Below are 144179 nucleotides of genomic sequence, written 5' to 3'. Positions count from 1 at the left end.
GCGGCTGTATGTCACTAATATCATCGTGCAAGCTCGTTAAAGGCCTAGAGTTCAAGGAGTTCAAGCAGGCTTCTACCTGCGTCAGCAGTGTGTAAAATTCTTCGAATGTAAGAGTATGCGAGGCTACGACTCGTCGCAGATGGTGTTTGGCAGACTTGACTGCAGCCTCCCATATTCTTCCAAAATGAGGAGCAGCGGGCGGATTGAAATGCCAGTTGGTCCCTTCAGCAACAAGAGTTCTATAAATGTTATCTATGAAGGCAGTAGATTTTTCAAATAATTCCCTAAGTTCTTTATCAGCTCCAACAAAGGTTGTCCCACGATCACTATAAATATCGGAGCAAAATCCACGCCTAGAAGTGAACCTTCTAAAGGCAGCAATGAATTCTTTGGATGAGTAACCAGAGACCAACTCTAGATGTACAGGACGTGTGCTTAAGCAGATGAATAAGGCAATATAACCCTTATAGGTTTTTTGGGCTCGACCAGGAGAAGCTCTTATGTTGTAAGGCCCGGCATAATCCACACCAGCCTTGAGAAAAGGAAGGCTAGGTCGAGTTCGAAACTCGGGTAAATTGCCCAACTTCTGATACATTGCGCTTCTTCTGTATCTCAAGCAAGAATGACATTTGTGAATTATGCTTTTCACCAGCTGTCGCCCACGAACTATCCAAAAGTCTCTTCTTAGTGTGGCAAGTGTTAACTTAACACCACCATGCAAAGTTTTAGAATGGTAAAATTTAACAAGAAGTGATGATAATGGCGATTCAAATGGCAAAATCAGAGGATGCATTTCTTCAAATTCAAGAAATGAGTTCTGCAGTCGACCACCCACTCTGATCAAACTCTCACTCAGAAAGGGATCCAACCTCAAAATTTTGCTATTTTTTTGTATTGGGCAACTTTCTCTTAGCACTTTGATCTCTTTCGAATAATAAGATTGTTGCACTAAATAAACCCATGCTAGACGAGACCTGTTCAATTCATGAGTGTCCAATTCTAAGTTATAAGAAGTCTGAACGTTTTTGAACCAACTGAATGAAAACATTGTGCACTTGTGAGACAAGTTGACTTTGTCCACCAATTTACTGAGAAATCGTAAAATATGAGCTGTAACTCTCAAGAGTTTCTATACACTTGAATATCTCTCAAGTAGATCCCAAACTGGTTTAGGATGATATGATACTAAAGTAGAGGTGAAGCTATGATTATTAATTAGCGATGAGCGGGGACTCTCAACTGAATTTTGAGAGGTGGTTGCAAATGGTTCATTATCTCTAGACAGCCATTTAGGACCTTGCCACCATAACTGATAGTTAAGCAAGTCACTTGGCTTCAGACACTTGAATATCTCTCAAGTAGATCCCAAACTGGTTTAGGATGATATGATACTGAAGTAGAGGTGAAGCTATGATTATTAATTAGCGATGAGCGGGGACTCTCAACTGAATTTTGAGAGGTGGTTGCAAATGGTTCATTATCTCTAAACAGCCATTTAGGACCTTGCCACCATAACTGATAGTTAAGCAAGTCACTTGGCTTCAGACCTCGAGAAATACAATCAGCTGGATTTTCAATTCCTCTGACATGTCTCCAAGAAGCATCGGGAACCAAAGCATGTATTTTGGAGCACCGATTCGCAATGAATATCGGCCAACGTGAAGGATGATCATTCAGCCAAAACAAGACATCAGTGGAATCGGACCACAGATGTACGTTACAGTTTTTTATGTGTAAAGCATCAACAACTCTTCGAGAAAGTTTAGCTAGCAGAGTAGCTGCACACAACTCCAACCTGGGGATAGTAAGTAAGGGTTTTATAGGAGACACTTTGGTTTTAGCTTGAAGTAAGTTCCCTACAACCTCATTTCCACTGATAATACGAAGATACACCACAGTTCCATAAGCAAGTTTTGAAGAATCAGCAAAACCGTGGATCTCGCAGAGGTTAGCATCAGGGTTATAACCCAACCAGCGATTGAGTTTGAGACCATTTAGAACACAGAGATCTCGGTACCAACAGAGCCATTGTCTGGTCATGTCAGTATCCAACTTGTCATCCCAATCGATTTTATTAATCCAAAGCTGTTGCATGAAAATCTTTGCTGTGACAATCACAGGGGAAAGCCAACCAAGAGGATCAAATAGTTTGGCTATTTTAGAAAGAATAACTCTCTTAGTGATATTCATATCGTCGCAGTCAGAGGTACTTCCGACTCTGAATATAAAACTATCTGTTTCTGGATTCCAACCAAGACCGAGAATACTGAATGAACTATTATCAGTAAAATTGTAGGATGAGTGTTTGATCCCTCACAATCATAAACGTTATATAAGAGATTATTGTCATTAGCTAACCATTTATGTCAAGCAAAGCCACCAGAGCTACAAATAGCAATAAGCTGTTTTTGCTTGAGTAAGGCTTCCTGTAGCGTATAACCTCCTGAAAGTGTGTCATCCATGTAAGTCTCATCTTGCAAAATACTTCCACCTAATGGGAAAAGATGTTGTTCATCCTTGGCAAGCTGTCTAGTAACCCTAATAGCTAAGAAAGGGCTAGAGACCATACCATATGTCACCGTTTGAAGCTGCCAAATTCTTATTGGTTCATTCGAATTGAACCTCCAGAGTATACACTGAAAGACTTGATCGCTAAGATGGATCAATATTTGACGAAACATTTGTTGGATATCTGTAACAAAAACGAATTCGTCGAATTCGTATTTTCTCCAACGCAGAATTAACGAAGTTAAATCGGGCAACAAATTAGGACCAGAATAAAGATGATCATTTATTGAACAATCATTCAATGCTTTAGCAGAGCCATTGAACACAGTTCGCAGTTTAGCTATGGAGTTACTTCGTTTCAGGATCCCATGATGGGGCAACAAGTAACGAACATCAGCAAGATCGTCTTCACTCACCCTCTTCATATGGTTTGAGTCTACATAGTTTTGCATAAATTCCCTGTAAAGACGACCAAATTCAGGATCTTTTTCAAATTTTCGCTCCATTCGTTCCAAAGATCTTTTAGCAATATCATATATACCAGGAAAGCTCAACATAGACTTGTCATCTATCTTGAATGGCAATTGAACTATATAGCGACCATCTGGCGCACGAGAACAAGTATTAGCAAAAAATGTTTCGGTTGCAGTTTCATCAGGAGTAAGATGTCTTTCAATTTCGGTGAATTCCTCCAAAGCAAAAAATTGAGATAAAAGATCTCTCACCAACATCTGATCATCAGAAACCTGCAGAACTGAAGGCGAGCATTCTAAACATGAACTTGGCGTATTCCCGGATACTATCCACCCAAGAGATGTCTTTATAGCTACTGGCTCACTTGGTTCACCACGTACAATTTCACCCTCAATAATTCTCGCATGTATAGATGAACCCAATAGTATTTCTATTTGTCCCCTGTTAGCAAAATAGGGATCAGCAAGAACAAGATGATTTATATGTGAAGAGGCAATTTCACTATTATCGAGATTAGGTGCATAAGAAGTTATTCTAGGAATAACAAAAGCTTGAACTGAGCAACAAAAGTCTGAGTTGAAACGAGGTTTCAGAGTAAAAGTTACTAATTTGCGACAAGTGTAATGTTTTCTTCCTCCAACACCCGAAATTGGCAAATTAACTGGTTGACACTTTAAGTTGAGTCTTTGATATAAAGTTTCAGAAATAAAGGAAGCTTGAGAACCCTGATCTATCAGAGCCCTAGCAATAATTACATTATCATCATCAGAACAGACTTTCACCATAGCCGTAGAAAGTAAGACGGTATTTGAAACTCTACATTGATTAATAGTTATGCTTTTGGCAATGGAGCAATTTATTGACTGCGAAGTTGAAGGACCAGAATGTTCGTGGTTATCATTCAATTGCAAGCTTGTAGGAATTGAGTTATTTGTATCGTTTTCAGTATGAAGAGAAGAATGATGTTTAAATTGACAAATCTGACAACGTTTCTTAGAAGTGCAATTCTTAATATTATGGTTAGCAAGGCAGTTTAGACAACGTTTCTGATTGAGAACAAATTCTTTACGTTGCTTAGGGCTTTTCTTCTTATAACTATCACAGTACATGAAGAAGTGATTTTCATTACACAAGAGACACTTATTTGACTGACTCACCATTTGATGTACTCTGGTATTAGAAAAAAAAATTGGTTTTGAATTTTTAGGTGGAGAAGAATAGTTAGAATTGGGGAAAGTTTTATTGCTATCCTCTAATGCTTCCAGAACAGTAACTTGATTTTCCAAAAAGGTCATCAATGAAGCAAAACTTGGGGGTTCCAAGGAGCTCGAAACGTTACCTAAATGTTTTTCCCATTGTTTGCGCGTTTCTGAATCTAATAGAGAAACAACATGATATACCAAAATATCATCCCAAGTGTTGACAGGACGCTTGAGCACCTCAAGTGCTGCTAACGGGGTGCTGATGCCGGAAATTATTTTCTTAACTTCGAAGGAAGATTCCTTCTTCATCGCTTTCATAGCAAAAATTGAGGATAAATGAGATGTAACAAGGCGACGTTTGTTTTCATATCTGTCTGTCAACTTTTTCCACGCAATAGCAAAGTTCTCTTCAGTAATCGCGAAACTGCTGACGAGGCGAGCTGCATCTCCCTCTAAGCTTAATTTCAAATGATGCAATTTTGTAACATTAGATATATTGGTTTTTTTTACAACCAACGTAGTGAAAAGATCTCGAAAGGATTCCCATTCATTAAAATTGCCCTTGAACTTAGGTAAAGAAATTGGTGGCAATTTTTCTGAATCATCGAGTTTAACGTTTTCAGATTTCACTACTGGTGCATTTGACTTTGGAAGAGAGTCTAGACAGGATTGAAATTCAGAGCGTCTTTCTAAGTAGGATTGTTCAGCAATGTCGAATTCATTTTGTTTGAAATAACTGGATTTTTTAATTTCATCACTGATTTCACGCAAGATCTGATAATGGTTTGTTTCGAACTTTAACCAAATTTTATCTAAGTTTTCCATTCGAGTTTTGCAATTACTCAGTGTCATTTTTGAGGCACCATCTTTTTTGAAATTTGTGTAAGACCTCGCTATTCTAGCAGATATAGATTGTTGCTCAATCAATAAATCAGCCATTTCGTTCAATAAACGGATTATGGAAATATTAAAGCAGAAAGATCAAATGAAGCAAAGCAAAAGCAGTACCAGAAAACTCAGCCTAACAAAAGCAATATAAAATCAAACAATTTGCAGCAATTATAAGAAAGTTGAAAATTTCAAAGCAAATATGAAACAAGCAAAAGAAAATTTCAAGCTAATTAGAATATTCGATGAATAAGAACGTAATTCAGATACTATCTATCATGAAAATTCAAATCATATGTGGCATTACAATCGTAAATATTCAAGATAAACAATGAAAATGATGAAATATATGGTTTGACAAGTGAAAGCAAGTCTTTCTAATGTTCAGCAACGAGCAGAAAAAAACATATAGAGTTCTGCAACAAGTGAATATTCAAAGATTTAAATTAAGTTATTCACTGCATTATTTTCTTCCAAGAATGTGAAAGACAGAATTCCTGAAACGATGATGGAAAGTTGGTTACCTTATGGCCGATGATAAGATAAACTTCTTGACGAATTCCCCAAAATTATGTTTCCTTTCGCCTTAGGGCATCAGGTAAATTAATGCTCAGGAAATTAGTAAAACAGCATGAAGAATATTGCTCTTTGTTTCTAGGTGATATTTCCGACGAAACCAACAAGCAGATGAAAGTGTGAATCTCACCAATCCAATTAATTCGCTGATCGGTTGATTAATTGACAGACTAATTGACCATATAACTGTCTTGAAATCGTCGTTGAAAATTCCGTGAATCCAAAGCAACATTCAAAATTCGGCACGACTGGACCATTAATGTTAGCAATGGACTTTATTTATCATCCATTTTCAGGGAGAAGTGGACTGTATAAGTTGTTTATTGGATCGTAATTTTTTGGAAAGCAGGAAGAAAGACTTTTTAATTAACAATGATATTTATTCGTTGTCAAAGTCGAAAACAATCTGCCTAATTCACATTATCTCAATCTCCGTCAACATATGTCGAGATTCTTTCGCTGCATGCGTGATGGAAATATAAAATAAATGCATTTTTACAGTGACGGATCTGTGGATGCGAATATAATAATTATTTATCCTTAACAGGTACCCTGTCAAAAGCACGAGAAAAATCTAGGAAAACTACGTCGGTGTTCAATCCTTGATCCCCAGGCCCATTGTTGGATTTGAGCAAGGCATTCGACTGCGTCTCGCCGCGGATTCTTTTAGCTAAGCTCGAGTATTACGGCTTTGCAGAGATTAGCATGAAATTGATAGAATCTTATCTTTCAGATAGGCATCAAAAAGTCATTGTGGATGGAAAAGAGTCAGATATGCAGGGTATCAAATTAGGTATACCACAAGGATCGATCCTCGGGCCGATCCTGTTTTTAGTGTATATAAATGATTTTCCGTCCAGTCTTCCTACCACAGTGAACAGTATTTTGTATGCAGATGATGCTTCACTCCTTCGGAGTGGTCAAGTGCTCGGTCAGGTGATGGAGAGTTCGCGTGAGGCGTTGTCGTGTGCAAAAGATTGGTTCATTTCAAATCAACTAAAGCTCAATGAAGATAAAACGAATCTCTTAGTGTGAACGCTAAAACCAATAGACGACAAATGGAAACACAATGTCAAATTTTTAGGTTTACATCTAGATCCTAAGCTCACTTGGGACGTTCATTGTGAAGAACTCTCTAAAAGTTTGAGCAAGAATATCTTTGTGATTCGTACACTTTCACTTAATGTATCCGTGGAAACATTGCTTACAGCATACCATGCCCGTTGTCACTCCTTGATTAAGTACGCTATTATCGTGTGGGGTCACACAACACATGCAAAAAAATTTTTTTCCTTCAAAGAAAGGCTATCAGACTTATAGATAATCTGGACTTCCGAGCTGATTGTAGAAATTCTTTCAAGAAATTTGGAATTCTGACCGTTCCAAGTATATTCATTTATGAATGCCTGAATTATGTTCATGAAAATAACAATCATCCGCTTAGTTCGTATATTCACGGTTATAATACCAGGAAACGGCTCGATGTCAGAAATAAGTTCTTCAGACTATCTAAAACACAGAACGGTCAGAATTACTGGGCCTATAAATTTTACAATAAACTGCCTTATACAGTCAGAAGCCAAAAAAATCAGTTCAGTTCTAATATTAAACAATACCTTATTGAAAATTGTTTCTATTCCATAGAAGAATTCCTTGCTAAGCAAATGTAATAATGACGAATGTAAATCCAAGGATAATAGCATGAATAAACATTATTATTATTATTATTATTATTAATTGCCATCGTTTGAGGCGAGGTATTGGCACATTCGTAAGCTCTTGATCTGGAATGGCGCTCAATGGTTCGAGCGTTAAAAAGTGACCTGGCGTTAATACCGACAAATCATTCACGTCCGAACTGAGGGGAGTGAGAAGCCGTGAATTCAGCACTGTCTCGATCTGCGTTAAAACCATAGATTAAATAGATGGATCATAAGCTATTTTCCCAGACTGTTCATTTTTCAAATTATTCCCACTCCCTGGAACCACCAATGAAATGAATTTTCGCTTGTATTCCCCTCCAGATCGCTTCTAAAATTTCTAAGACGGCGTGTGTATTTGTAAGTGTCAAAATATTATTTCAATCATTCACGTCGTAATATTTTGGAAAATAAGCAGCGATGTGCCGTAAAAGCGTGTGTTTGAAATGGAAGTGCAATTTATACACGAAAGAGGAAAATGATTTATTTATTCTGGTAAGTTTTTGATATTTTATTCTTGTTTGAGTTCACGACTTTATGAAATCAGGGGAGGGAGTTAGGGGACGCCAGGGTCGAATTTTGTTTGAATCCCATCTAATGATGGGATTGAAATGTTGAGTTTATACAATCAAATAATTGATTTCAATTTTAGATTTCCCAGAAATGAAACCAGACGACAGCAGTGGAGAGTTGCACTGGGTCTTGAAAACAATTTACACTTCTTGTAATTTATACTCCAGACTTTAGTATAATGAGAGTAATCGACTTTTACCGTAAATTTGACAAAAGATGCCATCCCGAGTGAGGTAAGATAGGTAGTTTACCACTTATTTAACTCGCTTCATTGTCTGATTTATCACTTTCTTTGGAATTTTGCAAGTGATTTCTGACTACTTCTAGTTTTGTGGTGAACTTGAAATTCATAGTAGATTCTCTTTTTCTTATTATATCATGCTTTTTTGTATAAACATTCTTCCTGGTTTCGAGATGAATAGTAGAACAGTAGATTTTAATTGCTTCAATAATGTTGTAATTATAGCCAATACTGTGCCAAACCTGTTATCAATACTGGAGTTTTTGAAGAAAATGGAAGGAAAATGGGAACAATATCAAGAAACACGAATGCCAGTTCAGGATTTGCAGAAATGAAAGCTTCTTGTAGTTCAAGGATAAAACAAGTGAGATACATACCTACCCAGGGAGGTATACAAAATTCCTTATAAACTGCTATGGCAAATAGAACTGGTCTTAGGAATGAAAATCCATAAAAATGAGCAGAGGTCATGTTAGGAACTTTTTTTGAAAATCAAAAAAGTTTCCTTTATTTATTAAATGTATTTCAATGTAAAAATTATGCTACTACTGTAATTATGATTACAATAACGACCATTCAATTAGAGTTCGGATATTCCCATTATTTTTATGAGTTATTAAATGAAAATGTCTGTCATCAATCCTGATGAGGTATCCACCTCATATTTCGAAGTAAAATTTCAGTTGAAAAATTGTTGTAGGAGACAAGCGGCGAACAGAAATTAAAAAACAGCTAATTGACGTCAGAAAACCGATTTAAGATTACGAGTGAGTCGTCAGTACTTCAAGAAAAAAGTTGCTACCCTACAAGCAGTTCCCAATTCATTGGAAGAAAAATTCAAGATGAAAGCTTGGAAAGCCGAGGCAAAATTTCTTCGAAGACAGCTGCATGCATAAAATACATAAATTTGGCAATGGCCTCGAACAATTTGCTTAAAAGTTACATTATTATTGAGTTGAAGCTTACAGTTTCGTAAAATAACTCTTTATTATTATGAACTTCAACACCAAAAAGCACTTTCGAGGTGGTATAAAAATTTGAAGGGGGAAGCAGGTTGTTGAACTAGGTATTTGAGTTGCTGAAAAACACTGCTCTTTAGTTTATATGCAATATAACTTAATTCAATTCAAACTGCCCGTAAAAAAAATATTCATGCTTCATCTAGAATTGAGGGATTCTTTTATGATACTGTATACAATTAGAAATCATTTCCTATTTCACAATCATTGGTTCATGTTTACAGTATTACATTACTGTTTCAGTCCGCAAAATCTGTACAGAAGACTTGAGGATTTATCCAATGAACAAACTCTTTTAGATTCTCATTATACAAATTCCATAAACTTCAGCTGCTTCCACTTCTATTGATTTGAGAATTAACCATTCTAAAGGGATTTTTTTTCATGAAAGTAATTTTTGGTTTTCAGTATATACTCAGTGAATAAAATTTCAAATAATCTGTATGTAGGTTAGGGTCATATTGGCTATTTGTGTATGTAAATGTTGTATTCAAAATAAATTCTTTTTTACATCACGTGTTTTGGTATTATTAGTTCTACATCCCTTTGATTAGTTGTCATAAGAAAAATACTCGAAATCTTTGAATTGAAACATACATCATATAAAATTATTGCCGACTACCTGAAATATTCACAGTGTGACTAGTTCTGAATACGCCCCTGTCCAGTTTCCCCACCCAAGATATCCAAATTCATATTTATGGCAGTATTTTGTGAACGGGTTTTTGTCGAGATGCTCTATCTCCTGTTTTATTAATCTATGGTTAAAACAATATAATATTCTTCGAAGGTGAGAACTTGTTCACCGATTACCCTTTTCACCGCTTTGATGCCTGACTCCCACAGTCCACCCATATGGGGTGCGTTACCCGGGAGAAAGTGATGTTTGATAGTTTCAGTAATCGCTGTATCCCTACGCATATTTTTAATTCTGTTACTGGATCCCACGAAATAAGTACCCTGATCGGAATATAGATGCGCGCATCGACCTCGCCGCGAGACAAAATGCCAAAAAAGCATCACTGCTCAAATCCGAGGCCAACTCCAGATGCATGGCCTTAGTTGACATGCAAACAAATAAACATATGTAAGTTTTACATTTCTTGGCGCCTCGATATCGACTCATGAATATTGTGAAAGGACCTCCGTAGTCAACACCGGAATGTAAAAATGGCTTTACTTGAGATATTCTGGGCAAAGGTAGATTACCCATCTTAGGCTGCATAGGAGATGGGCTGGTTCTCCAGCATTTGAGGCATTTCGACAAAACCGATCGTATAGCACGACGTGCGGATAAAATCCAAAATTTCCGAGAAAGAAGAAATTATGTTGTCTGTTTACCAGCATGTAAATATTTGATATGGTGGAACTCTATCAATAAATGAACAAGACGTCCATTTCTGGGAAGCAAAATAGAATGCTTCCGATCGTAACTGAGGTCAGCGTACGTTAACCTTTCCCCTACACGTAAAATATTTTCATCATAAAAAAAAAACATTCAACTTTCTCAGAGGTTTTGAAAATTTGACTCCGGGAATTTCTGAAGCAAAACACACTGACTGTGTGCGTTTTATCAATAAATTGAGAGCGTTATTCATCTCGAAAGAAGTCATAGAGCCAAGCCGTTTTTCGCTAGGCTTTCGACAATTGAAAATGAAACGCAATATCAATCCTATAACGCGTTGAAGGCGAGAAAATGAGGAAATGTTATTCATCAAATCATCCACAAAATGATGTTCTTCTGAAACAAGTGGAGCAGTTTTGCGTTCCTCTTCACTATTCTTTAATTCTACTGTTTCTGTTTCCCAAATTTTCGTATGTAGAAATTCAGGTCCCTGAAACTAAATCTGATTGTTCAATAATTCCGAAGGAAAAAGATCACGAGAAGCTGCGTCAGCTGGGTTTAGTTGAGATTTTACATACCTCCAATGCGATGAATCGAAATTCTCCTGGATATATGCTACCCGGTTGGCAACAAACGTTTGCCAGCGATTTGGGTTTGCGTTCAACCATGCAAGAACTATTTGGGAGTCGGTATAGGCGTAGAAATTGCTGACATGAATCTTATTTTGCAAAATTGACTTGACCCCAAGAACCACCTTCGTTAGCAAAACTGCCCCGCAAAGTTCCATCCTAGCGATAGAAATCTTCCTTGAACAAGGAGGCACCTTCGACTTCACGCATATAAGAAATGTTTGTACGTTATCTTCCTTTATGACCCTCAGGTAGACCGAAGTCCCATAACCCCGTTCGGACGCGTCCGCGAAAGCATGAATTTCCGATACGTTGTTTGTATCAAAAAGGATATACCGAGGGATCTGAATTGTCGATAAAAGGTTCAACACTCCTTTATACTTCAACCAAACCCTTGAAATTTCTTGATCTGGAGTATCATCAGAGCCGTGTCCTGAAAGCCATAATTTTTGGATAGGTACTTGCATAGAAATGTAACAGGTGCGAGGAATCCCAAAGGATCGAAGATCCTTGCCAACTCTGACCCAATAAAGAAAACAATCCTGACGTGGATCCCAATGAAGACCAAGAATTTTAATGGAATCATCATGTTCCGATCCGAAAGCGAGAGGATTAGAGGAAATTAATTCTTGGGGTAAATCTTCTAAAGATCTGTGGTCATTGCTTGCCCACTTGCTTAGCTCGAAACCCCCTTTTGCTAATATATTGATGAGATCATCGCGTAAAAGCTGTGCCTCGCTTAATGAATCACCAATATACGTGTCATCTGTTAAAATATTCTATGCTGCACTAAAGTAACGCTTTTCATCAATAGCTAGTTGGCGTAAGGTGCGTAAAGCGAGAAAAGGAGCGCAGTTGAAACCAAAGGTAACCGTCCTCATTCGAAAGTCACTAATATTGTCAGAAGGTGAAAATCGAAAAACAATTCGCTGGTAATCTCGAAATTCTGGTGCTACTAAAATCTGGCGGTACATTTGTTTGATATCTGCAGTGAACCATAATATTTTCTTCAATCGAAAACTAATCAAAATAGTACTTATATCCGTTTGAAGTTTGGGACCTGTATGGAGACAATCGTTCAATGTTTTGGAATGATTTGGCAGTCTTGCTAAGGCATTGAAAACTACCCGCAGTTTAGTACTCGTCATTTCGGGACGAAGTACAGCATGATGTGGCAAATAAAAATTATCGGTGCTCTGTGTGGGATCTACAATTTCCATATGAGACAACTCCAAGTACTCCCTCATCACCGAACAATATTCCTTGTATAAATTTGGATTTTTCAATAAACGGCTTTCAAGTGACAAAACACGCAGCACAGCTAAATCTCTACTTCCCGGAAATAACGGGAATGTTTCCTTAAATGGAAGGGATACCACGTAACGCCCTTCTCCATTTCTGTAATGATTCTCGCGGAAGATTACTTCACAAACATCCGTCTCTGTACCGTTATCGAATTCCGGTATAGACTCTAAATCAAAACAATTTTTCATTGACGCATTCATATCACAATGACTTCCACAAAATAGTGAATGAACCGAATTCGTTGAAGCAGTATTTATCTTTCCAATTAAAACGTTCCCAAATACCGTATGTAGCGCGTCTGGACCCCCGTTTTGACCCTGAATGTGATTGTTTAGTAAAATTTTCGAAAATAAGTCCGCACCTAAAAGGACGTCAATATCTCCCGGACAATAATACTTAGGATCTGCCAACTTCAACTTATCCAAATAATGCCAAGACTGTGTAGTAATTTTACTCGAAGGAAGTTTTCCGCATATGTTAGGAAGAACGTTGGCGTTTATGATAAACAAAGGATCATCCGATCCGATGGATCTGATAGAGAGTTCAACTTCACCTATGTTTTGTAAATGCGATTCATTTCCGATTCCATTAATAACTGTGCTGCACGGAGAACTACGAATGTTCAAAGCGGAAAAACATCTCTGAGAAATAATTGAAATTTCAGATCCAGAGTCCAAAACAGCGCGAAATTGTTTGAAATTTCCTTTTCCTGTTTTAATTTCGACTAAAGCAGTACAAAGCAATACTTGCGATCGCGAGACCGGGGACCCAGCCGAGCACAGTACCTGCGAGCGTTGCGTTTCCATCGAGGGAGTATCTTGACCACTCGGACTTTCTGGGTTCCGGCCGTTGGCGTTAGCACTAGCAGTGGCGTCGGTTCGGTCATATTCACGGTCAAAATGCAATGTAGTGTGATGATTTTTTCTGTTACATTTTTTACAAGCGGATGTAGATTTACAACTTTTAAGGTCATGGAAGCTACTGAGGCAACCAAAGCATAAATGGTGATTTCTACAAAATAGTGTAACCAGTCCGGCCCTTGCGGTCGGACCTTTCGAGAACCAGGGCGGTCGCTTCCTTCTAGAAGAATCGCGAAAGGTTCGCGAAGGTACCTGAATGTTTCCGGCGCCTATATAAGCCCAGCGGAGGAGCAGGTAGGGAAGTACAAGTACAGTAATAGTGCAAGCGACTATAGTATATCCAAATCCAAGAGGCCAGCGGTAAACATTACAGCATGCAGTGATCACGCGTCAAGAACGTGATAACGCAGAGGTGTACTAATAAATTGAATTCCGAGAGCGTTATATTTTAAAACTTTTTGAGTGTTCCAGTTCCGGTGAAAAATATGTATGCTTATCTACGAGTCTCAGTAATGAACAATTAATCTAAAGTTCTCACTTTAATAAATACTATGTATATAAATGTGTAACAATATTTTTTTTTGTAAAAGTGACTACCCCGTAGTGTCGTCAGAAGATGCAGAACTTTCCTCTAAGTTGACGATGACTGTTGTTATATCATCCATAATATTATCCAGTTTCCACATGTCTACCTCAACTTTTTGTTTGACATGTTTCACGCACTTTCTCCATCTTTCGGAAGTAACCCGTGAGAGGGCCTCTTGAAAAAGATTTTGGACGTCAGCCATTTTAAATGTGGTGTTTTTATTTGCCACAAAATTCTTGACATCGGCCCAAATCAATTCAATAGGGTTCAGTTCGCAGTGGTAGGGCGGTAATCTAAGTACAGTAATATTTTGGGCCTTTGCGGTTTCATCCACGATGTATTTTTCAAAGTTTTCTTTGTTCTGCAACTATTGCGCTTTTATGAGGTCAGGGGTGAAATCAATATTTTTCTCCCTCAACCATTGTTGGATATCACTCTTTCTGAATTGTGAATTAGGAATTTTTTCCATTTTCCTTGAATTGTAAGGAGCATTATCTAAAACTACTATAGAATTTTCCTCCAATTTAGGAAGTATACCCTCGACCACTTTTCGAAGGACTGACCATCCATTTCTTCATGGTAGTCACCAGTTTTTTTGGATTGGAAAGTCCAGAGTCCTCCAGTTAAAAAACCAGTGTCACTGCCAATATGACACACTATAATTCTTTGCCCTTTGCCTGGAAAAATATATTAACTTCATTTGAAAAAGAATGTTGAAATTGTTTTCCACCTAAAAGGTACTTACATCAAGTTTCACAAAACTTTGATTGCTCGATCAACGATTTGGCATTCGATTTCCCGAAGGAAATCATTGAAACTTTCATATTTCCGAATATATTGGAGGAGTAGCAGTTGAGAATCATCAAATGGGGGTGTATAGATAATTATTTGGTGCAAAAATGATATTCAGAATGCTTATAACCAACTTATCGACTGAAAACTAATTGACGTTCATCCGTCAATCGATCGTTGATTCTCGTTAAACTCAAAATTCAAGACCTACCCAGACGGATTTTTAATCCAGTAGATAATCCAGCAAGTAACGCTTGCCGAGAAGATGTAACTGTTTTATCGGTCCACACTTTGGATTTAGTATGACCGGTATTTACCCAAGTTTCATCCAAGCAGTAAATCTTCCTGTTTTCATCACGGAAGGTCCTAATTTTTGTGAGATAGTTTCTTCTCCAACATTTAATGTCGTCACGGTTCATTAAAAAACTGTTGCGTTTGCGACGTCCATATTTGAAATTAAGTTTTTTCAATATTATAGAGAAGGTACTCTTCTTAAAATTTGGCAGGTTCGAGTCTTCATTAACTATTTTTAATACTTTCTCTATAGTCGGGTGTTCATTTCTGAAGAAAAACTCGTGAACTTTTCGCCGTATTACATTTTTATCGAAATCTGATCCTTATCAGGGAGTCCCTACTCCCATTTGGTGGTCCGATTTTGATTTGTTGCCGGCTGTGATAGAACACCGGAATTTATGTATTCGGAAATAATTCTCCTAACACTTCGAGCTCCAATGCCAAGTCTCTCAGCAACTCGGAGTTCTACGTCCTTTAAACACATTCCTGCATTTTGAATAATCTCAATTTTATAAGTATTCAAAATCATATCTTTTATCTCGGCACTGAAGTGTCCTTTCAGACGTCTCTTTTTTGGAGGACTTAAGTCAACACGCGATTCCTCAGCAGTATCAGTACTTGACATTATCTTAAATGCTTGTAACTTGAATAACTTGCTACAACTATAAACCAATTTACGAAAGAAAAAGCAATGAATGATCTCTGCAGTTCTGCACAACAATTCGCATACAATCAATGAATCAAACGTAATGCGGTTCTGCATTACTCCCACATGCAAACATGGCGTTCCTGAAGCTTTGACCAATAAGAGGAGTACCTTAAATAATATCACGCGTTAGTCAGTTTGTTTACGCTGGCCTCTCGGATTTGGATAGACTATAGTGGAAATAAACAAGAGTGGAAATAAATAGTAGTGTGATAGTTAGTTTGTGAATTATAAGTGTATTAAGTGTAAATAAATAATTTAATAAGTTGGACGTTTTAATCAAGCGAAGAAAACGTTACATTGGTGTCAAGTGTGCGGTTCAACATCGCTCAAATTAAATAAATAATTTTGGATATTTGGAGTTCATGCCAGTGACCACAAGACTACAGAACGCGATGGAGACTCAAGCGGTAATGGACTTTTTGAGTAAGATGAACGAAAGAATGGAAGAAAATTCTCAAAAACTGAATGAGAAAATGGACGAGAACTCTTGTAAGTTGAATGAGAAAATGGACGAGAACTCATGTAAGTTGAATGAACAAATGGAAGAAAATTCTCGAAAATTAAATGAGAAAATGGACGAGAACTCTTGTAAATTGAACGAAAAATGGACCAGATTAAGGAAAATTGTAATGATGTGGTGAGTCAACTAACAGATAAATTGGATGAGAAACTGAAAACCATAAATGAAAAATTTGATAAAGTAGACGAAAAGTTTGATATAGTGAACGAAAAATTTGGCGAAGTTGATAAAAAGTTTGACAAAGTTTATGACGAAGTTAATGAAAAATTTGAAGAAATGGCAGGATTAATTGAACATCATGCCAAATTGATAGATTCCTTGAAAAGAATGCCAAACAGAACAGATATTCTGGCTTCATCACCCTACAGCACAGCGAAAGCGGAAAATGACGGCGAAGGTAGTAGAATGAAGATCAAGCCTCCAACTTTTGATGGAAAAATACCCTGGTCGACATATCAAAAACAGTTTGAAGCTGCTGCGCTGGCGAACAATTGGAACGATAACGAAAAAGCCACGGCATTGATAATAGCTCTGCGAGGAGAGGCACTCAACATTCTGCAAACAATTCCGGAGAGTCAACAAGCCTGTTACGAAGTTCTTACATCGAAACTTCAGATGAGATATGGCGATGCTCATCTGCAACAAGTATACCATGCACAAATTAAGAACCGAGTGCAGAAAACAGGGGAAAATCTCCAGGAGTTTGAAGCTGATGTGGCGAGATTAGTCAGGCTGGCTTATCCATCTGCTCCAGATAGCTTCCTGGAACAGCTATCAATCCAGACATTCGTGGATGGGATAAAGGATAGCGAAATACAACAAGCCCTGAGACTAGCACGCCCTAGAACCATAGATGATGCCTTAGCCCAGGCTTTGGAAATAGAGGCAGCGAAGCAAGCGTCGCATAGAGGACACCTTCGTGTAAGACAAGTCCAAGAAACAGACCGATCTATTGAGGACATTGTCAGAGAAGAAATCCGCAGAATATCACAAACTAGGAAAAAGGATACTGTGTGCTGGAACTGCAACAAAAGTGGGCATCTCAAGCGAAACTGTCCAGAATTGGAAAAAGAGTCACAGCAGGGAAACTAAAAGGGGTCGGTGATAAGGGGCATAAATCGACCCAAGCCAAAAATGCCCCCGAAGTGATAATCCGAGGAATAATGTCTAAGGATTTATCAAGCATAGTTATCCCTGGAAAGATAAATGATCGAAATGTGAAAATACTGGTAGACACTGGCTCGACCAAAACCATTGTGCGTCCAGAAATTGCTGAAGGATTGGAGATTCGCCCAGTTAGGATCAAACTTCGAACTGCGTCTGGACAAGAAATACCGACTTATGGATCGATCGTCTCCACTATTGAATTAGGAAACACATCAGTTAACCACGAAGTTCTGGTAGCTGGAATCACGGAAGAAGTTATTCTGGGATTGGACCTTGTTAAGAAGCTTGGATGCCAATTGGATTTGAAGAGTGATGTACTTCGGCTAGGAAGTGAAGAGATTCCATTCAATGATGTGGAGGACAAGATATATCGGATTCGACTGACCGAGGACATCACGTTGCCAGGGCGAACTGAAGGCATAGTGACTGGAAGATGTGACGATGTAATGAGGAGTGGCTGCGTGAGAGTAATTGAGCCCTCTGACGATACAACTTTAGCTAAAGGACTATTACTTGGGAAGACCTTGGTAAGGGTAAGAGACAGCATTCCCATCCGATTACTAAATGTCAACATGTTTCCAGTCACCTTGAAGAAGGATACCTTGATTGGACGTGGTGTACCTGTTTACCATATTTCGGGTGGGATTAGTACTGCAGAAGTCTCAAAATCGCAAAGCAATTCTGAAGAACTGGTGTCCCTCCTCACTTCAAAATGTCAAGAGCTCGACCGATACCAACTACTCGAAGTGAGAAAATTGGTTCAAACGTTCTCCGACGTTTTTGCTACGGACGGAAAAGCAGGGAAGACTGATGTTGTGCAGCATAAAATCAACACTGGTGATGCACAACCTATCCGACAGCATCCTAGACGTCTTCCTCTGGCAAAAAGAGAAGAAGCTGAAAGGATTATTGAAGACATGGCGAGAGAAGGTGTAATCGAACCGTCAGATAGCCCCTGGACATCGCCCGTAGTATTAGTGAAGAAGAAGGATGGAACTACTAGATTCTGCGTAGACTATAGGCAGCTCAATCAGGCCACGAAAAAGGACAGCTATCCCTTACCGAGAATTGATGATACCCTTGTTACACTGTCAGGATCACGTTGGTTTTCCACCTTGGATCTGAAGAGTGGATATTGGCAGGTTGGCTTGGATCCAAAAGACAAAGAAAAGACTGCCTTCAGTATTGGAACGGGTCTGTGGCAGTTTAAAGTTATGCCTTTCGGTCTATGCAATGCTCCTGCCACATTTGAACGTCTGATGGAGACAATATTGAGAGGGCTCTCCTGGAAAACTTGTCTGGTGTATCTTGATGATGTGATAGTAGTGGGAAAATCATTCCAAGATCACCTACACAACCTATCCGAAGTTTTCCAGCGACTTCGTGATGCCAACCTAAAGCTAAGTCCTAAAAAGTGTAATCTGTTTCGCACAGAAGTGAAATATTTAGGACACGTAGTTTCACGGGGAGGTGTGAAAGTTGATCCGGATAAGATCAAGGCAGTGCAGGAATGGCCTATACCGAAAGACAAAAGTGAGTTGCGGAGTTTTTTAGGCCTTTGCACTTATTATAGAAGATTTGTATCTGGTTTTGCTAACGTTGCCAAGCCGCTGACGAAATTGACGGAAGATGGACAGGAGTACATATGGTCCGATGATTGCGCTGAAGCCTTCGAACGATTGAAAAAGGCTCTGGTCACAGCTCCAGTTCTGAGTTACGCAAGGGCTGAAGGTAAATTTGTGCTCGACACCGACGCCAGTAATACAGCCATTGGCGGCGTTCTATCGCAAGTCCAGGATGGACAGGAAAGAGTCATCGGGTACTTCAGCAAGGTGTTGTCCAAACCAGAACGGAATTATTGCGTGACCAGGAGAGAACTTTTAGCAGTCATCAAGTCCGTAGAACATTTCTACAAATATTTGTACGGAAGGAAATTCTTACTAAGAACGGACCATGCTGCTTTGAAATGGCTCCTGAGTTTTAAGAACCCGGAAGGACAAGTGGCTAAATGGATTGAGAGGCTGCAAGAGTATGACTTTGACACTGAACACAAAGCGGGGACAAGCCATCGCAATGCAGACGCGTTATCAAGAAGACCTTGTCCCGAAAATTGCAGCCATTGTTCGCGCCTGGAAGAAAAGATCGATTTAAGGCGAACCACCGTAATCGAAGACGACTGGCTACCTGAAGAAATTCAAAGAGCACAAGAGGAAGATAACGACTTGAAAGTAATCCTGAGTTGGAAGAAGAGCGGTAGACGACCTTCTTGGGAAGAAGTATCCAGACTGAGCCAGAATGTAAAGTCGTATTGGGCACAATGGGAAACGCTGAAGATTGATGGAGGTCTTCTGAAACGTTGTTGGAAAATGAAGATGGAACTGAGCAGAGACTTCAGTTGATTGTGCCGAAGAGCCGTGTGACAGACATTCTGACCAGACTACATAACGGAACTTCAGGTGGACATTTCGGGATAACCAAGACGTTGGAAAAAGTCAGGCAGCGATTTTATTGGCTAAATTGTAAGAGGGACGTTAAAGATTGGTGTAGAAGATGCAAGGTTTGCGCTGCTGCTAACGGACCTTATGGTAGAGGAAAAGCACCAATGAAGCAATATAACGTCGGATCTCCCATGGAACGAGTAGCTATCGACATCGCTGGCCCCTTTCCCGAAACAGACCATGGGAACAAGTACATTTTGGTAGCGATGGACTATTTCACGAAATGGGTGGAAGCCTACGGTATTCCTAATCAAGAGGCTACTACCGTAGCAGATAAATTGGTCAGAGAATTCTTCTGCAGATTTGGAATACCTCTAGAGCTGCATTGTGATCAAGGCCGAAATTTTGAATCTAAGCTATTCCAAGAAGTATGCAGCAAATTGGGGATTCACAAAACAAGGACTACACCTCTTCATCCACAATCAGACGGCATGGTCGAACGATTGAATCGGACCACGGGAAAACATCTAGCCAAAGTAGTTTCTGATCACCAGCGGGATTGGGATGAATATTTACATCTATTCACCATGGCATATAGATCTTCGGTTCAAGAATCTACCAAGGAAACTCCAACCAGTATGATGTTCGGCCGAGAAATGAGACTGCCTTGCGACTTAGAGTTTGGATGTAAGCCTGGAGAAGACGTAGCTGGGGAGGACTACGTTAGTAAATTAAGGAACAAGCTGGATTACATTCATGGCAAGGTGCGTAATCAAATGCAGCAAGCAAGTGACCGAATGAAAATGCGCTACGACATCAAGGCTATTGAAGGTGGATTCACCACTGGGGATCTGGTGTGGCTACATAATCCACAAAGGAAGAAAGGTTTTTCACCAAAGCTGCAGAGACAGTGGGAGGGACCGTATGAAATAATCAAGAGGATAAATGATGTAGTTTACCGGATAAGGAAGCTCCCCAGAGGAAAACCAAAGGTTGTCCATTTCAACCGATTAGCCCCGTACGCGCAGGACGAAGAAGAAGTACGTCTTGTGGAAGCCCCGTTGCAAGGTAGCAGCGATTACCAGAAGTTTATGGATTGTTACGGTGAGACACGCGTTGCACGGTTCGGCGTTACACAGGAAGTACATCAAGATCTCTTTACCGTGTCTAAGGAATACTCTCTCGCTCATTGCGTAGCGGAGGACCTTCGTATGAGCAAAGGAATAGCCAGAGTACTCAGAAATAAATTTGGACGTCAGGAACAACTATTGCGGCAGCAGCCAAGAATCGGAAAAGTTTTGAAATTGAAGGCTGAAGGTCGGTTCATTTATTACCTAGTCACCAAGCGACATTCCTATCAGAAGCCAACCTATCAGAATCTATGGACGGCACTGCATAGCTTGAAAGAAGACCTTCAACGCTTTGGAGTTAGGAAATTAGCTGTTCCCAAGCTCGGTTGTGGATTGGACCAGCTGAATTGGCGAGTTGTGCGAAGCATGCTGGAGGTGGTATTTCAGGGGACTGGTATACGGATCCTGGTGTGCAGTTTCAACCCAAAGCAGGCCAGGGAGCCTGGAAAAACTGTGGAGGGCTACTTCCATCAGAATGGCTACTGTAGGAATGGTGATGACTGCAAGTTTCGCCACGGTCCTCGGAGAAGTTCACTAAATCTGTTCTGGGACAGAACAGGCTTAGGGAGGGGACAGTGTAACCAGTCCGGCCCTTGCGGTCGGACCTTTCGAGAACCAGGGCGGTCGCTTCCTTCTAGAAGAATCGCGAAAGGTTCGCGAAGGTACCTAAATGTTTCCGGCGCCTATATAAGCCCAGCGGAGGAGCAGGTAGGGAAGTACAAGTACAGTAATAGTGCAAGCGACTAGTGGAAATAAACAAGAGTGGAAATAAATAGTAGTGTGATAGTTAGTTTGTGAATTATAAGTGTATTAAGTGTAAATAAATAATTTAATAAGATGGACGTTTTAATCAAGCGAAGAAAACGTTACAATAGATATTGTAACGTTTTCTTCGTTGAATTAAAACGTCCAACTTATTAACAATTATTTATTTACACTTAATACATTTATAATTCACAAACTAACTATGACACAACTATTTATTTCCACTCTTGTTTATTTCCACTAGTCGCTTGCACTATTACTGTACTTGTGTACTGTCCTTCCTACCTGCTCCTCCGCTGGGCTTATATAGGCGCCGGAAACATTCAGGTAGATTCGCGGTTATTCTGGAATTTCTCGACCGCTCTGTTTCTCGAAAGGTCCGACCGCAAGGGCCGGACTGGTTACACTGTCCCCTCCTTAAGCCTGTTCTGTCCCAGAACAGATTCAGTGAATTCCTCCGAGGACCGTGGCGAAACTTGCACTCATCACCATTCCTACAGTAGCCATTCTGATGGAAGTAGCATTCCACAGTTTTTCCAGGCTCCCTGGCCTGCTTTGGGTTGAAACTGCACACCAGGATCCTTATACCAGTCCCCTGAAATACCACCTCCAGCATGCTTCGCACAACTCGCCAATTTAGCTGGTCCAATCCACAACCGAGCTTGGGAACAGCTAATTTCCTAACCCCAAAGCGTTGAAGGTCTTCTTTCAAGCTATGCAGTGCCGTCCATAGATTCTGATAGGTTGGCTTCTGATAGGAATGTTGCTTCGTGACTAGGTGATAAATGAACCGACCTTCAGCCTTCAATTTCAAAACTTTTCCGATTCTTGGCTGCTGTCGCAATAGTTGTTCCTGACGTCCAAATTTATTTCTGAATACTCTTGCTATTCCTTTGCTCATACGAAGGTCCTCCGCTACGCAATGAGCGAGAGAGTATTCCTTAGGTAAAGAGATCTTGATGTACTTCCTGTGTAACGCAGAACCGTGCAACGCGTGTCTCACCATAACAATCCATAAACTTCTGGTAATCGCTGCTACCTTGCATCGGGGCTTCCACAAGACGTACTTCTTCTTCGTCCTGCGCGTACGGGGCTAATCGGTTGAAATGGACAACCTTTGGTTTTCCTCTGGGGAGCTTCCTTATCCGGTAAACTACATCATTTATCCTCTTGATTATTTCATACGGTCCCTCTCACTGTCTCTGCAGCTTTGGTGAAAAACCTTTCTTCCTTTGTGGATTATGTAGCCACACCAGATCCCCAGTGGTGAATCCACCTTCAATAGCCTTAATGTCGTAGCGCATTTTCATTCGGTCACTTGCTTGCTGCATTTGATTGCGCACCTTGCCATGAATGTAATCCAGCTTGTTCCTTAATTTACTAACGTAGTCCTCCCAAGCTACGTCTTCTCCAGGCTTACATCCAAACTCTAAGTCGCAAGGCAGTCTTATTTCTCGGCCGAACATTATACTGGTTGGAGTTTCCTTGGTAGATTCTTGAACCGAAGATCTATATGCCATGGTGAATAGATGTAAATATTCATCCCAATCCCGCTGGTGATCAGAAACTACTTTGGCTAGATGTTTTCCCATGGTCCGGTTCATTCGTTCGACCATGCCGTCTGATTATGGATGAAGAGGTGTAGTCCTTGTTTTGTGAATTCCCAATTTGCTGCATACTTCTTGGAATAACTTCGATTCAAAATTTCGGCCTTGATCACAATGCAGCTCCAGAGGTATTCCAAATCTGCAGAAGAATCCTCTGACCAATTTATCAGCTACCGTACTTGCCTCTTGATTAGGAATACCGTAGGCTTCCACCCATTTCGTGAAATAGTCCATCGCTACCAAAATGTACTTGTTTCCATGGTCTGTTTCGGGAAAGGGGCCAGCGATGTCGATAGCTACTCGTTCCATGGGGGATCCGACGTTATATTGCCTCATTGGTGCTTTTCCTTTACCATAAGGTCCGTTAGCAGCAGCACAAACCTTGCATCTTCTACACCAATCTTTAACGTCCCTCTTACAATTTAGCCAATAAAATCGCTGCCTGACTTTTTCCAACGTCTTAGTTATCCCGAAATGTCCACCTGAAGTTCCATTATGTAGTCTGGTCAGAATGTCTGTCACACGGCTCTTCGGCACAATCAACTGAAGTATCTGCTCAGTTCCATCTTCATTTTCCCAACAACGTTTCAGAAGACCTCCATCGATCTTCAACGTTTCCCATTGTGCCCAATACGACTTTACATTCTGGCTCAGTCTGGATACTTCTTCCCGAGTAGGTCGTCTACCGCTCTTCTTCCAACTCAGGATTACTTTCAAGTCGTTATCTTCCTCTTGTGCTCTTTGAATTTCTTCAGGTAGCCAGTCGTCTTCGATTATGGTGGTCCGCCTTGAATCGATCTTTTCTTCCAGGCGCGAACAATGACTGGAATTCCGGGGACACTCAATGGTTTTGGTCGAGCCATTGTCTACCACAGCGACTCCTTTTATTTTCCCAGCTGTAGCCCTTTCAAATTCTGGACGATTTTGCTTGAAATGCCTCCTTTTGTTGCAGTTCCAGCACACAGCATCCTTTTTCCCAGCAAGCAATATTCTGCGGACTTTTTCTCTGACAATCTCCTCAACAGATCGATCTGTTTCTTGGACTTGTCTAACACGAAGGTGTCCTCTATGCGACGCTTGCTTCGCTGCCTCAATTTCCAAAGCCTGGGCTAAAGCATCATCAATGGTTCTAGGGCGTGCTAGTCTCAGGGCTTGTTGTATTTCGCTTTCCTTTATCCCATCCACGAATGTCTGGATTGATAGCTGTTCCAGGAAGCTATCTGGAGCAGATGGATAAGCTAACCTGACTAATCTCGCCACATCAGCTTCAAACTCTTGGAGATTTTCCCCTGTTTTCTGCACTCGGTTCTTTATTTGTGCATGGTATACTTGTTGTAGAAGAGCATCACCATATCTCATCTGAAGTTTCGATGTAAGAACTTCGTAACAGGCTTGTTGACTCTCCGGGATTGTCTGGAGGATGTTGAGTGCCTCTCCTCGTAGAGCTATAATTAATGCCGTGGCTTTTTCGTTGTCATTCCAATTGTTTACCAGGGCAGCAGCTTCAAACTGTTTTGATATGTCGACCAGGGTATTTTTTCATCAAACGTTGGAGGCTTGATCTTCATTCTACTACCTTCGCCGTCATTTTCCGCTTTCGCTGTGCTGTAGGGTGTTGAAGCCAGAATATCTGTTCTGTTTGACATTCTTTTCAAGGAATCTATCAACTTGGAATGATGTTCAATTATTCCTGCCATTTCTTCAAACTTGTCGTTAACCTTGTCAAACTTTTCATCAACTCTTTCATAAACTTCGTCAAATTTTCCGTTCACTATATCGAACTTCTCGTCCACTTTATAAAATTTTTCATTTATGGATTCCAGTTTCTTATCCAATTTATCTGTAAGTTGACTCACCACATCATTACAATTTTCCCTAATCTGGTCCATTTTCTCATTTAATTTCTCATCAATTTTCTCATTTATTTTACAAGAGTTCTCGTCCATTTTCTCATTCAATTTTCGAGAATTTTCTTCCATTTGTTCATTTAATTTTCGAAAATTTTCTTCCATTCTTTCGTTCATCTTACTCAAAAAGTCCATTACCGCTTGAGCCTCCATCGCGTTCTGTAGTCTTGTGGTCACTGGCATGAACTCCAAATATCCAAAATTATTTATTTAATTTGAGCGATGTTGAACCGCACACTTGACACCAATGTAACGTTTTCTTCGTTGAATTAAAACGTCCAACTTATTAACAATTATTTATTTACACTTAATACATTTATAATTCACAAACTAACTATGACACAACTATTTATTTCCACTCTTGTTTATTTCCACTAGTCGCTTGCACTATTACTGTACTTGTACTGTCCTTCCTACCTGCTCCTCCGCTGGGCTTATATAGGCGCCGGAAACATTCAGGTAGATTCGCGGTTATTCTGGAATTTCTCGACCGCTCTGTTTCTCGAAAGGTCCGACCGCAAGGGCCGGACTGGTTACAATATCGTTCTCTCAGCGCTTTTTTCAAATATTTGACGCAAGTGTAAGTGGGATGATCCGACTGATATAGGGTACACTTGGGATTTTTTTATTTAGTTTGGGTGATGAAAGAGTTTCTCTTTCTACAATCTGAATTAGACATAGATTTGTGAGGCGAACTCTTAGCATACACGGTAGTATTTGAGTTGATCAATCCGTTGCAGTATTCTTCTAAAAATTGAAATAGGGTGTTATATTCCGGCTGAAGAGAGAGATGGCGGTCGATCCATGTTTTCTTTCGAAAGCGCGGGATGTCTCTGGATCCAAACGAGAAAGCGTCAAGACAAAATCACAACTCACAGCGACGTTCATATTTTTTGGAACTCTCCAAATTTATAGCGAATGCATCCGATAATTTACGCAATTGTAGAGGATTTTCAGATTTCAACACCGGAAAATTTTCAATCTCTAACCAATGAGACCGTGCTTGCGCTCGAGGGTTTGTGTATCGTTTTATAGGCGATTTGATAGTTATCTGCTGTGGCGTTCAACCTTCCAATGGAGTGCCTTCAAGAGATGAACGCAAGTAATTGAATTTTTACACTAGCTGAGCTTTCTATTGGAATGTACTACAGCGTCAAACATGTCCTTGAAACTGGGAAAATCACGAATATCTCCTGAAAACTTGTTCAATTAAATTTTCGGCAATTTGACGTGAGGTGAATCTGATTGATCTGATGGGTTTGAATTTGAAATGGTAGTGGTATTGAACGGATCTTGATCAAAGAGCGTTGTGTAAATGGATCTGATATCATAATAATGTTCCAAAAATTGGTTTTTGACTGTATCTTTTCTCCCCAAATCATGATCCTTATCTGATGCTAATAAAGCCAAAAGTGCGCTGTGATACTTCAAAAACTCTTCTTTGATACATATATTCGATGGAAGAATATCGTACTTTAAATTTAGTGAGAAGTGCTTTGTTTTATTGAGCCTCAACGGCCAATTGCTGAAGAATACCTATTTCATTCAAGGCAATGCGTTGTTACGTCGTAATTTATCGGACATTTTCCAGAAAATCGAAAGCGTAAATGTATTTCAAACTGAATAAATTTATTTCGAACCGTAACAAGTACGCCTATGAGACGGGAGAAAAAAGGGTAGAATTCACAATAACTAACGGAAGTAGCTTAAAAACATATATATATATATATATATATATATACAACGTTTTGCCTTGTTTTTTAGCTTGTTAGATTCAGGAGGCTTCAGGGACCAACATATCAAAAATCGTTTTGAGGTCACAACGCACCCCGTTTATGTACTGAACAATCTTTTAGTTCGAGTGTATATCACTGGCGCTAGTGTGCTGAGCTGTATATCGAAGAATTGCTGTGGGGGACTCTTTGCTCGTTAGCACCTCCGAAAATGGCAACGTTGTATTTTCAAAGCAGATGTAGACAAGCGGAATATAAGTATACGGAGGAATTAAGTGTAGAGAGGCGCAGCGCGCTATCTCCTCCATAATTTCAATCCAGGCGGCATATCTCAACGATTTTTATCGCATTCTTCTGTAGGGGAAAGAATCACGTGAAAGACAACCAAATATCTCTCTCGAATGGGATTATGACTGTTTATATTTCATCGTGTGTATCTATGCATCCGTTGAACTTCTTTCATCTCAAGTAAGATTTTGTTAAGAATGATCCAAAACAGATTTGCATTTTTCGATAGATCATACAGGATGTAAGGGAAAAAATAAACAAAATTGAAGTTTTTTGAAGGCCTCGAGTCAAAATATTTTGAAATTGCAACCATATTTTTGTCAAGACATGATGAATCTACAAAATGAAGTTATTAATATAGATACATACTAGGATACATATGATTGATTGGTAAATTCCCAAAAACTATGATGAACAGCGGACACTATGATGGACGCATGATGAAAGGAGAAAGACAAAAGTTAATTTGAATATTTTCGCATGAAGTTTTATTATTCAAAATAAATGATGATTCTTATAATTAACAAATCGGGTGCAATTGAAATTTTTGTTTTGGTCTTCGAAAATAACACATATTGATTAAACGTCCACTATCCAAAATAAATAGGTACATAGATAAAATGAATCTATATACAGGATATCTCTAAATAAATGCGAAGGACTAAGAGAGATGCTTCCTCAATGAAAATGAGCGGGGGTAGTTCCTTTAAATTTTTTTCTAAATCGACAGCCCTTCCAAGATACAGCCTTTGGAAGGCGATGACGAGTTTACAGTTTTTAATTTTTTGTTACAGGTTCTAAAAAGCACTGAGTCATAAAACTATACATATTATGAAGCACTGAGTAGATTGGTACCAGTTTCAACTTCGGCAAGCTCGTATTTTAGGCGGTAACTTGCTATCGATTTTTTTAATGTGTCTCTTCCTTAAATTCAAAAATTTCTGTTAAAATGTTGACATTTCAGTTATTATGCTATTGTCATAGAAGTTTACGAAACTAGCAGGTCGGGGGATCCAAGATTTCGAGCCGATTCACCTTAAAAAATCATTATGAAATGAATTTCGTGAATACCGAGGCTAAAAACCACTATTCTCCGCTATAAAAAATTAGTATTATTCCAATAATATACCGACTTAATTAATGCTACGTTGCTATTACTATAAGGCTCGGTTGTTCAGTTTAGGATTAGGCCAAGATTTAAGATGATCCTGGATTAACCTGACAGGAATGAACTGAAATATCAAAATCAATCTAGGATAAACTTTAATCCCGAACTGAACAACTGGGCCTATTCATGTAGAGTTTCGGATTTTGCGAGAATCTACTACTTTTTCTTCAAAACAACAACTGCTCTGAAGGAAATGTGATTGACTGTCAGCGACACATAATATCAACCATCTAAATTCTGTAGTCTATACATTTTTTTTGAACTCTCATTATACTATGTAGCAGTCTGATACTGAAATCCGTAATTTGACAAAATGAGCTGTCAGTTTATAGACTGATCCTAAATTGACAGTCGTATTGTGAAAAACGATATGCAGCGGATTATCTAAACACGAAATAAATTCTGAAATGTTTCGGATGATGAGGCTAGTTGAATAAGTATCTTGTTCGTATCATTTGTTGAACTTTATTATTCTAAATATTCTTCAATGAATGAAAATATAATATCAACACACATAATTTTTTGATTCATTCGTCATCAAATCATTAAATAAATCGTTTCTCGAAAAGTTCTGAGTCTTGAGGCAAATAGAATATTGAATTATTCACATCATTATTTGCCGAACTCAAAGTTCTGAATGAATTAAAATCTAAACTTGACAATATACGAAATAATTTTCGCAAGAGTTTCAATGGAATCTGAAAATTTTCATCATTCTGGAGCATTCTGGACATCAATTATTTTCGAATCTTTCATGGAATAAATTCAATTTTATCCAATATAACACGCAAAACGAAATATTACTCGAACTCGGCATCTTGAGCAATTCGTTCCTAGAAAGCCCGAATCAGGTAGAAAAGTTTGAACCCTTCATATCAGCGTTAACACGTGTTTTGCAGTAAACAGATGTTGGGCTGAACGTTTCTCACAACAAGAAGAATTTGAATTTTCATATGACGGTACAAGGAGGTACAGGGTGTTTCACAAGTAAACAGTCAAATGAAAACCGTGAATAAAGGGCATTGAGCTGAGTTGAAAATCACCCCATATACAGAATGTCCCAAAACTAGTGGATCAAACGTCACACCACGATAGAGTAAACCAAATATTATCGAATGACACCATCATTAGTTCGACGAAAATGTACCGTTTCCAGAATTTTATTAAAATACCTAAAGTTGCGATTTTCGAACTATTTTTCTCAATAACAGGGCCAGTTTGTGAAAACGGAAATCGATATTAAATTATATTGAACTAAGATTATTGTTATATCTCCCCTAATTCAAATTATTTTAAGTAGTTAATCGATAACCATAACTTGAGTAAAGCTAAAAAAAAACAATTGTTTTTACTACATGATTTTTGATACTCAGAATAAACACGGGTGATAATAAGGGAGAAAAACGCTATCCTCAATCACAAATTGGCCTTGTGATTGAAAAAATAGTTCGAACCTAACTTTAGGTTAGGTTTTCTCAGAAACCGTACATTTTCGCTCAACTAATGTTGGTGTCATTCGATAGTATTTGATCTGCTCTATCGTGGTGTGACGTTTGATTCAATAGTTTTGGGGCACCCTATATACAAGTTTCTTCGGGGTTTCTTTAAATTTCTCGAATTTCCGTTTGGCTATAACTCCTGAAATTCTTGATCAAGTCGACTGAAAATTTATATTTAGCCTTGAGTTGTTAATTTCATTGAAACAGAGCATTAAAATTCGAAAAAAATCAGGACCGGGCTCAGTGAGGCTTTACTTCACTTCAATCTCATAAAAACACCGTGTATGTAGTTTTTTAATCATAATTTTAACTTTTTTGTTATCTGCATTATTATTGTCCCAAAATGAATTGATTTTCGGGGTGTCCCACCTGTTGATCATATTCTAGAAATAATTGTTTTGGTCAGACGCCTCTAAGGAATAGAGCACTTCATGAAAATGTATTTAGAAATTCTTAATTGATTTTTTTTTTCAAAGAATATTCTGTTGAATGTGTTCAACAATTATACCTTATTCGGTCTTCAAAATAGTCATTCACAATGATGAAATGTTTCAAAATTTATAATGCCCAGATATGGATGGAGAAACTACGCTATCTTGAAACTAAAAATTAAATCTTGATCTTCAGAATGAATCTATTTTTCTATGGACAACTAGTTGTGTGAATAAAAACAAAGAAAGAAATCGCGGGGTGTCAGATCTGGATATCTAGCATTCCAATGATGGGGTCCTACCCTTCTAATGAAATGACCTGAAATACTGATAAATACTTTTGCTGGTGCATGAATATCATCAATGTTTCAATAACAAATTGTAACAAGACCAGACCAATCCATAGATTTCCATAGATCCAATAATGACTATAACGGAATCAGTGAAGAGTTCGAAAGTGCATTCATCATACTTATTCGAAGTGCCAATCATTACCTTCAACAAAACACCAAATGAGGTGAAAATCAGTTCGGAAAATTACTTCAGTTCCACGATGTCCATAAAAAGCGATTCATTCAGAAGATATCAAGTTATAATCATTTTTTTCATGATAGCGCAGTTTTTTATTTCCATTTTTGTTCATTATCAATATCAAAGCTTATTATCACTGTAAATGTCTTATCTGAATACCCAGATATGCTATAAATATCAAAAACAGATGCAAGACATATATTGAGAACGAAAAACTTCAGTTGAACATTTCCAATTCCATTTTTAGATTTCGACATTTGATTGGCGATCATTTTCATCCCATTAATTAATGTGAAGTAAAAGTCAATATGCAGCGCTATTTTTTCCAGAGGCATTTCACCACCAAACAATTATTCATTAAAAATAATCCACTGATAAGGCATACCAAAGTTTCATTGATTTTGAGAAAATCAATGCAGATACCTGAAAAATTCAAATTTATGCCGAAAAAACTACAAACAGAGTGTTTTGCATGAGTTTAAATTTGAATATAGCCTCAATGAGTCCGGTCCTGTGTTCGTCAACTTTTAATGTTCTTTTTTATTGAAACTTACAAGTTTAAGCGGATAATGAATTTTTAGCTGAATCCAACTAAAATATTTGGAATTATAGCCGAACGAAAATTCGGGAAATTTGAATATACTCCTCTGTATATCGGAGACGGAATAGCTAAGACACACATATGAGGTGTTTTTGAACTCAGCTCAATGTCCTCTTCACGGTTTTCGTTTGTCCGTTTACTTGTGAAACACCCTGTGAATCGCAAAAGACTCCTGGAGCAATTGAAAAATGCCATTAAATCAAGGAGTTTCTTTTGATCCGCTATGATGAAAAGTGTCAATATCCAGTTATTATTATTATTTGGGGTGATTAATCGAAAATCTACAATATCTCGAAAACCAAGGCACTTTTACAAAACGTAAAATATATTTATCTGAACCGTCATAGAGTCCTCTAGCCGGAGGCTCCATATTATCCATTCATTACGCCACAGCCTGTATAATTATTATTATTATATCAATGAATTGAAAATAAACAGACATCAATACGAGCCAGTTGTTTTTTTTTTGAAGGTGAAGCTCCTATTACTTCAAACTTCTTTTAATTATTTTGACTACCCAGACTACCATTCACGCAAGATGATTTTTGTTGAAGAATTCAACATTCTTGTAATTATCCGTTCATTTCTTCCAGAGATACCCATTCCCTACCACCTTTGAGTATTCAACTCAATGCTAACACTGCATCAAATGCATTTATTCTTCGGGTTGATTTTTTTGAATTCTAAGAAGATAAACAACAGTAACTCTCCTCAAACTACTGATCACTTGTATTTTCCATGTAAATAAATAGATTTGGTATGTCTTCAATCAGTTTGTATGAACGTCAGTTATGTTCGTTACATATTTTCGACTTAATATTTTCCGAAGTGATTTGGCATTGTGATTAAATACGTAATTATTGAGAGTCTCACGTAGAACGGACTACGTAGCACTGATTCACAACTCAAAAATGTTTTGACAAGCGTCATTTTCGTACCATACAGAGTGAAAGGTATCCAATTTCCATGGCCAATCCAGTGCTATAATAAAAGTAAATGAAGTATAGAATCTGAAAGTAAAACGTATATCTTTGTTGATTTATTCGGGAAAAACATCCCAATGGAGTTCCTAATGTCGTGAATATAATGCCCAAAAATTAGATTACTATTTCATACCAGAACAAATTCGGTAAAATTGTCTTTGGAATTAATCTTATATGTCACAAAAAATTTCATTGTCATGTATCATTCATTTTGGGACCTATATGGTACTAAACTCCCCTATCGGACGAAGTATCGTAGACATAAGCATATTTATTCAAAACTGTTAATATTCATGAAGAAAAGATAATAATTTCTGACCAAATTCATTTACACCGAGATCACGAACCTTATCAATCAAGTATTAGAGTATGAAGTTCATTAATATCAGTATCGTTCTCGAACTATTTACAGGTTTCAATAAGTGTGAATGAATCGGAAGAGCAGCTGTATTCTATATATGAGTAGAATTCAAGCTGCCTTACTTTCTGTCCTCCTAAAATCTGGCAACGTTGCGGGAGGTGAGAGCGCACTACTAATAAGAAATATATGCGGAGGTAGTAAGGTCTGATTCGTTTGAAGAAAAATTTTTCGATACAAATCTTTTCCCCTCTTTAGGTACCCCTGTTATTTACCTTCCCCTCTACATATATAAGCAAAAATTATTCCAATTATATAACTCCTTCACCCGGAGGTCAGGTCGCCCAATGAACTTAACGGAGGTAACAACGCACTACGTATACTACGTATACCTATATATATATATATATATATATATATATATATATATATATATATATATGTATACAAGGAGTATTGCCGTATTTTCTAATCTACTTAATTATTGGGTACTCGGCATAAAGGGGCTATGTAGACAAATCAAACAACCATTTGTCATGTACATCTATATTTCGGACACTTGTTTAGGTCCTTCATCAGGATGCTAAAAAAGTTAATAAAAACCTCTAAAATCTAACAGACTAAAAAATCTTCAAGACAAAAACTTACGTTTGACTAGTTGTGGAAAGAATGGCAAAGAAACAATCAGCATGTGTCCAACCAATTACAAATCATTGGAAGGAAGAAAACTACATCAATCTCGAGAAACTACATGAATATTCTCTAAGTAATAACACAAACAAAATCGTGTTTCTTCCTTCCAATGATTTGTAATTGGTTGGACACATGCTGATTGTTTCTTTGCCATTCTTTCCACAACTAGTCAAACGTAAGTTTTTGTCTTGAAGATTTTTTAGTCTGTTAGATTTTAGAGGTTTTTATTAACTTTTTTAGCATCCTGATGAAGGACCTAAACAAGTGTCCGAAATATAGATGTACATGACAAATGGTTGTTTGATTTGTCTACATAGCCCCTTTATGCCGAGTACCCAATAATTAAGTATATATATATATATATATATATATATATATATATATATATATATATATATATATATATATATATATATATATATATATATATATATATATATATATATATATATATATATATTTTTTTTTTTTTTAACCACCAATCAGGGATATCTGATGCAACTGGGTTTATTCACCAAAGTTAACATCACGCTCAAAAACCTCGTAGAAACCTCCGAACAATTCTAGTTGTACTCAAGATGACCTGCTTCTGGGAAGTAGAGATGACATCTAGCTCCAAACATAATCTCCTGGTGTTCTCAGGTAGGTGTGCCTCAACTATTCCATTGGTCGACATTATTAACGGAAGAATACTAATCTTGCTCAGATCATACATCTCCTTCAGCTGAAACGCCAGGTCACCATATTTCGTTATTTTTTCGGTGTATGCTCTTGTGATGTTATCATCAGCTGGGATTGTGAACTCCATCAACATGCACGTCCTCCTGTCATTATCGAAAAGCGCTATGTCGGGTCTATTATGCATTACGCTTCTGTCCGTCACCAGCGCCGAGTCCCAGTATAGTTTGTATCGTGCACTTTCAATTAATGTTCTTGGGACATATAGATGGTTCGGAGTTACATCCTGGAGTAACCCCAGATTCAGTGCTATTTTCTGATGATAGATTTTTGCCATGTTGTTATGTCTTTCAAGGTATTCTCTCGGCGCCAAAATGGGGCAAGAAGACGTAACATGTTGTATAGTTTCAGGTGCCTGGGAGCACTTACGACATCGGTCAGATGGTATGTCCAGCTTAGCAATGTGCCTTTGGTACATTCTGGTTGGCATAACTTGATCCTGTATTGCCAGGAGTCTACCTTCAGTTTCTGGATATAAGTATCCGGCTCGCAGGTAAGTCAGAGACTCCATTTTATTAACATGCTCTCCCTTCAGGCATCCAGGATATCGCCCATGTAAGGCCATGGCACCCCACTCCTCGATAAGCTGTTGCATTGATTGGTCAGTGCATTGAACATCCGGTTCCGACAATCTCAATGGTGACAGGTTTCGGTCCGCCTCACGAATCGCCTGGAAAAAAGGTGAGTTCTTTTTAAGAAAATAATTCCTCAGTGATGTTATGTTTGCCCTGTGGACATCCTCTAAGTTTAGCAAGCCTCTGCCCCCCTGTTGGCGTGGCAGATATAGGCGTATTACCGATGAGTGGGGATGATGGACTCCAAACTTTACCAGCAGGGATCTTAGCGCTCTATCCATTTCTTTGAGTTCAGTCGTTGACCAAGTCAGAACCCCGAAAGAGTAAGTGATCGTGGGTATTGCCCAGATATTGATGGCAGTGAAAAGTGATCGAGCGTTTAATTTCGACTTCAGAAGGATGGTAACTCTTTTGAGTAGTCTCTGCCTGAAGAAATCTTTCATTTCCGATGTTTGAATATCTAGAGCTTGTTTGATTCCCAGGTATTTGTATGAATCACCTACGCCCAAAGAAGGTATTACAGTCTGATTCATCAAAGTTGTTTCAAAATTCGGGGCTTGGACTTTTCCGCGTATCACTTCCAAAGTTGCACACTTCTCAACTCCAAAGCTCATGCCGATCGAGTCGCTGAACTGTGAGACTATTTCCAGAAGTCTTTTAAGCTGATCAGAGTTGGCCCCATACAATTTGAGATCATCAATATACAGACTATGGTTGACTCGGACTTGTCTAGGCTTGTCAATGACATATCCGTAAATTGTATTCCTGAGTAGCATACTTAGAGGATTGAGAGCCATACAGAACCACACCGCACTAAGAGTGTCGCCTTGAAAAACACCCCGGTTTATCTCAATATTCTTGGATCCTCTCATCTCATCTCCATTATGAACGAAGAGGGAGGTTCTCCAGGTACGCATCAGAAACTCCAAGAGATTGATGACCTTCTCATCGATGCCATGCATCCGAAGAACTTTCAGCAGCCAGGAGTGGGGTACCGAGTCAAAGGCTTTGCGATAGTCCACCCACGCGACCGAAATATTTCTCAGTTTCTTACGTGCCTGCTTTGTGATTATATAGTCTACAACCAGGAGTTCCTTGGAGCCTTTAGTTCTTATTCGCCCACCCCCTTGCTCAGGGGCCATAAGATTATGTGTTCGTAGGTGCTTATTCAGGTGTTTCGTGACGATCGCTGTCAATATTTTATACACTGCAGGGAGGCATGTTATTGGGCGATAATTTTCAGGATTTTTTGGATCTCCACCCTTCAGAATCAAATATGTTTGGCCCTGAGTGAAGTAACTTGGGAGGAGAGTGGGGTCTGAAAGGGATCTTTTAAGCAGTATCGACAATATCTCGTGGACACTGGTGAAATGTTTCCACCAATAGTTGTGCAAATTATCGCATCCTGGAGTTGCCCAGTTATTAGAACCCTTCAGTACGTCTGCTATATCAGACCCCTCGATGTTAATTTCTTCCATTTGAGTTGTTGGGATCCTGGATTCAGCTTCTTGTATCCAAGGCATATTTCGATCATATGTGGTCTTTTTAGACCAAACTTCACCCCAGTATTCCTCAGCTGCCCCAAGCTCAAGTCGATCACCCCCCTCGGTACTTCCCTGTTCAAGGTCCCTGAAAAACTTTTTTTGGTTTTGAAAGAACAACTTATTATTTTTGTGTCTTGTGACTCTCTCATTGTACCGTCTTATGCGACTACCTAATGCTCTGATCTTTTGTTTCAGATTATCACAGAGCACCAAGATTTTTTCCTTGAACTCCGGATCTCTCCGTTTTATCCTATATTCGGAGGCCGTTTTCCTGGCAGCTTTGATCACCTTGTTCGATGGATTTGGAGAATGGAGGTAAGTATGGAGTTTTCCTATTTTTCTTCTTATCAAAACGATCTTCTGTTCCAGGCGTCTCTTCCAAGGAGGGGGGTTATTCAGTCTCTGAGCCGCGTTTTCATTAATTTTTTTCCCATGAAATTCACAGATCGTAACAGCTCCGGCATATACAACATCAACCAGTTCAGTAAGCGTGTCAACCTCTCCGAGATGTCTAGGAATCACCGAGTTCAAAGATTTCATCGTTTCCAAGATCAGCTTTGAGTGCTGCAACCGTGGTATCTTCGGTCTACTTTCAGGATTCATACCAGAAAATTTCATGAGGTTCTCGAGGAACTGTTGTTCGATCGTCTCAGCCTGCTCACTCCTCACATAAAGTCCGCTTTGTCTCATCCTCAGCGATGATCTACGCCGGTTGGTTTCCTCAGCTATCGAGTTCTGTTCTTCTGGTATCTCGAGTGGATAGCAACTAGTTTTGATGCTTTCCAACTCGGCTCGGGACAGTTTTTCTCCCCGTAGCATCCATCTCACCCTATTAGATAACAGTTGAGCATATGAGGGTCTGCTCGGACACATTTCCTCCCAGGTTTCAAGCAAGATCTGTCTGTATGTTCTAGCTGAACGTTCAGTTAGGTCTAGAGCAATATAATGTGCACGCATCAAAATACAGTTCTCTTCATATGTCCAGCGTGTACGCCGATCTCGTATCCTACTCGTAACGGGGTGAGCGTTTTGCTCGCCCAAGTTTTCCGAGTTCACTCTTCGCAGAGTAACGTGATTTGGCCTTGCGGTGCCGTCTCGGGGGGGTGCGCCGCTCGCTCCACACCTAACCCCAACAGGTCGAACATCTGGACGGCTCCGAGAGGGGTCGACCTGAGACCCCTCACCGCCCTGAGTTTTACTTCTTGTGATGGGAGCTAATTGATTCACACTCACAGAGGCTGCTAACCCCAGCTGAGCTATGGAGACTCGGGTTCGCGGGGGCGTCACTCCCCGATAGCTTTGCAACTACCCTGCGATATATATATATATATATATATATATATATATATATATATATATATATATATATATATATATATATATATATATATATATATACACAAATCGGTAACTCCAACTCTTATTATGAATCTATATCAATAACGGGTTATTGGATGAGAAAGGACTGCACTTATGTGAAACTCATTTATTCATCGTCGACGTTTCGGCTCATGTCTGAGCCTTCTTCAGGACTCTACAAGGTAACAATAATATGTTATAATACAATGTATAACACATCAACATGAGACTATACATATATATATATAGTTATAAAGTGTTAATACCACCTCCAAAATAGTAACTCGTTTAACGCTCTCACCTCATATATATCGATGTCACCTCCGAAATCGGAGGTGACAACGTTTTGCCTTGTTTTTTAGCTTGTTAGATTCAGGAGGCTTCAGGGACCAACATATCAAAAAATCGTTTTGAGGTCACAACGCATATATATATATATATATATATATATATATATATATAATATTTTTTTTTTCACACACCTATAAGGGGGAATTATATCAACGACTGTCGGGCTTTCGCCAAGGCATTCGTTGTTGCTACGGACCTTGCAGAAACTTCCTCACAATCCGAGTTGTATAAAGGATCACTTGTTTCTGTGCTTGTGATATTATATTGAGGTCTAGCTTTAAACGCTCTGTGTTCTCGATGAGGTGGTGCTCCACCAACCCATTCACAGTTATTATCAAGGGGATTATACTCATAGACTTTAGGTTGTAGAGCTCCTTGAGTTGAAATGCCAGATCTCCATACTTGTTCAACTTCTCAGCGTAGGCTCTAGAGACGTTATCATCAGCCGGTATGGTGACGTCAATTATGAAGCAGGATTCTCTTTGCTTATCGAACAATGTAATGTCCGGCCTATTATGAGCAACTCCCCTGTCTGTCAACATCGTGGCATCCCAGTAGAGTCTATAGCGCTCGTTCTGCAGCAATGTCTGAGGACAATACAAATGCTGTTCGATCTCGTGCTTAAGTAATCCGAGCTTAAGGGCCATTTGCTGATGGTATATCTTGGCCATTGCATTATGCCTGTCCAGGTAGTCCCTCGGAGCCATAATTGTACACGAAGATGTTATGTGTTGGATTGATTCAGGGGCTTGGGAACACTTCCTACAGCGATCCGAAGGGATGTCCTGTTTCGCAATATGTCTCAAGTACATCCTCGTGGGCATCACCTGGTCCTGTATCGCCATCAATCTTCCCTCCGTTTCAGGAAACAAATACCCTGCACGTAAGTATCTTAGCGATTCGGTCTTATTAATTTCTTCTTTTTCCAGGTGACCAGGGTATCTGCCGTGAAGAGCCATGGACCGCCATTCATGTTTTAGTTCTTCATCAGTTCGCTGCGTCGGATGGTAGTCTCGAGATGACAGTTTTAGTTATATATATATATATATATATATATATATATATATATATATATATATATATATATATATATATATATATATATATATATATATATATATATATATATATATATATATATATATATATATATATATATATATATATATATATATATATATATATATATATATATATATATATATATATATATATATATATATATATATATATATATATATATATATATATATATATATATATATATATATATATATATATATATATATATATATATATATATATATATATATATATATATATATATATATGAACCCGTAGTTCGTTGTTACCTCCGTTAAGTTCATTGGGCGACCTGACCTCCGGGTGAAGGAGTTTTTTAATTGGAATACTTTCTGCTTATATATGTAGAGGGGAAGGTAAATAACAGGGGTACCTAAAGAGGGGAAAAGATTTTCATTGAAAAATTTTTCTTTAAACGAATCAGACCTTACTACCTCCGCATATATTTCTTATTAATAGTACGCTCTCACCTCCCGCAACGTTGCCAGATTTCAGGAGGACAGAAAGTAGGGCAGCTTGAATTCTACTCATATACAGAATACAGCTGCTCTTCCGATTCATTCACACATACTGAAACCTGTAAATAGTTCGAGAACGATACTGATATTAATAAACTTTATACGCTAATAAATTGATTGATAAGGATTCGGAGTAAATGAATTTGGACAGAAATTATTATCTTTTCTTCATGAATATCAACAGTTTTGAATGAATATTCTATGTCTACGATACTTCGTCCGATAGGGGAGTTTAATACCGTATAGGTCCTAAAATGAATGATACATGACAATGAAATTTTTCGTAACATATAAGATTAATTCCAAAGACAATTTTACCGAATTTGTTCTGGTATGAAATAGTTATCTAAATTTTGGGCATTATATTCACGACATGAGGAACTCCATTGAAATGTTTTTCCCGAATGAATCAACAAAGATAAACGTTTCACTTTCAGCTTCTATAATTCATTCACTTTCATTTTAGCACAGGATTGGCCATGGAAACTGAATACCTTCCACTCTGTATGGTACGAAAATGTTGGGTTAAGACGCTTGTCAAAACATTTTTGAGTTTTAAATCAGTGCTACGTAGTCCGTTCTACGTGAGACTCTCAGTAATTACGTATTTCATCACAATGTCAAATCACTTCGGAAAATATTGCGTCGAAAATATGTAACGAACATAATTGACATTTTATACAAACTGATTGGAGACATACCAAATCTATTTATTTACATGGAAAATAGAAGTAATCAGTAGCTTGAGGAGAGTTACTGTTGTTTATTTTCTTTGGCTGAAGGCTGAAGACGTTACATCAGTTGTAGAATTCAAAAAAATCAACCCGAAGATGAAATGCATTTGATGCAGTGTTAGCATTGAATTGAATACTCATAGGTGGTAGGGAATGGGTATCTCTTGAAGAAATGAACGGATAATTACGAGAATGTTGAATTCCTCAACAAAAATCATCTTCCGTGAATGATAGTCAAAATAATTAAAAGAAGTTTGAAGCAACAGGAGCTTCACCTTCAAACAAAACAACTGCCTAGTATTCATGTCTGCTTATTTTCAATACATTGATATAATAATAATAATTATATAGGGTGTGGCGTAATGAATGGATAATATGGAGCCTGCGGGTAGAGTACCTACTCTATGGCGGTTCAAATAAATATATTTTACGTTTGGCAAAAGTGCCTTGGTTTTCGAGATATTGGGGATTTTCGATGAATCACCCCAAATAATAATAATAACTGGATATTGACATTTTTCATCATAGCGGTTCAAAAGAAACTCCTTGATTTAATGGCATTTCTTAATTGCTCGAGGAGTCTTTTGAAATTTTTCAGTACACAGGGTGTTTCACAAGTAAACGGACAAACGAAAACCGTGAATAGAGGGCATTGAACTAAGTTCAAAAACACCTCATATGTGTGTCTTAGGCATTCCGTTTCCGATTAGATAGAGAGGAGTTTATTCAAATTTCCCTAATTTTTGTTCGGCTATAACTCCAAATATTTTAGTTGGATTCGGCTAAAAATTTATTATCCGCTTAAACTTCTAAGTTTCAATAAAACAGAACATTAAAAGTTGACGAACACAGGACCGGCCTCATTGAGGATATATTCAAATTTAAACTCATGCAAAACACTCTGTTTGTAGTTTTTCTCGTCATAATTTTGAATTTTTCAGGTATCTTCATTGATTTTCTCAAAATCAATGAAACTTTGGTATGCCTTTTCAGATTATTTCTAATGAATAATTGTTTGATCGTGAAATGTCTGGAAAAAACAGCGCTGCATATTGACTTTTACTTCACATTAATTAATGGGATGAATATGATCGCCAATCAACTGAGGAAATCTAAAAATGGAATTGGAAATGTTCAACTGAATTTTTTCGTTCTCAATATATGTCTTGCATTTGTTTTTGATATTTATAGCATATCTGGTCATTCAGATAAATCATTAACAGTGATAATAAGCTTTATTATTGATAATGGACAAAAATAGAAATAAAAAACTACGCTATCATGATCATGAAAATAATAATTATAATTCGATATCTTCCGAATGAATCGCTTTTTATGGACAACGTGGAACTGAAGTAATTTTCCGAACTGATTTTCACCTCATTTGTTCTTTTAGTGAAGGTAATGATTGGCACTTCGAATAAGTATGATAAATGCACTTTCGAATTCTTCACTGATTCCGTTATAGTCATTATTGGATCTATGGAAATCTATGGATTGTTCTGGTCTTATTACAATTTGTTATTGAAACATTGATGATATTCATGCACCAGCAAAAGTATTTATCAGTATTTCAGGTCATTTTATTAGAAGGGTAGGACCCCAATATTGGACTGCTAGATCTCCAGATCTAACACCCCGCGATTTCTTTCTTTGTTTTTATTCACACAACTAGTTGTCCATAGAAAAATAGATTCATTCTGAATATCAAGTTTTAAATTTTAGTTTCAAGGTAGCGTAGTTTTTCCATCCATATTTGGATATTATCAATTTTGAAACATTTTATCCTTGTGTAAGAGTATTTTGAAAACCGAATATGGTATAATTGTTGAACACATTCAACAAAATATTCTTTGAAAAAACATCAATTAAGGATTTCTAAATACATTTTCATGAAGTGCTCTATTCCTTAGAGGCGTCTGACCAAAACAATTATTTCTAGAACATGATCAATAGGTGTCGCAACCCAAAAATCAATTCATTTTGAGACAATAATAATGCAGATAACAAAAAAGTTGAAATTATGATTAAACAACTACATACATGGTGTTTTTATGAGTTTGAAGTTAAGTAAAGCCTCACTGAGCCCGGTCCAGATTTTTGTCGAATTTTAATGCTCTGTTTCAATGAAATTAACAACTCAAGGCTAAATATAAATTTTCAGTCGACTTGATCAGAATTTCAGGAGTTATAGCCAAACGGAAATTCGAGAAATTTCAAAAAACCCCGAAGAAACCTATATATAGGGTGCCCCAAAACTATTGAATCAAACGTCACACCACGATAGAGTAGATCAAATACTATCGAATGACACCAACATTAGTTGAGCGAAAATGTACCGTTTCTAAAAAAACCTAACCTAAAGTTGCCGATTTTCGAACTATTTTTTCAGTCACAAGGCCAATTTGTTATTACGGATAGCGTATTTCTCCCATATTATAACCCCTGTTTATTCTGAGTATTAAAAATCATGTAGAAAAAACAATTGTTTTAATTTACATTTACTTAGGTTATGGTTATCGATTAACTACTTAAAATAATTTCAATTAGGGGAGATGAAACAATAATATTACTTCAATATAATTTAAAATCTATATCCTTTTTCACAAACTGGCCCTGTTATTAAGAAAAATAGTTCGAAAATCGGCAACTTTATGTATTTTAATGAAATTCTGATTATTTTGGAAACGGTACATTTTCGTCGAACTAATTTTGGTGTCATTCGATAATATTTGGTTTACTCTATCGTGGTGTGACGTTTGATTCACTAGTTTTGGAACACCCTGTATATGGTATGATTCTGAACTCAGCTCAATGCCCTCTATTCACGGTTTTCATTTGTCTGTTTACTCGTGAAACACCCAGTATACTTCTTGTACTCTGAAAATTTTAAAACAAATGCCCTCACCGTCATATGAAAATTCAAATTCTTCTTGCTGTAAGAACCGTTCATCCTTTCACCCAACGCCGAGCCTAGTTACATGGCCCGTTGAAAACGAAATCGGCATCTGTTTACTGCAAAACACGTGTTAACGCTGATATGAAGGGTTCAAAATTTTCTACCTGATTCGGGCTATTTAGGAACGAATTGCTCAAGATGCCCAGTTCGAATAACATTTCGTTTTGCGTGTTATATTGGATAAAATTGAATTTATTCCATGGATGATTCGAGAATTATTGATGTCCAGAATGCTCCAGAATGATGAAAATTTTCAGATTTCATTGAAATTCTTGCGAAAATTATCTCGTATATTTTCAAGTTTAGATTTTAATTCATTCAGAACTTTGAAGTTCGGCAAATAATGATGTAAATGATATAGCTAACAGTTAATCACATTTCCTTCAGCGCAGTTGTTGTTTTGAAGAAAAAGCAGTAGATTCTCGCAAAATCCGAAACTCTACATGAATAGGCCCAGTTGTTCAGTTCGGGATTAAAGTTTATCCTAACTAAATTGATTTTGACATTTCAGTTCAGTTGTCAGGTTAATCTAGGATCATCTTGAATCTCGGCCTTATCCTGAACTGAACAACCGGGCCTTATAGTAATAGCAACGTAGCATTAATTAACTCGGTATATTATTGGAATAATATTAAATTTTTATAGCGGAGAATAGTGGTTTTCAGCCTCTGTATTCACGAAATTCATTTTATGTTTTTTTTTTCATGTGAATCGGCCCGAAATCTTGGATCCCCCGACCTGATATTATAGTTTCGTATACTTCTATGACAATAGCATAATAACTCAAATTTCAACATTTTCACAGAAATTTTTGAATTTAAGGGAGAGACACATTAAAAAAACCGATAGCAAGTTACCGCCTAAACTGCGAGCTTGCCGTAGTTGAAAGTGGTACCAATCTACTCAGTGCTTCATAATATGTATAGTTTTATGACTCAGTGTTTTTCAGAACCTGTAAAAATAAAATTAAAAACTGTAGACTCGTCATCGCCGTCCAAGGCTGCATCTTGGAAGAGCTGTCTATTTGGAAAAAAATTTATAGGAACTAGCCCCGCTTATTTTCATTAAGGAATCATCTCCCTTAGTCCTTCGCATTTGTTTACAGATATCCTGTATATAGATACATTTTATCTATGTACCTATTCATTTTGGATAGTAGAAGTTTAATCAATATGTGTTATTTTCGAATACCAAAACAAAAATTTTAATTGCACCTGATTTGTTAATTATAAGAATCATCATTCATTTTGAATAATAAAACTTCATGCGAAAATACTTAAATTAACTTTAGTCTTTCTCCTTTCATCATGCGTCCATCATAGTGTCCGCTGTTCATCATAGCTTTTGAGAATTACCAATCAATCATATGTATCCGAGTATGTATCTATATTATTTCCTTCATTTTGTAGATTCATCATGTCTTGACAAAAATATGGTTGCAATTTCAAAATATATTGACTCGAGGCCTTCAAAAGACTTCAATTTTGTTCATTTTTTCCCTTACATCCTGTATGATCTATCGAAAAATGCAAATCTGTTTTGGATAATTCTTCATGAAATCTTACTTGTTTCGATATAATTTGTAATTTTCTTTATGATACATCACTAAAAAATTTAAATAAATAAATAAATAATGTGCTTTATTTCAGGTAAAGTGTACACATGACATTGAACACTTGAAGTGAAACAGGGTCATTTTCTGCTTTATAGTCTGTGTTCCATAAAGTCTTCCACACTGTAGGGTTCGATTTCAAGTAAGAGTTTGAAGATGAATTTCTTGAACTGTTGTAGAGTCCATTCTCCTCTTAGTTGTCTTACATCTTATTGTAATAACGAATTTCAGTGAAGCTTAATATGTGTCTTGGATATTTTAGTGCAGTTGTCCTCGTTCGTATTGTAATTACTTACTGTTTTTTCTTCGAAGTAGTGCTAGTTCTTGAATGTAAATATCAGGCTTCCTTGGATGTGTACAGCAGGAGCAGTCAAAAGACCATTCCTTCTGAAGACTCCCCTGCATGATTCCGTCCTCCTCATCCTCCAGATCATTCTGAAGGCTCTGTTCTTCATTTTCAGCACTCTATGTAGGTTGTATGAACTACTATAGAACATGATGCCATACCTGAACACTGCCTGGTATATTGTTCTTAGTGAGGTTATGTCCAGATATTTATTGAGGACTCCCAAAGTGTAGCAGATGGTAGTCAGTTGATTGCAAAGGTTGGAAATGTGCTCTCCCCAATCAAGGGTTACCTCAATAGTGAGGCCTAGGAAGCGACAAGATTTAGTCAGTTCTAATGTGGAGTTAGACAGTGAAATGCTGGTAGGCACTTGGAGACCGGAATGAGCTGTCCTGAATAGGATGGCACTTGTTTTTTCAGAATTCATGCACAAACCGTTTGCTTCAAACCACTGGCTAGCACGATTTAGAGTTAGAGTTGAGTATGAAATGGTAAACTCAACTCTAAATCGTGCTTGGCCAATACAGTGAAGTTTCCCAGGTAGAATGGTGTTGTCTCGGAGACGTCTTCATTAGGTCTTTATTGGTCTTCGACGTCACTCGGACGTACGATAACGTCTCTGTCTGAGACGTCAATTCAAGTAGGCTAGTAAGACGTCGTACAATAACGTCTCCGAGACGTCAATTCAAGTGGGCTAGTAAGACGTCACACAAAAGACGTCTGAATAACGTTATTCTTAGACCACTCTGAGACTTTAGACTTATAATTTTTTCAAGGTTCGATATATATCGGACAGTTTGAATATAGATATGTAGATATGAAACGGAGGATAACGTCCGTTAAATTATAAATCGCTATATTCATATCCTTTAGATTCAAGGAAAATGAAATTATTTGCAGTCAAAAGCCTGAAAAAAATATGACTAGCTATCTTGTTCCATTTATCCTATGTAAATGCATGTGTCAACGCATTGATAATTGATCTTTTGCTTCATTTCCGTTAGTACATAGTCTTGAAAATAACTTTTTCTGACACACTTTTTCATGATACTCAATACCAATAATACCAACATCTTACACAGCCTCGACGGCCGTAATGGCAGCGCGCTCGGCTAGGATGCCGGAGGTAGTGGGTTCGAATCCCGCCGATATCATAGATGTTTGTGGGTGTCTTGTACCTAGGATTTCAAATAATGTATGCTGATATTCTCGAACACAAGGCCAGGGGGAAGAAAAAAAAACAATGTCGGTTTATGTCTCATTTTTATCCATGAAATTCTAAAATTTTCTGAAAAATACTAACGTCCTCAGTACGTAAGAAAGACGTACGCAAGACGTAAAAGTACCGAATAATCGTCTTACAAATTCGTCTTCAAGACGTCACCGTAAGACGTCTTCAGGCTGTGACATATTAACGTCACCATAAGGTTTCACTGACGTCACCAAGTTGGTCACCATACGTCCGAACATGACCAACCAAAGACGTCTTGAAGACTAAAATTTCTACCTGGGTTGTGTCATCTGCATAATTCACTGTCATAACCATGGTTTCATCGAATATGGTACTTAGGTCATTTAGAAAAATGATGAAAATGATAGGGCCCAATATGCTACCCTGCGGAACTCTGTGAGTTCTTCTTCCGAAACTGTTGTTTTTTCGTTCTGAGAGATCACCACTCTCTGCCTGCGGTTTGCTAAATATGATTGAAACCAGTCTAGCTTGTTTATGCCATATGCAGAAAGTTTATGGAGAATAAGGTCGTGGGACAGAGTATCGAATGCCTTTGATAGATCCAGCATTAGACCCACTGTTATATTAGAATCCTCCAAGGCATTAAAGATTCCTGAAATGAACTCAAACACTGCTGTCTGAGTTGATCTACCTCTTACATAACCATGTTGTGTGGGTAAAAGGATCTTTTCTTTTACAAGGTATTCTACTAGTTGAGTGCAGATTGTTAGTTCCATTATTTTACACCAGAGAGATGGTACAAGCTATTCAAATTTTCGGGAAAATCCAATAATTAAACATAATCGATAATAAAACAGATGTTTCTGAGCAAAGGATTCCTCAAAATCATTGAGCAATCCGATTTAAGAAAAATATATAGAGCGTTCCATTTGAAATAACACAACAATGTCCAACATGCGTTTTAGCCGACGTTGTTCATTTCTGTGATATTGTAAAATTTGTAGCATTTTTTCTCTTGATTCTGAAATGAAAATTTTCGGAATGGCTCGTTGTCCTTGAATATTCATCACCATTTACATCTGAATATTTAGCTTGAGATGAAAGAAGTTCAACGGATGCATAGATACACACGATGAAATATAAACAGTCATAATTCCATTCGAGAGAGCCAAGATTGGTTTTCTTTCACGTGATTCTTTCCCCTACAGATAAATGCGATAAAAAATCGTTGAGATATGCCGCCTGGATTGCAATTATGGAGGCGATAGCGCGCTGCGCCTCTCTACAGTTAATTCATCCGTATACTTATATTCCGCCTGTCTACATCTGCTTTGAAAATACAACGTTGCCATTTTCGGAGGTGCTAACGAGCAAAGAGTCCCCCACAGCAATGTTGTCTGTTTACTCGTGAAACACCCTGTATACTCCTTGTACTCTGAAAATTTTGAAACAAATGCCTCACCCTCATATGAAAATTCAAATTCCTCTTGTTGTGAGAAACGTTCATCCAGAGACTCTGGTTCATCCCCCCGACCCTGGTTACATTGCCCGTTGAAAATGAAATCGGCATCTGTTTACTGCAAAACACGTGTTAATGCTGATACGAAGGGTTCAAACTTCTCTACCTGATTCGAGCTTTTTAGGAACGAATTGCTCAAGATGAGTTCGAGTAACATTTCGTTTTGCGTGTTATATTGGATAAAATTGAATTTATGCCATGGACGATTCGAGAATTATTGATGTCCAGAATGATGAAAATTTTCAGATTTCATTGAAACTCTTGCGAAAACTGTCTCGTATATTGTCAAGTTAAGATTTTAATTCATTCAGAACTTTGAAGTTCGACAAATAATGATGTAAATAATTCAATTATATTTGCCTCAAGACTCGAAACTTTTCGAGAAACGATTTATTTAATTATTTGATGACGAATAAATCAATTATGTGTGTTGATATTATATTTTCATTCATTGAAGAATATTTAGAATAATGAAGTTCAACAAATGATACGAACAATATACTTATTCAATTAACCTCATGATCCGAAACATTTCAGAATTTATTTCGTGTTTAGATAATCCGCTGCATATCGTTGTTCACAATACGACTGTCAATTTAGGACCAATTATAGAACGATTTAATTAATAGATCAATAGCTTTCGAAAATGTTGGTCAGTCTATGACTGACAACTCATTTTGTCAAATGACGGATTTCAGTATCAGACTGCTATATTAGTATGATGAGAGTTCAAAAAAATTTGTATGGACTACAGAATTCAGATGGTTGATATTCCGTGTCGCTAACAGTCAATCACATTTCCTTCAGCGTAGTTGTTGGTTTGAAGAAAAAGTAGTAGATTCTCGCAAAATCCGAAACTCTACATGTATAGCAGTTGTTCAGTTCGGGATTAAAGTTTGTCCTAGATTGATTTTGACATTTCAGTTCAGTTCTGTCAGATCAATCTTGGATCATCTTAAATCTCGGCCTAATCCTGAAGTGATCAACCGGGCCTTATAGTAATAGCAACGTAGCATTCATTAAGTCGGTATATTATTGGAATAATACTAATTTTTTATAGTGGAGAATAGTGGATTCTCCTCGGTAGTTATTCACGAAATTCATTTTATTATGTTTTTTTAAGGTGAATCGGCCCGAAATCTTGGATCCCCCCGACCTGCTAGTTTCGTATACTTTTTGAATTTAAGGGAGAGACACATTGAAAAAATCGATAGCAATTTACCGCCTAAACTACGAGCTTGCCGAAGTTGAAACTGGTAACAATCTACTCAGTGCTTCTGTAAAAAAAATTGAAACCTGTAAACTCGTCATCGCCTTCCAAAGGCTGTATTTTGGAAGGGCTGTCGATTTGGAAAAAAATTTATAGGAACTACCCCCGCTTATTTTCATTAAGGAATCATCTCCCTTAGTTCTTCGCATTTGTTCACAGATATCCTGTATATAGATATATTTTATCTATGTACCTACTTATTTTGGATAGTAGAAGTTTAGTTTCGAAGACCAAAACAAAAATGTCAATTGCACCTGATTTGTTGATTATAAGAATCATTTATTTTGAATAATAAAACAGTATGCGAAAATACTTAAATTAACTTTTGTCTTTCTCCTTTCATCATGCCTCCATCATAGTGTCCGCTGTTCATCATAGCTTTTGGGAATTTACCAACCAATCATCTGTATATCAATCATATGTATCCGAGTATGTATTTATATTATTAACTTCATTTTGTAGATTCATCATGTCTTGACAAAAACATGGTTGCAATTTCAAAATATGTTGACTCGAGGCCTTCTAAAGACCCTTCCCTTACATCCTTTATGATCTATCGAAAAATGAAATCTGTTTTGAATAATTCTTCATAAAATCTCACTTGTTTCGATATAATTGGTAATTTTCTTTATGATACATCACTAAAAAATTCAAACCAGAGAGATGGTACAAGTTCTTTAAATTTTCGGGAAAATCCAATATTTAAACATAATCTATAATAAAATAGATGCTTCTGAGCAAAGGATTCCTCAAAATCATTGAGCAATCCGATTCAAAGAAAATATACAGAGCGTTCGATCTGGAATAACACATCAATGACCAACATTGGGTTCAGCCGACGTTCATTTCTTTTGTATTGTAAAATTTATCGCATTTTTTCTCTCGATTCTGAAATAATTTGAATTAATCTGAAAATGTTCGGAATCGCTTATTCTCATTGAATATTCATCACTATCTATTACGGTAGTATCGATCCTAGCAGGTATGCAGCGCTTGTCCGGCACGCGGTCGCCCAAATAAAAGGGATGGCCTCAGACAGCCACCTTCATTTGTCAGTCAGTGTCAATTATTGAGTATTACTTTCTAACTCCAATTATCCAAATTTTGAATGAGACGACGAAAAATATTAAATGAAACTGAATTTTTCAATCTTGTCAAATCGAATATTCCTTGTTCCCTTTCACCGAAAAAAAGAAAAACAAAAGAATGCTTGCTTCAGAAGAACGTGATGTAAAGATCGAACAAACCACCATCTGAGAGCAATTATCGTTATCGATAGGGACTCGAGATAGGAATGTCTAGGGTTTGTAAAAATTACCAGATTTTGAAATAGAATCGCGTGGTCGTAAAAACAAAAACGGCTAGGGTTCAATTATGATGCTTCCTACAGTTACTGCATGCGTGTACTTAAAAATGTAAATTGCATTTTCATTGTGTAGATTAGATAACATAAAAATCTGTAGAGAAGATGTCGGAGGGCAGGGACATCATCATCCAAATGGGAGATTATAGATTCTCATTTACAGGGTGTTTTTAAAGTTTGAGTGGAGCGGAAATTAAAACAACTCTATCTCCTGAACGGAATCGCCTATTCATCCGAAATTTGAAATGGAGATAGTTTCCATGAGGTTCCAGAAAACTGCAATCAATATCATTCTATTTGCAGGACAGTAAATTTGGACAGTCGTTGTCGTTAAAATTTCGCGAAATCACCCAATGAATTTCATGATTTCTCGATATCTGCGTAAACTGTAAAATTTATTTATTCAATTTCTTGATAGTGACAATAAGTTTTTTCTCGTGTTGATATTTAACATTCTATTCTTCTCATACCGAAGTGAATTTTGAATCTTTACGAATTTAATCAATTAAATATACATTATTGAATGTTTATTCCAATTTTCATTTGATCCAATACAAAAAAAAATCAAAGGTGCGGTGCGTTCTATAAAATAACATCAAATAAAATCATCTCTGCAACCAAAGATGTAGGAACAATTAATTCTTTAATGCAATTCATTAAGATATAAAATTCACTTCATCATGGGATGAAAACGATCACTTTATATTTTATTTTTACCAATTAAATTACTTAAAAATAAATAATTGTTGAAGAACCATCCTCGAGTTACTCTTCAGAAAACTGATCTAAGTAGTCGATCAAATGAAAACTAAAATTAACATTCAATAGTGATTCAATTGATTAAATCCATAAAAATTCAAAATTCACTTCGTTATGAGATCAATAGGATGTTGAATATCGACACGATAGAAAAAATTATTGTCGCTATCAAGACGAAAAATCAGTTTCTGGAACCTGATAGAAGCTATCTTCATATCAAATTTCGGATGAATATCTCCGTTCAGGAGATAGAGTGATTTCAATTTCCATTTAAATTTGAAAAACACCCTGTAAATCAGAATCTAGAACTCTTAGATACTACATGTGGGGGTTCTTCGTAATCCTCGAGGTGTTCTCTATCTCACATCAAAATGTTTTTCATCTTATCTGGGACACCGTATATATGTAAAAAAAAGTATATTTTTTGTCTTTGGAGCGGGCGGAGCGGCACATAAGGAATTCGGCACGCCTTAGGATCGGCCTGTACTTCTGAATATTCTTTTCCAAAAAGTATTCTCCTTTCTCTGAACAGCTCATTTTTTTATATGCAAGGTAACATTTCTGAATATTCGTTATTCTAATAGGAAGTATTATCTATATAAATAATTTTCATAGAAAGAATCAATATTATTATGGTTTTATTTCAGGTAGGTAATGAATTATTTCGCCAAATTCAGAATTATAGAGATATATTGAATTGATGTGACTGATACTGGATGAAGATCCACAATTGAACTCAAAATAGATAATACGATTTTACAAAATTAGTTTTGAACCACGACACAATAACATCTTCAGGTGGGTGAAGGTAAGCTCAGTTTACCAAGTAGTGGAATTAATAGTATTCCAAATCTTGCTTATGACCATGAAGGTCTTTCGACTAGGTTCGGCCTTCCAAGTGAAGATTCTTCTGTTCTTCAGTTGTTTGAGGAACCCTCATGTTGGGGAATCATCTCCCATAGATATATCAGTGGTTATTCATTAGAAAATAGGAAAAAGAAATTCAAAAATTTCTCACACTTCATTGAAAATTCGTCAATATTTCCTATCAGTGGTTATCAAACCGGCCGAAACAAGGCAACATTTGGCCCGATAAAATCATGCAGAAACCAGAGACGGAATAGCTTGAAATATCTCCAATTGTACAAATTCGTGATTCGTGTTGGCGTAGATTCAGGGTTTTTAGCCCGATATGTATTTCAACAAGTGTTTGAAACAATGAATAATTTTTCTCCTGTTGTGTTATCTTGCAGGTAGTTGTACATTCTTAACAAAAAACTATCTGGTATCATCCATTTAAGCCGTTTCCCTACATAGAGCATTACGCTCTTGTGAGTGATACACTTTTTGTAGTGCTATCGATGTTGATATAAATGAATATCGAAAATTCGAGCTGAAAGAAAGTTCTTCATAGTATATATAGATATATTTTACCTCTAGGTGTACCTAGAAAAGCTCCTTCCTGTTATTCCATGTTCTAAGAACATTACTGATTTATTCGTTATTCTAATGAGTGGTATTATCTATATAGATCATTTTCATAGAAAGAATCACTATTATGTACAAGATTCAAATCGATTTGTTTTCAAGTAAGTAATTAAATCGCCAAATTCAGAATTATGGTGTTAGCTTGAGATGAAAGAAGTTCAACGGATGCATAGATACACACGATGAAATGTATACAGTCATAATCCCATTCGAGAGAGCTAAGATTGGTTTTCTTTCACGTGATTCTTTCCCCTACAAAAGAATGCGATAAAAATTGTTGAGATATGCCGCCTGGATTGCAATTATGGAGGAGATAGCGCGCTGCGCCTCTATTTACTTAATTCCTCCGTATACTGATATTCCGCCTGTCTACATCTGCTTGTACGGTACAACGTTGCCATTTTCGGAGGTGCTAACCAGCAAAGAGTCCCGCAGAGCAATTCTTCTATATACAGCTCGGCACACTAGCGCCAGTGATATACACTCGAACTAAAAGATTGTTCAGTACATAAACGGGGTGCGTTGTGACCTCAAAACGATTTTTTGATATGTTGATCCCTGAAGCCTCCTGAATCTAACAAGCTAAAAAACAAGGCAAAACGATGTCACCTCCGAAATCGGAGGTGACATCGATATATATGAGGTGAGAGCGTTAAACGAGTTACTATTTTGGAGGTGGTATTAACACTTTATAACTATATATATATATATATATATATATATATATATATATATATATATATATATATATATATATATATATATATATATATATATATATATATATATATATATATATATATATATATATATATATATATATATATATATATATATATATATATATATATATATATATATATATATATATATATATATATATATATATATATATATATATATAAGATGGTAGTCTCGAGATGACAGTTTTAGTTATATATATATATATATATATATATATATATATATATAACTAAAACTGTCATCTCGAGACTACCATCCGACGCAGCGAACTGATGAAGAACTAAAACATGAATGGCGGTCCATGGCTCTTCACGGCAGATACCCTGGTCACCTGGAAAAAGAAGAAATTAATAAGACCGAATCGCTAAGATACTTACGTGCAGGGTATTTGTTTCCTGAAACGGAGGGAAGATTGATGGCGATACAGGACCAGGTGATGCCCACGAGGATGTACTTGAGACATATTGCGAAACAGGACATCCCTTCGGATCGCTGTAGGAAGTGTTCCCAAGCCCCTGAATCAATCCAACACATAACATCTTCGTGTACAATTATGGCTCCGAGGGACTACCTGGACAGGCATAATGCAATGGCCAAGATATACCATCAGCAAATGGCCCTTAAGCTCGGATTACTTAAGCACGAGATCGAACAGCATTTGTATTGTCCTCAGACATTGCTGCAGAACGAGCGCTATAGACTCTACTGGGATGCTCTGTATATTTTCTTTGAATCGGATTGCTCAATGATTTTGAGGAATCCTTTGCTCAGAAGCATCTATTTTATTATAGATTATGTTTAAATATTGGATTTTCCCGAAAATTTAAAGAACTTGTACCATCTCTCTGGTTTGAACTTTTTAGTGATGTATCATAAGGAAAATTACCAATTATATCGAAACAAGTGAGATTTTATGAAGAATTATTCAAAACAGATTTCATTTTTCGATAGATCATAAAGGATGTAAGGGAAAAATTAAACAAAATTGAAGTCTTTAGAAGGCCTCGAGTCAACATATTTTGAAATTGCAACCATGTTTTTGTCAAGACATGATGAATCTACAAAATGAAGTTAATAATATAAATACATACTTGGATACATATGATTGATATACAGATGATTGGTTGGTAAATTCCCAAAAGCTATGATGAACAGCGGACACTATGATGGAGGCATGATGAAAGGAGAAAGATAAAAGTTAATTTAAGTATTTTCGCATGCTGTTTTATTATTCAAAATAAATGATTCTTATAATCAACAAATCAGGTGCAATTGACATTTTTGTTTTGGTCTTCGAAACTAAACTTCTACTATCCAAAATAAGTAGGTACATAGATAAAATATATCTATATACAGGATATCTGTGAACAAATGCGAAGAACTAAGGGAGATGATTCCTTAATGAAAATAAGCGGGGGTAGTTCCTATAAATTTTTTTCCAAATCGACAGCCCTTCCAAAATACAGCCTTTGGAAGGCGATGACGAGTTTACAGGTTTTAATTTTTTTTACAGAAGCACTGAGTAGATTGTTACCAGTTTCAACTTCGGCAAGCTCGTAGTTTAGGCGGTAAATTGCTATCGATTTCTTCAATGTGTCTCTCCCTTAAATTCAAAAATTTCTGTGAAAATGTTGAAATTTGAGTTATTATGCTATTGTCATAGAAGTATACGAAACTAGCAGGTCGGGGGGATCCAAGATTTCGGGCCGATTCACCTTAAAAAAACATAATAAAATGAATTTCGTGAATAACTACCGAGGAGAATCCACTATTCTCCACTATAAAAAATTAGTATTATTCCGATAATATACCGACTTAATGAATGCTACGTTGCTATTACTATAAGGCCCGGTTGATCACTTCAGGATTAGGCCGAGATTTAAGATGATCCAAGATTGATCTGACAGAACTGAACTGAAATGTCAAAATCAATCTAGGACAAACTTTAATCCCGAACTGAACAACTGCTATACATGTAGAGTTTCGGATTTTGCGAGAATCTACTACTTTTTCTTCAAAACAACAACTACGCTGAAGGAAATGTGATTGACTGTTAGCGACACGGAATATCAACCATCTGAATTCTGTAGTCCATACAAATTTTTTTGAACTCTCATCATACTAATATAGCAGTCTGATACTGAAATCCGTCATTTGACAAAATGAGTTGTCAGTCATAGACTGACCAACATTTTCGAAAGCTATTGATCTATTAATTAAATCGTTCTATAATTGGTCCTAAATTGACAGTCGTATTGTGAACAACGATATGCAGCGGATTATCTAAACAAGAAATAAATTCTGAAATGTTTCGGATCATGAGGTTAATTGAATAAGTATATTATCATTTGTTGAACTTCATTATTCTAAATATTCTTCAATGAATGAAAATATAATATCAACACACATAATTGATTTATTCGTCATCAAATAATTAAATAAATCGTTTCTCGAAAAGTTTCGAGTCTTGAGGCAAATATAATATTGAATTATTTACATCATTATTTGTCGAACTTCAAAGTTCTGAATGAATTAAAATCTAAACTTGACAATATACGAGACAGTTTTCGCAAGAGTTTCAATGAAATCTGAAAATTTTCATCATTCTAGAGCATTCTGGACATCAATAATTCTCGAATCATCCATGGCATAAATTCAATTTTATCCAATATAACACGCAAAACGAAATGTTACTCGAACTCATCTTGAGCAATTCGTTCCTAAAAAGCTCGAATCAGGTAGAGAAGTTTGAACCCTTCGTATCAGCATTAACACGTGTTTTGCAGTAAACAGATGCCGATTTCATTTTCAAAGGGCAATGTAACCAGGGTCGGGGGGATGAACCAGAGTCTCTGGATGAACGTTTCTCACAACAAGAAGAATTTGAATTTTCATATGAGGGTGAGGCATTTGTTTCAAAATTTTCAGAGTACAAGGAGTATACAGGGTGTTTCACGAGTAAACAGACAAATGAAAACCGTGAATTGAGGGCATTGCGCGGAGTTCAAAATCACCCCATATACAGGGTGTCCCAAAACTAGTGAATCAAACGTCACACCACGATAGAGTAAACCAAATATTATCGAATGACACCAACATTAGTTCAACGAAAACGTACCGTTTCCAAAATAATCAGAATTTTATTAAAACACCTAAAGTTCCCGATTTTCGAACTATTTTTCTTAATAACAGGGCCAGTTTGTGAAGAAGGATATCGATTGTAAATTATATTGAACTAAGATTATTGTTTTATCTCCCCTAATTGAAATTATTTTAAGTAGTTAATCGATAACCATAACCTAAGTCTCGACCTAAGTTGATGTTAATTGAAACAATTGTTTTTTCTACATGATTTTCAATACTCAGATTAAACAGGGGTGATAATATGGAAGAAAAACGCTATCCTCAATCACAAATTTGCCTTGTGATTGAAAAAATAGTTCGAAAATCGGCAACTTTAGGTTAGGTTTTCTCAGAAACCGTACATTTTCGCTCAACTAATGTTGGTGTCATTCGATAGTATTTGATCTACTCTATCGTGGTGTGACGTTTGTTTCAATAGTTTTGGGGCACCCTATATATAGGTTTCTTCAGTGTTTTTTGAAATTTCTCGAATTTCCATTCGGCTATAAGTCCTGAAATTCTCTATCAAGTCGACTGAAAATTTATATTTAGCCTTGAGTTGTTAATTTCATTGAAACAGAGCATTTAAATTCGAAAAAAATCAGGACCGGGCTCAGTGAGGCTTTACTTAACTTCAAACTCATAAAAACAACGTGTATGTAGTTTTTTAATCATAATTTAAACTTTTTTGTTATCTGCATTATTATTGTCTCAAAATGAATTGATTTTTGGGTTGCGCCACCTGCTGATCATGTTTTAGAAGTAATTGTTTTGGTCAGACGCCTTCAAGGAATAGAGCACTTCATGAAAAATAGAAATTCTTAATTGATTTTTTTTTCAAAGAAATGAAATGAATGTGTTCAACAATTATACCATATTCGGTCTTCAAAATAGTCATTCACAATGATAAAATGTTTCAAAATTGATAATGCACAAATATGGATGGAAAAACTACGCTATCTTCAAACTAAATATTAAAACTTGATCTTCAGAATTAATCTATTTTTCTTTGGACAACTAGTTGTGTGAATTAAAACAAAGAAAGAAATCGCGGGGTGTCAGATCTGGAGATCTAGCAGTCCAATGTTGGGGTCCTACCCTTCTAATGAAATGACCTGAAATACTGATAAATACTTTTGCTAGTGCATGAATATCATCAATGTTTCAATAACAAATTGTAATAAGACCAGACCAATCCATAGATTTCCATAGATCCAATAATGAATATAACGGAATAAGTGAAGAACTCGAAAGTGCATTTATCATACTTATTCGAAGTGCCAATCATTACCTTCACTAAAAGACCAAATGAGGTGAAAATCAATTCGGAAAATTACTTCAGGTCCACGTTGTCCATAAAAAGCGATTCATTCGGAAGATATCAAGTTATAATTATTATTTTCATGATAGCGTAGTTTTTTATTGCTATTTTTGTTCATTATCAATAATAAAGCTTATTATCACTGTGAATGATTTATCTGAATAACCAGATATGCTAAAATATCAAAAACGAAAAAATTCAGTTGAACATTTCCAATTCCATTTTTAGATTTCCACTTCTGATTGGCGATCATATTCATACCAATAATTATTATGAAGTAAAAGTCAATATGCTGCGCTGGTTTTTTCTAGAGGCATTTCACCACCAAACAATTATTCATTAAAAATTATCCACTGATAAAGCATACCAAACTTTCATTGATTTTGAGAAAATAAATGCAGATACCTGAAAAATTGAAAATTATGACGAAAAAAACTACAAACAGAATGTTTTGCATGAGTTTAAGTTTGAATATAGCCTCAATGAGTCCGGTGCTGTGTTCGTCAACTTTTAATGTTCTGTTTTATTGAAACTTACAAGCTTAAGCGGATAATGAGTTTTTAGCCGAATACAACTAAATTATTTGGAGTTATAGCTGAACGAAAATTCGGGAAATTTGAATAAACTCCTCTGTAAAGGTAAGCGCACATACATCGGCATCGGACGGACGGCATGGAAGGGACGGCACGGAAGCGGCGGAATTTTTATGAAGGTATCGCACATATAACATCGGAATCGCCGGAGGAATAGATTAGTTGCGAATATGTCTTCAAGCGGTGAGGAACTAGCGTTTGTTCTGGAGGAGGAAGAGTTTCAAAAGCGAAGGAAGCGTACACGAATGTGGATACATGACATATGTAAAAAAGGAAGGATTTTGGAGAATATGTTCATTTATTTCCGGTCTTGATGAAGGACGAAAAAAAAATGGTTGCTATAATTTCTGTCACTTAAATTGTACAATTCATTATAATTTTGTACGCGCCTGAAAACTCATGCTTCTGTCGTAAATTCGAATTTCGTATGACTACCAGTACAAGTCGCTGCATGTAGAGACTTGGAAAATGACGCAGATGCCGCGGCAATCTCCGATTGGTATCGCACATATGTCGGGATCGGCCGGCACAGCACGCATCGGTCGAAATTTAATTCTCTTTCCTCAATTCCGTCGGATGCGATACGATGCGATGCCTGCCGTCCGCACATATGTGCGTTGCTCCATTCAGTTCCATTGAAAGTAATTTATTCCGATCCGTACCGTCCGTCCGATGCCGTCGTATGTGCGCTTACCTTATATCGGAAACGGAATGCCCAAGACACACATATGAGGTGTTTTTGAACTCAGCTCAATGCCCTCTATTCACGGTTTTCGTTTGTCCGTTTACTTGTGAAACACCCTGTGTACTGAAAAATCGCAAAAGACTCCTCGAGCAATTAAGAAATGCCATTAAATCAAGGATTTTTTTTTGATGCGCTATGATGAAAAATATCAATATCCAGTTATTATTATTATTTATATAATTATATCTCGAAAACCAAGGCACTTTTACCAAACGTAAAATATATTTATCTGAAGCGCCATAGAGTCCTCTACCCGCAGGATCCATATTATCCATTCATTACGCCACACCCTGTATAATTATTATCATTATATCAATGTATTGAAAATAAACAGACATGAATACGAGCCAGTTGTTTTGTGAGGTGAAGCTCCTCTTGCTTCAAACTGCTTTTAATTATTTTGACTACTATTCACGCAAGATGATTTTTGTTGAAGAATTCAACATTCTTGTAATTATCCGTTCATTTCTTCAAGAGATACCCATTCCCTACCACCTTTGATTATTCAACTCAATGCTAACACTGCATCAAATGCATTTCATCTTCGGGTTAATTTTTTTGAATTCTACAACTGATGTAACGTCTTCAACCTCCAGCCAAAGAAGATAAACAACAGTAACTCTCCTCAAGCTACTGATCACTTGTATTTTCCATATAAATAAATAGATTTGGTATGTCTTCAATTAGTTTGTATAAACGTCAATTATGTTCGTTACATATTTTCGACTTGATATTTTCCGAAGTAATTTAACATTGTCATGAAATACGTAATTACTGAGAGTCTCACGTAGAACGGACTACGTAGCACTGATTTAAAACTCAAGAATGTTTTGACAAGCGTCTTAACCCAACATTTTCGTATCATACAGAGTGAAAGGTATCCAATTTTCATGGCCAATCCAGTGCTAAAATGAAAGTGAATGAAGTATAGAAGCTGAAAGTAAAACGTATATCTTTATCGATTCATTCGGGAAAAACATTTATATGGAGTTCCTGATGTCGTGAATATAATGCCCAAAAATTAGACTACTATTTCATACCAGAACAAATTCGGTAAAATTGTCTTTTGAATTAATCTTATATGTCACGAATAGTGAATAGTAGTCAAAATAACTAAAAGATGTTTGAAGCAAGAGTGGCTTCACCTCACAAAACAACTGGCTCGTATTCATGTCTGTTTATTTTCAATACATTGATATAATGATAATAATTATACAGGGTGTGGCGTAATGAATGGATAATATGGATCCTGCGGGTAGAGGACTCTATGGCGGTTCAGATAAATATATTTTACGTTTGGTAAAAGTGCCTTGGTTTTCGAGATATTATTATATAAATAATAATTATATCTGGATATTGACATTTTCCATCATAGCGGATCAAAAGAAACTCCTCGATTGAATGGCATTTCTTAATTGCTCGAGGTGTCTTTTGCGATTTTTCAGTACACAGGTTGTTTCACAAGTAAACGGACAAACGAAAACTGTGAATAGAGGGCATTGAGCTGAGTTCAAAAACACCTCATATGTGTGTCTTGTGCATTGCGTTTCCGATATACAGAGGAGTTTATTCAAATTTCCCGAATTTTCGTTCAGCTATAACTCCAAATAATTCAGTTGTATTCGGCTAAAAACTCATTATCCGCTTAAGCTTGTAAGTTTCAATAAAACAGAACATTAAAAGTTGGCGAACACAGGACCGGACTCATTGAGGCCATATTCAAACTTAAACTCATGCAAAACACTCTGTAGTTTTTTTCGTCATAATTTTGAATTTTTCAGGTATCTGCATAGATTTTCTCAAAATCAACGAAATTTTGGTATGCTTTATCAGTGGATAATTTTTAATGAATAATTATTTGGTGGAGAAATGCCTCTAGAAAAAACAGCGCTGCATATTGAATTTTAATTCACAATAATTAATGGTATGAATATGATCGCCAATCAGATGTGGAGATCTAAAAATGGAATTGGAAATGTTCAACTGAATTTTTTCGTTTTTGATATTTTAGCATATCTGGTTATTCAGATAAATCATTCACAGTGATAATAAGCTTTATTATTGATAATGAACAAAAATAGCAATAAAAAACTACGCTATCATGAAAATAATAATTATAACATGATATCTTCCGAATGAATCGCTTTTTATGGCTAACGTGGACCTGAAGTAATTTTTCGAATTGATTTTCACCTCATTTGGTCTTTTAGTGAAGGTAATGATTGGCACTTCGAATAAGTATGATAAATGCACTTTCGAATTCTTCACTTATTCCGTTATATTCATTATTGGATCTATTGAAATCTATGGATTGGTCTGGTCTTATTACAATTTGTTATTGAAACATTGATGATATTCATGCACCAGCAAAAGTATTTATCAGTATTTCAGGTCATTTCATTTGAAGGGTAGGACCCCAACATTGGACTGCTAGATCTCCAGATCTGACACCCCGCGATTTCTTTCTTTGTTTTCATTCACACAACTAGTTGTCCATAGAAAAATAGATTAATTCTGAAGATCAAGTTTTAATATTTAGTTTCAAGTTAGCGTAGTTCTTCCATCCATATTTGAGCATTATCAATTTTGAAACATTTCATCATTGTGAATGACTATTTTGAAGAATTTCTATTTTTCATGAAGTCCTCTATTCCTTAGAGGCGTCTGACCAAAACAATTTTTTCTAGAACATGATCAACAGGAAGGGCAACCCAAAAATCAATTCATTTTGAGACAATAATAATGCAAATAACAAAAAAGTTTAAATTATTATTAAAAAACTACATACACGGTGTTTTTATGAGTTTGAAGTTAAGTAAAGCCTCACTGAGCCCGGTCCTGATTTTTGTCGAATTTAAATGCTCTGTTTCAATGAAATTAACAACTCAAGGCTAAATATAAATTTTCAGTCGACTTGATAGAGAATTTCAGGAGTTATAGCCGAACGGAAATTCGAGAAATTTCAAAAAACACTGAAGAAACCTATATATAGGGTGCCCCGAAACTATCGAAACAAACGTCACACCACGATAGAGTAGATCAAATACTATCGAATGACAACAACATTAGTTGAGCGAAAATGTACGGTTTCTGAGGAAACCTAACCTGTTGCCGATAGCGTTTTTCTCCCATATTATCACCCCTGTTTAATCTGAGTATTAAAAATCATGTAGAAAAAACAATTGTTTCAATTAACATCAACTTAGGTCGAGACTAAGGTTATGGTTATCGATTAACTACTTAAAATAATTTCAATTAGGGGAGATAAAACAATAATCTTAGTTCAATATAATTTAAAATCGATATCATTCTTCACAAACTGGCCCTGTTATCAAGAAAAATAGTTCGAAAATCGGAAACTTTAGGTATTTTAATAAAATTCTGATTATTTTGGAAACGGTACGTTTTCGTTGAACTAATGTTGGTGTCATTCGATAATATTTGGTTTACTCTATCGTGGTGTGACGTTTGATTCACTAGTTTTGGGACACCCTGTATATGGGGTGATTTTGAACTCAGCGCAATGCCCTCTATTCACGGTTTTCATTTGTCTGTTTACTCGTGAAACACCCTGTATACTCCTTGTACTCTGAAAATTTTGAAACAAATGCCCTCACCCTCATATGAAAATTCAAATTCTTCTTGTTGTGAGAAACGTTCATCCAGAGACTCTGGTTCATCCCCCCGACCCTGGTTACATTGCCCGTTGAAAATGAAATCGGCATCTGTTTACTGCAAAACACGTGTTAATGCTGATACGAAGGGTTCAAACTTTTCTACCTGATTCGAGCTTTTTAGGAACGAATTGCTCAAGATGAGTTCGAGTAACATTTCGTTTGGCGTGTTATATTGGATAAAATTGAATTTATGCCATGGATGATTCGAGAATTATTGATGTCCAGAATGCTCCAGAATGATGAAAATTTTGAGATTTCATTGAAACTCTTGCGAAAACTGTCTCGTATATTGTCAAGTTTAGATTTTAATTCATTCAGAACTTTGAAGTTCGACAAATAATGATGTAAATAATTCAATATTATATTTGCCCCAAGACTCGAAACTTTTCGAGAAACGATTTATTTAATGATTTGATGACGAATAAATCAAAAAATTATGTGTGTTGATATTATATTTTCATTCATTGAAGAATATTTAGAATAATGAAGTTCAACAAATGATACGAACAAGATACTTATTCAATTAACCTTATGATCCGAAACATTTCAGAATTTATTTCGTGTTTAGATAATCCGCTGCATATCGTTTTTCACAATACTACTGTCAATTTAGGACCAATTATAGAACGATTTAATTAATAGATCAATAGCTTTCGAAAATGTTGGTCAGTCTATGAACTTACAACTCATTTTGAGAAATGACGGATTTCAGTATCCGACTGCTATATAGTATGATGAAAGTTCAAAAAAATTTGTATGGACTACAGAATTTAGATGGTTGATATTCCGCGTCGCTAACAGTCAATCACATTTCCTTCAGCGTAGTTGTTGTTTTGAAGAAAAAGTAGTAGATTCTCGCAAAATCCGAAACTCTACATGTATAGCAGTTGTTCAGTTCGGGATTAAAGTTTATCCTAGATTGATTTTGACATTTCAGTTCAGTTCTGTAAGATGATCTAGGATCATCTTAAATCTCGGCCTCATCCTGAACTGAACAACCGGGCCTTATAGTAATAGCAATGTAGCATTCATTAAGTTGGTATATTATTGGAATAATACTAATTTTTTATAGCGGAGAAAAGTGGTTTTCAGCCTCGGTAGGTATTCACGAAATTCATTTTATTATGTTTTTTAAGGTGAATCGGCCCGAAATCTTGGATCCCCCGACCTACTAGTTTCGTATACTTCTATGACAATAGCATAATAACTCAAATTTCAACATTTTCACAGAAATTTTTGAATTTAAGGGAGAGACACATTGAAAAAATCGATAGCAATTTACCGCCTAAACTACGAGCTTGCCGAAGTTGAAACTGGTAACAATCTACTCAGTGCTTCATAATATGTATAGTTTTATGACTCAGTGTTTTTTAGAACCTGTAAAAAAAATTAAAAACTGTAAACTCGTCATCGCCTTCCAAAGGCTGTATCTTGGAAGGGCTGTCGATTTGGAAAATTTACAGGAAATACCCCCGCTTATTTTCATTAAGGAATCATCTCCCTTATTCCTTCGCATTTGTTTACAGATATCCTGTATATATCTATGTACCTTTTTATTTTAGATAGTAGAAGTTAATCAATCATCTGTATCTCAATCATATGTATCCGAGTATGTATCTATATTATTAACTTCATTTTGAAGATTCATTATATCTTGACAAAAATATGGTTGCAATTTCAAAATATGTTGACTCGAGGCCTTCCAAAGACTTCAATATTGTTTATTTTTTCCCTTACACCCTGTATGATCTATCGAAAAATGCAAATCTGTTTTGGCGAATTCTTCATAAAATCTTACTTGTTTCGATATAATTGGTAATTTTCTTTATGATACATCACTGAAATATTTAAACCAGAGAGATGCTACAAGCTCTTCAAATTTTTGGGAAAATCCAATATTCAAACATAATCGATAATAAAAGAGATGTTTCTGAGCAAAGGATTCCTCAAAATCTTTGAGAAATCTGATTCAAGAAAAATATAAAGAGCGTTCCATTTGAAATAACACAATGTCAAACATTCGGTTTAGCCGACGTTGTTCATTTCTGTGATATTGTGAAATTTGTAGCATTTTTTTCTCCTGATTCTGAAATGAAAATTTTTGGATTGGCTCATTGTCCTTGAATATTCATCACCATTAACATCTGAATTTTCTTATCCAAAAAATGTTTTTCTCTGAACAGGTTATTTTATTATATGCAATGATACAATACTGATTATTCGTTATACTAATAGGTAGTATTATCTATATGGATCATTTCCATAGAGAGAAGAAATATCATTATGGACAAGACTCAAATCGATTCGTTTTCAGATAGGTAATGAAATAGTTCGCCAAATTCAGAATTATAGTGTAAGCTTGAGATGAAAGAAGTTCAACGGATGCATAGATATACGCACGATGAAATATAAACAGTCATAATCCCATTCGAGAGAGCCAAGATTGGTTCTCTTTCACGTGATTCTTTCCCCTACAAAGGAATGCGATAAAAAATCGTTGAGATATGCCGACTGGCTTGCAATAATGGAGGAGAAAACGCGCTGCGCCTCTCATTACTTAATTCCTCCGTATACTGATATTCCGCCTGTCTACATCTGCTTTCACAGTACAACGTTGCCATTTTCGGAGGTGCAAACGAGCAAAGAGTCTTTCAGTGTAATTCTCCGATATACAGCTCAGCACACTAGCGCCAGTGATATACACTCGAACTAAAAGATTGTTCAGTACATAAAGGGGGTGCGTTGTGACCTCAAAACGATTTTTTGATATGTTGGTCCCTGAAGCCTCCTGAATCTAACAAGCTAAAAAACAAGGCAAAACGTTGTCACCTCCGATTTCGGAGGTGACATCGATATATATGAGGTGAGAGCGTTAAACGAGTTACTATTTTGGAGGTGGTATTAACACTTTATAACTATATATATATATATATATATATATATATATATATATATATATATATATATATATAATATATATATATATATATATATATATAATATATATATATATATATATATATATATATATATATATATATATATATAAATATAAATATATGTATATATAATATATATATATATATATATATATATATATATATATATATATATATATATATATATATATATATATATATTTACATCTCCGAACATTATGGCTTCAGACCATAGACCAACCATTATGGCGTCACCTAGAAAGAGACGACCTATGTCGGTTTTGATTCGTGTATATTCAACCAAAACGACCAATTACACTCCCTGTCTACGAAGAATAGCGTACGATGAAAAATGAATATACGAATTTTCAACATCTGGCGTATGTTATGGCTTCAGTATAAGTTCATAACATTGGGCCGTCAAATATACGCTTTTTGTACAAGAAGATAACATTACGGACTCATGTAAATGGCGTTTAATTCCCTCACAGCGTTGCCAGAGAGATTGCTATTCCGACAATTATGAGGTACATTTTACAGCTTCGTTCCCAGTTCGAATTGAATATTCACGTGTCTAGTTGAGTTCGTTATCCATCTGGTCAGGATCGCGATCTTATCCGTTATAAAAATGGACCAGAAAGAATCCTCTAGTACTTCAGTATAAAAATCTACAGTTACTGGAATATAGAATCGAATTTTTGAACTTTTTCTACTTTGTTATCCAAAATAATTAATTTTGTGAAAACTACTCGACCTGAAATATTCAACTGATATTTTTTCGAAAGCCGGTGCTGATCATTTTATGAAAAAATTATCTACTTAAAATACCTATAAAGTTTGCATAATACATGCATAATACAACTATTCTGGAGTGTAAATGGAAAAAGCTGCTAGATGAATGATTTCGATAAAAAGCAAACTAAATCTGAGTTTAAATTCAGTTCTGAATTACTAGGAATATTTTCGGTATGAGATAAGCATATTTCTGCTGATTTATTTTCTTAAGAGTCCATTTTCACAGTTTTCGTGTCGTATGTATGAATGTACCGGATATGAAAAACACTGTATGTAAAAACTCGAAAGTGCGTTTTTATGAAGATTCAAGATTAAAGAGATTTCTTTGTGAATATTCATGATTTGTCCACATCCAAAATTCGTTCTGATTTTTTCAAAGCCATAAGTTTTTGAAATATGAAGTGTGCTTTTTATTTGTGCTCCATATACTAACGGCCGTTTTCAATAAACGTATATCCATTGTTTCAGCTACTGAAGATAGACAATACATCTGATTTCATTTCTATGATCTATCTGTAGATATTTTTTAGAATGGTTACCAATGGTTACTAATCGTCTGTAAATGGAACGATGGATAAATAGTTTTATCGAAAAAGGCCGTTAGTTTTCTACAACTAGTATACGATAGTTCAATCAGAGGAAAGACCCATCTCATGGAATTTGACTGTTTCGTCTGAAAGATTTAGTGGAAAATACCTTTACTTAGCACGCTCAGAGAAAATACTGACAAAATTTTATACAGTTTTGTTTTTCAATTATAGATTTTGATATATCGCAACAGCTTTCTCGTTTCGATAGTGAGTGAGTTCTATCTTTGGTTCCTTGTTTTTCAGTATTATGAGTTGAATATTGAAATGTATTATTTTGAATACTTACTGAGTTTATTTATTTAATTTTGAACCACTGGTGCCGATATCGCTGCTGTTTGTTGTTTATTTTCATATGCTTTCGATACAGTTCTCTCTAAAAATTTCACACTTTCTTTATTCAAGATCGCTTATGCATAACTTAAATTTCGATCTCTTGATGAACCCACATTTTTGTTTATGAAGATTTAGTGGCTAGTAGGTACTGCTGATGACAGTTGTTTTCCAATTTCTACTCTATTCAACTGTCTACCAAGTGAGATGTCTGAAATACTCGAATTGTATATGGAATTGAATCGAAACAATTATAACCTCTCGTTGTCAACCAAATCACATTAGGTTATTTCAGTGAGCATTCAATATACCGAAACGTATCTGATCAATTTTTTCATTGTGATGGCAATATACTATACCTATGCAAGCTTCAACCCACGAACCCAGAAATTCATGCACCGTGTGAATATTTTTATCTGCATGTAATATACTCAATATAGACTAATTTGATTAACAAGATCTTTATTTAATCGCTCGAAAATTACAACTGATGAGATTTGCACATGTTACCCCCTTTCAGACTGTTTAACGGTAGTGGGGCAGTCATATTGCGCACATCTAAGAATCATTACACATAATTCAATACATTACATTTTTCCACCCCTTAATTCAAATTAATACAATAATTAAATATCCATATTATTATTGTTATTTTACAATCATCATCAACTAAATACTAGATTAACTACAGATAATATGAGATCAACAGAAATTAAGAAGCTTGATAGCGTTCAGGTGGCTTAGCCACACGCTTGGGTCTAGTTTGTACAATTTCATTAGTAACAGGTGTATTATCATTGTTTGGAGTCACTGTTTCAGCAACTGTACTCTTATTCGGATAACTTATATCTGGTAGAGATTTTTTTAATTGATTTGAATGTCTTTTCCAATTTTTTTCTAACTCCGGAATATACACAAGAAAAGTTACTCTACCAATTTTCTTCTGAATGATGCCTTTAATCCAGGTTGGCTTATTTTGATCGCGATAATCTTTTACTAAAACAGTATCACCAACTAAGAATTGGACATGGTTATTGCCTCTGAAATATTTCTTTTGTCTATCTTGAGCTTCTAAAACTCTATTTTGCAATACACTAGACGGTTTATACAATATGGCATCAAACCTTGTCCTTATATTACGACCAAACATAATTTTTGCTGGAGTTTCTCCAGTCGTACAGTGCTTTGTAGTACGATAGTCCAACAAGAATCTGCAAAGAACTGTATTCGTGTCCACAGGGTGTCCTTCAACAAAAGCCTTTTTCAAGGAATTTTTGAACAACTTAACAGAATTTTCGGCAGCACCATTAGATTGTGGATGAAATGGGGGTATCGTTTTGTGTGAAATATTATTGTTGGTTAAGAACAATTCGAAGTCAGAGGACTTGAAATATGTGGCATTATCCGAAACTAAGGTTACTGGTAAACCGAACCTTGCAAAAATTTGTCTCAAAATTTTTATTGTTGTTTCTGTGTTAGTAGAAGAAGTCTCAAAAACTTCGGGCCATTTCGAATGGGCGTCAAGTATAATTAAATAATATTTTCCTGCGATTGGTCCCAAATAGTCAATATGCAATCTCTCCCACACTTCCTTTGGCCAAGACCAATTGGCCAACGGAACCTTTGGAGGATTACCCGCAACTTAGTGTCATAGTTGGACACTTTTTAACCGTATCTTCGATTTCTTTATCTAAATTTGGCCACCAGAAGTGCGATCTAGCTATATTTTTCATTTTAACCATTCCAAAATGTGTTTGATGAAGAGATTTTAAGAACACCGATCGTAGCTTGCTCGGGATAATAATTCTATGGTTCCAATAAAGACAATTATCAACCACCGAGAATTCAAAGCGTCTAGAAAAAAACGGTTTAATATCTACATCATTGATATATCTAGGCCATCCTGTTTTCACTAACCCTATTATTTTAGCAATTAACTCATCCTGTTTCGTTTCGCGTACAATTTGATCATAGTTCATAGGTAATTCGTCACTATTTGATAAAAAATTGCAATAGTTTACCTCTTTATCCTCGATATTCAGAGTATCGTTTTCTGAATGATTCTTTAATAGCCTGGATAACGCATCTGCATTATTTTTTTTCGATTCAACATATTCTATTTCATATTGATAGTTAGATAGTATCACGGCCCAACGTCTAAGTCTGTTGGCCGAAAATTGTGGAATGGGTTTATGCTGACCAAAAATTGAGATCAATGCTCTATTGTCTGTTACTAATTTGAATTTATTTGCGTATAAATACTGATGAAATTTCAATACCGCGAATATTATCGCCAAACCTTCTTTTTCTATGTGGGAATAATTTTTTTCACTTTTGGAAAGTGTTCTAGAAGCGAAGGCAATTGGCCTATCTATACCTGTAGGAAGAATATGGCTCAACACAGCTGCTACTCCGTATGGACTAGCATCAACTGTCAGTTTTATTTTCATAAGAGGGTCAAAATGTACTAGAACTCGAGGAGAAGCTAAGAAGGATTTAATCTGCTCGAAAGCTTTTTGACAATTGTCAGACCAATCCCATTTTTTGTCTTTTTTCAATAACTCATATAACGGATGTAATATAGTTGACAAATTCGGAATGAATCTACCATAGTAGTTCACCATTCCCAAGAACGATTTGAGTTCACTCACATTGGTTGGTGCTTCCGCATTTTTAATAGCTACTGTCTTTGATTCACTGGTATGCAAACCTTCCTTATCAATTATATAACCTAGGTACTCAATACTATCCTGAAAGAATTTGCATTTAGGACGACTTACTTTCAAACCTGAATTTTTTAGAATTGTTAAAACTACTCTCAATCTTTCCAAATGTTCATTATCATCTTTTCCAGTTATCAACACATCATTCAAAAATACTACGACACCCTCCAAACCAGTGAAAAGCGATTCCATTATTTTTTGAAACTTAGCAGGTGCTGACGCAATTCCGTATGTTAATCTATTGTACCTGTATAAGCCCTTATGAGTAACAATTGTGGTGAGCTCTTTAGAAATTTCATCTAAGCCTATCTGTTGGTAAGCATCAGACAGGTCCAGTTTTGAAAATTTTACTCCACCCTGTAGACAATTGAACAGATCATCAATTCTCGGCAGAGGATGTTGGTCAACTTCAATATGCGGGTTGATAGTTACTTTGTAGTCTCCACAAAGACGCAATGATCCATTTTTCTTCAATACTGGTACGACTGGAGTTCCCCATTCGCTATAATCAACTGGATACAGAACACCTAAAGAAACAAGTCTATTAATTTCGTCTTCTATTTTGGATTTTAAAACGTAAGGTACAGGTCTAGCTCTATAAAACTTAGGGTTAACATCACTATCCTTCAGGTTAATAGTTACAACTCCTTTTGAAAACTTTCCTAACCCATCAGAAAATACCTCAAAAAATTCATTGACTATACCTTCAGCTCTATCATTCACGAAATTCACATTGTCTACAATTCCCATATTGTATGTTCTTAAAAAATCTCTTCCAACTATTGGCGGACCTCCATTTTTGAAAACATAAAAATCTATGTTATTTTTGATATTTCTGAATTCTACGTTTGCACGAAAAATTCCCAACGGTTTTACTTTGGTACCATTATAGAAATGCAAACATTGGTCAGAAGACTTCAACGTATGATCATGTGCGTAAAGTTTCGAAAATACATTTTCAGACATGCAGGAAACACTAGCCCCTGAATCGATTTGGCAAACAATTTTATGAGATTCTATATTTACTTCAATAGTAAAAGGGGTGTTTTCCATTTTCTCATTTATATTATATAATTGAAGATCATCCAAGTCATTGTTCAAAAGGTTAATTTTGTTCTCAACATTATTATCACTTCGCAAATAATTATGACTATATCTATTTCTATTTTGTTTTTGGGGACAAACATTAGATAAATGACCCTGAACTTTGCAAAAATTACAAAAATATGATCTAAAATAACACTTATCTTTGCGATGTCCTTGTTTACCACAAACTGCGCAACTCTCCCTGTCCTGCACAGGATGATGGCCTTCTGCTTGATGACGTTTTCCTTCGTCACTGTTGTTATTGCGTTTGCGTATATGATGTAACGGCTCCGACTTGATTTCAAGACCTGAAATCTGGTAGCTCTGACACGCCGCCATTTTGTTTTCCGCCACATTGATCGCTTGTTCAAATGTGATCTCCTTTTTTTCTTCTAGCAATCTATCCAAAATTGCTCCCTTCTCAAACCCACAGACAAAACGATCCCTGAGACAGATATCCAGTTCTTGTCCGAATTCACAGGAAACAGCCAAACTTCTTATTCTTGCAGCCCATTCCTTGATATTTTCATACGAATCCTTTTTCGCCGCGAAGAATTTATAGCGTTCAGCCAAGACTGACTTCTTCGGCGTGAAATGTTTGTCGAATAATTCCAGTAACGAATTGTAAGACTTATCTTCTGGAAGGTCGGGGCTACATATGTTAAATATTAGTTTATAGGCTTCCTCGTCCAACATGTTCAAAAGGATCGCCCGTTGTTTATTCGTATCGGAAATTTCGTTTGCTGAGAAATAGTTATTCAATCTCGCCTTATAGATATTCCAGTCCGTGATATTCAAGTGAAATTCTCTTAAATTTCCAACACTTGATGCATTTTTGGACGTACCTTGTCCCTCATTGGTGGAAGGCATCTTCGGTTCGCTTTCCTCGTCGCCAAATTGTAATATACTCAATATAGACTAATTTGATTAACAAGATCTTTATTTAATCGCTCGAAAATTACAACTGATGAGATTTGCACATGTTACCCCCTTTCAGACTGTTTAACGGTAGTGGGGCAGTCATATTGCGCACATCTAAGAATCATTACACATAATTCAATACATTACACTGCACAAGAAAATTTACTATTTTTCAATTTTGCGTGCCATGTTTACTATGCTGTCACGATTCAAACTACTGTTGACTTAATACTCAAAATTTGTGTAATGAATATTAACACAACAAGAAGTATCGGAAATTTGTTTTAACTGCAGGGACATCTGTCCCTGGAGAAACAATGTTAACTAAAACAACGAGAATATGCTCAGTCAACAGTCCGATAAGAAAATATACTGAATAATAAGAAAGAAGTTTCAATGAGTAAACTAAATTCTGAAAGTCGAATGGGAAAACTGTACCTAACCATGAATAGTTATTCATATTCTCAACCTGCGATCCACATCAACTGCTTATTCCCTGCGTTTCTTGGAACAGTGAGAAGATTCTCATGAAATCAGCAGTATTCATTCCCGAGATATATGAGCATTTGTTGGAGGTCTCTTTTTTTCTCTTTACAAATTTCACACTGAAAATTTATTTTTGGTAGATCAGAATGTCAGGGAAGGTTTGCTAGGCTGGCGTTTTTCTTTGAATCATCTGTTTTAACTGTTTTCATCCACAAACGATTATCGATATCTCCAAATGCTAGTGCGGTTGGTAGGTATTATATGTGGTTTCTTCTTCTTATACGGATCCGTGTTGCTTTTGTGATTTGAAGTCTGATTGTATCTAAAGAGTTTTGCGAGGGCTGCAAATTCAACGAAATCAAATTCTGGCATAGCTTCCACCATGAAGGGGTTGTTTATTCAATTTTGGACGGTTTTTGTTAAAAATGATAGTCATAATAAAGTAAGCACTATATATACAGGGTGTCCCAGATGTCGACAGCAAGCTGTAACCGGGAGATCGATTCATCGACCATTTGACTCTTCTTGAAAAAATACTAGATCATTCCTTGAATAGTGGACGATTTGATTCTTTGCAAAAAATATTTTCCAAGACATTTTTCTTAGTTATTTGAAAATAATTCTTGTGTGCCCAAGGCCTTCTTTGGGGCTTATTGTAGTTTGAGTTGAACAGAAAGAAGTATTTTACGATGTGGGAGCGAGACTGAGAATGACGCAATTAAATTAGATTCGAGTACGCGCGCGAGTACAAATGTTTGCTGTCCCGGAACCATCAACCCAGTGTAGCTTTTGTCGAACAACAGCATCATGAAAATCCGTGATTCGCAGAGAAAAATTTATGGACAGATGAGTCCACATTGGAAAAATATGGTTACCTGAGCACGCATAACTTGCACTAGTGGCAGTTAGAAAGTATCTTGATGAGGTATACTCTAGCGATTGGTTACTACTCGTTCACCAGATTCAAATCTGCAAGATTTATCTTATTGGGAGCGGAGAAAATAAAGGTTTATTTAGCCAATCGAAAATATCTGAGTTACTGCACAGATAAATGGAGGCAGCTGAATTTGTTAACAATGGGAGAAACAAACGTTTGATAACACGATCTTATAGAGGAGTTCATACCACGGGAATTCCTCACCATCCGTAAAGGGGGAAAGACTACCAGAATGTGGGGTCTTTCCAGAACATTTAAACGATCAGTAGAAGTTACGAATATTACAATAGTTTCCACTTTCGTCGAAAAGACGAACGTCTTTTTTCAATTTCACCAGGATACGAATTGTAGCCAATGGCGAGAATTTTGGAGAAATTTTTTCATGTGGAATTTCATAGAAGAGATAATTCCACATCGGAAAGTTAATAACATGAATGAATATTTGTTCTTCAATAAAAAAAATTTTTTTTTCCGTTTGACGAATAAAAAAATTTCTGAATTTTGCTACGTGACGAACTGATTGAATGGAATTATAATGAATATAAATTAGCAGTTTCTGACGTGAGATATTCATTTTTTCTTTTGAACTGACCACTAGAACGGTGTAGACCCCTCTTAAGGAGATATCAAGCTTGCATTGCCGCTGAGGAAAACAATTCGAACATCTGTTATAAACCTTATTATCTAAATGAAACATATTAAATGAATTTTATAATAGTGTCATCATCGGTCTCGCACCCACATCGTGAAGTGATTCTTCCTACCTCAGTCAAACACGAATCAACCTTGAAGAAGCTTGTTTTTTTGCAGAATATGAAATTTTCCACCATTTAAAGAATAATAATTTAGAAAATCTCATACCGTTTTTGGTTTGCCAAACTCGCAGAGTATGTATTTTATTTTTAGTGTCATTTTCTTCCATGCTGGACGAGCTGGCTCTAAATTTAAGGCCATAGTAAAATCATCATTCAGTATTACTCAACACGAAAAAAAAAAATAAAAGAATTGAAGACTCTCATCAGGAGTGAAAAAACGCCACAAGTATTCCAATATGACAGAGTTTTCCATTACTCTAAAAGCCTTCATTCTTATTAATTATCATCAATAATATCAATATTGATCAAAGTTACTATTTTTCATCAAATTAAGTGAAGAGATGTTGAAAACGGTTGACCGAGTTTTCCATATACGCTAAAAACCCTAGCTTTACCTAATATTTTTCATTACCAAATAATAATACTGATATAGAGTAAGATTAAGATTGAATATCGAATTATAATAAGGGCTTTTAGAGAATATTGATACAATCTTGACTGAAATTCGACTGTAAAAATTTTCAAATCGTTGACTTTTGATGTAATTTAGCAGATAATCGAGTTTGTGACGATATCTCAACGTTTATTCTCATGAGCTGTAAATAAAGACTTCCTAAGGTTGAGAATATGTTGGTTTTTATACTGACTCAAAATTTTCATGAACAAACACTATGTATAACCTACTTTTGTTCTGTTATCCTTGACTTCATATTATTGTTTAAATAATAAACTCAATCTTCATTTGGGATTTTTTCAATATTTACCCACCAAATGATAATACTTTTGCAGTATGCTGATAGACTACTATGCTAATAAATAATTTTATATAATATCATTCGAGGTCGGTATCAAATGTGGGAAAATTATTATGTAGTTGTGTTTTACTAAAACCAACTAAACCAACTAGGTATTTGTTATATTGAACTCATTCATTGCAACATTTTTTAGGAATATCTTCCTGAGCTCTACGTCGTTGGTAGAATTCTTTTATTTCAAAGGTCTTGTTACTAACTTCGACGACATTTGAACTGCAAGTTCATTATGAAATGAAAAGTACAGGTTTTTTGTTTTTTATGGAAAGTTGTTTTTTCCATCAGATTAAAATTTTTTATATGAAGCGAAAAACAATTTTATTAATTTTGGAAATAAGTTTGCAATTGAAGCATTTCATTTTTTTTCAGTTAATGTAAAGAAGTTCCTGATTTTCCTCGAATCATCAGAACACCTAAAAAAATTTCTGGAAGCCATTATATTTTGGCCTATCACATGGTTTCGGCTTGAGATAGCATTTGGGCTGAATTAACATATCAGTTATTCTTCAGTATTCAACTAGAATATGCGTGTGACTGATAAAAAATTGAACCACGAATTTTCATCACTGATTAGAATATTAACATCCATATATGACGTATTCCTTCATAGAAGCTTTGAAAGACCACAAGATGAGTACCTAACTCTGACGCGCAATAAGAATTCTGCATCCCCAAGAGATATTCGAAATTCAACCGCTGGATGAGATTTCTCTCTATTTACTATAGATAAAAACGGGAAGGAGATGTTGCCACATCTCTGAGTCCATAAAGTACAAGGTGTAGTTTACAATATACAGGACATGTATATTACAGTCACGCCCCCGGTGGCAATGTCTCAAACTAAAATATACAATATTTACCATTCTCCGACCATTAGGGCTTCACGAGAAGAAATTTTCATTTCGTAATAGTGATGTCATCTTTACAATTTAAGCAGATATCTGTATTCAAGGTTCTTCCACATCACTCAGTGCTTCGAATCACGTAAACCAGAGTCAAATCGGTAGCTTCATTGAGCGGAAAACGTGAATTACATTATGGCTTCACATATACTGAAGTCATAATTCGCCTGAAGCCACAATGAATGGTCCTTGCATGTTACATGAAGCCATAATGATAGGAGGATATATATATGTATATATAATATATATATATATATATATATATATATATATACGCCATACGCAGGGTGGTACAATTGTGCTATCGGGAGGTGACGTTCCCGCGTACCCGAGTCGCCCGATACCTGTAGGTTAGCAACCTCAGTATCGTTGATTAAATTCGCTGTTCAGACTAGGAGTGGTAGACAGGGCGGTGAGGGGCAGCGGGCTGGTCCCTCTCGGAGCCGTCCGGAGGTAGAGCCCGAGGGGAGCAACTGTGGACCGAGCGGCGCAGCCTCCCGAGATGGTACCGCAAGCCAAAACCCCGTCCTTCCTACATCGGAAAGAGATCTTGGCTTGGTCGAAGCAGTTGCACGGCCCGCTAGGGAAACTCGACGACGGGATGGAAGAACACGATGGACTGAAGAGGAAAATATCCTGTTAATGCGTGTTCATTTTATAGCTGTGGATTTGGAACAAGTAACGGAAAACTCTTATAGAAATATACTGACCCAGACTTGGAATGACATCAGACCTGACAGAAACTCGTATGCTAATTTGCTCTCCAATAGAGTGAGATGGCTGCTGGAAGAGGAGAAGTTTACACAAATCGAACTTGATGCCATCCGTAAAAGTTGTTATCCCAGAGGAGCTGCTCTTGACTTGTGTGATGACCCACCTGAAGCACCCTCAACCAACAACCAAGAGGAAAGACCGAGAACAAGTAAGTTGGAGCAGAAATTCATAAAGAACCTTCTCATGTATAGTGGAATACCTCCTGAAAATAGACCTAGGATACCTAAGTTGATAGGTTCAAAGAATTTGATGAAGAAAGTTGACGACCTCAATAGGATATTGGACCAAAAAATCAACCGTGACCAAACTATTGAAGAACTCGCGGATTGTGTCTATGCGGCTGCCTTAACTGTGTGCGCTGAGATGGGCGTAGAGATTCGGGAGGTGCCAAAGAGCAAGGAAAGTCGGGGACCACCACCTTGGAAAGATCGTCTGGAAAGAAAAATAAACGAGATGAGAAAGAAGATTGGTATTTTACAAACTTACCTGAGCGCTGAGTCACCATCTGCGCGTATTTTAAAATTAACTCACCGGATCGCGTCGGATGCTGGAGTCAAGGCCAGAGATGAAAACTTCAAGCCGCAGATGATACTCGTTTCCGAAAATCTGAAACAAAAAATAAAAATATTAGGTAATCGAATAAGACGCTATAATGAAAGGGTTAAAAGGTATAAAAATAACAAATTATACTACCAAAACCAGCAAAAATTTTTCAGAAGCTTGGAGGAGGGACCATCTGAAGTAGGAGAGCCACCAGAGGAAGAAGCCATGCATCTTTTCTGGAAAGGAATATGGGAGGTAGAAAAGACGTACGATAGCCAAGCTTCATGGATCAAGGAGGCGGAAAAGGAACCTTCCAGATATTCCAGTGAAAATGTAGAAATCACCGTTGAGGATATAAAATCGGTGCTCAGAAAAACTAACAATTGGTCAACTCCGGGAGTGGATGGAGTACAGAATTACTGGTGGAAACACTTCACGGCTACTCACCAACATTTAGCTAAACTTTTCCAGCAAACCTTGAGAGATCCTACAATAATACCCCATTATTTCACGCAAGGAACTACTATTATGATACCAAAAGGGGAAATAACCCAAGACCCTGAAAAATACAGGCCGATCACCTGCCTTTCCACGGTCTATAAATTACTTACAGGAGTTTTAACAAGACACATATGGCGACACGTTAACAAAAATAACATACTTGCTAAAGAACAGGGTGGATGTCGTGGGGACACCCGAGGATGTAAGGAGCTACTAATAACAGATTACGTCATCGCTAAACAGGTAAAAAAGAAACAAAGGAGTATATCAGTCGCCTGGGTGGACTACAAAAAGGCCTTTGATTCTGTGCCGCACACCTGGCTCATTAAAGTTCTAAAGATATACGGGGTCCCTGAAACAATTATTGATCTTCTGAAATACCTGATGAAGACTTGGCGTACGAACCTGGTCGTCAACACTAAAAACCATCACTACAAAACAGGAACAATAAATATAAAAAGTGGCATATTTCAGGGGGATACTCTTAGTCCCCTCTGGTTCTGCCTGGCGATGAACCTCCTCAGTCAGCTCATAAACAGACAGAAATATGGATATATTGTGGAGAGATCTCGGAACATCAGAATAAGCCACCAAATGTATATCGATGATCTTAAATTATATGCTGCTAATGAAGAGGAAATGAAAAAACTTTTAAAAATAGTGGCGTCCTTCACGAAGACCATAGGGATGGAAATTGGGGTGGATAAGTGCGCGGTGGTTCACGTAGGAAGGGGGCAAATACGGGATGGCGAGGGACTCGCAGTCATGGAGGACGCAACAATACCTAGGCTCAGCGCGCAAGGTCATTATAAATACCTAGGAATACAACAAGCCTTGGACATAAAGAAGGCCGAAATGAAGAACATTTTTCGGGAAAAATACTTCTCGAGAGTGAAAAAAATACTGCAGTCCAAGCTGAATGCTAAAGCGACGTTCACGTCGATGAACATGTGGGCTCTCCCGTGTTTGTCATACTCATTTGGAATTATCAAGTGGACTGCTGCAGAATTAAAAGAACTCGATATTAAAACGCGCGCGCTACTAACCAGGCACGGAGTTCACCACCCGCACGCTTCGTCTAATCGACTATATATTAGAAGACAGGAAGGAGGGAGAGGTCTGCAGAATATTGAGAAAACGTACAACGAAACAGTCGTAAGCATGCGAGAATATTTTCATGCAAAGAACTCACCTCTTTTGCAGGCTATATGTCGGAGTGACGAGAACTTGACTCCATTAAATCTGAGCAGCCAGGAGGGACCAGTTGGTGGTGTAACAGAGGCACAACTCATTCGGGAGTGGCATAGCAAGGCGCTCCATGGGAGGTATCCTGGTAACCTGGAAAAAAATAACATCAATAAAAAGGAGTCACTAACTTACCTTAGGGCTGGATACCTGTACCCAGAAACGGAAGGCAGACTCGTTGCCATCCAAGATCAGGTGGTCCCAACGAGATCCTACATAAAAAACATAACGGCAAGAAACATAACAACTGATAGATGCCGTAGATGCTTGCAGGCGCCGGAATCTATACAACACGTCGTGTCCTCGTGTTCCGTCTTAGCGCCGACAGACTACACGGAAAGACATAATGCCATGGCTAGAATTTTCCATCGTGCCATTGCCGAAGAAACCGGATTGGTGAAAAGATCAAAAAAGCCATATGAGTATCGTCCGAGCACAGTTTTGGAAAACGGCGCATATAAACTTTATTGGGATATGGTCATAACAACGGACAAACCAATACCGCATAATAGGCCCGATATAGTGCTTTTTGACAAGGGGCAAAGATCTGCCAAAATCATGGATGTCACGGTTCCAGCTGATGATAATATATCCAAAGCATTCACGGAGAAGCTTACGAAGTATCAAGACCTTGCCTTCGAATTGAAAAACACTTACGCTCTCAGGTCGGTCGTGATTCTCCCACTCATAATTTCCACCAATGGACTGGTCGAGGCACACTTGGAGGAGTACACTGTCATGCTGGGTCTTCAAAAAGAATTAATAAGTACTGCACAGAAACAGGTTATTCTTGCAACCACAAGGATAGTGCGAAAGTTCCTTACCACCTCCTGAGTCCACCTTGTCCGAAAAGCGGACCGGTGTACTCGGTGAACCAACCCCATAGTGGTGAAGAAAAAAAAAAAAAAAAAAAAAATATATATATATATATATATATATATATATATATATATATATATATATATATATATAAAAAAAAATATAGGTTACTGGAAATAGTGTCATCCTTCAGCCAGACGATCGGCATGGAGATGGGACTTGACAAGTGCGCGGTCCTGAATGTAAAAAGGGGCAGAGTTACCGAGGGTCAGGACATCAAATTATGGGACGAGTCAAGCATATCATGTCTAGGTCAACAGGAAACGTACAAATATCTCGGCATCAAACAAGCCCTCGACATAAGAAAGCCTGAAGTGAAAGATGATTTCAAGACCAAGTACTTTAGCAGGCTGAGGTGTCTTCTGAAAGCTAAACTCAACTCTAAGGCTCTGTTCACAGCTATTAATACTTGGGTCCTACCCTGTATTTCCTACTCATTCGGAGTAGTACGCTGGACAGCAACCGAACTTGAAGCAATAGACATCCAAACAAGAAAACTTCTCACTAGGTATGGAATCCACCACCCCCATGCCTCTGTGAATAGATTGTACATCAGCAGACATGAAGGTGGCAGAGGACTGCAGAACATCCTTATAAAACACAACAGGATGGTCTCACAGATGAGAGACTACTTCAGATCGAGAAACTTACCGTTCTTTAAGTCCGTTTGCCAAGCAGATGAGTACTCGGCCCTGCAGCTGGCAAAACCCTCGGTTAACCTCAAGGAACAGTCACTCGAACAGCTCACGGCAGAGTGGCACAGCAAGGCACTACATGGCAGATACCCTGGAAATTTGAAATCGCCCTGAAACCGAGGGAAGGCTTGTTGCAATCCAAGACCAGGTAGTGCCAACCAGAGCCTATATCAAGAGAATTACTGGCCGCAACATACCATCCGACCTTTGCAGAAGGTGCTCCAAGGCTCTGGAAACAATTCAGCACATCACATCCTCGTGTTCTATACTGGCACCAAAAGACTATACGGAACGTCACAACGCCATGGCCAGAGTCTACCATAGGGAAATTGCGTTAAAAACAGGTCTTCTGCAAAGTAAAGGCAACCTTAATACTTACCATCCACGAGATGTGCTAGAGAATGACAACTACAAGCTCTACTGGGACACAGCCATAATCACAGATAGGTCTATAGCACACAATCGGCCCGACATTGTATTGTTTGATAAAAGGGAGAAGTCTGTGCAGATAGTGGACGTTACGGTCCCTGCTGACGACAATATCACCAAGGCCTATACGGAGAAGGTGAGTAAGTACCACGACCTAGCTTTCGAATTGAAGGAGATTTATGGCCTCAGAAAGACGTCGATAGTGCCGCTCATAATATCGGTGAACGGCTTGGTAGAGGCTCACATGCTGGAGAACACAAAGAGGCTGCACCTGGACACTAGCTTGATTAGTCAAGCTCAACGGGAGGTGATACTAGGCACCACGCGGATAGTCAGGAGATTCTTGACCAGCTCCTGAGAACAATTTCGGCTGGAAAGTCAGCTCGGTTGTCTCACGCACCGACCCGCTAGACAGTGAAGGAAAAAAAAAAAAAATATATATATATATGTATATATATATATATATATATATATATATATATATATATATATATATATATATATATATATATATATATATATATATCTATATGCAGCGGGACATATGGGGACCGAATGTATATAACGTATGGACCGTATATATTGATATACATTTTGATTTGGAGGTGTACATTACTATTTATTTGTCTATGTATATTGTTGAAACGAAATCATATCGATATTTCTGTTCTGTATATGTTGCGTAACATATAGGGATCGATAGAAGAATATGCAGCGATACTTATTGGGACCGTATTGTGGGGAATGGAGTAGTAAAATAAACATAGCCCAAAAGATAATTACTGGGACCTAGTTGTGACCTTGTCATTATCGATTAAAATTCTGCAGTTGTATTCATGTTGAATTCAAGTTTTTATTGAACCAGAGGAAACTTGGATATAGAAAATCAGTTCAGATTGCAATTTAAAATTTCCTCAAGACAATTTGATTGACATAAATGAAGAACTCATATCTGTATATTTGAATTTCAAATGATCGAGCATATAAAAAAAATTGTTTTCGTTTTAATGAATGACAAAAATTTCACCGATTCCGAGATAACCCAAATGGTCTCCATACCATTTGTTTCGAAAAACGAATGTAAAGCACAGAATGTATTTCTTGTTGAAAAATGCTTTTTTCGTAGTGATAACTTTATATTCATATTCAATAATATTTTGGAGAGAATATTCGAATGTATGCTATACATTACCATTCATTTGACTATGTTTATTGTTGAAACGAAATTATATCGATATTTCTGTTCTGTATATGTTGCGTAACATATGGGGATCGATAGAAGAATATGCAGCGATACTTATTGGGACCGTATTGTGGGGAATGGCGTAGTAAAATAAACATAGCCCAAAAGATAATTACTGGGACCTAGTTGTGACCTTGTCATTATCGATTAAAATTATGCAGTTGTATCCATGTTGACTTCAAGTTTTTATTGCACCAGAGACAACTTGGATATAGATCAGTTCGGATTCCAATTTGAAATTTCCTCAAGACAATTTGATTGACATAAATGAAGAACTCATATCTAAATATTTGACTTTCAAATGATCGGGCATATGATGGAAAAAAATTTGATTTTGTTTTAATGAATGAAAAAAATTTCACCGCCTCCGAGATTACCGAAATGATCTCCATACCATTTGTTTCGGAAAACGAATGTAAAATGCAGAATGTATTTCTTGTTAAAAAATGCCTTTTTCGTAGTGATCACCTTTTGTTCATATTCAATAATATTTTGGAGAGAATATTCGGATGTATGCTGTACATTACCATTCATTTGACTATGTATATTGTTGAAACGAAAAGATATTCTGATTTCGTAAGAATTCTACCGATGTGACGATTATTGAAGTCATTCAGAAGTGCGAAATACATAACAAAATTATAATATTTTTTATTTGTTTTTATTGAACTAGGTAAATAGTATTGTCTTATTAATCATTATCAAAAGAATATATCTATATACAGAGAGATTAATTGGGAAATGCGGATAGACGGAGGAAACCGAAATGCTCCTAATTAACCCATATTTCATAGATCTATTATTCTTCATTACCAATAAGCAGGCTGATTTATCGATTTCCCTAATTTTTTCAATTAATCATAATTTATGAACCACCCTACACATTTTTGTAATATTTGATTCGTAAGCTTTTGTTCGGAGTGTTGTCGATCAGCCATGGGCGTAGCCGGGGTTGAGTTTCGGAGGGGGTTTGAAATGAAATTTTTCTGATTTTGACATATAAAGTGAGACTCTTCGAAACTGATATTATGTACCTCTATTATTCCGGGGGGAGTTTGAACCACCAAAACCCCCCTCTGGCTACGCCCGTGCGATCAGTATAATGAGAAAGCCGTATTCCAGGTCTGGCCTCAAAAAAATTGATAATTACATTTATAGTCTGACGACCCAGTATGTCAATTTTTTGTAATTTCATTTACAAAATTGGAAAGAGCCGAAAAAATGGGTAAAACTCAATTTGATTTTCCGAATACAACTTTCCCACTAGTTAGCTTCAGTCGAATGAAGTATTTTCGAAAATTTGGTAGCATAAAATTTTAAACAATATTTTTTTCCTCATATAGTTCTTCTCCAGGTTGAACCAATAATCTTATTCACCTAATTTCTGGACCTCTTTAAAAAAAAGAGAGGGCATGTATTTGGGACAAATTTATTAATATCAATGGCTAAAGTTTCAAACACTTTGTGTATTGTATGCGTGAATTAATTTTCACATCAGGCCACTTTTGAAGATCAATATAAAATTGAGGAGAATTGCCCAGTCACATTAGCATAATATCCTTAAAAAAAATAACGTCGCTGCAACAAATCTACATTTCAAAACATGGAGGTTAAATATGATAATTTCTCAAGCCTTCTGATGTTTTCTTGATGATAGAAATAAAATAAAGCAGTGTATACATACTGTTTGATTCAGTTAATAATTCTCACAAGGTTCAATATCCAATACTGTAATAATAGTAAACCTCAAATTATTATGCAGTAAATGGATGAATACGAACGGACTGCTGTATTTTATAATTACTTTTAGTGAGACGCAAATAAAAAAAAATCTGATTTCCTGTTTTGTTCATCCTTCAAAATGTAGATACATATTTTGGTGTGGACTATGTGGGTATATTTCGTACGGATGGAACATAATTCTTATTTTCTATTTTTTTCGATGTAGTGCAATGAACAAAAATGTGTCAATTTAGGGACGTATGGGCTAGTTTTTATCTTGGTAATTTTCCATTTCGAGTTCATTCAGAACATCTGGTCTACCGAAATCCGCAGGGATACCAAGGCGGCAAACACAAAAGGTAGAGGTGGAGAGTTGTGAAGCAATAAACTAGAAAGGGAAGCGGATATCAACCCATTAGAGATGAAGGAAGAGAATAATTATATTGCTCCTTTCTCAATGTTCCAATATGCTTGTCGAAATATGCATTTCGACAACACTTTTTCCGATTCACAAATAACGGAGGAATAAAATTATTAGGTGAATCATATTTTTCCAATTTTATCATATAATTGACATCTGAATAAATTCTGATTTTGAAGAAGGATAATTGAAATCCTCACAGCGTTTTGAGTTTTGCAAACACAAAAAAATATCGAACAATTACATATTAACTTTGAGTATTCAACACAATGAATTGATGTTACTCAAACTGCAAATTGAATACCTCAATAATAAGGGCGAATATTCTGGATTTTTTTATCGTTTGCAATAAGAAACGATGCCAAGAATCATGTTGTACCTACACGAACGTGATTTTTCTTCAGTGAATCAATTGAACACATGAATTTCTTCAATATTTAGCTCAATTTTCATTACAGTACATCTAGGAGAAAAATGAAAATAAAATTGAATTAAGAGTTATTAATCAATTAATCCACAATTAATGTTCAGTTGTGCATAGAAAATTAAAAATGCTACTGAAAATAATGTTGAAAATAATTGAATACAATAACTAGATATCTTTGGCAGGCAGACATTTTTGAAAAACCGGTAACGGGATGCTTTCCGACACATCTGCGACTAAAATACTGAAAAATACAAGGTGTCCCAGTTAATAAAGAAGACTCTCCTCTATATCTTTGAAATTTTAAGGATCCGTTACGAAAAATAAAAGTTACTGAAAAAAATGTATTGGAGTTTTTCGAATATCTCTAACAAAAACCAAAATGTGGCGAAATATTTGAAACGGTGAGATATATTTTCCAGAAACGCCTTGTACCTCGAGAACGAATCTGCTTTCTGATATCTAATTATTTCGATGAAAGAGATCGGGGATACTTGGAGATTTTTCCTCTAGGCCTTATAGTTCTTGAGATGCTCTCCAGTTAACCTCGAATTTGGGACACCCTGTACTTCTATTGTGAACTGAAAATGAGTTGAAAAGTGCAGAAAATTTTTCATTAGCAACTTTGTAAATACAATATGTGACACTGTACATCAATTTTCATTACGAATTAGGATCATCATATGTTATGAAATATGACTTCAAAGTACATTTGAGGCAAAATTCATTTATCTGTAAGGAAATTACTGCCTTCTCATTAGGCATTCTTTGCATTCGTTCGTAGCCATAACCAAATCCAATGATCTAGGGTACCCATAGATGTGCGAGCAATATAAAATCTGTGATACTCCATTGAATTCCTATAGAGAATAAAGGCACATTGATGAGTCAGGAACCATAAGGATTAAAATGCTACAGATATACAGATTTTCGACAAAATGTGGATAAAATTCATGGATAAGACGAAAAAATATTTTTCTACAAGCGTGCGCGTTCAACCTTTTTCCCGCACGCATTTCAAGTTGCAAAGAGTCACTTTTCCAAAACGTGCGGGAAAAACGCCTGCTATTTCTTTCCCGCACGCAAATGCGTGCGGGAATGGATTAGCAGGGGTTTTTCCCGCACGCAAATCTTATAGAATAAATTAAATTCTATCATGTCTCTATGCACCGAACGTCAACGATGAGTAACCCATGGTAACGACATGCAGAATTACGTCTGTCATTTTATATGAATTAATCAAATGAGATATGATCTGCATCGTGCAATTGATATATTTATATATTTCAAGCGCTTGTAGAAAAAATATTGTTCCTAACTCTTGCGGAAAGTGTCTTGCCCGCACTCAACTGCTTACCCGAACTCTGCTTCGCATCGTTCGGGCAACGGCAGTTTCGTGCGGGCAAGTATCACTTTCCGCACTTGATAGGAAAATAACTATTGTAATTTCGACAGCCTAATATAGAAAATAATTTCGATTTCGATATTTCATCCGATATAATTTAATTTTTATTTCTACTTAAGACCGGAACACATGTATATTCTTTAAGAATTCGTCGAGGAATTCCATATAGAACAAACGAATGGAGTAATTAATTCATCGAAATCATTTGAGAAATGAGTCTCAAATATTTAATTCATCTGAATTTTCTTGAAATTTATTTCTCCCAAATTACAGTTTCCGAAAAATGTTTAAAATTCGGTTTGTCAAATTATGCAACGGCTTTCTGTTCACAAGGATCTTACTTATGGGTCGTTTATGGTATATAATCTTTATGATGTTTTGAAATATGGAATGCAAAAAAAACGTGTTTGCCATTTAGGTACTACTTACAGCCAAATTCAGTAGGAGGGGTGAGGGATGGTCCTCGAGCTGTTTGATATTTTTGAAAAAGTATTTGAAGAGTTTTTACGCTTGCGACAGTGCAGTTCTAGTATTTTTTCGGTGACAGTTTAATATTCTTGCAACGACAAAAAGAGATAATCATCATGTTCGCCTTAGTGCTGTTTTTAGATGGTGTTTATCACATTTGTAAACAGAAATAAGTGAAAAAATTGGTTGGGTAGAAAAATGTGAGTGCTCCTTAAAAAAGCTGTGGCCGTTTTGAGGCGGAACTAATTGCCGAAAGCAGTGAGTATATAATTTTCATAATTTTTAATTCTTGATTATACTTGAGATAATTTCAGATAATAGGAAGGATCTGTTAACTCTGAAGCAGAAGTTAGAGGCTGAAGAAAAAAATTCATCTGAATCCACATCAAATAGGTTTACTGCTGAAATTAAACATTATACCGATTTTTCTTCTTAATCATCGAGATGAATGATTTCTTTTTTTCGTTGTTGTATGAATAAAATGAAATTGAATATTTTTTCATTTTTCAGAAACGACTGTGAATAGAGAAATCACAGTCATTTCAAGCAAAGATGATGAAAAATCCAATCAAAGACAAGGTAATTATGAAAAACTCATATCCTATGTTTGTATCTTGATGTTTATATAAAATTCGTTATTGTTTACAAAAGACGATTTGGAAATCCTCAATGATGAAAATTCAATCAGTAATCCCGGGACAGCCATTGTATTTGAAGGTAGGAATTGAATATTAATCCATCATTGATTTTAAATAGATGCAATTGCAGTAATGCAACAAAAATCAAGAATCTTTCAACTGAATATATTGAAAAATTTATTTTTTACCGCTCACCGATGATATAGATATAGCAGACATAATTTTTTTTCATTTGCAGAAAATATTGAATATTGGTGATGCCAGAACTACAACTTTTTTAACCAACGAGATAGAGGAAAATGAATGTGCCATTCATGACGACTTTTTTCGAGAAACTAATAATGCCATCAACTGCATTCCTCCATCTTCTTTTGTTTTCCAATACATTTTTATCGGAACGGTACACCCGTCGGAAAAAAATAGTATGTTTTTGTGTACAGGATGGGCAAAATTGGTGATACCTGAACTACAACTTTTTTACCCAACGAAATAGAAGAAAGTGAATGTGCCATTCATGACGTCTTTTTTCGAGAAACTAATAATGCCATCGACTGCATTCCTCTATCTTCTTTTGTTTTAGGGTTATAGGCCAAAATTTAAATTTGGGCGATTTTAACTTTGGTCATTTTCTCCGTTCCTGTTCGTGCTAGGATGTTGAAATGAAAACATCATACAGACACTTTTTTGATAGCAATGCAGTGGCGTACTTTGATTTTTTCCAACAGGTATATTTTCTGAGCTATAATATCGTTGTGTTGTTTCTTATGGAAACAGTCGTTTAAAGTGAACCAGAAAGATTCGCCATTTTTTTACCGTTTCAGAAATATATCATACATCCCCCTCAGATTCGTTCAGATATCATGAAAAATATAGTATGTGAATTTTAAATGATTGAGTATTAAGTAGGCTGAATCACAGAATAATATGTCTCTACGCATTGTCCAATTATTACTTTGCTTTTGAATACTAGATTCAATCCTCCATGGTTTGATCTCGGTTTAAAACATTTAGTCATTACTGGCGGCATTACGGAAATATTCGAAAATTACGAGAACGTAATCAACCGAATGTTAGGTATTTCAAACAGTTGGCAGATAAGTTCGCTGTGTTTGGTTCTTTCAAAAGCCACGTTCGAGGAAATATTCGTTTAGATATTATGAAAAATACAGTTTGTATCTATGTTAAATTTAAAATGAAGAGTATTATGTAGGCTGAATTATAGATAGATATCAAACCATGGAGGATTGAATCAAGTATTCAATCGTAAAATAATAATTAAACCATGCCTAGAGACATATTATTCTGCGATTCAGCCTACTCAATCATTTAAAATTCACATACAAACTATATTTTTCATAATATCTGAACGAATCTGAGGGCGATGTATGATGTATGATATATTCCTGAAACGGGAAAGAAACGGCGATTCTTTCTAGATCATTTTAAACGACTGTTTCCATAAGAAAAAACACAACTTGATGTTAAAGCTAGGCAAATATTCCTTTCGGAAGAAATCATTGTACGCCACTGGATTGCTATGAAAAAGTGTCTGTATAATGTTTTCATTTCAACATCCTAGTACAAACAGAACGGAGATAATGACCAAAGTTGAAATCGCCCAAATTTCAATTTTTGGCCTCGAAAAAAGACGACATGAATGGCACATTCATTTTCATAGATTAGAACTATTTGTTCCGGACAATATTATTCAGACTTCGAAACTCACATACGATTAAAATGACCTCATTTTTTTAGCTCAATAGACTGCATATCTCAAAAACAATAATGTATGAATATAACTGGTATTTTGTTTAAATTTATGAAAATAATATTTTACAGCTCCGTCCCCTAATATAAAATGCCGTAGGATGCGTTGGTCTGAAGAAGAGAAACGAATAGCTTCAGAAGGCTTCAAAGAATACATTATGAATAATACATTGCCATCATTCCAAAAAATTCACGAGGCCATGAATACAAATCCAGCTGTATTTCAAAGAAGTGTAGCCACTATTAAAACCTGGGTCAAAAATGAAAAGCTGTAAAAATCAAAAGAGGAAATTAAATAATGGGATATCCAATATTTTGACTATATATGTATGATATCAAATTATGTTTTTATTTTTTCTCTATATATGTTATTATTCTAACGTGTTTCGTATTAATAGGTACGTATTTTATATATATATTAAAAATTATTTCACCAACTCCTGAATTTTCATTCACATAGTTTTTTCAATAAATTTGAGTATTTTTCTTATATGTTGTATAAATTTTCCTATATTCTCATGTGAATTGAATTGAATTCGTTGCAACATGGTAAATTAGAATTATTTTCAATTGCTTATCAACTAATATGATGAGTTTCATTTCAGTTTTGCATTTTTACAATACTTTCACATTTTTTGTAAGAATATGTAGCTATAAAATACAACTTATCAGTCGACCAAATCAATTCGTGAGCTATCCACAATTATATCAATGAATTCATAATGAAATGAAACATTCAAATTTATATACACTGGTCCCAATAATTACCGTTGCATCTATTTTTGAAACGGTCCTCATATGTACCGATCGACTAACGAAAACTTATGGGGACCGGTTCCAATAAGTACCGCTGCATCTAAAAACATATGGGGACCGGTCCAATAAGTACCGAAAGTCCCCATATGTACCGCGCGATCTCCGAAACGGTCCCCATATGTACCGCTGTACATAGATATATATATATATATATATATATATATATATATATATATATATATATAATTGATTCAAATTAAGGGTGTTTCGACTATTTTTCAGGGCAAAATTCCAATGAGAGTCAAATTGTATTAAAGCTCTATATTTCGTCAACTATCGTTGACTTCTTCAGGAGCAACTGGAAAATACAAAGATCTCATAACAAAAGTTCAAATTCTCTTAGGCTAAAACTTACAATACCATGACAATAGATATGGTAGCTTCAGAAAAACAAGACCATGTAGAGGGTCATCAAAAAAGTACGTCAATTTCAGTTGAATTATTTGGGAAAAAATTGGTTTTACAAATGACAGATTTCAGAAAATTCTATAAATTGGCATGGACAAACAAATGTGCCATGATGTTCACAGAAGGGCAAAAAAATTGAGAAAATCTTTTCTTATTTTATACAATTTGGATTAGCAATGTCTCTCATTTATATAGAGCTTTAATACAATTTGACTCTCATTGGAATTTTGCCCTGAAAAATAGTCGAAACACCCTTAATTTGAATCAATAATTTTACAAACGACTAGTATCCTATAACTTCTATATATATATATATATATATTACATATTACAGTCTCAATGGGTCTCAAATCTACAAAGTTAAATACGTTAATATCCTAATCTAATTCTTAATTCTAATCACTGATTAGTAATTATTACTAGTTATGAGAAATACAGTTTCACTCTGTTCTTGTGCACTTCTTCGAGTTTGTTGTTGGCCGTTTTCACAATAATGTTCGGGTTTCGCACTTCCACTATTTCGTAGGGACCGTTAAATAAGGGGTCAAGTTTATTGTCAATGTTCTTATTATTCAAGAGCACCTTATCTCCTACTTTATAGTTTATTTCGATACATTTCCTGTCGAAACTCTCCTTTCTCTTCAATTTTGTCTTTACCAAGTTTTCTCTAGCATCTTTCCACGCCGTTTGCAACCTATATTTTAGTTCAAGAGGATAGTTGTCAAAATTGTAGATTGGATCTACTTGGTTTTTTAAATTTTGTGGCAATCTACTAGGTTTTCCGAAAACTAATTCGTACGGAGTATAGCGAGTTGAAGAGTTAACGGTATTGTTATATGAAAAGCACCAATACGGAACCCTTAGCTGCGTGCATACGAAGGAAAGCTCCTAAGTGTTTATGCGAATTTTCAAGCGCACCTAGTGTTTCGTGGTGATAAGCTGTTGAATTGAATTGCTTAATTTTGAGCAAATCACACGATTCACTAAATATTCTTGATAAGAATTCAGTGCCTTGGTCTGTAACAACTTCAGAAGGTATACCATATCTTAAAACAAAGTTTTGAATAAAAGATTTCGAAACTGTTTCTGCTTCTTTGTTTGGTAGTGGGTAACACTCTACAAATTTGGTTAAGTCGCATTGAATTGTGAGTATATATTTGTTATTTTCGATATCTATAGGTAATGGACTTACGAGATCTAGAAAAATTTTCTGAAAGGCAGACGAAGCTGTGGTAGTGACTGTCAAAGGTTCTTTTCTAGGTAAAGAATGTTTATGACGTTGACAATCATCACACATCTTTACAAATTTTTCAACATCAGATCTTAAGCCATTCCAGAAATACTCTCTTTTGATATTGTTGAACATGCGTTCGATATCTGCAGGTTCACCGGTTGGAAGCATGTGAAAATCGTTCAGAATTATTTGCCTTAATTCTCTGTCTTCGATTCGCGTTACATCTCTTATTATATTAATCTTTAAGGATGTTCCTAGAATTTCATTCTTATAATTTGTCAACATATTCAAAAATTTTTTATTACTAGCTAGCTTTATGAGGTACAATTCTAATATATTATTTTCTGCGCATAAGTTTTCCAGTTTCCTCAACGATGTACCTAAGTCGTACGCTGATCGGATATCCTGGTTAATGAAAATAATTTGTGAATTCACATTATACAGGGGTCAGCATAAGTCAGGCAACCAATTTGCATTGAGATAAATAAATGCAGCGTCAAAATATATTTATTAAAAAATAATACAAAAGGTATTCGAAAAAGGGTTACTGTAAGTGCTCAGATTTTTTTCGACAGCGTTGCCAGACTTATGAGCGTTGCCGGACATATGTCGAAATTTCGAGAGCGTTGCCTGACTTATGCCGACCCCCGTATATTAAATTCTCATTGTAATCCTCTAAATGTTGATTTTTCAAATTATTAAATTCTTTTTCTGAAATTGGTCTAAACTCAACACTTTTTGCTGGACGTTTTAAAACTTCGACAACAACAAGGTGATCAATCCTTTTGCCATCGGAGGCATTCGTCTCATGTGGTTTAGAACCTACTTCATTTTTAGTTCGAGATCTCGTCATGACGCATATATTTCCAACTATACCGTTCGTCATTTCATTGAGTTCTGCTGAAACTATTTTAATACGCGATAAGGCATCTGCTGTTACATTTTCTGAACCTTTTACATAATGAACCGTGAAGTCATATTCTTCTGAAATCAAACGGAATTTGGTTAATCGACTAGATGGATTGGTCATACTGAACAAATAAATCAGTGGTCGGTGATCTGTTAAGATTTTAAATTTCCGTCCATACAAATAAGGTCTGAAATGTTTGACTGACCAAACTATTGCTAAGAGCTCTTTTTCAATTGTACAATAGTTCTTTTCTGCTGGATTCAAACTTCGTGAAGCAAAGGCTATTGGATGGTCATTAGAATTTGATAAAACTGAACCTAATGCAAATCCACTAGCATCCGTTCTTAGAATGAATTCGTTATTCTCTTGTATTATTGTTGATTTTAAATGATGCCTGAGGACATCAAGAACGATCTTCTCGAACAGCTTGGCAAGCTTGCTTCTAAACCGTATAGGTCTACAATTTTTTATAAGAACGAATAAGGATGAGCCATTTTCTCAATTCACCATAACTAATGTTTATATGTAACGGCTAAAGATAGGTGTAAATTTTTGTGATAGTGGGTTCTCATGTTCTTTGTCCACAATGGCTTCGAATAACATAAAAAATGAGTATGTTTTTCAGTTAAGTCTCCAAAAAACTATAGCTAGGTTTCGAGTGGAAACAACAACTTGTATAACGTTATTTTGAAATTTTACACTCAAACTTGAGAAATGCAGAAGAAATAAGTGAGGCAAAATATATTCGGTGTTTCCACATGAACCATTCGTACATATTAACGTGAGTCAAATCTAGATGTTTCGATAATGAGCAAGCACACATTTTCAAAAATGAATTGTCATGTCCAAATGATACTTTTCAGCTTCAATCCATGAAATCATCAATTATTTGTCTCACTTGAAAAATGAAAAGACATACCCGCATGGGGAATAAATTATTACGCAATGGTCAGTTCCATCATCAATTTTGAAATCCTGTATGTGTAGAAATATTATCAGGACATAAGTTCATTGCACAACATGCAGAAAATTATGGAAATATGAAAAATTCCTCTTCCGAAAAACGTACAAAACGACGATAAAAATTATTGTGATGATAGTTTAGTGTCTGATAATATAATGAAATGAAAGTTTTAGCGGCATGCAGACAGGAATTGAATTCTGAAAAAAGTACCACCCAGAGCAGGATTCGAACCTACGACTCCCCGATTACCGGTCAGGTACTCTACCAACTGCCCGGGTAGCTCAGTTGGGAGAGTACCTGACCGGTAATCGGGGGGTCGTAAGTTCGAATCCTGCTCTGGGTGGTACTTTTTTCATAATTCAATTCCTGTCTACATGCCGCTAAAACTTTCATTTCATGATAAAAAATTATATTTTTTCAAACAAAATACATATTCACAACTGTTCAAGTACCTATAGGTACAGTGATCCTTACAAAATTATGTTCGGTAATACGAAAACTTCAAATATTTTCAATAGAAAATTTTTTTCTACTCTTTCCACAGAAATTGAATTATGATATGACAAACAAGGAAACCACCATTGCTAGACATCCATTTGCACCAATAGTTGACCTACAATCCCACAAATGGATATCAATTGGGGTTAATTCAAGCACATTAGAACTTGAAAAACTCCGTCTGTTGCCGAAATAATATGACCCCTCCACTTCTAAAATTTCATCAAACTTAGCCCGAGCTTTCATTGGAAGCGTTTCCGTGCGGCTACACGCCCGCGCGAAATGAGCGTTTGTAGCCAGTACAAAACAGGCGTCGCGGCGCTACAGAGGTTATCTACTGGAGGCGGCTTCGTGCGTTCGATTCAGTGTTGGATCCGATGCAACGATGCAGAAGGTTCGTTCTCCATCCAGTATTGTTTGTGGTTTGTAATGGCTGCAATTTTCATAGCCAAAATCAGATCGAGAATTCAACCATTTCTACTGTCAACCGAAGAACGGACCTCACATATTTCCCAAATACTACTGGATGAATCGAATTTTATTTTTTCTGAAAATGCGATGAAAACTACGAGGAACAATTTTTCCAATGAGGATTTGATTGTTTGAAGGAGGAAAACTGTCCTAGGTTCCCTCCTAAGTTTTGGTGGCCAAAAATTCATTTTTCCTTTTTTTTTTGGTTTTATCTCCCCTGGAAAACTGAATACAACAAAGCTTTATTTTTTTTTATTGTAGGTCACTAAATTCTCCAATAAGGCTGCGTTCCTCAACCTGTTCTTATATTAGTGTATATCCGAGTCAAAGTTGAGCCAATTTCCGAGATGTTGACTATCCGTGACCACGAAATGGTCTATGACGTTTTAAATCTGGGTTAAATGAGGTTTTTTGTAGTTTTTCAATCATATTTCCTCAGGAAATACGGATATCGACTAATTACTTGGGAGAAATGCTATGGAGCACTGAAGTGCATACTTTTTCTCACTAATAGATCCCAAAGTTGGGACAATTTCCCAAAATGTAAAATGTTATAATAAAAGAATGCTCACGCCTAAACAGGGAGGCAATGAATACAATAATAAGCATAAATTCAGATGCATACCACCCGCCGATATGAACAACAAGTGTTACGATCTGAATTGAACTAGCCAATTTGCCATCGTCGAGGACCCAAATGGAATACGCTCTATTGAAGAAAAGCAGATGCTGACCATGGTTTCGGTCTCATTTGAACTCATCAGAGCAACATAGCATTTTTCCACGATGAAGAACGTTTGGAATTGATGGGACTTTATTGAATATTGGCAAGTGCTACTGGGTACTATACATTTACCCAGAGCGCCACCCAATATGAAACGGTGTCCGATTCAATCCCCTCCAGATAGAAACCAAGACAAAGACAATAGCATATGTCCCATATTTTCCCTAATTCAGTACGCCGATTCGCTTTGCGAACAAAAGACGTATGACGAATTGAGAAGTCTGGGAACACGTTCAGATCACGGCAGAAATGATGCCAGCGGTACAATAATAAAAGAATTATCACGCCTAAACAGGGAGGCAATGAATACAATAATAAGGATAAATTCAGATGCATACCACCCGCCGATATGAATATCAACAAGTGTTAGGATTTGAATTGAACTAGCCAATTTGCCATCGTCAATTTTTACAATTTATTCTTATTATTATAAAATGTTATGTCTCATATTGATTTATCGAAAAAATCTTTGAAAGCAGCTTATATATGAGGAAAGTGACGCATAAAAAAGTTGTAAAGCATTAAATCTCACATCGATGCGTTCATTTTTTTTTATCACCATACTAGAGAGCCCTGAATCTGGACTAATAAAGAACATGTGTCATTACACAAATACAAGTTTTTCGTTAATATTTCAGATTTAAAACGTCATAGACCATTTTTGGTCATGGATAGTCAGCGACAATATCTATGAAAATTGACTCAACTTTGATATACTCTTATATGGAAACAGGTTGAGGATAGCAGCCTATTCAAAAATTTAGTGATCTACAATTAAAAAAAAATAGAGCTTCGTTTATATTCAGTTTTCCAGGGGAGATGAAACAGAAGAAAAAACAAAAACACGCATTTGTCGCCACCAGATGATTAGCTTAACTACTCTGATTAGCTTAACTCTCTGAAGAGGAAACCTAGGATAGTTTTTCTAGATGAGTCGTTCAAACAACTGAATCCTTATTGGAAGAATTGTTTCTCGTAGTTTTTATCGCATTTTCAGCACATTCGGTGTTTGACCAAGTTGGTGAACACATGTGTATCGGAAAAAGAAATATTGTTCACATCACAATACGATTTTCGAAAAATAGTTTGACAACAAATAAAGTATTGAGAAATCGGAATTTCGGAAACAGTAATATACGAAAAGGAGTTTGAGATATTCTACTCTCGGAGATGTCACAAACGGCCGATGATCTTACTCTTAACACCTCATCAACAGATGAGGAAAACGGTGCCCAGTACCAAATGGTGACTAAAAAGAGAAGGATAAAACGGGGCGCAAATCAAAACGGCACTTCAAAAAAAAAAGGGGTGAAGAAGCATTCCCTGAAATAAGAACGAAACCACCAATATTGAACACAGAAACGTTCAAAAAACCGAATATTCCACAAAAACTCCATCAATATCCAATATCATTCCGTGAAATATTCCAGAATCTTTTTCATGTAAATACACTATACCCAACACATCGAGATTAAAATTAGCGAACGCCTGGACCGAAATGTTTCCAACAAATATGGACATTATACTCCAAACCAAGCAAGGCTTCATTATTAAATCAAACAATACAAAAGAAAATTTGAATAAAGCTCTGAATCACCTTAAAGCTGATGGAACCATAAACAATTTCTCAGAAACTACAGAAAATACGAAAACTATCACAAATACACGATCTGCCGAATCATACTCCGCCGTCATCTCCTATGTTGAACCTGAAATAGAAGAAAAAAAATTTTTTATCACTACTGAACATAAACCAAATTATTCCCCGATATTGCAAGAGAATAATCTCGAGAAAAACAAACCATCTCTCTACATAAGGGTAATAACAGGAGATATCGCATCTTACGAAAGATTTATTAACGAAGGAATATATTACAAATGCAGGCACTATATGCAAAAGCCAAGTTCCCCACCGGAACCTCCACCTATTCCTTGTTCTAAATGCCCACATTTTACCCACAAAACAGAAGAATGTCAAGATTGTCAAGTACAAGCTAGATGCAGCAAATGCGGGGGGAATCACAACGATTCTCAATGCACAACAGATCTTCCACCAAAGTGTATGGCATGTAACTCCACAGATCATGTCCCATGTTCAACAAAATGCCTCAAACGACCACTCAAACCTATTGAGGGTATACCCAATGTGAAAATACGTTCAATAAATAAGAAAAGTGCAGAGATAGATGAATGTAGAACAACTAGCCGAATCCATCAAAACGTCACAATCCATGACATACATCCAAAAATTGAACAAACCGAAAAACACTGATAGACAAACTCTGATACAAAACCTAAAAAAAACGATTTACAGAAATCTACAGAATAAACATCATACCAACTTTTGTGGGAAACCGACTTTATGTGCTGATGGTTGATCTAGAAGAAGAATTAGGAACTGTTGATATTGAACCATCTGAAGGAACACAACTTCTTCGGACAATCAATGATTAAAATAGTCTATTCAAATATAAATAGCTTAGAAAACAAAAGAGGAGTTTTATGATATTATATAGAGAAAAATAAATTAAACTGTGCGATGTTTGTTGAGTCCGAAATGAATAAAGAAAACAGATTCACCTTTACAAATTGGAGACCCATATGGAAACATGGAACCACTCCAAACCAAAATATACGAGAAGGGGCTCTGATCGTGGCACAGGAGTCAGTACAAATAGGCAAAAGCAATCCGCCAAATTTACTAATCCATGGAATGATGTTCTCATTTCACAATTCCCTTTGAGGAAGATAAAATACATGCATTTTTGGTTTTTTTACACCCTTTGAGCAGACTTATAGAAGAGAACTTATTTGTTAAAGCCTCACAATACAAATATTGCAATATATTAGGGGACTCCAAAAGGAAGACTCAGCTCAATAATTTTTAAAGAAATTCCGACTTTGTTAGGATTGACACTCCACCAACATTCTTAACCCTTTAACGCCGGCATATACTTTTAAAAGTCTTCCATTATTTTCTCTGTTTAAACATGGTTAAGGGGGAACTAATTTAGTCATTTTTAAACAAAAACTTATATATTTTTTTCCAACAGTGGTTTTATGATGAGATTTCACAGTGAAACCAGTAGGCAGAAAAGGTAACAATAAACTCTGTAGAATAATAAAAACTGAACAAAAAAACTCTAAAATAAGCGCTTCAGCAGATGAAATTTCATTTTCTATGGCTGTCTAGGAAACAATTTTTTTTTTCGGTTAAACATAGTCCGACATTGCATCTGAAAATTAAACAAAAAAATTTTATTATTTTATATATATATGCTTCTAATGTCACTTACCGAGAGCACATCCACCTTGTTTTATGGGGTACTGCTGTTGTACTACACAGTGCACACCTTCTGGATGTACCATGAACAGGCATATGGGTACAAGAGTCATACCTGATTTCTTGTGGAACGATAACTTTGAACGAAGTCAAACCAGAAGTCCACTTCGTCTTGGGAGTGTTTTCTTCGGCCCCAATAAGTCCCAAAATAACGGCAATTTTAAAATCTTTTAATTTCATGGTTTTACCCATATTGTCTTCACTTGACCTTATCTTGAAGATTATATATGCGTTTAGGACAGAAACATCGAGTAAATACCAAAAAATGCGATGCCACCATTTCTTTGACTTTCTGTCCAGAAAAATTTTTTCGTCGAATTTATTTTCCCTTCCTGTATAAGCGGAAGTTTTTGGGCTTCGAAAATATTTCAGCTCTGTAGAGAACTTCGAAAAATATCATAATCCCAATTTTCAGATTTCAAATATATTTAGTTCTCCAGAAACTCGAAATTGAGACACCCTGTATATCATAATTTCATAACTGTCTATCGAAAAATATAGCAGAGCAGACCCCAGAATTAAAAAAAAAATTCTCTCAAACTCTTCCACCTTTCATCTTAAAACTGATAAGATTGAAAAAAACAACTCTACCGTGAATATCGAACGCACAATGAACCAAGACTCAAAATAATAATCAACAACCTCAACAAAGATGTCCACAATTTAATACTACAGTACAGAGCACACAATTACTTAAAAGCATGCCAAGAAATAGAAGAACAAAAAGGATGAACATATTGAAGAACGATTAAAAAACTGACCAAATATAACACTCATAACCTCACAAACCCAATCCAAGTGAACGGAAAGACTTCAATAACAGACAAAGAGATCACAGACGCATATCATTTTCAGGAATCATTCAAGAAATCATCCAACGAAGAATTTGATGAGAATCATAAACAGAGGATTGAATACTGGTATCACAACATTTTTCCCCAGATCTACCCAGATAGGTATTGCAGTCCAACTAATAGAAGAAAATGAATACTACAAATCCCTACATCATGAAAAATGTACAAATCTCGGTTTCGACAACGTACCTAGAAGAGTACTAAGAAAACTGGACTCTACCATACACCAAGAAATAATTAGAATATATAACTATTGCATTAATAACTGCTATTTTCCCAAAGAAAGGAAAGAAGGTATTCTTATAACTATTCGAAAGGCAAAAACAGATCACTCTGAAATGCAGGTTGTCTATGCTGAAATGGTTAATTACAGACCTATAACGCTGCTCTCTGTATTGGGTAAAAACTTTGAAAAAATTTTGGAAGAAAAAATCAATGAATTATTAAGGAAATCCATTCCTACATACCAATTTGGATTTAAAACATCTACCATCCACCCCCTAACAATTCTCACAACAAACATACAATGTAACAAAAAGAAGGGAAAAAAATCTGCAGTTTTGTTTATTGATATAAAAAAAGCGTTTGATAGTGTATGGCATGCCGGACTGATACATAAACTTCATCAACTAAAATGCGCAGGTTACCTTCTAAAACTAATCAACCAATTCCTAACTGAAAGAAAAATTCTAGTTCAAGTGAAAAAAGAAAAATCATCCCCATTCACTCCACAGCAGGGCCTCCCACAACGATCTCCCCAATCCTTTACAATCTATTTTGTTATGACATATACAATAATGGAAATTCAACAGAATACCGAATGAAAAAGCAAGCATATATGTTACAATTTGCCGACGATACAGCACTCATCACCCAGGAAAATACAACATCGCAATATATGGAGAAACTCCAAAAACTTACAGATGTTACAGTGGCATGGATGCGACGTTGGAGAATACAGCCAAATCCATTAAAATCGAAGCTTGTCATATTTAATCACAAAATAAAGAAGATAAACTCTCCACATATCAAAATAAATGACAACACAATACACGCTACAAATATCTGCAAGTACTTGGGAGTACACATTGACAATAACCTCAGCTTCAAAGCACACATACCTCAAAAATCTAGAAAAATCACAGCCATCACGAGAACCAGACACGTTAGATAACTCACATACAAAAACTTGGGTATTACTGTGAAGGTTGCCAGCTCAATTTACAAGAAGATATGTAGGCTCCTGCTAGAGTATGGAAACACAATATTCTTGAACACTTCGAAATCAACTCTGAACATTCTAGAAGTAGCAGAAAGAAAAAGGTTGAGGAAAATCACTAAAATTAAACACCCCAACAACCCTTATCACAATTCTCCTAACCAATTATTATAGAAGTCAACTTAGGTAGAACCAATATTGACAAGAATACAAAGACTAGGACAGAAATATAATAGTAAGCAGACTAACAAGAACATAATAGTACCACTGATACATCGCTTTAAAGCAGAGAGTAGACCTAAGGCCAAAAAAATACCACTTTCACTTTTTGAGCACCTGTTATTTTTACAATAGATATCTCATTTAATTTCTTTTTATAGAATACTCATGATACACATATATGTACTTAACTGGCAGGAAGACTTCGGTCGATAGCCATTTGATGGAATCAAAAAAGCTAATTTCTCCCTCTCTCTCGCATTGTCAGTAAAAATAAAATTCGGTTCATCCAGTAGTAGTTGGGAAATATATAAGGTCCGTTCTTCGGTTGACAGTGGAAATGGTTGAATTCTCGATCTGATTTGGCTATGAAAATTGCAGCCATTACAAACCACAAGTAATACTGCATGGAGAACGAACCTTACGTCATCGTTGCATCGGCTCCAACACTGAATTGAACGCACGAAGCCGCCTCCAGTAGATAACTGTAGCGCCGCTCTGCCTGCTTTGTACCAGCTACAAAAGCTCATTTCGCGCGGGCGTGTAGTCGCACGAAAACGCTTCCATTTTTTTTTTTGGTGTAGCAGGGGGAAAATCTGCAAACAGACGAACACATCCTCTGCTGAGGGGGAACAGTGTGGGGATTCTCACTCTCTGAGCTCGAGACCCACTAAAAACCCTTAACTGCTTCTTCATAGGTTCCGGGCATTTTGCCTATTAACCAGTTGACTCTTATGGTTTCTGGACTCTCACACGATCATAGTCGTGTTGATAGTTGTATGCTGCCTATAGCTTTTATAGGTTAAGCTCTTCTTTGGTTACATTTAAATCCTTAACTGATCTCTCGGTCTTCGGTGGTAGGTTCTTGACCTTCTAGCTTCTTCTGTTGGATCGTAGTCGACTAATCTTCGTAGTTCCTCATTTGGATGTTGTTTGGCTTTGTCGAATATCCTTTCCGCCTTTCTCTTCATAAATTCTGTAACTGGTTCCCATTCCAAGTCCTTGTAGATTTGTTTGTTCCTAACAAACCAGGGTACGTCCATCGCCATTCTAAGGAGTTTATTCTCAGTGGCCTGTATTCTCTTGATGTGGGTCTTGGCTGCGAAGCCCCATGCCGCCGATCCATATGTGAGTTGTGGTCGCGCAATAGTTTTAATCATCGTCAACTTGATGTTCTTATTCATATGACTTCTTCTGCCTATGAGTGGATAAAGTTTACTCATTGCGGCTTTTGTTTTATCAACAGCACATTTGATGTGGTTTTTCCATGTAAGTCCTCTGTCAAGCGTCACTCCTAGGTATGTTGCTTCATTTTTCCATTCAACCTCTTGTCCATCAACTTCAACGTTTTCTTCCATCCTCAATCTTCTCTTTTGCAGTAATATTGCTTGAGTCTTTCTTCCATTGATTTGGATTTTCCATTTGATGCACCATTTGAGTAATTCATCTATGGCTTCCTGCAGTCTCCGGTGTATGATCTCTGGGCGTCGATGTCTGAACGCTAATCCTGTGTCATCTGCGTACAAGTTGAGCATATTCCTAGCATTCTTCGGGATATCATAAACGTATATTACGTAAAGCAGAGGTCCAAGTACCGATCCTTGAGGCACTCTCGCTTCCAATTGTCTGGTTTGAGAGGTTGCTCCATCTATCTTCACATAAAAGTTTCTATTCCTCAGATAGTTCCTTATAATCTTGCATAGCTTGGTCGTATATCCTGCTTTTTTCATCTTGTAGATTAGGCCTTCGTGACGTACTCTATCAAAAGCTCTCTCAATATCCATCAGAACTAATCCTGTGGCCTGTTTGGTCTGCATTCCTTCGGTGACGTATTCTATGAGCCGTAGTAATTGGAGTTCAGTCGAGTGTTCTCGTCGAAATCCAAATTGTTCGGGTGGGATTATCTTCAACATTTCTGTTTCCTCATTCAGCCTTTTGGCGATAACCCTCTCGACGACTTTTCCTAGTGCTGATAGTAGGCTGATTGGTCTATAATTTTGAGGAAATTTCCGTTCCTTTCCAGGCTTGTTGGAAACTATCATTTCTGCAGTTTTCCATCTCTTTGGATAGTATTCGGTCCTCATCACTCCGTTTGTTATATTCGTCAAGGCTGCTATTCCTTTTCTAGGCAATTTCTTCAACATATAATTCGTTATCCTTTCTTCTCCCGGTGCTTTCCGGTTTTTCAGTTTCATTATGATCTCTTTGATTTCTGTTGGTGAAGCCGGTTTTGGAATGATTTCGGTTTCCGGTGGTTCCATCATCAGTTCTTCGTTTGCCTCCACTTCTTCTTCTAGATCTTCATTGTCATCATCATTTCTGTAATTTATTCAGGCTTCTCTCTCAATTGAGTCGGCAAGTGCTTCGGCTTTTTCAAGTCTCGTATATACCATTCCGTTTGCTCCATGCAGTGGAGGTATAACTGTCTGTTCTCGTCGTAAGCGTTTTTGCATTTTCCAAGCCGAGTGATCTATTGTATTCAGTTCCCTTAATCTCTGGTGCCATCTGTTATTACGCAGTTCTGTTAAAGCATTTTTCAATATCTGACTATGCTTATCCAGTTTCTTCTTGTCTTCTTCTCTTTTTGTTGTTCTGTAGATTTTCCTGAGTCTTCTGTTCTTTTTTATAAGTTCCTTTATATCCCTTGGCGTATCTCCATGTGAATGTTTCGGAATTGGTTTCCTTATTCTCTTGGTGCTTTCTTCATAAGCTTCTTTTATTTGATTTTCCAATTTTTCAACTGCTTCATCTAATTCATCCTGGGTGTTTATTTGGGGAATTTCCCTGATTTTCTCCTGAAGTAAATTCTTTTATTTCTCCCAGTCTGTGCGATCCTTGGTTTGTGTCTCTTCTTCGTTTCTTGGGCCATGTCCCACTATGAATTCTATGGCATTGTGGTCTGAAGTTCCGTCTTCTATTGTATCAATGCTGATTTCTTCAGTGATGTCTTTCATTACGACAATGTCCAGTACATTGGGTAGTCCATTTACTCTTGGTATGTAGGTCGGTATATCTGGTCCTATCACAACTCCATTAAGTTTTTCAGCATAAATCTTCAGTCTTCTCCCGTTTGTATTTTCCACCCTACTGTTCCATTCCTGCGATTTGCAGTTAAGATCACCAATTATGATTTTCGGGTGTCTTCCTTCTAGTAGCATTTTTAGATCCTCTTCCAGCATGTCCTTATCCGGTGATTTATAAGTTGAAATAATCTTCACTTGCCCTCGATTAGTATTCACAATAATCGATATTGCTTCTACTTCTTGTCCATTGAATATTTGGTCGAAATGGTGATCCATATTCCTTCTAGCCAGTATAGCAACGCCACCTGTGCTGTTAGGTCTATCATTTCTGTAAATATCGTAATTGGGAAATGCTATCCGAACGTTGGGGTTAAGTCTCGTTTCTTGGAGAGCTATGACATCCGGTCTCTTCTCTTCAATCAGTTCTTCGAATTCTGATCTGCGGGCTCTCAATCCTTCGACGTTCCAAGAGACGATTATGAGATTGTTCTTTATCGTCGTGTCAGCCATTAAATATTCTTAATAATTTGCTGCATCTTCTTCTCAATCTCTTTCTCCAGATTCTGCATCATCGTGCTGAGGAGGTTTTTCGTGAACTTATCCAGTTCCTCAGTGATTCCAGAAATTCCTTTTCTGGTTTCGGCTTTTTTGACGGTTTTTGCCTTTTCCGTCTTTTTCTCTGGTTTCTTCGTCTCTCTGACTGCTCTGGTTGCAGTTTCCTGGGGTTTCTTCACTTCCGAAGAGTTTGGGGATGGCCTCGGTGTATTTTGTGTTGGCCTCGAGCTGGTCTGGTTCGATCTTGGCGATCTCTTGGTCTTTTTAGTGACCAATTTCCATTCGCTACATCCCTTGTAGCTGGCTGGATGTCCTTGCTCTCCACAGAGAACACAAGAGGCATTTCGCTCCTCGTTCTCCCTGGTAAGCGTACACTCTTTGGAGCTGTGATTACCGGAGCATTTCACGCACCTCCATGGAAAAGTGCACTTACTTTGGGCATGTCCATATCGCTGACAGCGGTAACATTGTCCAGGCCCGGTCGTCCTTCTCTTAGGTTCAACAACACAGTTCATGTTGTAGAGCCTTCTTACCTCGAAGATACCCTTATTCTGGGTTTTAACCAGCAATAAGGGCATCGGATTTTTTGTTTTATTTGAGGTCATCCTTATGACCTCAGCATCGACGATACCTTGATCCTTGAGGTCGTCAAGGATCGTCGGGATATCTGCATCCAGCGGTAGGTATCTCACTACCGCGTAAATTTTCTTCTTCTCTTCTCGTTGGAGAGTGTGAAACTCTCTGTTGATTTTGTGGAGGAATTCAGTCATCCTTCGATGATCTTGTGGGGTTTGTGGGACGACCCTAATTCCGTCCTTCACAGTAGTCGCTCTGCTGTAATTTATTCCGTTTCGCATTAACGCGTTGGAAATTGACGTCCATTCGGACGTACCTCTCAGGGTAACTGGGGGGATTTTTTCTTTTCTCTCCACTGGAGTGGTTTTCTCTTGGGCTGGGGTTTCCAAGACTCTTTTCTTGTTTGTATCTTCATTGGACGAGGAGCTATCCTTTCTCACTCTTTTGGCGGGTGGGGAAATTTTGGTTTGAGGGGTTTTGACCACCTCCATCTTCTGTTTTTGAACCGGTAAGTTCACTTCTTGGACATTTTTCAAAATAATGTTCTTTTTGAGTGCTTTGGAATAAGGACTTTCCTTATTTCCCTCCTGCAACTCGAGCCTCTCCCTGAGATTTTTAATCTCAGCAACTAAGCTAGATACGCATCTATCTAACTCATTCACCCTCGCTTTCAAACTTGCGTTCTCCTCTCTCAAAATATCGTGTTCGGACACGACATTAGCGATTTCTGGCGCGTCTTCTTTCATTACGGAATCGCAGTCCGAATGGTCAGACATTTTAGAATCTAATTAATAATTACTTTGCTACTCAAAGAAATTGGAAATAAAATTTTTCAAGACAAAAAAAAAGAAAAATGTATCTCATGCATAAAAACAAAACGACTCATCAAAAATTTTTCACGCTATGAGAAAAATCAGAAAGAAAGATACGAAAAATAAGCTCACCTGATATTTTCTGCAGTACCAACGAGAAAAAAATCCTCTGGACACTTAGGATGAACACCAACTTTGAAAATTTTAACGAATTAAAATTCCGATAACAAATATAGAACCTACACAACTCCACAGACAGAATCAAATATTCCGTAGCTTTGTTAGTGGGCACTTTTACCTCCGCTTTCACTTTTACGGCACTGTGACTTTCTCGTCCGCTTTCTCTTTTATAGCACTAGGAGCACTGTAGCACGTCTTCTCCTGTCAAGCGATTGACTCGGAATGAAAACGCTTCCAATGGAAGCTTGGGCTATGTTTAATGAATTCTTAGAAGTGGAGGGGTAATATTATTTCGGCAACAGACGGACATTTTCAAGTTCTGATGTGCTTGAATTAACCCTGAATGACTGATGAAGCCATTAAAACAATGGAAATCTTTTATAGGCATAAAATCCTTATTGAATCTCAATTTAACCGGACTGAAATGGATGAGCTCAACGGGCGTGCACGCGCTACACTCGCTACAGATCCCATTTCAGCCCGGCTGTCCACTGGAAGCATATTCAAGCGGCTACGCGCTTACGCAAAACGAGCGTGAACGTGCGGCAAGCCTCTACAGATCCTCAGTAACTCAGTAATTTATTTACATGAAATGGGGTGAAACAACTTTTATCTCCTTTAGTCATAGGGCAACTTTACTGTTTACACAGATATGGCCGAATTTTGGGTGATAATAACAGAAAAAAAATTAATAATAATCACTTATGCACGTGGCTTTTGGCGAACCGTATTGCCGACTGAACAAAAATGAAATTCATTCTCATCAAACTTCTGTAACTGACCCAAATTTTTGGTAATGTCATCTACGATAGATCCAAATCATACAGAGCTCATTGTGGAATAGCTTTCTGTTTTAATGAAATGTACACTGTTAATCCAATGATGCCATATGGCATCATTGGGCTGGAAAGGGTTAAATTGGGCCCGGACAGAGACAACCAACGCTGTTGTTGTCTCTGAGCCCGGGTGTCCACTGTAATCCATCAGGCTCAGGTGCTTTCCAGTTGTGTAGTCCTCTGATAGCTGATTTTACTTCTTCAATTGTGATCTTGTCATGCTGCATCGGCTAATATTTTATAGCTTCAGATTTTTCATCTTCAATCCATCCGGTATCTCCATTGAACTAAGGTTTCGTTGATAATTGTTCGGTCCAGAATTGTTCTATGGCTTTCTTTGGTGGTAACTTTCCATTTTCTACATCAGACGATGTGAGTGACCGGTAGAAAGTTTCTTCCGATTTTTCGAATGAATTATTGTCTCTTTTTCGAGATCTGTCTACGTCCGCGAAAACTGTTAAGAGTGGTGTCCCACAAGGCTCGGTTCTGGGCCCACTTCTTTTTATTTTATATACAGCCGATTTACCTGCATCAATTAGATCTAAATGTGCACTCTTCGCTGATGACACGAAGATTTTCAATCGCTCAATCAATTCACGGTTTATTCAGCAGGATCTCGATGATCTAAGCAGTTGGTTCCGGAGGTGGATGATGCCCCTGAATTTGAACAAATGCTGTGTTATGCACATAGCAAAGAACAACCCTCGGGCCCCCTATTACATCGATGGGGTAAGACTTGGCACAGTGACTCGCCACTTGGATCTCGGTGTGACTATAGCGTGTGACATATAGATTTGAGCTGGTCGGACCACATCGCGTCAGTATCAACAAAGGCGAGACAGTTGATCTACCTCTTCAGCAAAGCATTCCCAAACACTGATGTTGTCTCCTGGGGCATGATTTATAAATCTTATATTCGGCCGATAATGGAGTATCATGGTCCGGCTTGGTGGACTTCTTTGCAAGGCGAGGTGGATGGGTTGGAGTCTGTTCAGAGATGGTGCACCAGAATTCCCTACGGTGTTAGGAGACCTGACTATGTAACAAGGTTGAGTGTACTCGATATGCCCACATTTGAACAACGACGTGCGAGAGGCGACTTAATATTCTCCTACAGAGCGGTCCATGGTCACTTTGGTCCGGATATTATGAATATGTACCGTATGAACACGAACAATTTACGGGGCCATGGATTTAAGCTCGCGAAGGAAAAATTCAGGACTACCCAGAGGCAAATGTTTCTGTCAAACCGAGTGTTCAATGTTTGGAACTCCTTGCCTGAAACCGTCGTAGAATCGTCTTCAGTGAATGGATTCAAGAACAGTTTTGACAGATGGGTGACCTCGTCGTGATGACGGTGTTTCTACAATTTTTTTTTTCTTTTTGTTTTCAATCTTCAGGAGTTCAATTTAAATTTAGTTTTTATGTGAGTTTATAGGTAGTTTATAGGAGTATTCCTCTACTCTTATTTAAATAAATAATAATAATAATAATAAAAAATAATTGCTTTTATATCTCCTCAGGCGTTCTGCATACAGACTTAACTTTTGCTTCAGAGTGTCGAGGCAGTGGTGAGCTGTAGAATTCTCCGTCTCTCGTTCTGTGTGTGTTCTGTTTCTATCCATGATTTCTTTGGCAGCTTTCACAACCTTTCTTCCGCGATTCCCGTTCAAGTACTCCGTCAGTCGTCCAATGTCTCTTCTTAGTCTCTCTGTTTTGTGTTGAAGACGTTTCTGCCATGGTGGCGCATGCAATTTGTGTAATTTTGGACCATCGTTGTTCGTTCGGCGAATTTTTGCCCCTATGGTTTTAGCTGTCGTTAGCGCTGCCCAGTAAAAAACTAGATGAAGATATTCCAATGAACTTCCATTCTGTAGGTACTCAGGTAAAACGTCCTTATTCAAGATGTCGATTATGAGTGACAGTTTCTTGGATGTATTGAGTCGGGGAGGAGCTATTCGATGAAGAGGAACTGTTCCTTCCAGTTCGGCAAAGTATCTCAAAGTCAACTTGTCGGTGGAGCTCCTCCCTATCGTCCTGGTGTTCAGGCTCATTTGCTTTGCAAGATGGACTTTCAGTATCAATGTCTTCTGGGTGTTGTTGCCCAGGCATGTGAATTTCATCAGAGGTGTTGGTGTTATTCTCTATTGCTAGCGGATGCTGAAGTTCTCGTTTAATTGCGTCGATTCGGGCCGTTGGTATTAGTTCATTTCTCAGAATTACGCGGTACTGGTCTGCCACTCGTTGTTCAGTTTCATTGAGATTTGGGTAGGCGTTGCAGAATTCCTCATGGAGCCTTTTCCTTTAGTTGTTCGTGTTCTGCCCTAGTCCCGCGATGGAGTTATATATGCGCACAATAGTTTCATTCATGGACGGTGTCCACTTCATGCGCTTTCTAACTAACCCCGCTTGGGTGAGCACTGGCTGAATATCCTGCGCAACACCTTCAGCGGTTCGAGTCAGCAATTGAATTGGACTCGCTGGTTGCTGTTAATGCTTTGGAGCTCTAGCTTCTTATGCAGCAGGAGCCCGCTTCCTCAACATCCTGCCACCGACGTCCCGCATGCTGTCGTGTCCAGTGCCGGCTCCAGACATGCCCTGACGATCCCCAGGCAGCGACTTGTTTCCGAGGCTTCTCGTTATCACCATTTCCTTGGGTTTGTGCTCCCCGTTCTCGGTTTGGGTGAGGGGTAGAGAAACGGGAGCAGAAAGAGCACCCCCATAAAGGATGTGAAAGAGAGAGGATAAAGGAATGGAACTGCGGAATGCAGGCGTAGCTGGCTGCACCGTCTACGTCGTTACGATGGCTACCTGGCAGGCCATCTACTAGATAGCTGCCAGGCAGGCCAGACAATTATTATTATTATTATCATTCTCGTTTCCTGTGGGGCTATAATATCAGGTTGTCTCTCTGATATTATTTTTTCTATCTCGGCTTTCCGAGTGTTGATCCCGTTTAGTTCCACGAGATTATCTTGAAGGATTTTTTCCTAAAGTCCGTAAGATCCATTAATTCAGTTTACTGAATGATGCTTGAAGCCTTTTCTCCATTTCTCTTTAAATTTTCAACATTTATCTTTTTGAAAATTTTTTCCGTGAAAATATCTAAATCTTCGGCTGATTAAGATATTTCGCTTTTTTCTTGTTGACTATTTACAGTCGGTTTTAGTTGAGTCTTCTTTTGTTCCTCTTTCTTCTGCCTAGACTCAGAACTTTCTTTTCCTTTTTCTGTTCTGCAGAATTGGTTTTGACAGTTTCCAGAACTTTTCGTGAAGGTGTTGCTTAATTCGACGGCTTTTTCTGTTCTGTTTGTTTTTGGCCGGCTCTCCTCTTTCTGGTCACCAGCTCAAATTCGCTACATCCCTTGTAGCTTGCTGGATGGCCTTCTTCACCACATAAAACGCATGAAACGTTTCTTTTTTCACCTTTCCTGGTGAGTTCACAATCTTTGCTGCTATGGTTTCCCGAACACTTCACACATCTCCACAAGAAGGAGCATTTATTTTGTGCGTGTCCGTAACTTTGGCATCTGAAGCATTGGCTTGGACTTTCTGCCTTCTTTTTTGGTTCGACTACAATACAGAGGTTGTAGAGTCGTTGGATGTCGTATATATCCTTCTTCTGCGTTTTAACCAGATATAATGGTATCGGCTTTTTCGTTTTATTTGATGTCATTCTAGACACCTCAGCATCATCGATTTCCTGTAATCCCTTTTTGATCAATTCCAGATCTGTGTCTATTGGAAGATAGCTAATGACGGCGTTAATTTTCTTTTCCTCCTCCATCTGGTATGTGAAGTACTCCTTTCCAAGTTGGTCGAAGAATTTAGTTATTTTTCTGTAGTCATTTACAGTTGTGGCTATAATCTTGATTCCGTCTTTCACTACGGTAGCCCGGTTATAACTAAATTTTTTGTTATAGAGAGCTTTTGAGATTTCTACCCAATCTGATGTAGCCATCACAGTGATGGGTGGAATTTTATCTCTTTTAGGCACTCCAGTTGTCTTCTTGAGGGCTCCTCATCAGAAGAGGAGTTTTCCTTTCGCGCGCTTTCAGATGGGGGCGTGTTTGGGGCCGTGTTTGGGGCCTTCGCAACCAGCGTCGCATCATTTTTCCTTGTTTCGGGTTGTGAAACACTTCCTTCAAGGGAATTATTTTTGGAACCTGTTACCGGTTTTGTGATCGCGGCGTATGAGATTTAGGCATATTATTGCGGGTCATTTCCTCTCTCAAGAGGCGCATCTCACCGACCAACTGTGACACAGTTTCAGTCAGTTTGACAATTTGATCCTTCAACTGCCCATTTTCTTCTCTGAGCTTTACAAGCTCCTCGTGTTCGCTGTCGCTGAATCCTTCAGCATCGGTTGCTACCATGTAGGAAGCCTCATTATCTGAGGTTTCCGACATGATTTTATACTCAAAATTCTCAAAATATCAAACAATTTGAAAATAATAAAATATTCAGTAATCTTCACTGAAAAAGTCTAATATAACTATGGTATAAAGCCAAAAGTTTTCTACGCTATGAGAAGACTCATTAAAAACATTCGAAAAATAAGCTCACCTGACGTTTTCTGCAGAATCAACGATCAAGACCTGGTCTCGGCAGATGAACACCAACTCCGAAAATTTTAACGAATTCAAATTCCGATAACACATACACATATAGAACCTACACAAACTTCATAGACGGAATCAAATATTCCGTGGCGTTGATAGTGGTCACTTTCACTTCGACTTTCTCTTCCACTTTCACCTTTACAGCGCTATGAATAGGTCTGCTTCTGTCAAGTGACGCGAAACGAGCGTGAACGTGCGGCAAGCCGCTACAGATCCCCAGTAACGTATTTCAATACAACGTTGTCCACTGCAGGCGACTTCAAGCGGGCGTTTTCAAGCGGCTTCGAGCTCGTTCGCGCAATACGCCTGAAATGGGATCTGTTGCGTGTGTAGCGCGTGCACGCCTGTAGAGCTCATACATTTCAGTCCGTTTGAATCGAGAATCAATAAGGATTTTGTGCCTATAAAAGATTTCTATTGCTTTAATGGCTTCATCAGTGACCGAATTGAAACATCTGGGTTTTTTCCTTCGAAGGAATTGAGCAGAACATTTGGCGACCGAGAAATGTGCTCTGAAATGGGTTTTTTGTAGTTCTCCAATCATATGTCCTCAGGAAATACAAAAATCGACTAACTATTTGGGTGAAAAGCTATAGAGACCGAATTCTATGTCGAATGAGATCAGGTGTGCACTTTTTCTCACTCTCACTTTTTCGCTCCCAAAGTTGGGACAATTTCCAGAAACACTGTGAAATGTTGTTTCATATTGATTTCTCGGGAAAATCTTCGAAAGCAGCTTATATATGAGGAAAGGAAAGTGACGCATATAGAAGTTGTGAAGCATTTTTCACATTTCACATCGATTGAAAGCACGCGTTCATATTTTTTTCTGAGCACCATGCTAGAGAACCCTGAATTTGGGAAGTTTTTCGTTAATATTTCAGATTCAAAACGTCATAGACCATTTCGTGGTTACGGATAGTCAACAACATCTCTGAAATTGGCTCAACTTTGACTCCAAAAAAACAACGAAAAATGCATTTTTGGCCACCAAAACTAAGGAAGGAACCTAGGACAGTTTTCCTCCTTCAAACAATTAAATCCTTATTGGAAAAATTTTTCCTCGTAGTTTTAATCGCATTTTCAGAAAAAATAACCTCTGTAGCGCCGCGCCGCCTGTTTTGTACAGGCTACAAACGCTCGTTTCGCGCGGGCGTGTAGCAGCACGAAAACGCTTGCAATGGAAGCTCGGGCTAAGTTTGATTAAATCTCAGAAGTGGAGGGATAATATTATTTCGGCAAAAGACGATTTTCAAGTTCTAGTGTGCTTAGATTAACCCTAATTGATATCTATTTGTAGGATTGTAGGTCAACTATTGGTACAAATGAATGTCTGGCAATGGTGATTCCCTTGTTTGTCATATCATATTTTAATTTCCGGGGAATGAGTAGAAAAAATTTTTTATTGAATATATTTGAAAATTTCGTATTACCGAACATAATTTTGTAAGGATCACTGTACCTATGGGTACATGAACAGTTGTGAATATGTATTTTATTTGAAAGAATATAAATTGTCTTAACAAAAAATTTGTGCGTTTTTCGGAAGAGGAATTTTTCTTATTTCCATAATTTTCTGCATGTTGCCCAGTAAACTGATGTCCTGATAATATGTCTACACATACAGGATTTCAAAATTGATGATGGAACTGACCATTGATAGTAATAATTTATTCCCCATGGGGGTATGCCGAGACAAATAATTGATGATTTCATGGATTGAAGCTGAAAAGTATCATTTGGACATGACAATTCATTTTTGAAAATGTGTGCTTGCTCATTGTCGAAACATCTAGATTTGACCCACGTTAATATGTACTTTTGTACATATTAACGTGGTTATTCATGTTCATGTGGAAACACGGAATACATTTTGCCTCACTTATTTCTTCTGCTCTTCTCAAGTTTGAGTGTGAAATTTTAAAATAACAATATAGAAGTTGTTGTTTTCACTCGAAACCTAGCTATTGTTTTTTGGAGATCGAACTGAAAAAAATACTCATTTTTTATGTTATTGTATTGCCATTGTGGACAAAGAATATGCGAACCCACCATCACAAAAATTTACACCAATTTTTAGCCGTTACATATAAACATAAGTTAGTGGGGAAAGGATTATCCTATATCTTGCTTATAAAAAATGGTAGACCTATAAGGTTTAGAAGCACCTTTGCGTCATCCGTCTACCTCGTATTTCCCAATTTCACCCTTTATGACGAAGGCTATAAACCTTCTCTCACAACATAAAATATAATCATAATATCATAACTCGGACTGGTGAAATATAATAATAATTTTACCGGTTTATAATTTATATTGAGCTATTTCGAAGAGCAGAATAAAAGGAATAGGCCCTTTCTAAGAAACAAAGATAGCTTTAAGTTCATATCATTTTGAATAGCCCAAAAATTGATTTTGAATTATTAATTGCCCTTCAGTTCGTCGAATGACGTATACATAACTACCTGGGGATGATTCGAAGAAAGATTTTCATTTCGTTCGGACAAAAGACAAAACCTTCACCTTCATCTTGAGAAATAACCATAAAAATATTCAGTCGACACGAGAGCTCGGTGTGAGTAGTTTGTGCATATATCATTGTATCAAGTTTATTTTGAAAGCTCAATTTTAGAAATTATTGCAACTGAATTCAATATGAATATTTTGATGTTTATCGTTTTGGCTTCACTAGTGTTGGTAATTAAAATCAAAATTATTTGCTTTGAGCATCAGCAAAATCTGAAGTACCTCTTCTTGGTTCATTCGAATTATGAAAATCATATTTTTTTTTCAGATTGTTTTCACGGAAATTTCGAATTCGGTCACGACATCCTGGGAGCAATCAAGACAAGTATGTGGTCATAATATCACAAGCATATCCAAGTACGTAAAATTAAACTTAAATCTTTATTTCCGAAATGATCAGAAACCAAGATTGGCATAACATTCAATGAAACTCAACATTTTTATGTTAACCTTTTGGGTGCTCACGCCAATTTTTATTGACTGCTTATTGTGGGGAATCAGACAAAATGCCACCATATTATTTCTAGATAGAATTGAAAATGTACAGAGCAGTCAATTTTATTTTCGAAATTGTCATTCAAAATTCAGTTTCGTAACATTTTTTTCATAAACCATCAAATATGGTTCAGATTGGTCAAATTTATCATTTTGTCAATCACATGCATCTCACCTAATATGCAGGCACTGTTTTACTTGTCTACTTGTCTACTTGCGTACAGAGACAAACACACATTTTTACATACGTTTATGGATAGGAGAATACACTGATAACACCGCAGCCTGTCAAAAGTGGCCGCAAGTAATTTTAATTAAATTAATGTTAATCAATATTCCAAGAGAAATTTCGTTCACTCCGTTTTAAAATAAAATATCATCCACATCATAGCAATGCATGTAAAGAATACTAAAATCTATAGCTGACGTTGTACACTCGGCCGCAACTACCTCGCAGCCAGGTGTAAGCAGGTAACATTTAGATGTATTTCTACGTTCATGACGTACACGGATGTTTTTGATATCAAATTGAAGCTAATTTTTTTTTCGAATAGGATGATGTATGGCTGCCTGTGAAAAAATGGCCGCAAGTTAGGTCTGCCTTCTGTTAAAATAGCGAGATATTTGAAATAAAGAGAAAGAGATGGCTCGCAACGCCACTTGTTAGATGAGGATGGTGGATACCAGCCGACTTAACATTTACAAAATTATAATTACGTAATGAATATTGTTTAATTTTGGAGTATTTTGCGGAATTATAAACTTCACTTCAACTTTCCAACGATTTATTTCGTAAAATCAAATTATGCAAAACAATAGCAGATGTACTCTCGGTTCCACTTGATCTCAGAATGAATATTGACACATATGAAAATATAAAAAGGGGATAACAACAATGAATATGCGCAAATTTTAAATATACCTAAAGAAGCGGGAATCGAACATTCCACCCACTTCATTTTTCGAAGGAAAAATGATACAATTCCAATGACACAAATAAATACAATAACAAACTGAGTTGTCCATTGCCTACCACTTATAGAAGTATTTATACTAGCACAGCTTAATTATTTTCATCAGATTTAGATAATAGCACTAGTTTAGTTATCGGTCGAATAAATTCAGAAACTGCTGTACGCACCTTCACAACTCTTGTCAGTTTATCCTGACCAGGAAAAACTTGAATAATTTCGGCTAATGGCCATTTTGCTGGCGGAGTAACATTATCAATCATCAAGACAATATCACCGACTTGAGCTTCAGGTTGATTATTCTTCCATTTATAACGCACCTGTAGGGAATGCAAGTATTCCCTAGACCACCGTTTCCAAAAGTGCTGAAGCATTTGTTGGATCTGTTTCCAGCGAAATAGAGGAGACACATTCTCATTCAAGTAAGAGGGTTCTGGTACTAAAAATGATGAACACCCTATGAGGAAATGAGCGGGAGTAAGTGGTTGTATGTCCTCACCCAAAGGCATGATTCGTCGCGAGTTGAGGCAAGCCTCTACCTGAGTGAGCAAGGTATAAAATTCCTCGAAAGTTAGTTTATGAGCACCAATCACCCTCCTCAAATGATGCTTAGTTGACTTCACTGCAGCTTCCCAAATACCACCGAAATGGGGAGCCGCAGGAGGGTTGAAATGCCACTTAGTCCCTTCATTTACTAATTTATTAGTTAGATCGTTTACAAATGGTGATGATCTTTTATAAAGATCTCTTAACTCTCTATCAGCACCAACGAATGTTGTATCTTGGTCGCTGTACAAATCGGAACAAGAGCCGCGTCTTGAAGTGAATCTTCGAAATGCAGAAAGAAAATTCGTGCAGGAATATCCAGTAACCAGTTCCAAATGAACTGATTTTGTGCTTAGACATACGAAAACAGCTATGTAACATTTCATGAATATCTGACAACGGCCAGAATATGCTTTTATTAAATATGGACCGGCATAATCAACTCCAGACCTTGCAAAGGGTTTACTCGGCGTTACTCTAAATTTCGGGAGGTTACCCAGTTTCTGATACATTGTACTAGCTCTGTATCTCAAACAAGGGTTACATTTGTTAATAACTCTTTTTACTAACTGCCTACCCCGAATTACCCAATATTCCTGACGTAATGTCGCTAACGTCAGTTTTAAACCACCGTGCATCGTCCGCAAGTGAGCTCTCTTAGCCAGCAACAAAGATAATTCACAATTTGAAGGTAATATTAACGAATGAGTCTCATCAAAATCAAGCATTGAATTCTCTAGGCGACCCCCAACTCTTAGCAGATTATCTTTATTAAATGGATCCAATTTTGTTAAGGCGTTATTTTTTGATAGACTCTTATTTTTGGAAATTTCAACAAATTCTTTAGAATAATAAGAATGTTGAACAAGAAATATCCAGGTTAATTCCGATCTTTTAATTTCATCACAGGTTAAATCGACAGACCCAGCCTCGTCGCATCTATTGAACCAATCACTTGAAAAAAGACAGTGCTGACTTAACCCGTTTCAATGAATTCGAAATGAAGCGCAAAATGAATGCAGTAACTCGATTCAACTTGTTTATATTCGAATACCTACCAACTAAATTCCAAACACCATGTTTCCCTTCTTGCTCCCCACTATGAACTAAGCAATTTACTTCAATTGCTGGATCAGAAGTAGGATCACTATTGATAGGAATCTGAAATGGCTCAAAAGATTCCCTCAAAAACTTAGGGCCCTTCCACCACAATTCAAAATCACATAAATCGCTTGCCTTTAGACCTCTTGAAGCACAGTCAGCAGGATTAACAGACGATGAAACATGCCTCCAAACAGCTGATGGCATGACCGTGTGAACTATTGAGCAACGATTCGCGATGAAGGTTGGCCAACGAGACGGATGATCTCGTAGCCAAAATAAGACATCAGTCGAGTCAGACCATAAATTGACAGTACAATTCTCTATGGCAATAGCGTCGCAAACTTTGCGAACCAACTTGACCAGTAAAACAGCAGCACTCAATTCCAACCTAGGAATCGTGAGTAGAGGTTTTAACGGAGCTACTTTTGTTTTCGCTTGAAGCAAATGGACATTAACTTGATTATCATAAATAACGCGCAGATAAACAACAGCCCCATAAGCAACCTTCGAAGCATCTGCGAATCCATGAATTTCATAAGATAGGGCTCCAGGCTTGTAACCCAGCCATCTATCAATCTTCACTTCACTGATACACCCCAGATCATTGAAGCATTCAATGAATTGTTTAGCTAAGTCAGAAGGCAACTCTTCGTCCCAATCGAACTTGTTCAACCAAAGTTTCTGAATGAATATTTTGAAATTGATTATGACCGGAGCTATCCAACCCAATGGATCAAACAATTTAGCAATCTTGGATAAAACAAATCTTTTGGTTATGAAAATCTCGTCGTAAATTATAGGAGGCGTCTGAATATCAAAATGGAAGTAATCAGCACCGGCATTCCATTTAAGACCTAACACACTGAAGCTTAAACCTGTATCATCCTCGGCATGAGGTACAGACAAATCTTTGTGCAATCTAGCATCATTCGCCACCCATTTATGCAACTCGAAGCCACCCACTTTGCAAAAATTAATGAGTTCAATTTGTTTGCGGAGAGCTTCTTCCAAAGTATAACCACCTGAAGTGGCATCATCCATGAACATTTCCCTATTCAATATTTCTGCACCCAATGGAAAGTTGTGATACTCATCCTCAGCCAATTTTCGAGTAACACGAATTGCCAAATATGGACTACATATTAATCCATAAGTGACTGTTTCTAGCAACCATATTTTAATCTCTTCTGAAGGATCAAATCTCCATAAAATTGCCTGATAAAATTGATCCTCAGAATGAACTCTGATCTGACGAAACATTTGTTTAACATCAGTAACGAAAACGAGCGGGTATTTCATCCAGCGAAGTATCAAACTTGACAAATCTGGCAGCAAATTAGCACCTGAATTCAAAGTATCATTCAAGGATGAACCATTCAAGGCTCTAGCCGAACCATTGAAAACCGTTCTCAACTTCAAGTTATTACCTACATTTTTCAAAACTCCATGATGGGGCAAAAAATATTTAACCTTTTCAACTTCATTGAGTTTAACTTCTCTCATATGACCAGATTTCACATAATCTACCATAAAATCAATATATAATCTCCGGAAGTCGAAATTACTCTCGAACTTCTTTTCCAGACTGAGAAGCATTCTCCTTGCGAATTCGAAAGAACCAGGAAACTCCAAACCACTCGGATTTTCGGTTTTGAAAGGCAATCGGACCATATATCTACCCAATGAATCTCGTGAATGTGTTGTAAGGAAATGATTCTCGCTTTCAGCTTCATTTGGCGTAGGAAGGTTTTCTAGAGAAATTTCTTCCTGTGTCCAAAATTTTTGCAATAATTCATTAATGTCCTCATGTTCTGAAACGTGTAGAATCGAAGGTAAACTGAAGTTCACTACAGTGCCTACGCTTCCAGACAATAGCCATCCTAAACTAGTATTAATTGCAATAGGTTCATCAACCTTTCCACGAATGATTGTCCCCTCGAGAATTTCAGCATAAACAGATGCGCCCAATAATAATTCGATAGAACCGTTTGAGTGGAATTTGGGATCCGCCAAATTCAGATTTCGAATATGATCATAATCGTTGAGATCAGTATTCAAGCGAGGAGAATATGAAGCTATTTTGGGGAGAACGAAAGCCCTTACCTCAACACAGAACTCAGAATCAAATCTGGGCTTCAACGAGATATGAACCATTTTTCTGCAGGTATAGTTTTTCTTAGCACAAATTCCTGTTATCGGAATATAAACTCTTTCATACCTTAGATTCAATCTTTGCAACAAGGACTCAGTTATAAAAGAAGACTGTGAGCCTTGATCGATCAAGGCCCGCACCAAACCTATTTTATCCTTGTCGGAAATTATTTTTACGACAGCAGTTGTCAGCAAAACCATATGGGTTACCTTACTAACATTGGCAGACGAATTCACGGCAAAATGAGCATTTTGTTCATGAACTTCGGTCTTATCTTGAGCATTTGATGATACTTCCTGCGATGAAGATGGACTTGATGAGTTTTCATGATTTAGTCCGCTCATATGTAACGAAGAGTGGTGTTTTCCCATACAATGTTGGCAGCGCTTTGTTGATTTATATTCCCTAGCATTATGTCGAGATAAACAATTGAAATATCTCTTGTGTTTAGCAATAAACTCTTTTCGCCGTGAGGCTGTCTTAGCTTTATAGGAGTTACAATATAAGAAAAAGTGATCAGCACCGCATAGTAAACATTTATTAGAACGATTATTTTCGGAGGGCAAATTAGTTGCTGGCAGAGATGAAAAAGAATGTTTTTGGTTTGGGGTGACAACCTTATGAGAATTTCTATTGTTGGCTTCCTCGAGAGCCTCCAACATGACCAACTGACTTTCTAAAAAAATGCTTAAACATTTGAATGTAGGAGGTTCCGATGAATTATCAAGAGCACTTAAATGTCTTTCCTACTGTTTACGAGTTTCAGAATCAACCAAAGAAATAATGTGGTGAACAAGAAAATCATCCCAATGATCAACAGGTCGACTCAGCAATCTCAAAGCAGATAAAGGTGTATTCAAGGAAGAAGTCAAACGCTTCAACTCAGAAGATGATTCTTTTTTCATACCCTTAATAGTAAAAATAGCCTGCATATGCGAACTTACCAATCGCCGTTTGTTTTCATATCTTTCATTGAGTTTTTTCCAAGCAATATCAAAATTTTCCGCTCTTATGGCAAAAGAACTGATAGTTCTTGCGGCATCACCTTCTAAACTAGTTTTCAAATGATGAAGTTTAGTAACATTTGAATTATTTGGCTTTTCTATCACCAGTGATGTAAATAAATCTCTAAATGATTCCCACTGACAGAAATCACCTTTAAACTTGGGTATAGAAATACGTGGCAACCTCTCGAAATCTTCCGAAACACCTTGTGCAACACCCGGTATAGTATTTTGTTTCATTAAAGAATCCAAAAATGTCTTAAACTCTGCCTTGATATCCAAATATATCTCCTCCGTTTCCTCAAAAACTTTATCCAAAATATAACTGGACTCCTTTATCGCATCAGAATTATCATTAATAATTAGGTAATGATTTGTTTCAAACCTAGTCCAAGTTTTATCCAAATTATCCGATCTAGTTTTACATTTATTGAGCATCATCTTTGCAGCACCATCTTTTTTGAAATTACTAAAAGAACGTGCAATTCTTCCTTGCAGTGAAATTTGTTCAGCCAGAAGCTCAGTCATTATAACCGATAACAGTTTTTTCTTAAAGCGAAAAATAAATCAGAGTAAAAATTAAGAAAAGTCTCTAGAAAAAATTATCTAAGCAATAAACCACTTCAAACAGTTAATTAATTGCATATGAAATCACGCGAAATATGAAAATCGATAACTCACGAACAAAAAAGTGAGTGAGTTCTGAATGAAAAAACACACAAGCAATGTCATTAATTCAGCGAGCGTTCAAACACAAATGAGCAATCAATAGTTCAAGGTAACACCAAACTCGGTGTAAGCAATAATACGAATAAAAATTAATTCGTTTTCTCACAGAATGTACCAGAGCTCCCTGACCACAATAGTCACTCCTTCGCCGTCGACCATTCCCCGAAGCCGGGCTCGGAAACAGTATGAAATGAAATTCCATCAAGAATTTTCCAGCCAGAAATTTCCTTTCCGTCCAGCGAATGCGAAATATGGGAAGGTAAACAAAAAGTCGAAGAAGTTGGTTATCTCGATCTCGCCTCTCTTTCTGCGTTGAGTCAGTACTCGGAGTACTTCCAGCGGTAGCGTTGTTGTTAGTGAAGTCCACAATTTCTTCCACAGGAATCTAAATTCCTCCAGCATCCGGTTCGATTGGACCGGATGGAGTATTTTGCGGAATTATAAACTTCACTTCAACTTTCCAACGATTTATTTCGTAAAATCAAATTATGCAAAACAATAGCAGATGTACTCTCGGTTCCACTTAATCTCAGAATGAATATTGACACATATGAAAATATAAAAAGGGGATAACAACAATGAATATGCGCAAATTTTAAATATACCTAAAGAAGCGGGGATCGAACAAATATTATGAAAAAAACTTAAAGTTTTGAGAGATTTATTTCATAATAAAAAATAATTTATTCATCAAGTAATTAAATCTGAAGAATTTTTTTTATATTTCTTCAAAATGAGTCTATTGAATCAAGTTATATTTTATATCAGTGTATTACATTTTCTTGTCCAAGTCCGATTCCTCGCTGCTTTCCCAATCGCAGTTGTCACTATCGTCGTCGCAATCAGAGTTTTTTTCATCATCCGAAAATGTGTTAGCTCAATTACATAATACATTTTCTATTTGTATCGGAGTTGAACTTCCCAGAAATCATGTTGGTTTCAGGGAACCATCCAGAAGAAGCCAACCATTTATTCTCTGCACTAAACTTTAACCAGTGGTACTTAGTATCATTGAGCAATATCGAATTGACGAAAATCGTCCGTAGCACCTTTTGTTTTAATGATTTCCAAAATATGATTTTTTTGATGAATATTTCATCATTCTCTTTTGCCTCATGCATCTTGTTGAACATGATAAATCGTCCAGTGTCTTTGGTGAGACATCATCTTTCAAAAAAAATATTCTTTTGTTTCGATATTAATTTATTTGGACCTTATTCTTATGAGAATCTATTATATGCATTGCGCCCGAACTCTCAATATTCGTATAGCGCCCGACGAAGTGTGATTACATAAATAATATCAACAGCGTTGTGTACAAGAAGCTCCAACACGTGGTTATAATATACGAATAATTATGATGCACTGTTGAGAACCCTAAGATTCCTTTCACCACGGGTTTTTACCGTCGAATTTTTACCGGAAAACAACCGAATGAAAAATTATTCATCGGGTTTTATCCGTACGGTGGGCACATCAAGCTCTCGAATCTCGTGGCGATAAGAGCCGCCGAAAGTGCAATCTGGTTGTTTTCCAGTGCGAAACTGTGCGAACATGTGTGAAAGATCCCATAATATCAGTAGATATAATTCGGAACATCGGGTAAGAACCCGATGGTGCGAAATGAGTCAAACTCTCTCTTACTTTATTTCGGATATCTCGCTATTTTAACAGATGGCAGACCTAACTTGCGGCCATTTTTTTACAGGCAGCCATACATCATCCTATTCGAAATAAACTTAGCTTTAATTTGATATCAAAAACATCCGTGTACGTAATGAAAGTAGTAATTCTGCAGTGGGATCTTAGACTATAAGTACACAATCCTTAGGATTGACGGTGCTCGAACAGTACAATAACATGCAGGCAAGGGTGGTGCTACAATATAATATAATTATTTATATGCTGAAATTCTTCGACCTTGTCAATATTACAACTGTGAAATTTTTCATTATTCACTTGAGTGGCTTTGAAAATCAAGTTCTCAACATCATTGAGCTTTTGTTCAGATATTTCAACATATTAAGAACCTCACCATCATACTCGTCTCTATTCATAACTACCCTTATATTACCTATATTATCTGATTTGCTAACAACCAATTTTTTTGCCATTGCCATATAGCTTGCGACTAATACCATTTTGATGAATTGATTAGACCACATTTTTTCGATAGTACGTTGAATTAACAAATTTATTTAGATTTTTTTGATCATCGTTTACCTGACTTATTAAGAAATGACAACCAACGTGGGATTCATTTCCAACACGACAGAGCTCCGCCTCATTTCAATTTGCCGGTCTTGAATTCTTGCAGAACCGCTATGATGGTCGTGTTATCGTGGCAGTTCAGTGCAAGACGTCGAAGCGAGAAGACGTGTTGAATGATTTCGAGCACACGACAAAGGAATTTGATTAAAAACTCATTATTCGGGACAGTTTTGTGAATTAAATAAGAGATCTGTTACTTCCTAATTCGTTTATTGGTGACTAGTTTCACTCAAGAACATCTGAGCATCATCAGACCAGTCCCACTAAAAATCACAAAATACAAGAGTTTCGATATTACATATTACACACCACTATTTTCTCACCTGAACTCTCAACCAGATTCGTCAATAATTATTAAAAAGGTACAGGTATTATTCTTAGTATAACACATCAACATAATTTTATCTACAATTACTTATCTTCTTAGAATGGCTACAACTAACAAACAAACAAAAACTAGAATCACAGAAACAATACAGACTTTTTTGACATATTATTCTATAATAAACATTTCATCAGACAATCATTACCAAAATCTATCTGAGCATTCAACATCAAATTATCATTAAATTTTTCATGTTTTAAAATTTCAAATTTTCTAAACCATCAATGATCCAACTATTAACATTAGTATGTAAGATATCAAAATTATCCTCTTTTTTAAATTCATGTTGATATTCATATAAGTGGTTTCCAAAATGCGAGCTATCATAGTTATTTCCTCACCTTAAAATTCTCAAATGTTCTCTTATTCTCTGTTCAAAAGTCCTCACTGTTCTTTTGTGAATGAGTTTTGTTGTGTTGTTTTGTATACAGTCAAGATCAAAAGATCGTTGGTTGTGCAAATCACATCAGGTGAGACTTTTCTTAAATAATAATTTGTGATTTTTTCTTTTCTCTCTCATCGATATTTACCACCTTTGTGAAAAACTGAAAACGTTAAGCCATGTCGGGGAACTCAGATAATGAAGGTTCCTGAATGGAAGATTCCGAAGAAGTCGATAAGTTCAGCGAGAATGAGTCTGAAGGATAGACTACTTTGCGAGAGGATAACGAGCAAATGAAAACTCAAATCGCGAAACTGAATGTAACAGTTCGCCAATTGATGAATGAACTCCGCCTAGCGATAAAAAAAATAAGTAAGCTTTCAGCGCCGAAACCCCCTACATTTGCCGAAATTGCGAGTTGGGCAGTCACTTCTGACATTAAGAGGAATCAAGCAACGCTGATTGCTAAACCTCAAAACGTGCCCCCATCTAAACGCGCTCGTTAAGACAGCTCCTCGTCTGACGAGGAAAATGCCAAAAAAGCCTAGAAAAGACCAAATCCCACCCATCATGGTGATGGGCACCTCAGATAGGGTAGAGATTTCTAAAGTACGCTACACCAAGAAGTTCAATTATAGCCGCGCAACCGTAGTTAAAGATGGTATTGGAATCATCGCGTCAGCCGTAGATGATTTTAGAAAAAAATTCCAAATTTTTCGAACAGCATGGTAAAGACTTTTCTACCTACCAAATGGAGGAGGAGAAGAAGATATATGCCGTCATCAGGAACTTACCAATCGACGCTGATCTTGCGTTGATTGAGAACGACCTGATATATCAGGAACTATAATAATATAATAATAATAAAGGTCTTTATTTATCAAAATGTAATTACAACTTAAACAATGATACATTTAAAGGGCGAGATTTAGCTCGCACAGTCTAATACAATTTAAAGTTTAGAGTGCAAATAAGTTAATTTAACTATGCGTCTATTCTTCCATCTAACCCGAAAATAATTTAGTAAACAAATGAAGAAAAAAAAAAAAAAACACAAGCAAACATGAGCGCAAAATCAAGACGAAGAAAAATGCAAACAATGTAAATGCCGTACGAAAAGAAGAAATGAAAAAAATGCCGAGCCTCGAGACCATCCACCCCAGACAGCTCCCCCAGACAAAAATGGCCATATAAACCAGCCAAGTCTGAGTTGTTCTTGAAGAGACACTAGCCTAGTTATATAATGGGTCATTACGGAAATTATTCAAAATATGCAATTTGAACTTATCAAGGTTAAAATTTTTGTATTCACATTTCAACTCATTCATGAGGTTTGGTACCTGATAAGAAAAAGATCTCGTGAACATTGCAGTACTATGTCTTGGAATAGAAATGGCGCCTCGCGAACGAATATCAACGGAATGCACACTAGATCTTAAAATAATCTTATCGAAAAGATATGATGGTGACTTGTGCTTAATGATTTTGAAAAATAAAACCAGGGAATGAAATCTTCTTCTATGCTCCATATTGAGCCACCCAGTGCTTTTAAGAGTGTATGTTATGGACTCGTATTTCCTGATACCGTGAATAAAACGAAGGCAAGAGTTCTGTAATAGCTGGACTCTGTTTATATCGAAGACAGTCAAGCAAGGGTTGTAGATAACATCGCAGTAATTCATGTGCGAGAGTACCAAAGATTCACAAAGCACAATCTTGATTGATTTGTTCAAATAACCTCTAAATGGGTATAACAGCCTCAAATTCAGGTACGCCCTACTCAGGCAGTTCGAAATGTGCTGTGTGAACCGCATGTCAGAATCCATCGTCAATCCCAAATTCTTGGCAGTATCCCTAAAACTAATTATCTCACCATTCAAAACGACACTGTGGCCATAAACCTCCAAAAATCGACCCTTATCACTTTTTTTCCCAAAGAGTTGGCATAAAGATTTGCTCGTATTCAAATGTAAACAATGCTTCCTTGCTATATCAAATATATTACTAAGATCATAATTGAGCGCTGCAATAGCTTGTGGAGATTCGCTGGGTTTAAATGACAATTTGAGTTGTCCATCATCTGCGTAAAAATAAGAACTTGCTGATATGCAAATATCGACGAAGCTTGAGATATATATCAAAAACAGGAGTGGACCAAGGATTGACCCCTGAGGGACCCCACAGGTCAAATTCAAAAACGAAGATGATCTTTCATCAACCACAACTGCTTGTGATCGCAACCCAATATAATCAGCAAGCAGATCGATTGCTCCCTGAGAAAGTCCAACAAAATGGAGAATAGCAACAAGAAGCTGATGATTTATTGAATCAAAAGCCTTCGAGAAATCTAGCAAGGTCAAAATAGTGAGATCTCCCTGATCGATAGACCTGAAAATCTCGTCAGTAATATTGAGCAGGGCAGTACAACAACTGTGTCTAGGTCTAAAGCCAGATTGTGTGGCGGGAATGATTTTATATTTTTCTAAATGTTCTCGCAATTGTTTTTGAATAACTTGCTCTATGATCTTGGATAGAGCTGGGAGTATACTTATCGGTCGCAAATCATTCAAAGTTTCCGGATGGGAGGTTTTGGGAAGCGGAATCACCAATGCCTTTTTCCAAGCAGAAGGAAAAACAGAATTTCTCAGGCAGTAATTCACCACATGCGTCACATACGGCAGAATAAAAGGAGAACAGAGTTGAATTGTCGCTATATTGACACCGTCATGACCCATCGCTTTAGACTTTATTTTTTGAATTATTTTAAAGACATCGAATTCTGCAACCTCCGAAAATGAAAACTGCTTCATGCTGGCATTCTTGACGTTGGTGGAATAAAACGAAAACAGATCACTATCCATCGTTATTTTTGGAATGGATTCGATAAAATGTTGATTGATAATGTTTGGATCTTTCAGGTTTTCAGGAATATAATTCGAATTTTTATGTCGTATATTCAAGAATCTGAGGCTTGACCAGAATTTTTTATCATTCTTATTATTCAAAACATTATTATAATAACATTTTTTCTCATTTTTAACAGCCAAGGAAACCCAATTACGCATTTGTTTATAAAGAGTAAAGTCCTTCTCATTTTTGGACCTCCTGTAACGATTAAGTAACTTATCCCTGAAATTCATCATCTCCCTCAAAGTTTCCGTGAGCCAAGGTGCATACTTTTTTGTTATTCTTATAGTGCGAAAGGGGGCATGCAGATCCAATAATCTTATAAGATTGAAATTTATAAATTCAACTTTTTTGTCGATATCATCAATATCGAAAATGTTTTTCCATGGTATAGATTGTAAATCAGAAGTGAATTGGGGATAGTCAAAGTTTCCGAAGTCACGCACGGTCTTGAAAATAGGAATCTTCTTATTTACTTTAATGTTTAAATTTAAGAGTAAAAGTTCATGATCTGTATCAATGTCAGTGGAAACAACCATAAAATCTGAAACTATATGAGGATCAGAAGCCAAAATATAATCAAGCAGAGTAGAGGATGTGCTGGTGATTCTTGTTGGCTGGTCTACCAACTGGTGTAACCCAAGATTACTGATATTTTTCATCACATACCTCGCCTCGCAGTCCGAAACCAACAGATCAGTGTTGAAATCCCCCATGCATATTATTCTACTTGCATGCCCCGTTATATATGCATATTCGTGCATGAACAACTCCCAAAAAACTTTACAATTGGTATCAGGTGGCTATCAGTCGCTGAGGTGTCCAGAATGACATCGAACAAGATGAAGAAGCCCATACCTCTCTACCTGGTTAAAACCCAGAAAAAGAAAATCTTCGAAGTGAAGCGACTCTACAATCTCTGTATTGTGGTTGAACACAAAAAGAGGCCTGAAAGTCCAAGCCAGTGCTTAAGGTGCCAAAGCTACGGACATGCACAAAACAAATGCTCCTTCCCGTGGAGATGCGTGACGTGCTCAGGAGGCATAGCAGCAATGACTGCACACTCACCAGAATAGGTGAAGAGAGAAATGCCACATGCGTCTTATATGGAGAAGAGGGCCATCCAGCTAGCTACAAAGGATGTAGCGTGTTCAAGTTGGTGACCAGAAAGAAGAATTCCCAAAAACTAGCAGAACAGAAAAAGCCGATAACAAAAACTAGAACTACGGTTCGAAAAATTCAGGAAGTAGCGAAGGCCAAACCTACAGTTCAGGAAAAGAAGAGGGAGACAAAACCGGATCAGAAAAGAGAAGAACCGAAGAAGCCCCCAATAAAACAGGCTGTGAATAGTCAACAGAAGAAGAAAAAGATATCTGAATCAGCCGAGGATTCAGATATCTTCACGTAAAAAATTTTCAACAAGTGTGATAGACTTTTCGTACTCTGGCAGCTCCTTACGGTTGCTCGGGCGCCAGTGGGGCAATCAGTCAAACCCCACGTCTCTCACAGAATCCCCAAAGAATTGGAGAGACCGGGTAGACTTGAGTATCAGTGGAGAAGGGTATCGATGAAGACTAGGGCGGTAGCGTCTTTTAAGTGTCTGCTTTTCAACGGTCTTTAGGCGTCAGAAAGAGTACTTACCTCTTCTAACTAAACTCTTAGATGAAACTGATTCAATAAATAGACTCTCACTGGCAAAATAATTGGCAACAAAAATAAATGTTCAACTTTTTATTTCTATTAAAATAAACTGTACACAAAAGAGAATATACAGGTAGACCAAATCGTGGACGTCAACGGCTGTGTCTGGTCGGCGCAGGACGGCTGGCAAAATTTCACTTGGAAAATGGACGGTTTCGGAAATATACGGAAGTAAGTCAAGTCTCAACTAAACTAAGTGCGAAGAAACATGCACGGTTTCGGAAAAATATACGGAAGTAAGTCAAGTCTCAATTAAACTAAGTGCAAAGAAACATGCACGGTTTCGGAAAAATATACAGAAGTAAGTCAAGTTTCAATTAAACTAAGTGCAAAGAAACATGCACGGTTTCGGAAAAATATTTCAACTAAGGCAAGACACAATTGAATGAAAAGTACGAACGGTTTTAAAAAAATAATAAACGGAATTCAGTCAGGTCAAAATTTAAAAAAAAAACACCAGTTCACCGGGGTATGCCCTCTATCTCTGTCTCGGTGGTTTGTCTATGATCCGGTGTCCTTCGGTCTCTCTCTCTCTCTCTCGGTGACCTCAAGTTGGCTGGCTGTCAAACAGCGGCCACAGAGTCCGGCGGTGAGGGTATTTGACGGTTATGGAATCCCAACTCTATGCTCGGCGAATCTAACCTATAACTATAATTCAAACGGTTGGAAATCGGGATGAAACGGTCAAATATTCAGGAATCGGAAAAATCAGGGGCGCCCAACGTCCTCCTGGGACCCAAATGCCACCCTACGGTAACGGAAAGCTATATACAGCAGGATATGGTTAGCACACAGTTTTCAGCCAAGCACAAGTCTAGAGAGAATATTATTCCATAAAGGTGCAATGAAGCGGTAATAATTTCAAATATCACTTGCCTTAGAAATTCCTTTGTGTCTCGTAAGTACGGTTTTCACTTGACAATCACCTCACTTGTTCAACTCTCAACAACGATTCATACTCATCTTCACCTTCAGCGACGGAACTCGAAGAAGTAGGTACCCCGGAAAATTGTCCCCACCATGGGTAACTCAGTCCCCCATTGGATAAACTCATATTAAGAAAGTATCGGTAGAGAAATTTCCTTTTCGTGGCGGGGTAAAATCTGCCTCGTCACACAAGATAATGTGGAAAATTGAGAGGGAAATGAAAAAAAATCCCTCTAGATAATCTCGTGGAACATGAACGGGATCAACATTTGGAAAGCCGAGGTAGAAGAAATAAAACCAAAGAGACAACCTGATATTATAGCCCTACATGAAACAACAATAAATAGGAACAGACGATTGAATTGCATGAACTATGAAACATATAGATGCGACAGAATTACAAACGGAGGAGGAGTAGCAATATTGGCGAGAACAGATCTGAAACACTACTTCAAAGGTAGATCCGACGAACACAAGGAGAAACAGAAACAGTGACGATTGTTGCCGAATTAAATAGTCAAAAAGACGAAATTACCTCGGCTTACAAGCCACCACAAAATAATTTATTGGAAGAAGAGATAGAGAACATGTTGGAAGGAACAAACCCAAAAATCTTCATCGGAGATTTCAACTGTGAATCCCTATTATGGAACAGCAGAACAGAGAATAGAAATGGCAAAAACTCAAGGATTTCACCGAAAAACGAAATGCCATAGTGATTGGACCAGAGTTACCGACATATCTTGCTTTTGGTATAGGAATAACAGATGTAATAGATATCGCGATATTGGAAAATATCAAGAATACTCAAGAATTCTCGATTGAAGCTTTGGAAGATAGAACCTCAAACCACAATCCCGTGGAATTGACAATTGGAGCAGAACCAAGAGAAAAAGTGATTAAAATAGGAGAATATACCAAGTGGGCTAAATACAGCCATTCAATACAATCGGAAATAACAGAAACAATAATCACTCCAGAGGACCTGGAATGTGCGGTTGATAAGCACGAGAAGAGTGAAGAGACCAGCACCAAGTCATCCACATGTCGATACGCCTAAAGAAGTAAAAGATCTTATACGAGGAAATCGAAGACTCAGACGAATATATCGGATAAATAAACATGATGTGAATAGAAGGAACCTCAACCGCCATAGCCCAGTTCTTAAAAATGCCCTGACAGATCTAAGAACAAGCAGATGGAACAAAAGGGTTCAAGAACTGAATACAATTGATCACTCTGCATGGAGAATGCAAAAAAGCCTACGAGTAGAAAATACTTAAATTCCACCCCTAGACGGAGAAAGGGGAATGGCTTATACCAATACTGATAAGGCAGATGCGTTGGCGCCCTCGGTCGAACGAGAATCGAGAATAAATCACAGAATAGACGACGATAATGAAGATTTGAAGGAACTGGTTGAAGACAATGATGAAGAAATAGATGAATTAGCAACGGCTGCTGAAATAGACAAACTAACATCGCCAAATGAAATCAGGGAAATAATTAGAAGTTTGAAGAAGAGGAAAGCTCCTGTAAGCGATAAAATAACAAATGTTATGTTAAATAAATCACCTAGAAAAGGTATAGCCGCTCTAATAAATATCGCAAATGGAATTATGAGGACAGAACACAACCCAGAAAAATGGAAAACAGCGAAAGTCATTGTGTTCAATAAACCATTCAAAGAGAAGAAGTTCCCACAAAACTGTCGGCGTTAGGAAAAGTAATGGAAAGAATTATAGCCACGAGGCTAAATGAGAAAACCGAAAATCTTAAACTTATACCACCAGAACAGTTCGGATTCAGAAGTGAGCTTTCAACAGAGCAACAATTATTAAGGCTCACAGAATATATTTCAGGGGGATTTCAAAATAAACAAGCTAAAGGTCTTGTTTCACAAGACGTCGAGAGAATTCGACAGAGTATGGCATGAAGGATTAATATATAAGATGAAATGTGCTGGATATACGATCAAAATATGCAAGTTGATCCGGAATTATCTCAAAAATAAAAGATTTTACGTGAAAGTGGGGAGAGAATGCTCCACAACAAGAGATATAGAGGCTGGAGTACCCCAAGGGTCAGTACTTGGGCCACTTCTGTACGACATATACATTCACGACATTCCGAAGAATCCAGGAACCATGCTAACGTTATATGCTGACGACACAGGCATAGCAACTCGACACCGCAACCCAGAAGTAATAGAACGAGATCCACAAGAAACGATTGACGAAACAAATGACTGGTGCATGAAGTGTAGAATCAAGCTCAATGGACAAAAGAGCCAGGCAATATTACTACAGAAGAGAAGACTTCAACCCACAACGAATCTAGAAGTTGACGGTGAAGAAATCGACTAGAAAAATGAAGCCAAATATTTTAGTTAGGGAGCCGACGATGCTATATCGGGATTTACTCGAGCGTCGTGAAGACCTAGTGGATTTTGAAGATTAGATGATAGAAAGAAAAAAGGTTTTATGTCAGAATGTCAGATTAAGATACTGTATATGCTTGTTAAATGGATCCAAAGGAAGCTACTTTTCAAGGTACTGACAATTCGGACGTGACGCAAGGTCACAGCGGTTCTATGAAAATGTAAAAAAAAATCGTTATATGTACGTACTCGAGCGTGTCAGATTTTCATGCAGTTGGTTAATCTGGTTGTTGTAGACGTGTTGACTCATTGATCTGACACTAATCAGGGGGGTTTTCTTAATCTGACACTTTGGAGATGATAAAAATCCCTTTTTTTTCGATTATGCAACTTAAAAAAGATGATGATCGCTGCAACATCCCGCCACGATCTTCTTCGGCTATTGAACATGATCAGAATACTACTGTTCGCCGATGACACCTCAGCATTGGTTACTGCGCGAAGCTTTGACGAGCTACAGAGGTTATGTCACCTTTTAGTCCAGTGCTTTGTTGATTGGTGTCGCTCTAATTCAATAATGATTAATGTTGCTAAAACTGAATGCGTTCATTTTGTTCTAAGATCCAGCGAACACAGATTGGTTGTACGCTATTTGGACGAGGTTATTTCATCTGCGGACCATACCAAGTTCCTGGGTGTCCACATCGATTCCAACTTGAAGTGGAGCACTCATATCGATTCTGTCTGTAGAAAACTCAATGGCTCTTACTTTGCTTTAAGTAGAGTACGGAATTCACTTCCTTTGCGGTCCGTTCTCAACATATACTACAGTTTGGTCTACAGTCACCTATCATACAACATCCTACTGTGGGGTAATTCATCGGACGTTGGCAGAGTCTTTGTTATACAGAAGAGGATCTTGCGTATGATATTTAATGTTGAGCCTAGGTCCTCCTGTAGACCGGTTTTCATTGAAAATGGCCTCCTCACCTTGGCCTCGATTTTCATTCTCAAATGTTTGATCTATACCAAAGAAAACGAAAATAAGTTCACCAAACTTTCTAGCTTTCATAGCTACAGTACAAGAAACGAAGGATTGTTGTGTGTACCAAAACATAATTCCTCTAGATTCGAATGTTCACCAATGTATCACTGTATCAAACTTTTTAATCACTTACCTAGATCATTGCGAAGTCTTAAGTTGAATGAATTCAAAAAAGCAGTTAAAGTTATTTTAGTTAGGAGATGTTATTATTCTGTTGCTGAATATTTTTCTGATTCTTGTGAGTAGTTTTCTATTTCGATTTTGTTTTTTTCTCTGACTTGTCCTATACATGTATTTGTCTGACAGGATTAATAAAGTATTATTATTATTATTATTATTTATCTCCCTGTACCTCTAATCGTTTTTGTATCCATTATGAAAATTGTAGATAATAAAATTCTACACAAGTTTTGTCTGGAGAAATTTTACATACTCTCAACTGTTCCCGTGTTAGAAGACGATTAGGGCGAGAAGCCTAGCCACACATGCGAAAGGGCAAGGTCAATGTAGAATCCCAGTTTACTCTACAATTGTCAAAATGACAAGGTATTTCTATGATGACAGTTTCGAAATTAGTCATGAAATTTTCAGTGTTGTCTGTGACTGAACCTTAGGATGTACTATTTTCCAACGAGTGCATGTATCGCTAAACACCTCGCATTAATCGCCATATATCCCAAAAACGTTTGAACGTAGGAAAAATTTTTAAGGACAGTATTTGTAGAGAATGTTATGCTCTACAACTTTTATAATAAGAACTCAGGAGACAAGTGGACTGCGACCCAGAGGAAGACAAAAGGAGAATGCGAATTTATCGAAGGAGACCAAGAGATCTATTGAAAAGAGATTAAAATAAGAACAGAAACTTAGTGTGCTAGAAGAAAACCGACTAAGAGATGAACGGTTCATAGGAAAATGTCCGGAACCAATATTCAAGAAGCAGTAAAGGGTTTTGAGTGGGTCTCGAGCTCAGGAGAGTGAGAATCCCCAAACTTGTTCCCCTTCAGGGAAAGTGGTTCGTCTCACTTGCAGATTTTCCCCCTACTACACCACAAAAAAAAGGTCGTGGGAGTACTATTCCATAGCCAGCAAGATTATTTTTTATGAAGTGACAGCGGGAATTAGTTTACAAAGTTGAAATAAATTCCAAGGAACAACTCAAAGAAAGAATTGAAGCAACTTGTATCAAGATTAGGAGTATTCCCGTAGTGATGAGGAAATCAACCAATCATATTTATGTCAGAGCTCGAAAATGTATTGAGATAAAAGGAGGACATTTCGAGCATCTTTTATAAATCTTTCACATTTTTTTTCGTTTTGTAATAGTGTTATTAAACAGTTCTCTTTCTATCAATGGAAAATGATATTACCTGTCGATATCAATAATTTCGGAATAGGCCTTCCGTGCCGAATAACTAAAGCGATTTGTACGAATTAGTTATTCAAATGAATTTTATTTTTTCTATATCAAATAAATGAAAATGAGTGCCTGTGAATGAAAAATGTGTGAACGATATTCAGAATTGTGTATTAATTTGTTTTAGAAGTCAACTTGCACATCGAGTGGTTCTAAGCTGACGATATTCTTCTGTATCCACTTCTTGATACATCTCGGTATGGTTTTTTCATTAAAATCAAACCGTCCAAAAAATATATCTCCGAGTGCGTTTTTTTCAATATTTTTTTTCTTGAAATCTTGACGTGTGCCACGAGATTTTATGAATCTTATTTAGAATGTATTTAGTGTAGTTTGAATTGCCATAACAGGTTTATAAACTTTTCCATCTACAGGGTGATTTTCTATATGATTTCAGATAATATGAAAAAACTAGAGTCCGGTTCTGGAAACTGATAAACTGTTACATCTGCTGTATGGGAATGAGAGCAGTCCTTCCATGTACCAAATTAAATGGGTTTGTAATCATTCGTTCATCCACTAGAGTATTTTCAATATATGAACCAAAACTGGAAATCGCCCTGTATAATCCAAACGAATGGCTGAAGTCCCAGAATATGAGGTATTTTTGGAACCAGCTAAGTGTCCTCTACCAATGTGTGAAATATGTACAGTTCAGCAGGATCTTTATCCTAAATTTTCATGTATATTGTTGTGGATCTGTCAATTAATTGTTAATCTTGTTCCAGATGTGTTATGTTGAGTGTTTCGGACCTAGATTTTTCTTTGTGAATTATTAAGTTTGTTCGTAGAGTGGTTTACAACAATTGTGAACTGTACAGAGCAAGCGCAATTCCATTTTAGGGTGACGAAAATCCATTTGCACTTGCTCTGTACAGTTCACAACCGTTGTGAACCACTCTACGAACAAAACCTTTCCCACACAGCATGGAATATTGCAGTGAAAAATTTCAAAATATTCTCAAGAAAGATTTCATTGAAATATTTATGAAAGGTTTCGAGAATATTTACGGCAAGAAAGTTTTCGCAAGATTGGCAGAATATTTCCATGATATGTAATAAATGTTTCATGAAATATGACTTCATAAGATTCATTAATATTTCATGAAATATTCTACGAAATTTTTATGACAGATTTTGCAATATTTCAGGAAAATAAATATCCATAGGAATCAGAATATTCGTGAGAAATATTTCTTAAATTTTTCAAAAAATATTTGCAGGGAACCAAATATTTCTAATTCGTCTACATATTACATTCGCATTCAGGTTATTTGGGTTGCAGTCAAATCAAACAGAGTACTCTTTTTCCTTAGCTCGAGCTTTCGGACTATTTTAGTCCTTCATCAGGAGCAGAATTTGAGGTTAGTTTGCAACCCAAATAACCTGAATCCGAATATATCAGAACAGTCGACTACATACCTATCTACATAATATATTGAAAAAAACCTTAAAGTAATATTTCAGTGGAAGATTTTCGATGAAAAGCTGAAAGTGTAAGAATTATATCAATTTTCATTCCCGAAATCTTACTGAATGCTCTTTGAAAGATTGGCTGGCCAATAATTTGTATAAAGATCGCTAATATGTATAAAATATTTTGTCTTCCAAAGAACCTATAATGCAACTGAATATTTCATTAACGTTTCAAGTAATACTACAATAAATATTTCAGAATCGCTCCAGAATATTTCATTGCAATATTTCTGAAAGATGGAGTGGAAGCCCAAATAAATTGTTAATATTTCATGAAATATTTCAGGAAATGATATTTTGATTTCACTGAAACGTTTTCATATAAGAATTCATATATTTAAATAAATATATAAGAAATATTGCAGGAATATTTCAACACATCTCCGGATTTTTGTGCGGAATATTTTGGGTTATATGTTATATCCGTGAAATATTCTACTGACTTTTTATTTAATGTTTTGTCGTTAGCATCCTTCTTGTCTGAAGTTACTGTCTTTTTAATGTGTGAATATGCTATTATTCTTTTCGCACTGGGTAGTCATTATAGTACGTCGAAAGAGCACATAACAACAACAAAATATCTATCTGTATGAATATATTTGACGTTATAGTCTATACCTTGTTTCTTCAACAATTTATAATTTCGTCTGTAGATTTTCTATTGAAACTATATTGCATAGAGTAGCATTAATTTATATTTCATTTTATCCCGTGAATTACTTCGGAGATACTCAACTACATTCACCTACTATCCCTTTATGTATATTAAATTCATCTTTAAATTTTCGTCGTATCCTAATTAACTTTCAAATAACGCGCTCTTCTCTCGACTAGACTAGTGTGCGTCGACGCGGCATTCCCAGTCCCCTCCGATAGAATCAGCAGCGATGCCAAGTTGGAGAAATTTTCCTTAGATTTATTTTCCGATGTCCAGAAATCTGTTCTATTATATATATATTACACTATCTTCAATTACTCTAAGCAACGGTTTTACAATCTACAGTTCAGGTTCAAACCGAGTTCAAAGTTGAATCCATTGTAATTTTGGACAGTTCAGTTCTATTTTGTCATTGTCACGCAGTCAGTTGAATTGGGTTCAACGTTGGATTCAGCTTTTATCTGTAACTGTATAACCGTCATTCAATCATTATAAGTACCTTATAAATAATTTGCGAAGTAGATGAATTATTTTTAATCATATGGTCTTAGGAACTGACTTAAAATAAATAATTTTATTCCTTGGATACAAATGAACTTAACAAGTACTACTTTTAGAAGTCGATATTCTCTATATCTCTATCCGTTCTTCTCAAGGCTTGATAAAAATGAAAATCAAGAATCTAGGTAATTCAACATAGTAAAGATTTACTCTACTTTGGATACCGTATACTGGGCAATAAAATTTCTGGACCCGGCAACGCTGATCACTAGCCACTCTAGCCACCTGCTCAGTTCAGAAACGAGAAACGGCAGTACGTGAGATTTGGGTTTCATTCGAAGAAGCGCAAGCCGAACAAGGAAGCATTCATTGGTGCCATTTTGATTTTGTCGTTTGCGCGTTGTCTCGATCGTTTTGTGTGTTTGTGTGAGACTAACGTGTGTATTGATATGGAACGAAATTAATTCCAGTTTGATTACCACTTGATTCTTGGTAAGTAACTTATTTCCTCTTTAACGTTTTCCATCTACTTGCACGTGTTATTAAATCTATCCATTTGTGCCATAATGTCACCGAATTATTTGTATATGTTCATTTTTATTATTTTTCATCACAATTCAACAGTTTCACCCTAGGTCTTACCTTACCACAACAAGGTTGAACGAGAGGTTGAATTTATTCAATGGAATTTTCGAATTAATCTTTATTCTATTTATAATATCTATTTTAACATGGGATTGGGAGCTAATGAATTCCATGTTTTACGGATTCCTACTCGTATTTTCATTTTTTGTTATTTGTTCACCTATTTATGCAAATTATATCATTTGATTGAAGTTGGTATCATACTTTATACTTTGAATGTTTTGCAGTAGCTTTTGGTGTAAGGACAAAATATGAAGCATATATGAAGAAGCGACAGATGCCGAAATAATTCAGTGTTACCCATACGGATATGGTTGGATGACGTCAGATGGGGAATAAAAAGTGAGTTTTATAATTTTTTCATATCCTGAGATTTTTTGCTTTTCTTCAGTTCACCCTCAGAATAGAATGAATTTTGTGTTTCTTTTCACGACTAGCTGTGCGAGTTGCTTTCAAAATAGAATCTGCACTAAAATTGTTCTCGTGATGTGAATTTTTTAGGGCTTTTATTGTTCTGTAAATAATGACTTCACTTTATAGAGTTTGAGAGTCTAACTTCAAACAAATTCTGTGAAAAAGGGCAGTTTTTTTGTTGTAAATATACTAGCACAGGTTGAATTAGTATTTTTAAATTGCGCTTTCTTAAGTGAAGGAATATGATACTGTAATTTGATACATTATCGAAATTTTTTTGATTTTTTCCGAGGGGGTAACCACTTCCGAAATCGATGTACTTTTGAAGACCGAAATCATCATCCGAAATCCCGAAATCGTCATTCGAAATCCCTACCGAAATCATCGTCGAAATCATCTTGATTTCCGAAATCAATGTACATTTTTCACATAGTGGTTATCCTCTAGATTTTTAAGTCCATTTCTGAATGTTTTATCAAGTTACACTTAAGTATGTACCAAATATTAAAGTCTTATTTCTTGTCGTTGAAAAGATATTCAACAAACATCGACTAATTCGAAAACGAGGGAATCTGATTCAACTCGAAGAAATAACTCGGTTATTTCAAAAATTGAATGTCACGAGGTTCTTGATGATCATTTTCTGTCAAATAAAAAGTTGAATACAACTGATTAATGAGAGTAGCAGCGAAGATTAACGAGGATATTCATTTGTTTGTCGTTCTGTGGGTCACAACGTTTGTTGAAAGATCGAACAAAAGAATATTAAATAAAAACTTAATATTTGGGTGCGTATGTGTAACTTAAGAGTAGTCATAAAAAACCACAATTGTACGCAACTTAAACCTCCGATCGCTCTGTCCGGGCATATTTACAAAAAAAAACTGCCTTCGATATGCTGAATTTGTTCAAATTTAGAGACTTGCACTATATAATCTTCTGTTACCATCTATTTGTTCTAATAGCAAAAATCACACCGATCAGGAATTTGAAGAGAATATATTTCAGTAAAGTGTATCTTTTCAGTACTATAAATATTCCATACCACCAATGTAGTATCATCTAGTACTGACAGGAGTGACAGGTGCTTTATAAATAATTTTTACATCAGTTGGCGTCAATTTCGAAATTCTATGATGTTATTCAGTTCAAAACCCTCTAGTAAGGAGCATCCATTCGAAGCCAAATGCTATGCAACAATCTTTAATAAAGACCCCGTATTTACTGCTGCTGAATTAATTTTCTGAAAAGTACATATTAATTATTTTTCCTCCAATTTTGCGATAATTACCCCAATTCTTCATAGAAGAACTTTCATGACCCTAAATTGACAAAATATGAAACTTTCTGTTTCTGAAAAATCATAAAAATATATTTATTCCAGGAATGCCAGTAGCCAACGACAATTTCCGTTTCAATTATCTGCAGCGATCCTGATGACGAAGATAAAGGTTTCATTGATACATATTTTAATGTAGTTAATGGAAAATGAATAAATTCTTTTAACTGATTTTGATCTATTCAATACAAATATAAACTTGTTATACTATTTCAGGAAAACCTTATATATAATATATAAATATAATGTTCCTCAAAAAAATATCTGGCGAGATCTTTGAACAATATTTAGCAAGGACTTCATAAAATACAAATCCTCAAAAATTTGGTATTACTTTGAAGCTATGTGTTCAAAGTATTGCTCAATTCTTCGAGAACATGTATTTTATGAAGTTACTCAGCTACCCTGGCGAAATGTTGTTCAGAGAATTTGCAAGATATTTTTTTGCATATTATTGCAGAAATGCAGATAACGCTTGATATAGTTCAAAATATTTCCTAAATTTTTATGGAAATATTTCCTATTATTGCATATAAATCTAACAAGAATATTTCTAGAAGGATTCCAGCAACTTTACACAAACATCGCAGAAATATATTTCGTAACATTTCAGAACCCCTCGTTGGCAGATTTCGAAAACCTCTTCTGAAGATTTCAGGAAACATTTTCTTCAATTAGAAGAAATCTTGCGTAAATATTCCATGTAATATTACTATGATCTTTAGAAGAGATTTCACATAATGTTGTAGAAAATATTTCAAAAATCTATATGAAATATTTCATGAAATATTTCATTGTGAGAAAAAGTCGGACATAACTTTATTTCATGAATATTTCAACGAAAGATTTATTGAATATTCAAAACCTTGCGTACAAATATTTCATAAATATTTGACAAATATACCATGCTATGTGGGTTGTATATGACGATAATTTTTTGACTACTGACTCAGTGGTGTAGTGAGGGAGAAAACGGGGAAGGGGGCGTCATGCCTCGAGCGCTACTCACAACGGGGCGCCAAATGATTCGCAAACAAAAAAATTGCCTGATAATTTTAAAATTGATTTTTGGAAAATATACTTCAAATCAGTTTTATGGAGTGTTCATTCGTAAATAATAAAAAGAACAGAAACAATGATGTATCATAGGTAAAAGAAAACACAATATCAGATAAATAACTCTGGTGACATTTAACCTCTCAACATGTTTCGAGCTCAATAAAGCTCATCTTCAGGAGTAATCACGTAAGTGAATCTGAAAAACATGGAGAAAACATAAATAAAGCATAAAAACCATCAAAAACTTAAAAACAATGTAACTTAACGAGTAAAATGACATGACGGAATGATGAAATGAAACAAAATGATCAAAAGTCACAATGAACGAAAATTGATTAAAGGAATAAATTGGATGAAAATGATCAATACAAAATAGCAAAAGTTCAGTATCGTCAAACGTAACGGTCTAACTGGAAGGGGCCATTTCAGACTGGATGGGCTAGCAGATAGAGTTTTTGTAAACGAACACCTCACTACTGTAGTAGTGATGTTCGTTTACAAAAACTCTATCTGCTAGCCCATCCAGTCTGAAATGGCCCTTTTAAAAATATTCTCAAAAACGCCCGGACATTCGCTAAGGTGAAAGGATGTGAATATGTATGGGTTCAGAACGGTAATATTCTCATGAGAATGAACAATTCTTCCAAAATTCTTCATATAAAAAATGATGGCGACTTGTCCAAACTTTCTTCATAAATACAAATAAACCACATTCAAATTGAATCCCTGTCGAGATGACATTATATATACTATATCAAAATGTGCGTGGCTTACACACAAAATTATCAAGTTTCAATTTGAATGTTGTAAATAACATTATGCTGATTTCGGAGTCTTAGTTGAATGACAGTATATTTGATGGTGAATTAGTGGATGACAATTATACTGTCTCCACTGTTTCTAAAATTTTTAGCAGCTAAAATGAGAAATGCAAGCAAAATAAAACAACCATCTATAAGAAGGTATGTACTGAAGCTAATGGCACCTCGTAGGACATCTTTTGTGAAATTAATTTCATTGAAACTACACTCATTTTAAAATTGTGATATGCAATAAAGCTATGATTCATTAGAAAGTGTAGACTATAGAGCATGTGTCAGAACTCATGGTGGCCAATTCAAACATCATTTGTGAAACTTTATTCAATGAAACGATGTTTTAAAATTGTTATTTTGTCTCGTTTTCCTTTATTATGGAACCCCAACGTAATGAAATCAATATTTCCAAATTAATTTCAAGTTATGAATTAAATTTCAATATTTTTGTAACAAAGGTCTTGACTCAATGTAATAGGAATCAATTATTACCTTTTTTTCTTAATTACAAAAGTGCTAAAATTCACTTCGCTACTTGAAATTCGCTTAAAAACTATTAACCTTATAACTATAGGGCATAATAATGGAAGAACAAGAGAGACAAAAAAAAATTTCAAATATCTTTTAATTGAATCGAGTTTTACAAAAAGTTGTTAATAATATCATAATTCAGAATAAACCTGCCACTGAGGCCATTATGAATAATTTTAAGTTTAGGTTAAGTTAAGTTGGTAACTGTGGTAGATTCTATGACAGAAACCTTGTCTATGAAAAATGAGATAGACGTAGCAGTTAGTTGTAGAACCGCATGTAACAGTAACGGCCATTTTGTAAAACTGGAAGTCTTTAAGTTTAATAAAAGTGAAAAGCACAAAGATCGTTTTGGAATCCTTCAGTATTTCTAACAATGGTTATGGGCCCAGTTCATGCGAACTGAAAGAATACTGGAGACAAGGAGACCACGAAAGGTATAAGAAGAAGGTTAACCACGTGCACGAGAAGAATTGGAAAATATGGAAGGCCGATCATTGTTAACCGAAAATAAATATGGAATCGTTCCGTTCAATGGTACAGGCTTTGACAATTGGAAATTTCGTATGAACGCAGTCTTGAAAGCAATGGAAGTATTGGATGCGTTGACACAACCGAGTGGGACTCCAGGAGACGATTGGGTAAAGAAGAATAATAAGGCCGTAATGATAATTGTTCAAAGTATTGCAGACTCTCATCTTGAATACGTTAAGGACCTAAATAATGCTGGAGAGATGCTGTTAAAATTGGAGAGCATTTTTGCTAAGAAAGGTACCTGTTCCAAATTCTATTTATTGGAAGAATTAATGAAGTTGAAATACGAAATGAAGCATTCCATTCAAGACCATTTTGCTAAAATAGATAAAATATTCAGAGAGCTAAAGAGTTTAGGAAGTAATTTCGATGAATCCGACATGGCTTGTTTCCTATTAATATCTATGCCGAAGGAGTATGAAAATGTGGTTACAGCCATAAGAACCATGTCAGAAGACAAGCTCAAAATGGAATTTGTAAAGAATAGACTTTTAGAATTCAACATCAACAATGAACAATCCAGTCACAATGTTACAGCAGCATTCACAACTAAGAAGAAAATGTTAAGATGCTTCAAATGTAAAAAGGAAGGTCATACCCAAAACGTATGTGGACTTAAGTGCTATTTATGTAAGAAGTTCGGACACAAAGCAGCTCAATGTAGAAGTAATAATGATGGTGGAAGGAAGTCAAGCAATTACACAAATTTGAAAGAAGAGAGAAGAAGTATGGAGTATCGACAAGGAAGCGAAGAAGGAGCTGTGGAGGTAGCGTTCTGTTGTGGACCAACCCAGAAGAGTTCAGAATGGTATGCTGACTCAGGGGCAACTCATCATTATACTAACAATGACAATGTATTTGTAAGTAAAACAATTTACAATGATCCTAAGATTATACAACTTGCAGAAAAGGGGAAATCAATGAAAGCCCTGAGTGAGGGAAATATAGAAGTGATTTCTGTTGTTGATTGTAAAAACTATAAAATAACCTTGAAAGATGTCATGTTTATTCCAGATTTAAGAGTAAATTTGTTGTCTATTTCAATGATAGAAAAGTCTGGTTTTAAAATTGTCTATTATAATGGATTGATGACTATTGAGAGAAATAATATTACTTATGCAGTAGGTAAACGTGTTGGAAATCTTTATAAATTAACTTTCATGATCAATAAGAATGAAAATTATGCAAATTTGAGTGTTAAAGAAGACATATATTTATGGCATCAAAGATATGGACACATAAACTTCAATTCTCTGATAAATATTAAAAATAAAAAACTAGTGAATGGTTTGAATTTTGAAAATGATAGGGTGGATAAT

At 36.6% G+C, this 144179-nt stretch overlaps 6 protein-coding genes across 6 annotated transcripts; 2 read left to right on the top strand and 4 right to left on the bottom strand.

Annotated features, from left to right (window-relative positions):
• Window positions 1-34052: 34052 nt before the first annotated feature.
• Window positions 34053-37250, bottom strand: LOC123318304. Its single transcript, XM_044904923.1, has one exon. The coding sequence runs from the start codon at window positions 37248-37250 to the stop codon at window positions 34053-34055; it is 3198 nt and encodes a 1065-aa protein (XP_044760858.1).
• Window positions 37251-53954: 16704 nt separating this feature from the next.
• Window positions 53955-72466, bottom strand: LOC123318303. Its single transcript, XM_044904922.1, has 5 exons — window positions 71779-72466; window positions 70604-71247; window positions 70439-70537; window positions 54052-54189; window positions 53955-54005 (listed from the first exon to the last, which is right to left on the bottom strand). Exons 1-5 carry the CDS (start codon window positions 72464-72466, stop codon window positions 53955-53957), a joined length of 1620 nt encoding a protein of 539 aa, XP_044760857.1.
• A 683-nt stretch (window positions 72467-73149) lies between these two features.
• LOC123318302 lies at window positions 73150-79446 on the top strand. The gene is made up of 3 exons (XM_044904921.1): window positions 73150-73161; window positions 76860-79251; window positions 79337-79446. Exons 1-3 carry the CDS (start codon window positions 73150-73152, stop codon window positions 79444-79446), a joined length of 2514 nt encoding a protein of 837 aa, XP_044760856.1.
• A 19336-nt stretch (window positions 79447-98782) lies between these two features.
• LOC123319357 lies at window positions 98783-99345 on the bottom strand. The gene is made up of 2 exons (XM_044906275.1): window positions 99005-99345; window positions 98783-98944 (listed from the first exon to the last, which is right to left on the bottom strand). The coding sequence occupies exons 1-2, from the start codon at window positions 99241-99243 to the stop codon at window positions 98881-98883; spliced, it is 303 nt and encodes a 100-aa protein (XP_044762210.1). The 5' UTR covers window positions 99244-99345; the 3' UTR covers window positions 98783-98880.
• Window positions 99346-108251: 8906 nt separating this feature from the next.
• On the top strand, window positions 108252-108677 carry LOC123318301. Its single transcript, XM_044904920.1, has one exon. The coding sequence runs from the start codon at window positions 108252-108254 to the stop codon at window positions 108675-108677; it is 426 nt and encodes a 141-aa protein (XP_044760855.1).
• A 7679-nt stretch (window positions 108678-116356) lies between these two features.
• LOC123318300 lies at window positions 116357-121272 on the bottom strand. Its single transcript, XM_044904919.1, has 4 exons — window positions 120685-121272; window positions 117539-120036; window positions 116478-116754; window positions 116357-116377 (listed from the first exon to the last, which is right to left on the bottom strand). Exons 1-4 carry the CDS (start codon window positions 121270-121272, stop codon window positions 116357-116359), a joined length of 3384 nt encoding a protein of 1127 aa, XP_044760854.1.
• Between the last annotated feature and the right edge of the window lie 22907 nt (window positions 121273-144179).

The sequence above is a fragment of the Coccinella septempunctata genome, chromosome 8 (genome assembly GCF_907165205.1).
Source record: "Coccinella septempunctata chromosome 8, icCocSept1.1, whole genome shotgun sequence".
NCBI classification, from domain to species: Eukaryota; Metazoa; Arthropoda; class Insecta; order Coleoptera; family Coccinellidae; genus Coccinella; species Coccinella septempunctata.
Note: the sequence above shows the minus strand (reverse complement) of the source record. Positions and strands in the feature narration are given on the sequence as shown.

What these genes read in the sequence shown, in the direction of transcription:
- LOC123318304 (XM_044904923.1), bottom strand. Translation starts at nt 37,250, where the DNA reads ATGTGTCCGAGCAGACCCTCATATGCTCAACTGTTATCTAATAGGGTG.
- LOC123318303 (XM_044904922.1), bottom strand. Translation starts at nt 72,466, where the DNA reads ATGCCTTCCACCAATGAGGGACAAGGTACGTCCAAAAATGCATCAAGT. An exon ending in ATGCGGAAGCACCAACCAAT is followed by an intron (nt 54,190 to 70,438) that starts GTGAGTGAACTC and finishes GGATTGATTCAG; the next exon opens with GGGCTTGGGAACACTTCCTA. An exon ending in AGGAAACAAATACCCTGCAC is followed by an intron (nt 54,006 to 54,051) that starts GTAAGTATCTTA and finishes TTCTTTTTCCAG; the next exon opens with GTGACCAGGGTATCTGCCGT.
- LOC123318302 (XM_044904921.1), top strand. An exon ending in GAACATGTGGGCTCTCCCGT is followed by an intron (nt 79,252 to 79,336) that starts GTTTGTCATACT and finishes GCTACTAACCAG; the next exon opens with GCACGGAGTTCACCACCCGC.
- LOC123319357 (XM_044906275.1), bottom strand. Translation starts at nt 99,243, where the DNA reads ATGGGTAAAACCATGAAATTAAAAGATTTTAAAATTGCCGTTATTTTG. An exon ending in ACAAGGTGGATGTGCTCTCG is followed by an intron (nt 98,945 to 99,004) that starts GTAAGTGACATT and finishes TTTAATTTTCAG; the next exon opens with ATGCAATGTCGGACTATGTT.
- LOC123318301 (XM_044904920.1), top strand. Translation starts at nt 108,252, where the DNA reads ATGGAGTATCATGGTCCGGCTTGGTGGACTTCTTTGCAAGGCGAGGTG.
- LOC123318300 (XM_044904919.1), bottom strand. Translation starts at nt 121,272, where the DNA reads ATGACTGAGCTTCTGGCTGAACAAATTTCACTGCAAGGAAGAATTGCA. An exon ending in ATGAAAACAAACGGCGATTG is followed by an intron (nt 120,037 to 120,684) that starts GTAAGTTCGCAT and finishes TCTTCATCGCAG; the next exon opens with GAAGTATCATCAAATGCTCA. An exon ending in GTTTGGAATTTAGTTGGTAG is followed by an intron (nt 116,755 to 117,538) that starts GTATTCGAATAT and finishes ATTCACTTCAAG; the next exon opens with ACGCGGCTCTTGTTCCGATT.